Source organism: Medicago sativa, chromosome 8, assembly GCF_051527215.1.
Source record: "Medicago sativa cultivar Bolivia chromosome 8, Bolivia_mono, whole genome shotgun sequence".
NCBI lineage: Eukaryota > Viridiplantae > Streptophyta > Magnoliopsida > Fabales > Fabaceae > Medicago > Medicago sativa.
In genome coordinates this window covers 63472497-63615428 of record NC_140756.1, presented here as the reverse complement: position 1 = coordinate 63615428, position 142932 = coordinate 63472497, and the positions used below count along the sequence as shown (strand labels likewise).

At 33.2% G+C, this 142932-nt stretch overlaps 13 protein-coding genes, 2 long non-coding RNA genes and 3 pseudogenes across 26 annotated transcripts; 7 read left to right on the top strand and 11 right to left on the bottom strand.

The window, feature by feature from the left end:
* The first annotated feature begins 2254 nt into the window (after positions 1-2254).
* On the top strand, positions 2255-4883 carry LOC146900416 (uncharacterized). Its single transcript, XR_015022114.1, has 4 exons — positions 2255-2659; positions 3464-3550; positions 3684-3735; positions 4504-4883. It is a non-coding gene; the product is annotated as an uncharacterized LOC146900416 (long non-coding RNA).
* Positions 4884-6209: 1326 nt separating this feature from the next.
* Positions 6210-7722, bottom strand: LOC146900415 (uncharacterized). Its single transcript, XM_085736944.1, has 2 exons — positions 6338-7722; positions 6210-6305 (listed from the first exon to the last, which is right to left on the bottom strand). Exons 1-2 carry the CDS (start codon positions 6806-6808, stop codon positions 6210-6212), a joined length of 567 nt encoding a protein of 188 aa, XP_085593070.1. The 5' UTR covers positions 6809-7722.
* A 1085-nt stretch (positions 7723-8807) lies between these two features.
* LOC146900414 (uncharacterized) lies at positions 8808-11898 on the top strand (annotated as a pseudogene).
* A 3082-nt stretch (positions 11899-14980) lies between these two features.
* On the bottom strand, positions 14981-19151 carry LOC146900413 (F-box/FBD/LRR-repeat protein At5g56420-like). Its single transcript, XM_085732721.1, has 5 exons — positions 18667-19151; positions 18034-18463; positions 17797-17946; positions 17378-17669; positions 14981-15476 (listed from the first exon to the last, which is right to left on the bottom strand). The coding sequence occupies exons 1-4, from the start codon at positions 19110-19112 to the stop codon at positions 17379-17381; spliced, it is 1317 nt and encodes a 438-aa protein (XP_085588847.1). The 5' UTR covers positions 19113-19151; the 3' UTR covers positions 14981-15476; position 17378.
* A 3743-nt stretch (positions 19152-22894) lies between these two features.
* On the bottom strand, positions 22895-25521 carry LOC146900412 (WPP domain-interacting protein 2-like). The gene is made up of 2 exons (XM_085736057.1): positions 25066-25521; positions 22895-23769 (listed from the first exon to the last, which is right to left on the bottom strand). Exons 1-2 carry the CDS (start codon positions 25391-25393, stop codon positions 23105-23107), a joined length of 993 nt encoding a protein of 330 aa, XP_085592183.1. The 5' UTR covers positions 25394-25521; the 3' UTR covers positions 22895-23104.
* A 1866-nt stretch (positions 25522-27387) lies between these two features.
* On the bottom strand, positions 27388-40144 carry YAK1 (YAK1-like protein 1). Of its 2 annotated transcripts, XM_085735381.1 has the most exons (18): positions 39548-40144; positions 37660-37859; positions 37351-37504; positions 37128-37237; positions 36870-36939; positions 36694-36776; positions 36491-36572; positions 36345-36385; positions 35564-35686; positions 34684-34831; positions 34431-34545; positions 34222-34304; positions 34035-34109; positions 33281-33355; positions 30091-30890; positions 29419-29526; positions 28666-28955; positions 27388-27967 (listed from the first exon to the last, which is right to left on the bottom strand). In XM_085735381.1, the coding sequence occupies exons 1-18, from the start codon at positions 39758-39760 to the stop codon at positions 27873-27875; spliced, it is 2865 nt and encodes a 954-aa protein (XP_085591507.1). In that variant the 5' UTR covers positions 39761-40144; the 3' UTR covers positions 27388-27872. The 2 variants fall into 2 exon arrangements, with proteins under 2 accessions (XP_085591507.1, XP_085591506.1); XM_085735380.1 differs by having other exon boundaries at positions 36345-36572.
* An 11445-nt stretch (positions 40145-51589) lies between these two features.
* On the top strand, positions 51590-53230 carry LOC146900410 (F-box/LRR-repeat protein 13-like; annotated as a pseudogene). Its single transcript, XR_015021730.1, has 2 exons — positions 51590-52625; positions 52716-53230. The product of XR_015021730.1 is annotated as an F-box/LRR-repeat protein 13-like (transcript).
* A 124-nt stretch (positions 53231-53354) lies between these two features.
* LOC146900408 (leucine-rich repeat receptor protein kinase HPCA1-like) lies at positions 53355-68216 on the bottom strand. Of its 4 annotated transcripts, none has more exons than XM_085733356.1 (20): positions 67936-68216; positions 67112-67235; positions 66931-67002; positions 65368-65442; positions 65202-65273; positions 64435-64596; positions 63963-64037; positions 63577-63648; positions 63378-63449; positions 63223-63291; positions 62637-62711; positions 62471-62542; positions 62251-62385; positions 61354-61826; positions 60910-61062; positions 60693-60832; positions 59963-60182; positions 59220-59455; positions 58217-58700; positions 53355-53723 (listed from the first exon to the last, which is right to left on the bottom strand). In XM_085733356.1, the coding sequence occupies exons 1-20, from the start codon at positions 68018-68020 to the stop codon at positions 53689-53691; spliced, it is 2901 nt and encodes a 966-aa protein (XP_085589482.1). In that variant the 5' UTR covers positions 68021-68216; the 3' UTR covers positions 53355-53688. The 4 variants fall into 4 exon arrangements, with proteins under 4 accessions (XP_085589482.1, XP_085589483.1, XP_085589484.1 ...); XM_085733357.1 differs by lacking the exon at positions 53355-53723 and adding an exon at positions 65909-65978 and having other exon boundaries at positions 57923-58700; XM_085733358.1 differs by lacking the exon at positions 53355-53723 and adding an exon at positions 65909-65993 and having other exon boundaries at positions 57923-58700; positions 67936-68036.
* On the top strand, positions 53893-57838 carry LOC146900409 (uncharacterized). The gene is made up of 8 exons (XM_085732860.1): positions 53893-53922; positions 54262-54465; positions 54548-54616; positions 55506-55539; positions 55775-55854; positions 56537-56625; positions 56924-56992; positions 57540-57838. Exons 1-6 carry the CDS (start codon positions 53893-53895, stop codon positions 56570-56572), a joined length of 453 nt encoding a protein of 150 aa, XP_085588986.1. The 3' UTR covers positions 56573-56625; positions 56924-56992; positions 57540-57838.
* Positions 68217-71129: 2913 nt separating the features above from the next.
* On the bottom strand, positions 71130-90168 carry LOC146900406 (leucine-rich repeat receptor protein kinase HPCA1-like). 2 transcript variants are annotated; one of them, XM_085733360.1, is made up of 19 exons: positions 89723-90168; positions 89480-89603; positions 89280-89351; positions 88514-88588; positions 88348-88419; positions 87896-88057; positions 87314-87388; positions 87142-87213; positions 86941-87012; positions 86786-86854; positions 86336-86410; positions 86176-86247; positions 85944-86078; positions 85173-85645; positions 73692-73844; positions 73471-73610; positions 73044-73263; positions 72366-72601; positions 71130-71773 (listed from the first exon to the last, which is right to left on the bottom strand). In XM_085733360.1, exons 1-19 carry the CDS (start codon positions 89805-89807, stop codon positions 71255-71257), a joined length of 2901 nt encoding a protein of 966 aa, XP_085589486.1. In that variant the 5' UTR covers positions 89808-90168; the 3' UTR covers positions 71130-71254. The 2 variants fall into 2 exon arrangements, with proteins under 2 accessions (XP_085589486.1, XP_085589485.1); XM_085733359.1 differs by lacking the exons at positions 71130-71773; positions 72366-72601; positions 73044-73263; positions 73471-73610; positions 73692-73844 and adding exons at positions 81958-82667; positions 83263-83498; positions 83926-84145; positions 84549-84688; positions 84770-84922.
* Positions 74232-79364, bottom strand: LOC146900407 (leucine-rich repeat receptor protein kinase HPCA1-like). Its single transcript, XM_085733361.1, has 13 exons — positions 79261-79364; positions 78819-78942; positions 78628-78699; positions 76758-76832; positions 76592-76663; positions 76168-76329; positions 75598-75672; positions 75426-75497; positions 75233-75304; positions 75078-75146; positions 74628-74702; positions 74497-74568; positions 74232-74399 (listed from the first exon to the last, which is right to left on the bottom strand). The coding sequence occupies exons 1-13, from the start codon at positions 79343-79345 to the stop codon at positions 74261-74263; spliced, it is 1164 nt and encodes a 387-aa protein (XP_085589487.1). The 5' UTR covers positions 79346-79364; the 3' UTR covers positions 74232-74260.
* Positions 90169-95688: 5520 nt separating the features above from the next.
* On the top strand, positions 95689-99641 carry LOC146900405 (uncharacterized). The gene is made up of 3 exons (XR_015021340.1): positions 95689-95928; positions 96429-96496; positions 99311-99641. It is a non-coding gene; the product is annotated as an uncharacterized LOC146900405 (long non-coding RNA).
* Positions 99642-100417: 776 nt separating this feature from the next.
* On the bottom strand, positions 100418-103065 carry LOC146900404 (classical AGP protein). 2 transcript variants are annotated; one of them, XM_085732164.1, is made up of 5 exons: positions 102819-103065; positions 101904-102015; positions 101142-101213; positions 100807-101018; positions 100418-100699 (listed from the first exon to the last, which is right to left on the bottom strand). In XM_085732164.1, the coding sequence occupies exons 1-5, from the start codon at positions 102932-102934 to the stop codon at positions 100591-100593; spliced, it is 621 nt and encodes a 206-aa protein (XP_085588290.1). In that variant the 5' UTR covers positions 102935-103065; the 3' UTR covers positions 100418-100590. The 2 variants fall into 2 exon arrangements, with proteins under 2 accessions (XP_085588290.1, XP_085588291.1); XM_085732165.1 differs by having other exon boundaries at positions 101904-102012.
* A 10172-nt stretch (positions 103066-113237) lies between these two features.
* On the top strand, positions 113238-114658 carry LOC146900403 (receptor-like protein 35; annotated as a pseudogene).
* A 1168-nt stretch (positions 114659-115826) lies between these two features.
* LOC146900402 (protein WEAK CHLOROPLAST MOVEMENT UNDER BLUE LIGHT 1-like) lies at positions 115827-120342 on the bottom strand. Of its 2 annotated transcripts, none has more exons than XM_085731290.1 (4): positions 120142-120342; positions 118323-118586; positions 116866-117949; positions 115827-116674 (listed from the first exon to the last, which is right to left on the bottom strand). In XM_085731290.1, exons 2-4 carry the CDS (start codon positions 118494-118496, stop codon positions 116019-116021), a joined length of 1914 nt encoding a protein of 637 aa, XP_085587416.1. In that variant the 5' UTR covers positions 118497-118586; positions 120142-120342; the 3' UTR covers positions 115827-116018. The 2 variants fall into 2 exon arrangements, with proteins under 2 accessions (XP_085587416.1, XP_085587415.1); XM_085731289.1 differs by lacking the exon at positions 120142-120342 and adding an exon at positions 118803-118869.
* A 479-nt stretch (positions 120343-120821) lies between these two features.
* Positions 120822-127109, bottom strand: LOC146900401 (plastidal glycolate/glycerate translocator 1, chloroplastic). 3 transcript variants are annotated; one of them, XM_085733351.1, is made up of 9 exons: positions 125436-125610; positions 125369-125381; positions 124755-125070; positions 123903-124164; positions 123401-123516; positions 122790-122899; positions 121952-122129; positions 121698-121827; positions 120822-121155 (listed from the first exon to the last, which is right to left on the bottom strand). In XM_085733351.1, exons 1-9 carry the CDS (start codon positions 125480-125482, stop codon positions 121005-121007), a joined length of 1323 nt encoding a protein of 440 aa, XP_085589477.1. In that variant the 5' UTR covers positions 125483-125610; the 3' UTR covers positions 120822-121004. The 3 variants fall into 3 exon arrangements, with proteins under 3 accessions (XP_085589477.1, XP_085589476.1, XP_085589475.1); XM_085733350.1 differs by having other exon boundaries at positions 125369-127109; XM_085733349.1 differs by lacking the exons at positions 125369-125381; positions 125436-125610 and adding an exon at positions 126819-127109.
* Positions 127110-128153: 1044 nt separating this feature from the next.
* Positions 128154-134883, bottom strand: LOC146900400 (bZIP transcription factor 16-like). Of its 2 annotated transcripts, none has more exons than XM_085733352.1 (13): positions 134642-134883; positions 133566-133685; positions 133419-133478; positions 133258-133332; positions 131824-131913; positions 131654-131713; positions 131358-131527; positions 131018-131072; positions 129664-129706; positions 129274-129557; positions 129116-129193; positions 128904-129029; positions 128154-128637 (listed from the first exon to the last, which is right to left on the bottom strand). In XM_085733352.1, exons 2-13 carry the CDS (start codon positions 133635-133637, stop codon positions 128557-128559), a joined length of 1194 nt encoding a protein of 397 aa, XP_085589478.1. In that variant the 5' UTR covers positions 133638-133685; positions 134642-134883; the 3' UTR covers positions 128154-128556. The 2 variants fall into 2 exon arrangements, with proteins under 2 accessions (XP_085589478.1, XP_085589480.1); XM_085733354.1 differs by having other exon boundaries at positions 129352-129557.
* A 2891-nt stretch (positions 134884-137774) lies between these two features.
* On the top strand, positions 137775-142485 carry LOC146900399 (Gut esterase (DUF1350)). Its single transcript, XM_085733348.1, is given in 11 exon segments — positions 137775-138055; positions 138158-138227; positions 139097-139221; positions 139326-139434; positions 139519-139582; positions 139665-139720; positions 139948-140055; positions 140774-140923; positions 141717-141887; positions 141961-142135; positions 142138-142485. Coding segments are annotated over 11 exon segments (1323 nt in total). The 5' UTR covers positions 137775-137804; the 3' UTR covers positions 142182-142485.
* The last annotated feature ends 447 nt before the right edge of the window (positions 142486-142932 follow it).

The following is a 142932-nucleotide window of genomic DNA, read 5'->3' as shown; positions in this document are numbered from 1 at the left end:
CAAAAAAAAATTGATTAAGGTTGGCTTTAGTTCCAACTTCTTGACAATTAAACGTGCATCGATTTTTACAATATGCATGTCACTATCATCACATTTTTACAATATACACATATTGCTATCACCACATTTTAAACGTGACTTGTTTAAACGTGCATTGATTTTTACAATATGCATGTCACTATCACCACATTTTTACGGGAAATATTTCAGTGCCAAAGCAAATGGTGCCATTGTGCCATAGAACCAATCACATTCTGCCACATATCCAAATCTTTTAAGATTCCCTTCACCTTTTGTGGTTTGTGTAGACAGAAATGAATGGCACCGTGCCATTATGGCACGGAAGTGCTGCCCCATTTTTACAATATACACATGTCGCTATCACCACATTTTAAACGTGACTTGTTTCCGCGTGAAATTGCTTAATTGGGATTGGCCCTCTTTACTAAACCAAAATACTCTTTCCCCAATAACAATGTTTGTTTTAGGATTTTTCTTCAAAAAAATGTTTGTTTTAGGATTTCAAACGTTGCAAAAGTTGAAATTTGCAAGATTTAGAATGTTGAAGAGCAGGCCTAATTTGTTGTTCTTTACTTCGGCAATAGTCATCTATTGTATTTTCCAACCAAGATAATGTTTGTGTTTGTATAGTCTTTAAATTGATCTAGCTTGCATTCCAAAATTCAATTTTGTGAGAAGCTATAGTTTGTTTGTTGTGTAAAAGTATTTTTGGTAAGTCAGCCAAGGAAAAAAAGAAAAAGCTCTAAAATGTTTATAAGTTGCTTCCATTCTCTACCTGGTTATAAGACAAGTTAACAAATTCAAATTATTATAATAATGCTATATGCTATAAATATGATTTGTAAAACCTTATTATGTCTATGGATTGAAATCATGCGACTTTGGTAATTTTTTGTATTTCATTATAGCATAAGTTTAGGTATTTGAAGATTCTTATTTTTTTTTTTGTCTGGTTAGCAGTAAATTTGATAGGCCTTGTATAATTTTTTCTACTATATGTTTGGCAGTGTGCGTTTGGAGTTCCATGATTTCTGATGTCGGCATAGTCATGCTTGGTTGAATGCTTGATGGCAGAACATTTATAGGAAAGCTCTTAGAACACTTGTTAAAAAGTTTTAAAAAATATTTTATATTGATAATGGTGCTTTCAACGTCCTAAAACTTTAGAAATTGACATTTTGTTTTAAGATTTTGAGGCTCAATAGAGATTATGCTGAAGAATTTGATTCTTTTACAGAGTCTTGTTCATGATAGTCATTGCATTTCTAGACATGAGTTCTTAGAACAATAATCAAATCATAATATTGAATTTGTAATTTATTTGTAAGGTTCTTAAAATAAATAAATAAATAAATAAATGTAAATCAATTGGATCTAACCACAATGGCTAAGGCAGGAGTGTGAGAATTGCTTTTGAATGTATTGTGTTGTCTTGAGTCTACTCTTATATGCTAGTTACAGGCTTGAACCTGCCCTTTCCTATGTCATTGTAAATATTTCATGACAATTAGCATTAGTTCATTGATCCTTATTTTCATTGCAACATTTGCCAATCTAATAGCATTGATCCTTATAATCAGAAGCTACAAAATATTTTAATTTTTTGTTTTTAAAGAAAAACTTACAAGAGCACCTAAGTGAGGATCGCATCAAATATTATGCGGTGTTATTCTCTAACACCTACTCTTTTATTGAATGAAATTCATGTAGATCCACACTTTAGAAATTGATCCCATATAGAATGGTGAGATCCGCATGAGTTTCATCCAATAAGAAGGTGAACGTTAGAGATGGTGTTAGAAAGAGAATGCTCCTACCGTTTCTCATATTATATAATGGTACCCTCATAATTTATAGTTTTCTTTTTGCAAAGATGTTAGAGTGTGCGGAGAATTGAAGGAGTAAATAACAACAATTTCTATGACATATATTTTTTTTTTTTTGGTCAAAAGATTTTCCATGGCATATTATAAATAACTACAATATGCACAAAATTATAAACACGATATCCACAAATAAATACTCTCTAGTTTTTTTTATAAAAGACAAATGAGTCAATAAAATACGATATATTTGGTTTATAATATTGATTAAATACATCAACTTTTATTGACTCGTTTATTTCTTATAAAAAGAATCAAAGGATAATAAAATACTGTAAAATGGTTAAAGTGTTCTGCATTGAAGGAGTAAAATAAGGCTCACAAATTTAAGATATCTTTTGGGATTTTCAAAAGAGTGGTGATACACAAACCACCCCATGTGGCATACCACTTTGTACACCCTTCATGTGGCATTTTTTAGTAATTAAATTGAGGGCAATTTTGGCCAACAACAAAATGTAAGGGGCAGTTTTGTAACACAGACCCTCACTTCTCTTTCCCAATTCTCCTTCCCTTCTCCTCTCACCGCCTTCTCTCCGTCCCGGCCTTTTCCCGACGAAGACAACCACCGCGACGGCGAAGGTACCGCGAGGACAGGACAGTCCAACAACCAGTTCCAAAGTTCGTTCTCCCATCCCTACACCACCACCCAACGCCGGCGCCAAAAAAAACTGATAGAAGATTGTCTATCACCATCGATGTCCTTAAATCAATCTCTCCACTTTCTCTCAATCGGTGTTGCTTCACCATTGAAGGTGAGTTATTTCTTGTTTTTGCCTCTTCAACATCTGCTGTTGTTTGCATTTAAGGTTATTTGTCACATGATTGTTTACATCTAGGTTTATTTGCTTTTAAGGTTACTTGAGTTTTATTTCCATCTTGTGTGTTGGTGAAAATGCAGTTCTGGTAGCAGCTTCAAGCAGAGAATCTGATTATTTGTGTTTATATGTGTTCAATTAGGGTTAGATCTTGTTTGATTACAAGCACATATGGGTTTGATGGGTCAAGGTTTTAGTGTTGGAACTGATATTGGTAAACAAATGGTTCTTCTTGGTTGGTTGCTCATGTTGATTAATTCACAAAAGTATTTTCTATGCTTGTACAGAAGGTTTTATTTTGATTTCATTGACAGGAATTGTGTTGTGTTTACATGTTAAGAGAATTGCATATCTATGTTTCTATGTTTCCTTGATACAAAAAATTGACCGACTCGGAATTAATCGCAGTCGAGTGAAACTTTGAAAACCTTGTTAGTTTAGTATTTGTTGTCGATGTTTCACTTTCACATTTTCCCTTATATTACTGTTTTTAATAATTCTACCTTCTTGAAGCCAATTTTTAATAGTAATACTACTACTAGTTAATTACATGATTTCATTGATAAGTTAAAAAGAGTTTGTAAGCAAAATCCTTGTTATTTATCTTCTCTGTAATAGCCTATCAAGTATGAGATGTTAATATGACATAATTTTATAGTATCGTTGGGGATTGCTTTTATGGCTGGAGTGGTGTGTTGATACTGCATTGCATTTTGGTTGTGCTATTAACTGCTGTCACAGTTTTAACAGGGGTAGCAGGTTCAAATGCATGAATGTTGATGGTGTTTACATGGTTCCTTGAGATAAACTTTAAGTTATTCATCTATTGTGAGTTTTGTTACTATATATCACCATTCTCTCGTTTTAAACTCTAGAAAGCTTTTGTTATGCTAGTGTAGAAAAAGTTTGTAGTGTTATTTTGGATTTTTTATTCTTGATTTGTTCACCATTATTGATGTAGTTGATGATGCACAATAGGGTTCTCAAGGATAAAAGGTCCTGATATCATGAAGGTAATTTTTCTGTTATCTTGTTTCGTAGCCTTTGTGCGCGTGAGCTTTTGAAATGTATATGGCTTATCATTTACTTGGTCAAATCTTATTAGTATCTGGAAAACATATATAGGTATTCTGATTTTAGTTAGTTACTATCAAATCTAAGGGTAGATAACTTGTTAAGACTCATGATGCATGTAAGCTATTTTAAAGTAGATTTTAGTGTCATAAAAACTGTCTCTTTATTGCAAATTTGATATGAAACTACAACTTTTTTATTGTGATCTAATAAGGGGGTAGAGATCCTCTCCTGTGAGAATACCACTGCAGGCTGTCCAGTTTCAATCATGACCATTCAATTGGTCTTTTATGTTTTTCAATGAACCTAGATCAGCCAAATCAATGGCTGGGATTCCACTGGACCCTCCAGTGACTGGAGAGGATCCTCTCCCCTAATAAGGAGTTGTGAAACTCACTTTTGCTCTTTATTTTCTCCAAATACCTTAAAACTCCCATCTCCTAATTGGAAAGCTTGTTGAAACTCTAGCTGAAATTGAATTTCAAGCACCAATTATCAAGGAGATTTCACCATATTTTACGAGCCTTTATTATTCCTTTTCTTGATTGCCACTTTACATTTTATATGTAATTGTGATGCTAACTAATTTGTGACAATCAAGTGCTGACAACTCTGATTCAAGTCTTGAGTACAAGCTCACAAAACTCTAAAATTTCTTAACAATTGTATATTAGTAAAAGAAATTAAGGAATTTTTACTTTTGTCAGAAAATTCAAGCGAACCAACTGATGTTCAGATGAAGAATCTTGAAATGGAGAATGAAATAGAGGTAATCCATGCGTCACATAATGAATATCATCAAGCATCAAGTCTGCATTCAACTTAAAGGTCGTGCAAGAAAACATGTAGATGATGTGTTAATATGAATTTCGTGGATGAAGAGAGAATGGTGTAATCTCTTATTGAACAATAGTACAATATAGTACTCTCTAATCTTGTAAAGTACTATCCTTTTAATTGCACTATTTATGGTTCTTAGATAGATGTTGACAAAGGGTGAATAAGATGGATGCAAGATAGATGTGCACATTGTAACAACTAAATAGACCATGTTTAGTTAAATAAATATTGTTTCTTTGTCAGCTTACCATAATAATAGTCAGCTATAGTGATTCGTCACCGTCTCTTTGAACTTCTAATGAACATTGTTTTGTTCTTTTATGGACTTATCGCCGTAAAATTTGTCTTTAACAGGCTTTTGGAAAAACTAACCAAAACTGTGATTGACTTAACCATGTTTTGTCAATGGCGTAACCACTTTTTATTTTCATTCCCATTTTTTCTCCCTCGCTAATGTTCCACGTGATTTTTGTGGAAGGAATACATTTGGGTACACTAGTGAATCTTGATTGATGAGCATGAGTGAGAGGTGAATTATTTTCTATCTTTGACAAACTTTTGGAAAACTAACCAAAACTAGGATAGACTTAACCATGTTTTATCAAAGGTGTAACCACCTTTTATTTTCATGCTCATTTTGTCTCTTTCTTGCTATTTCTCCACATGCTTTTTGTAAAAGTAACTTCTTTAAGGTATACTAGTGAATCTTGATTGATAAGCATTAGTGAAAGGTGAATTATTTTCTATCTTTGACATACTTAAGGCAAACTACCCAAATTTCTGATGCAGTTAACCACTCATTTTCAAAGATGTAACCATAATTTCTTTTTGACCACATTTTTTTAAGGTGCGTGACCACTATTTTTTCAAAAATTAGAACTTGTCCGTTTTTAGGCGTGATAAACTCACAGATTGTAAAAGAAGTTATTTATGGTTGGAAAGACTTTTAGTGCAGTGATCAAATTAGATTATGTGTTCGATTCGCCAAAAACGGGATTATTTATACCTGGGAAAGATAAACTAGCCAAATATATGGTCTGTGTGACCACATTTTTTAAGGTGTGTGACCACTATTTTTTCAGAAATTAGAACTTGTCCGCCTTTAGGCGTGATAAACTCGCAGATTGTAAAAGAAGTTATTTATGGTTGGAAAGACTTTTAGTGCAGTGACGAAATTAGATTATGTGTTCGATTCGCCAAAAACGGGATTATTTATACCTGGGAAAGATAAACTAGCCAAATATATGGTCTGTGTGACCACATTTTTTAAGGTGTGTGACCACTATTTTTTCAGAAATTAGAACTTGTCCGCCTTTAGGCGTGATAAACTCGCAGATTGTAAAAGAAGTTATTTATGGTTGGAAAGACTTTTAGTGCAGTGACCAAATTAGATTATGTGTTCGATTTGCCTAAAACAGGATTATTTATACCTGGGAAAGATAAACTAGCCAAATATATGGTTTGTGTGACCATATTTTTACAGGTGTGTGACTACTATTTTTTCATAAATTATGACTTGTCCGTCTTTAGGCGTAATAAACTCGCAAATTGTAAAAGAAGTTATTTATAGAAGTTATTTATGACTTGACGCTGCACTACTAAGATTACTCATTAAATCTTCGTTAACAACAACAACCCAACTATATGTACTAAGAGCGTCTAGATCATCAACGAGATTAAAGAAAACTTTTTAATATTAACATCCTTGTGTGATTTCGGAAAATATAAGAGACACAAGACGAATAGGATGTAAAATCTACAAAAATCATCTATGTTGTCCCCTTCTTGAAGGACCTTCAGCTTTGAATGTACACTATTAATATCAATAACTTCATTCACATCAAACAATGTTCTAACATGACTATGCCTATCAATCGATTCCGACAAAGATTCTCCTACAATAGGCAAACCTAGAGCCAAACAAAGGTCTAGATGTTTAAAGGCCACAGTCCTAACGCCTACTCTAAATCCTAAGCTACTTGCATCCCACCTATGCAATAATTCCTTCAATAAAGTACCATTCATTCCTATATAGGTCTTCATTTCCACCAAATATCGGAACGAAGTTTTCATAATTCTACTCCTTTGCGCATCAGACAATTTTCGGTTAATATCTACCAACTTATTGGTACGGGGCATTTGAGTCTTTATCTGTGGCTGAAAAATGAACATTATTCATTCATTAATGACATAAAACAAACAATTACATACACATTAAACGTTTCATTAATTAAATTGTACTTACACCAACACCGCCATCCCTTTTTCGTTTGTTTTCATTCATGATGTTAACCTTATTTGCTGTATACAAAAACAATTTCTATCAACAACAATTAAAAACACACAAACACCTATTCTCAATACACGTTACAAGAACAATATGAAAAAATTCATCTTATAACTAAAATACAAACACATATTACAATCACACGTTTTCCACAAATATTGAAGAACATTATGGAAATAATACTGTGACAAGTTAATGTTTTCCTATCTTTGTTAATCATAGACATACTTACAAAAATTTATTTGCACTTAACCATATTTTAACATAGACGTAACCACATTTTTTTCCTTCAAATTTCTAACATTTTGACCATTTTTTAACAAAAGTGTGACCACAATTCTTTTGATTAAGAATTTGACACCAACTCTACATGATATCATTTAGAGGAACAACCACAATCAAACTACAAAAATTGGGGAAAACTTAAGATTTTTTACTAACAACAATAAAATGATAATCATCAACAACCCAAAAATGCAACAATCAAACAATAGCAAATAACAGAGATTTTAACTCAATTATGAACTAAACAACTAGATACTATCAAGCTTCATTTAACCCTGGTGTGTCTATGTATCTTTTTCCTAGAGAATTCAATTGATCTAAGCACTGCATTCAATATCAAAGCTCTCATTTTCACAACTTTCATGGATGTGTTGTTTTTATATCAAAATCAACCTGCTAATCAATGGACCAACCTAAAAATGCATCAATGTTAACGCTTCTATATCGAACTTAGGAAAATAATAATAGAAGGTAACCAAACATGTTATTGCAATGAGCATAATCCATTTTTTATCATTAACTAGACTCTAACCCGTGCGATGCACGGGTTTTGTAGAATTTCGTATATAAATATCATACTGATTATACATTCAATAATATGCTATAAAATAACTACAAAAGGCAACAAAAAATGCAAAAATTATACCAATTTAAGCTATATTAACTTTATTTTCTTATCAAATAATATTACCAGGTTGTGTTCATGAATTTGTTCTTTCTCAACCTTTATATTCAATTACATTCATGTTAAAAGAACAACTAAAATAAGCAAATTAAAAATAGTAAACATGTTTGAAAAGTCAAAGGGAGAAAACAAAGTAATGTTATAATCAAGTGTAGTGATTTTTGCAAATAAAAAGTCAGAATAAATTACTGTAAGTAATATAATATATGAGAAACAAAGAGGCCAACAAAATTACACTAAAAAGTGAAGTTTCTAGTGATAAAATTATCATATGAATCAGTCAAATTATCAACAATTTTAAAAATGCAACTTTAATATCATTACACGTAGTAAGCATACATCAAGAAACGGATCCTAACCGTAATGACTGTTAAATCTATAAAAATGAGAAGAAAAAGGAAAATAATAATAATAATAATAATAATAATAATAATAATAATAATAATAATAATAATAATAATAATAATAATAATAATAATAATAATAATAATAAAGAACGATCATCAACAAAAGAACCATTAATAATGAAATGAAATTGCTATCAGAAAAGGAACTTCTAGGGTATTTGTGGCTTTAAAAAAATACTTTAGTACGGTATATCAATTTTAGGAGCAATAATATTTCAATCAAAATGGAGGCGGTTTAGTGGTGAAACTTGTACAGTGCAGCCATATGGTGCCCGGTTCGAATCCTTGGAAAACCTTTTTTTTCATTAAAATTATTCAGACCCACCAAAAAAGGCGGGATTAGGGTTAGGTCAGACTGTCTAACATTTATATATATTAAGATTGTTCAATGGGTTAATGAGCAAATCATTTAAAAAAACATTCAATTTTGGAGAAAAACATTCAAAAACCATAAACACAAATCCTCATCATAAAATAAAATGAAAATTTGAGATTAACCTCACCTAAGAACAGAGAGATTACGGGAAGAAAACAATTGCTGATTGTGAGCCGACAGTAGCTGTGAGACAACGGTTGCTGTAAAGAAAACGGATCGGTTGGAAGAGATCGCGGAAGAGGACAGGCGGTGGGAGGAAATCGCGTGTTGGTAGTAGAGAGAGAGACTTCTCAGGTGAGAATAGAGAGAGAGATATGAAAGATCTGTTGTCCTTTTTCCTTTTTATTTTATGTTTGTTTTAATTTTATTTTTAATGTTTTATAAGCTACTTTCCATGTCACTAGGTATCTTTTTTTAATATTCTTTTTTTGCCAACTCAAGAGTGGTAGGAGGGTGTATCACCAAAAGGGTGTTCACCAATCTTTTTCCTTTTTTCAAAATAAGGTCTAAGATCAATAAAGTACACAAAAATTGCTAAGTTGACAAACTTTTAAATTTCAAAACCATGAGACTACCATTACCTAAAAATTATATTAGACCTTATCTCACATAAAAAAGATGGAGCTTATTTGTAAGGATATAAGTTAAACCCAAATATAAAAACCTAATATAACTTAGGGTAAGTCTCAACAAAGAACTCTTTCTTGTATAGGGGAATAAGATTTTTTGTGGGCCAGAGTTTTTGAAATAAGTGAGTCAAGGCATTATTAAGAACATCCTGACCCAGACCTGGACACAAATATGCTTTCACAGCATAAAAGTAATAAAAAGAAAAAGTTAGATCTTTTAAGTATCCTTTAATCATGTGCTTAACGATTTTATTTTATTTTTTCAAAATGAAAACAAAAAAACATTTATAAATTTTAAGTACTATTGCAGTTCAAGAGAGAAAATTTCTTTGAACCACCTCAATTTAGTAGAGCAAAATGCATTATCACCTTCTTCTACAGATAATTGCTTTGTTGACAGTAATAGTATTTGGAGACACAAGTTGGACTATTGAAGCTTGCAATCCCAATGACATGGAAGCTTTGATCAGTTTCAAGAATGGAATTCAAACAGACACATCCGGTCGACTCGCGAAATGGCTTGGACACAGCTGCTGCAAATGGGAAGGTATTGTGTGTGAAAATTCATTTCAAATGATGAAGGTATATTTCAAACACAAATGACAGGGTGGATTTCTCCTTCTATAACACTCCTCACATCCCTTGAAGTTATTGATCTTGGTGGTTTAGTTGGTCTTAGTGGAACAATTCCACTAACCATTGGTAATCACCTAATAAATCTCCAAAAGCTTTATCTTTATGGCAATAATTTAACTGGTTCAATACCAGAAAATATTGGAGAGTTGCAAAATCTTCAAGAACTGGCACTTCATGAAAATAGGCTATCTGGTTCTATCCCTTTGAGCATTGGAAGACTCGACAAACTCAAAAGGCTGTTGCTTTATTCAAATCAATTTTCAGGTATGATACCAAACTCACTTGAGGATTTGAAAAATTTGGTAGAGTTGGATGTTCATGGCAACGCTCTTACCGGTAAAGTACCGGATATATTTGGTGAAATGCAGACTTTAGAAAAGCTTGACCTTTCAAACAATTTGTTAAGTGGGAAGCTACCGTCTTCACTAACTAATTTAACTGTCATTTCGGTTTTGTACTTGGACACCAACTATCTCGAGGGAACCATTTTGTTTCCCTCGAGACCGGGTGAAATGTCTTGTTTAGCCTTCTTAAGACTTCATAACAATCACCTTGTTGGAAACATACCTTCCAATTTTGGTCATCTAGTGTCACTTCAAAGAGTTTCTTTATCAAAAAACAAATTTGAAGGAACATTGCCATCTAATTTAGGAAATTTGGTATCATTAACTGAGTTTTATCTTGGTGAGAATTTCTTATCTGGCCAATTACCGAAATCAATAGGCCAACTTTCTCACCTAATAATGTTGAACATCTCTAGAAATTTGATTGAAGGACCATTGCCTCAAGAGATGTCTTTTCTTCAAAATCTACAAACACTTGATCTTTCTTTCAACCATTTGAATCTCTCTACTATTCCAAAATGGATAGGGAAAATGTCATCGCTTTCACGCATTTACTTAGCCGGTTGTGGAATCAAGGGCCAAATTCCAGAGTTTTCACCAAAAACCATTAGTCCAATTCAAGAACTCGACTTGTCAATGAACCTTCTCAATGGAAGCATTCCATCATGGTTTGGAAGGTTCAGTCAACTCTACATGCTAAATCTCTCAAGAAACTCTATTTCTTCATACATTCCTAATTCTTTTAGAAATTTGCATGATTTGTCAGTTCTTGATCTTCATTCAAATAGATTAACAGGCTCCATATCTACAATTTTCGACATTGAACAAAGTATTTTTGGAGGATCATTAAAGTTTGTTGATCTTTCTGATAACAAATTCTCAAGTGGAATTGAGGAAATCGGTTTAAGAGGGCAATGTGATATTGAGTTTCTCAATTTGTCTCATAACCTTCTTAAAGGTAAGATACCAAATGCTATTGGGAGAATGAACTCTCTTACTAGTTTGGATTTGAGCTTCAATGAGTTAGGACTCAACTTACCTGAGGTGCTTGAAAATGTAACCTCATTGGAGGTATTGAAGCTCCAGCAAAATCAGTTCAATGGAAATATACCTATTGGGTTTCTTAAATTGGTAAAGTTGAAGGAATTAAACTTATCTTACAATTTTCTTGAAGGGGAAATTCCAAAGGGTAAGCCTTTGATTGATTTTTCTAAGAGCTCTTATTGTGGAAACAGAGGTTTATGTGGAAAACCTCTTAGCCCTTGTAAACATTGAGAATTGTTAAATTCCTTCAATTCTAAAAATTTTGGTTTTTGCTTGGTGCAAAAACATAGAACTGGGTATATGCACTTATTTCACTTGGAAAAGTATAGATTCTATCCTATATTTACATCCATTCTTCATGTTTCCTTCTAGAAACTGAAAGTTGTGAGAAATATTGGATTTTGTTTATGCAAGATAGCACTGAACAGATAATTTTGGAGAAATGAATGATCTTTTCCCCTCTCTTGTTGATGTATGCATGCTTAGTTTGAAAGTTTCCCTTAACTTCAATTGCTTAATGTATTCTCCTTCAATGTATATTTCTGTTCAAAGTTTTTGCACGCTTAGAATGTCATTGTCATTTATGCTAAATATGTCATGCAGCTGTCTAGATGTTGTGTTCCACTTCAAAATTGTCTCATTCAAACTATTTTAGTTTTTTTTTTTTTTTTTTTTTGCCAAAAATGGATACTTCCATCTTTTAACTATCTGATTCAGAGTTCGATCCTTGACCGATGCATATGGAAAAACATTTGCTAGGAAAGGTTAACCCTTCCTATATGCAGCTCTAAATCTTGTGTTAATTTTACCTATCAATAAGAAGATAATAGACATTTTAAGTAAACAATTGTGTGCACTTTTCTTTTGTTAATCTCACATCACACTTGAACACAAATTCTAGAAAATGGAAATAGAAAATGTTTTCACAAAGTAATCAGGGTCTAAGTCTTTTCTCTTAAAACCATTTTTTTGGTAACCAAAGGTATCCTCCGCGCGCAATTGCGGAGACTAATCCCCTCAAGGTAACTGAGATCCATTTAATGGTCGACCTCTCCCAACTAATGTTTTTCCATATGCATTGGTCAATGATCGAATTTTGGATCAAATAGTTAAAGGACTCAAATATCTACCGTTTGTGTCACACTATAAGGTACCAAAAATATGATATGATAAAACAATGTTATCTTGTTTGTTATCATGTATGCATGAAACAAATGATAGGGTACCTGTTATATTGTCCGTATCATATCCATCCTTATTCAGCTCTATATCATATCCAACCACTAAACAGACCTAAAGTTTCAAATTCTGTCAAGGTTGTAACCTTCAATAAAGACCGAATAACCAGAATGTGCAAATACTACATCTACATTGCTTTACCCTGCATCATAAACTTATGTTTACTAATTCATATGATTAAAGTTTATCAACAATGGATATAGTCAGGTTTCAGAAACCATGTCATTTAACATTATATAACAACTTGAATATGTTAAGTTATCTAAAGAAGCAAGTTCAAATGCTATGGATGTAGTTGGAAAACAAAACAGACAATTGCCCTATTAATGAAGAAAAAATTATTGTCCAATTTACTTCGTGGAATATTTTATATTTTTAGTTTCTAAATTTTGTGTAAATTTTACCTACCAAAAGGGAGATAATAGACCTTTAAAGAAAACAATTGTGTGCAACATTACAAATTTACAATTAAAAACATATTTTAATAAATGGAAAGAGAAAATGTTATCACACAGTAAACGAGGTCTAAGCCTTTTATTATTAAACCAATTTTATCAAGTAAACCAAATGTATCATCTGTGCACAACTGCCGAGACTAATTCTCTCGCGGCAACTGAGATCCATTCAAGAATCGACCCCTCCCAACTAATGTTTTTCCACACACGTAGGTAAAAAGGACGGGTATCACAAACTTGGCAGGACTCTTTTTGTGTCCACCATTTTGCTAACATAACGCATGGAATAGCTCATAAAATAAATTTTAGTGTACTTTCATAACTGTGTCCTTTTTTGGGTGGTGTTTTCATAACTCTGTCTTTTCAAATTCAATGATTTTAAAATTTTATTGACAAATCAATATCTGGTCATTTAAAAATCTTTTTTTTTTTTTCCAGGATTGAGATGATACAATATGCAGAAGCCAAGCTCCTCATGCTAGTTTCACACCTCATTTCTATGTCTAAGCGTAAATATTTTTTATAATTTTAGGAACATCTATAAACTGATTTATTCTAAGAACCTTAAAAATTAATATTAAATCCAACGTTATATGATTCATGTCCAGAAGTTGAATGACTGCCATGAACAAGGCTATATACGGCACCGCTTGTATTTCTTGCCCCTTTCTTTTTTATACGCGAGTGGTACTACTTTAGTATAACTCGTTTTGAATAATATTAGCTGATTCAAAAAAAAAAAAGGCTATGTAAAGGAACTCAAATTCTTGTAGTTAAAATGTGCAACATATTCCCCGAATGACCTCAAAATCTTAAGGACAGTAACTTGGTAGCATTCACAACTCTTCAAAAACCAAAAGATATGAAATATAAACAACAGATAAATTGTGGCATTGAACTAATTTATCTCAATTACCCCAGTTGATATTGGGCTGTGACATTACTGATTTGTAGTTACTCTAAGCGAGTTACTTCAAAGGCCATATTTAAAGGTGATAAATAAGGTTTTTCAATGACTTTCATCTAAAAAAACCAATAACAATTTTTAAGAGCATCACCAAGACAACAGCCGTATCGGTCACAATTATGACCTTTTGCATGTCTATATTAGCCAACCAAAAAACATACTAACGGAATTGCAAAGTATATATTTATCTGTTTCCTCCAAATGTCTCTTTTTAATCTTGTGTTAATATTAATGCGTCAATAAGGAGATAATAGAACTTTAAAGTAAACACTTGTACATCTTTTTTGTTAACCTTACAACACACTTGAACACATATTTTAGCAAATGAATAGAAAAAGTTATCACAAAGTAAACGGAGTCTAAACCTTTTTTATATTAAAACGAATTATTTTGAGTAAACCAAATGTGTCATACGCACACAACTAGAAAGACTAATTTCTTCGCAGTAATTGAGATCCATTTAGAATTGATCTCTCTCAACTAATATTTTTCCATAAACATCGGTCGAGGATTGAATCCTCAAACATCTACCATTTGTGTGTTGGTAAAAATTATAGGTATCATAAACTTTGCAGAATTTGAAACTTGAGGCTCCGTTTAGTGTCCATCATTTTGCTAACATAACGCATGGAAAAGCTCATAAATGAAAGTTTATATAGTGTACTTTCATAACTCTTTCTTTTCAAATTCAATGTTTTTTAAATTTAATTGAAAAAAGCTTCTTCAAAACAAAAAATATTGACAATATTCAATATCTGATCCTCTAAAAATCCAATTAAAATTATTTCCAGGATTGAGATGATACAATATGCAAAAGCCAAGCTCCCGAGGCTAGTTTCACACCTCATAATTATATATACGCATAAATATTTTTCATAATTCTAGGAACAACTATAAACTGATTTATTCTAAGAACCTTAAAAATTAATATTAAATCCAACATTATGATTTATGTCCGGAACTGGAATCACTGCCATGAACAAGGCTATGTAAAGGAACTCAAATTCTTGTAATTAAAATGTGCAGCATATTCACTATTTGACCTCAAAATCTTAAGGACAATAGTTTGGTAGCATCCACAACTCTTCAAAAACAAAAAGATATGAAATATAAACCACAGATAAATTGTGATATTGAACTAATTTATCTCAATTACCCCAGTTGATATTGGGTTGTGACATTAATGATTTGTAGTTACTCTAAGCAAGTTACTTCAAAGGCCATACTAGGTGATAAATCACGTTTGTCAATGACTTTCTTCTAGAAATAACTAATAACAATATTTAAGAGCATCACCAAGACAACTAGCCGTATTGGACACAATTATGACCTTTTGTGTACCATGTATTGATATTAGCCAACCAAAAAACATACTAACTGAATTGCAAAATGCATATTTATCTGTTTGCTCCCAATGTCTCTTGTTAATAAAGCCTAGCAAAGATGATGCTGACAGCTTAAGAAATCACAACACTCCAAATGCGCCCTGTCAAACATTTGACAGAAAATGTGATTCAAAACCCATTAAGTTTACTACAACCAAATAATTGGTTAACATCCAAATTATCTCAAAGTATTAACGTTGACATCATTTTTTTTTTGCCATTGACAACTGCATCACTCAAGGAAAATATGCTTACAAAGTATCTCTGCTGGTGTCGATGGCAAAAAATTATAATATAATTTTCTAAATTCATCTGAAGAAACAATGTAATGCAGTTGAACGTATGCAAATGCCACATAAGGTGGGCTGTTTTCTTCAATATCTGTAAAACACGTTTTCTTCAATATCTGTAAAACATGTTCTCTTCAAATGCCACAAAATCGAGGCCTTACCCTGTATCTATGTCAGTCTAACACAAACAACTTTCAAATGAAACACAGCCCGTGCAAATTTTATACTCAAATTTTCCATGAATTGGTAAACACCAAAATCGATTGCTTATTTGTAACACAGAAAGTCAAACAGATGCATAACATAGGTGACAATGACACTCTTATCAATCAAAAAATTTAAATAGCAGTATACATTGAAGAAGTACAATAATTTTTAAAAAGGAGTACCATGCTAATCCCAATTAGGTACTATAATGAGGAACTAACTAAATTAACTAGAAATTGGATACTTTGGAGCATGGAATTAAAGTTGAAAATGTGGTAACAACTAGTGACACATGTAAAAACAAGGCACGTCTAATTTTGTTAGAAATTGCAAAATCAGGATAGGAAAGTAAAAATGAAGCTTGATGGTTTGAAGTTTGAGAGAAATTCTCACAAGGAATGATGTTCAACAGATGATGAAATGAGTACAATGCTCTATTATTTCTATAGCTTATTAGACACTAGCCAACTAACTCTTAATTATCTAATCTCACTAACTAACTAACCAATGGTAAAGTTTTTTTTTTCCCCTTTTCCAAAGGCAAGACAACATTTCATTAAATAAAATAAAAAGATCGTAGACACAAGAAGTGCATTATGGAAAGAACAATCCAACCAAGTTCTCAACACAAAAGAGTCTACCCACACAAGCTCCCAATTAAACCCAATAAACAAGAAAACGAACACCCACACTTTGCTGCATAATTGCAGGAAGTGAAATAAATAATTGACAGAAGCTTTCCAATTCCACAATATACTAAGCATCACCTCTAAAAGCAACAACTGCCAAGAGCCTATGAAATTGGTGCCAAATAAAATTGATAGCCAAGATAGCATGCCACTAGATGGCAAGCTTGATTAGAAATTCGACACAAATTCACTATCCACCACCCTCCCATATACACTTGTTCAACACAATGCCTCACACCAATGCACTCCAATACCTACCAATGCATAACCAGCACTGCTCATCCCCTTGACAGCAGAAAAATTAAAAACACCCACTCTGCAACTGGACACAAGTTTAACATCATGCCGAGTACCACTAGATAACCACAATCTCTGCAGTTCTGATATCTCAGACAATCAAGACACCGGACATATATCAAAGCCAAAGACAAAACCACTCTTGTGCTCTACATCTCTAAGGGTCAACTTTACAACATATTTGAATAAAATAAAATACACTAATCACTAAGACAACAAAGATCGCAATAATTTAGAAAAGGATGGCATAAAGCCAAAATCGCCTCCCTACACCAAGGAATGACCCATAACCACTCCACGCCCAAAGACCCCCTGTTACTAAAACCGACCCAAGCAAAGTCCACATTCCCACTAAATCCAACAAACAAATCAAGCTAGAGGCCACTCCAAAAGAAGCAAACCAACAGAAAAATTTAACAATCTATTTATCCTGTAACACATCTATTTGGGCAGACTAAACCCAGTGTTGATCATCATTAATTTAGTAAGCAAATAAAAAAAGAGACTGAGAGTTTGCACCTTAATTTGGAGACGGAGCTGGGTCAAATTTAAGTTCGCATGACACAGAACCCTTTGGTATGTCAGTCAATCTTTTGAGAGAACAATACTTGTTTGTTTTGTCCATTGAAATATCAACAAAAATAAGCATTGTCTTCAAAACAAGTCCGTTCCGCAAAATATATTCAGCAAATGTCAGCTCATCTTCAAATCCTTGATATCCTTCAATGTGAATATAAGTCAGGTGGGATTTGAGACATTCAGAAACTGTTGTTGACACCGGCTCCCAAGTTCTCAACGGTGATGGTTCCTCCTACAAGTAACAATGGACACCGTGCCACAACTCAAAAATATATTTGTATGCACAAATAGATTCATACATTCATGCACATATAGACATACCAAATATTGATTAAATTAAACTTGAGAAGTCAACAAACCTTGCTGCTCTTAATTATGAGAACTTGAAGCATATGGCATTTTTCAAGCACGTCGACCAGAAGATTCGAGTTGAAGCAGGGAAGAATGAACTTTAGATGAAATAAATTGCGAAACTCTGGATAATTTAGAACAGGGGCGTGAAGTGGCAACTGCATGTACACGATAACAAGTGACGGCGCAGTATTAGTACCAACTACATATATAAAAAAATACAAACCATAAAAATAAAACTTCACCTTTGATGTCAAATGACGCGAAAGTAGGTTTATTTCATTGTTTTTGTTATCTTGGAAGAGGTTGTTGAGAATAGGGTCGACAAATTCACTTTCACGTGAGGAAAAGACATCGAGAAATGCTTCCACCATACTATGAAAGTTGCCAACGATGCCCATGGCATGGGGATATATATCAAACTTAAAGTGAGTCCAAGTGAAATTGTCACTGGTGGATTTCAAGCTCTTGGAGCTGAAGGAAGGTGGAATGGGAACTTCGTTCAAAGATATGTCTTCAAGGAAAAAGTTAATATCCATAGTTTCCAGCACAGGGCAGGCAGAGAGAAAAGCAACTACCGGATACACAGTCTCTACACCAAGTTTGAGTCTCTTGAGTGATGGAAAATGAAGTGGAGAATGTTGAACTTTGATATGGACTTGTACACCATGCAGACTGCAGTATTAACAAAAGACAGGTTATATATAACATTCTTTATTTGTTTCAGTGTTGGAAGTAGAAAGGGAACAAGAGATGAAATTATGGAAGTGAGCATCGATATAATAATATGTAAAATCGATAACAAATTTCATTTCCACCATTAAAACAAGTGTATTTCGACAGTTTCATAGAAATAAAAACAAATTTGAAACAAGTACCGGAGGGAAATGAGGTTGTTGCAGTTGATGAAGAGGGAAGGAGGGAGTTTAACCAAATCATCGACGTTTAGAACGGTGAGAGAGAGTTCTTGAAGGTGGGGACCAGTGGCAGCACGGAACCACAGCTCAAACATTTTGGGATCCGGGTAATCACAGTTGAGACGGAACTTACGAATGTTGCGGGATCTACGGAGAGTGAGCACAGCATTGACGAATGATGCAAACTTTTCGAAACTTTTGTCGTAAAAGTGAGGATCCCAGTCGTCAAAGTCGAAGACCTGCAGATGCTCCCAGAGGTGTCGCCACCTGTGAGAGACGAGAGTCATTATTGTGACGGAGGTTCGAGTTGGGAGGAAGGAGAGTATATGGCATAGAATGGAGTCCGGTAAATTACTCAATCGGTCCTCTTCTTCTGCTTTCCGCCGTTTCAAACTTGACTCCGCCATCGTCGATTCGGTGTAACCGACGAGATAGCACTCCTACCTACTATTATTTTCCATTAAAAATTAATACTTGCTCACATTTTATTTTTTTTGTTTTGGTTTAAATGTGTAATTAGTCCTTGCACTTTGACCATTTTTTGGTATTGGTCCCTGCACTTTTTTTTGTTTGGTTTAAGTCCCTGCACTTTGTAAAAAATTTGTTATTGGTCCCTCTGTTAGTTGAGTTGACTGTTAAAAAAACCCCAAAACTAACAGAGTGCCACGTGGCCCAATCATTTTGTGCCACGTGGCACACTACAAGACAAAATTAAAATTATAAAATTATAAAAGGCACGTGAGTGAGATGAAACCCAAAAGCCTTCTTCATCGTTCATTCCCCAAACCCAGAACCCAGCAACACTTAAGACCAAAAACAGCAACTCAAAAAGTATTCCAGACCGCAAAGACACAACAACACAGATCTACCTTTGACTCACCCTCATGATCTTTTTCTCCAAAATTCACTGTCTCATTCATCTATTACCAAATCCTTTTCTCTTCTATTCTTTGTTTTTAATTTGTCATCATCTGAGTTTTCATCGATGGGTTACTTTAAAGAAATAGAATTGCAAGGTAATGAAGTTAGAATCAAAACTAACACCCATTGATTTATCACCATTTTATCATTTAATTCAACCTGAAACAAAAACTCAATCATATTGTTAGCTGTAAAAAATACCATTAATGCTGAAAAATGACTTTGAAAAAAAGTCATTGAAGGACGCCAATGAAACCAACGCAGATAGTTTTGGTTGCTATTTAAAAAAAAAATCAAAGGACGCCAATGAAAATGAAGATGGTCTGTACTGTTTACAAATGAAATTGGTTCACAACCATGTTAGGAAGAATTTTGTTTTTAAAGATGAACATGGATTCTTAAATCATTTTTCTTCAATTAAAATGAAAAAAAAAATTGTGTTGATGATGATGGTTGGTGAGTTGACGTTGAAGAAGATGCTGAGTTTGAATGGAAGATGATGAATGGTGTTGATGATCAATCATGTGTTCCTTCCTCGTCCTTTTCCATTTTCTTTTATTTTTTATTTTTTTAATTAAAGAAATACATACATTTGTTTTTTAAAATTTTGTCTTGTAGTGTGCCACGTGGCACAAAATGATTGGGCCACGTGGCACTCTGTTAGTTTTGGGGTTTTTTTAACAGTCAACTAACAGAGGGACCAATAACAAATTTTTTTACAAAGTGCAGGGACCTAAACCAAACAAAAAAAAGTGCAGGGACCAATACCATAAAATGGTCAAAGTGCAAGGACTAATTACCCATTTAAACCTTTTGTTTTTAAATTTAAGTTTTATATTATATTATAGATAAATATTTCATTAAAATATTATAAATCCAAGTAATAAATCAATTTTGTTTCAAATTAAACTTTAAATATTTTACACATGAACCTTGGTTTTGATAGCGATGAATTTGATCATGCCTACAAGACCAATCTATAACACAAAAAAAAAACTGAAAAAAAAAACTTGTTATAAACATTTAACTTAAAGACCGCAGATGATATTTGACAAGTAGTATTAAACAAAGGTCTTGCAAACTAGGGTCCTCTGGACATTGGTTAAGGAATTCATAAAAATAAATTTTGTCTTCGAAATATAAAATGTTAATTTTGATCAAATAACGATTGCACCACTTTTTTATTTTTATTTTTATGAAAACTTACTTATTTTGAATGATTAATCAATGCCCTAGAACACTTTTTAACATTACCCATTAAAAAATACGTTATAATAAAATAAAGAGTAAATTACATTCATCTTCCCTCCAAGATGCTTCGATTACATTTCACTCCCCTCTTATGTTAAAATATACACTCCCTTCTTATTCAAAACATATTAGAAAACTTTTCACTCTCATCCGGTAAGAGAAGTTTGAATTACATTCTCCTCCCCGCTTATGTTTTTTTTTGAGGGATCCTCCCCGCTTATGTTAAAATCTACACTTTACTCCCTCAATATTTTTTTTATTTCTAATAATCTAGCAAAAAAATAATAATCTAACACACTTCGAAAAAAATAGTATTGCTGGTCCATTTTAATATAATAAAAATTTGAATACATATTTTTTGCAATTTTTTATTCACAATTTCATTAACATGTAGTTATAAACTCTATTAAAAAAAATATGAAACAACCCAAAATAAAATTAAAATATGCAAAAAATTACTAAAGACAATAAAACATGGTTATTTAAAATTTAATCTTATACTCTAAATTATAAAATCAATAGCAAAATATTTAAATTTAATTATCGTTGACATTTAAATTATAAAGAAATGAATCAATTTTTCTTAAATGATGGTTCAAAATTAATACATATTATAAAAATATTTATTTATGTTAAAATAGATTAAAGTGTAGTGCATAATTAATTATTAAGGGGAAAGAGTTGTAATTCAAGCATCTTATAAGGGAGGGGATGCACAAATTTTACTTTTCAAGGAAGGAGAGTCTATATTTTAACATAAGAGGGGAGGGGAGTGTAACTCAAGTATCTTTGAGGGGAGAGGAGTGTAATTTACTCTAAAATAAATCAAATGAATGGATTCGAGTGGTTAATAAGTTACATCAAAGGACGAACCTTTCATGAGAAATCGAGTTTGATTACTAGGTTGAACATTTTTTTGTCAGACTTTACTTATATGTCGAACTCTGAATTATTGTCGTCTTTTTCTCTAAGAACTAGAGAGTTAACATGCAAAACAAAACAATACATTAAACATACTATATTTCTCATCTATTTTTCTCTTCGAAACAAAACACATCCACAAAAATGTTAATTTTTTTTGTCACATTGTTTCTTTTTTCTTTTGAATTTTATTAATTAGTATACTCTACTGGTATTTTACACATGTATCAAATGATTTGTTGTTACGTCAATTAATAAATATAAAAACACATAAAATGTCATGTTTTTTTTTTTTGTTTTTGAAGAAGCTAAATTAGCCCACCCAAATTGACACCAGAGGGAATCGAACCTGAGACCTCGAGGAGGAGCACACTCACAAGTCCCAAAATGTCATATTTTTTAATTAACGTGACAACATATTATTAGATGCATGTGTAGAATAATTGTGCACTGACAAAACATGTTAATTAATTTTTTTTCTTTTTTAGAAACTTTGCATTGAAAACAATAGTTCTTTTGTACTAAATTGATTACTCGGCTTTTGAGACATTGAACACATGTTAACATTTCTTTTTTACAAAAAAAAGGTTTAAGTGTTATGAGATTTAGAGATTATACTTAGATCAACAGCAGAAATTAAACCAGCAATCTTACGGTCTCTAGCGTAAAATGAATCATATTATATTTTTTAGGGTGCCTAAAGAACAATTGCCTTCAAGTTATATGGGTTGCGGGTAACTATAATAGGCCCAACTTTATTTTTATTATTTTTAAAAATTATTCTTAATTAGTTAATTATTTTCCTTGTCCAATTTTTATACAAAAAAATACATACTGACCTGGATTGTATTGGATACAAGATAGAAAACAAATTGTATCTTTTTTAAAATGAGTTTTTTTTTTTCTTTCTTTCTAATGGAGTCATATCACCAATGTAAAAACATACACCAATAAAAGTTAAAAACATAATCAGCAAAATAACATAGTTAGCATTAGTTGATCTGTACTAATTCATTAATACTGGGTGTCAAATTTAAAATAATAACAGACCTAATCTAATAATAACAGTAACCATCAAAACAAAAAGCAAGCCATCTCCAAAATTCACCATATGGCTGTTTTTATTGAGTCAAAACTACAATGAATGAGTTATAGCAGTTCAAAAAATGGTATGAGACAATATAGCACATGGACGCTCTCTCCCAACTCACAAAAAGAAAGGCCATTGTGGGATGACAGAATTTTTACATCAAGTATGAGTGAATAAACTTCTGAGAATGCACAAAGGGAGCACAACTTTGCAGATTTACGTGGGCACAAACTCCCTGGAATTGGGCACTGAATTTGACACAATAAGCCAAAGGACCAAGATTAACAGCATGAACTGTAAGAAAAAGCAATATGTCAGGTTGCATAATCTCCTCTGAATCATAAAAGTCTCCTCAGCTCCTAAAACTTTACCACGGTACTTTCCTGCCACTTCACGCTTATTTGGATTTTGCATTTTATTGCCAGACATTGTTTCTTGTTTCTCTGTAAAAGTTGATGCAACCTTCAAGCTTTTCATCATCTTTTTGATGGTAAGGTATTTGACCTCGGCTTCAACCTTTTGCAGAAAAAGGCTCTCAAGCTCAGACTCCAGCTCTTTACATTTTTCACCTATTGTGCTAGTAGATTCTTCCTTAGTATAAAGGTCGTATTCAAGTATAAGAATCCTGCCATCCCTTTGTTCAAGCTCGCTTTTCAATCGGTATAACTTATTTTCCAAAATGTCTATTTTTTCTGTCAGGCTTGCTATCTGAAGCTCCCTGGAACTTGATGAATTTTGTTCATCAGAATGGCCAGATGAGCATGAATCATGGAATTCTAGATCAACAGCACTTGGTCCAGCAGCTTCACTTCGACATTTGGTTGATCCATCATCATCATGTGAGGAAGTTTCATTCCCAATCTCCTTGAATTTTTCAATTTCTGCAAGAGACGCATATTGGTTATGAAGAGTTCACAGAATGCAATGACACACACCACACTTTTAATAAAGACACTATTGCAGATGCCAAAAACTTCTTTTAACTTTCTTTTCATGAGTGTGTGAATCAATGACTCTCAACATTAAAAAAAATCAAGCCTACAGGAAACCAAAACTCATCATAAAAACCATCTTAAGCTCATTTTTGTAAGCTATTTTAGTAGATAGTAGCATTCTCTTTGGAAGAAATCCACTACTATCATTCTAACAAAAGCAATCAAGTTCCGAGCCGACTGAGTAACAAGGACACATCCTCTCTCCAAAAAGACCTAATTTTTAACAAAGGATCAAATCAGGAACCTCTCACTAAAGCATTCCAATATGCTATCAAACAGTTTTTTTTTTTTGAGAGGGCATCCAAATTCCAAACAGGGTTAAAAAGTTAGATATTAAATTAAATCAATAATCAATCTTCCATCACATTGTGTGTACTCTGAAGTGTCATAATTTAAATTGGATATCAGTTGAATCAATAATCAATATTCAATCAAAGACAGCAATTAATTTACAGTGGCCAAAAACTATTATTTACCTTTCTTTTCATAAGTGTGTGAATCAATGACTTTCAACATTAATTAAAATCAAGTTTTCAGAAAAAACACAATCATAAAAACCGTCTTCAGCTCACTTTTTGGTAAGCTATTTTCAAATAACAACATAAAGAGTAGGGAAAAAAAAAACATTCTTTTAGATCAAATTCACTAGTATCATTCTAACAGAAGCAATCCTGTTCCAAACTAACAGAGTAACACAAACAAGAATCTCTCTCGAAAGACCTAATAATTTTTCACAAAAAATCAAACCAAGAACCTCTCACTAAAGAGCATTCCAACATGCTATAACACTATTGTGCATCTAAACAGGGTTATGCATCTAAAGTGTCATAATTTAAATTGCATATCAGTTACAACAAGGGTTTCATATAAAGATTCAAAATTGCAATCTGGGTCGCGAGGTTCTTTATGTTGCCAAAACTGTTAAACCACAACGCGACTGCAGTTGAGGTCACATCACATCGGCAGCAATCGACAGCAGCAATTCTCACAATATCAAGAATCGCGACGCTACCACCATTTAAAACCCTAATTTAATTAACTTAAACTAAGCTACAAGATAACATTTAATCAATCTCCACATTATTATATAAATTATTAAAAGCCAAAGTTAAGAAAAGCAAAATGAAGAAAATGAAGAAACTTTGCACCAAAAAAAGAAAGAAAGAAAGAAAATGAAGAAACCTTGTTGAAGTGCATCCTGAGAAAGCTTAAGGTTATGAATAGACTTCAATAAAGGATCATCAACTTCGAGCTTCAATTCTGAGTCACGTGCATCACTAAGCAAATCTTGATCACTATCTTGATCGTTTTTCTGAAAATCATCATCTTTATTCAAAACCCTAGCATTACCTCTGACTCCACACCCTACAGAATCTTCGCTACCAGAACCACCACCTTGTTTTGACACAGCGTCTCTTCTAGGTGAGGACTCGCCGGCGACGGAAGCAACGTCGTCATTCTCGGTGGCGTTCTGTTGACGGTTGCTGTGTTTGGATTCAGCGGAATCCATGATGACGAGAACGAAACGAGAATTGAAAAGCGGTTTTGTTAGTTATGTTGTTGAAAGTGTGAATTATTTAGAAGATAATAATCACTTTTTTATAGTTTATTAATGGATTATGGAACTGGTTGAAGCCTAGGATAAGCGTGTATTGGCGCAATTTGGCGGTTTAATAAAAAATATAATCAGTATTCCTAAAAAAAAAAAATTATTAACTTAATTCTTCAACTTTTTTGTTTGGTAGTGGTCGGGGTTTGAACCACGGACCTTGTTTTGTTAGTTATGTTGTTGAAAGTGGAAAGTGTGAATTATTTAGAAGATAATAATCACTTTTTATAGTTTATTAATGGATTATGGAACTGGTTGAAGCCTAGGATAAGCGTGTATTGGCGCAATTTGGCGGTTTAATAAAAAATATAATCAGTATTCCTCAAAAAAATAAAAAAAATAATTATTAACTTAATTCTTCAACTTTTTTGTTTGGTAGTGGCCGGAGTTTGAACCACGGACCTTACATATTTTATGTATTGTCCAACTAACTGAGCTAAGCTCACAAGGACAACTTAATTCTTCAACTAAGTTCACTAATCTAATTTTTTATTAAAAAAATATTTTTTAATGTAATAAAAATTATTTTTATTAGAATGCATTATCAATTTATCCTATAAAAAGAATTTTTTACATGCATTTAATCACACAAAAAATAATATTTTATTAACAAAAAAACTTGACTGTGTTTTTTTATTACTAATTTGAGTAATTTTTTTAAAATAGCAAATATTAGTATCTTTATTGCTATGTAAAGTATTTTATCTCTTACTTGAATTGGACTTTTAACTCCTTTAATATTTTAGTTCAACCAAGTGAACTACTCATCCCCGACTAAGATAAGTTGTGGCTTGTATTTTGAACATTGATATTTGTAAATAAACATTTTTTAAAAAGAATATTTGTAAATAAACATCATATTTCAGTAAATCTATTCGTTCATCCAAGCTTCTGCGAAATTTGATTCCTACATGTATTAATTAATTACTTAATGCATATTAATTGAAATAACATAAGTTCATTTTGGTGAATAAAAATGAAGATAAAGGATCAAAATAAGTTTTCAATAAAAGTTAAATGATCAAAATCATATTTTAACATAATTTTTATATTATTATACTGGTAAAGTTCTGCCAGATCCCCAATGACACCATGTTGTATTGGCACAAATTTGATTCTTTGAGCTGATTATGCAATCAATCCTCAATTAAGAATTGCCAAACATGAAATTTCTCACTCCTCTTTGAACCTTTGATCGCAGTTTGTGGCGATCAAACATTGATCTTCTTGTTGTAAAAAATCTAAAAAATGTCACCGTGTATTGAAGATTTCACTAGACTAATCACTAACCAGATTGAGTTTATTTGGCCACATTATTAAAACCAAATCCAACCCTAGACTAAACAATATAACTAATAATATTCAAATTTAGCCAAGTCCATGTTTTAGTAAGCAAAATTTAGATTGACACAAAATACAGGTAAAAATAACATAAAATGGTATGCAGTGTTCAAAAGAAAATTCATACAACTAATATCATACATAAAAATCATCTGCCACAAGTGTACCCAAAAAAAAATCTTATCACAGAAGTTGTCTTTTTACTCAGCAATATCACGACAATACTACGAATGATACCACACTTCAAATGTAAAGCATGATTTAAATTAATCTAAATATAAAATAAATCAAAAACCAAACATATATAAAAAATAAAGAACTAAATATATGTATCAAAGGGGGGATCAAACTCTATCCAGAGAAAAATTCTCAACTCCACGCACCCACAGCATGGTACCAGAACACAAACTAAAAGAAACCCCATTTTTCTTGACACGGTGACATTCACTTAGTTCAACATAAAAATGGTTCTAACTTAAATCAACATGAACTTCAAATTCTGGCAATGCCGCTGTAGATAGTATTCACGCCCCATCACACACCCTATAGGCATATTTATGTTCAAGGCAGCTAGCTATCTAGCATACCAAATAAATCAAATATATAATAGTTCAGATGTGAAGGGCAACCACATATAGGTAGAAGAGATCATTTTAGAAACCTCCAAAGGCTCTAATAATACAATAAAAGGTAAAGAAAATGGCATTGAATATTAGAAAATTATGCACGCGACCAACTCCTAAGATTTCTTACGACATCAGCCCATATAGTGCCTTTGAATTACTTGATACCAGTACCTTAATAAATGATCAATGACATGCAAACTATAAATTATTTTCAAGCGCAAGCACAACAAATGATCAAAGATATAGAAGGGTTTATAAGGAACCATTGCTTCCGGCTATTTCTTCTCACCTTTTCTCCATACAACTCCCTTCCGTTCTCCGCTCATACAAAGCACCCTTGTCATGAACCGAAACAATAAAAATAAAATAAAAAATAAAAAAAGCTATGATGGTTCACCCAATCAGGACTAGTGCTAATCTATCCTTGCATAGTCTTTTCTTGAACGAGATGTGGGTGGCATGTTTGAAATAGGAGGAATACTTGCCATGGGAGGATTCATTCTTCTCCCTGCAATATATACCCACCCAAGTTAGATTGATAGGGATATATATTTTTTTTTTTACAAGCATATCAGAAATTTTTACATCATTTAATCAGACAATATGATACACACAAGGAGAGTATCAAGTGAGAACTCTTGATTATTGTCAGAAATGATAATATTTCTTTACAATGTTAGATTAAACTTAACACTCCATATTACATCATTAATTACAAGCCTTGCGTGATCTTTAAATAAAATATGTGAGAATACTGTGTAGTTTGTAATCAATGATGTAATATAAACCGTCAATTTTAATCTCTAATAATAATTGTAATTAAATGTTCTCACTCTTCACCTAATCAATGGTCCTCACCAAATACGCTCCATATATATAGGTGTGTGTAGTGTGTACACACACACACACACACACACAATCGGGGTACAGGCGAAGGGGAGCCTTCACACAACCGTTAGAGTTGCTTCCATGTTGGCTGAAGATCATGGGATCAAGTTGTGATATCAAACTCTTGGATCCATAATAGATCCAACCCTTCCAAGGACCCTGCTGAAGAAACAACTCTAAATAACCAGGTTGCCCAACTAGCCAGGGTCCAGGTATCAGGAAAAAAAATCAGGGGTGCTGGAGTGATAAAACCAAATAACAGATTTAAGAAAAAGGAAAACAGTGGATGCATGAAACCATCTGGCAAGTAATACATACCCCATGTCATATTGCCAGTGAATGAGGCATTCCTGGGAGAACGTGGCCCCACATTGCTGAAATTAGAAGGAGCCTGAATCTTAATTTGATTCCAGTCACTACCCTGAGGAGGTCTGCCATGTGTAAATCTTTGAACAGATTGGTGTCCAAAACGGCTTGGAGAATTTTGTGAAATATGAGGCGTGAGATGAAAAGGCTTTGACATAGAGGGTATATATGCTGCTTGGAGATCATGTGTCGGGGGGCTACCCATCTCTACATTAGATAATGTTTGACCGGGTCCATTTAGTCTGTAGCACACAGTAAAAGACAGAATAAAGGATCAATTGTAGTAAAATAAGGATGATCAAGATTTGACGAAAGAACAAATATAAAGGAAAGGAGATATTGCATGAAATTTTATTCTCTTAAGTTCATAAAAAAAAAAAGTTCATAGATTGTAAAAATATTCATGTCCTCGTGATTCTATCAAGTCTGATTAAAATAAGGAAATATGTTCACAAGTTTTGGTATGCTGATAAAGGGAATCTCAATTTCCTTTTTCCCTATTTCTGAAAACTAATAATGTATTAAAGAGTCCAATTCACAGGAAAATCATCAGCATATTTAACAAATAAACCCAAGCTGCAGCCAAGGGAAGCACAAATCTGTATATCGGAAATCACAAGAACCAAGGATAAAGGAAAGCTCGGAAATCACAAGAACCAAGGATAAATGAAAGCTAAATGTAAAAGAGTGGAAACAAGGTCAAACCTTCCAAATCCAGACCACGGTTCAGTGGAACCAAGATTCATACTTCTGCCAAATTCAGTTGTCAAAGAGCTTTCATTTGAACCACCTTCTTGCAGAAGTAGTTCATCACTGGAATGAAATCAAAATCATTGTAAAGAAAACTAATATCAACATATGTTAATAATTAACTTCACAAAAATTTCAAAGGCAAAACAATGAGAACTAGAAGATTCATTTTGAGTCTGTTTTACAACTATCATGGACTAAAATAAGTTGAACACTTGAATTCCGCCACACATGGATTTTAGTTTCGTTCTAGGGAAACTATTTCTTATCAATTCTGCCTATTTCACCGTTGTTTCCATCTATGAAGCACGGACACCGGACACTGGACACAGATAATAATTTGAGAAAATGACATAATTCAGTATAATCGTAGGTGCCGAGTCGGTGTCGGATACCGACGTGTGTCCGACACTGGGACACACCTAATCCGAGGAGTATCCGTGCTTCATAGGACTTTCCATTTTAACCTCTTCTTTCATTCATTCTGCTCGTACTTTGGTTTTCTTGGAGCATCTATCTCGTTCAAGCAATCTTATACTAATCACCTCCTCATTCCTTATTTCAATTAAAAATAACATCACCAGTATAATCAATTACAAAAGCACTGTTTGGGAGTCAATTGTGCACCTATAATTAGGATCCCAATCTCCAGGATCAGGCAATGAAAAACCTGTCTCCACATTGTCACGGACCAATTCCATCGATTGTGAGTTCATATTAGAACCAGGCATAACTATGGATGGAATGTTCTGATTAGAAGATACCCCTCCACTTCCACGCTGCTTCCAATTTCCAGGATTAATATTTGATTGTGAATATGATGGTGAATTTCCAGGAGCATGTGATGTCCCCTCAGCTTGGCTAAAGCTATCAGGATATTGACCATGCCAATGTGAAGAAAATGCTGTTTCTTGAGTTTGAGGACTTCCAGAATGTCCCCAATTTTTCATTCTATTAAACTGGCTGACTGCAGCAGTCTTGCCCAAAGGTGATCCATGAGAAGCTCCTCTTGCAGGAGATGTAGGCCCAAAATGCCCTGGCGAACCAACTGAAATCTGACTATAGGAACTTGGTGGAGTAAATTGAGATGGGCTGGCACCAAGAGGCAAGGGAGCGAAATTTCCACCAGATGGACTTACACCCAGCCCATTCCCAGGTTGGTACTTAAATCTTCTCCGAGCATCAGGACTATTTCCAAGCATTGACATACCACCCTGACTGTGCATGTTCATCCCAGATGGAGCGATAGGTGAATAATAAGCAAACATGTTACTGCTCTCTCCATAACTTCCATAGCTGCTTCCAAGCCCAATACTATCATTATAGCTCCCATGGCTTCCTACACTGCCATAGCTATTAGCAGGTGGATGTTGCGCCATCTGAAAATGAGGACTGCTATAGAGGGAAGCTCTGTTTTTGCCTGCAACCTGCAGGAACAAAATATAGTCAACTAGGAAAAACTGGGTATCATTATTTCAAAACTGAATCATATATGATAGGAAATCAGAAGTAGCAACGCAAATTAAAGGAAAACACTCATTAACCAAAGAAGTTTGTAATACTCTGAAATGAAGAAATTACAGAGGAATTAGTATTCCTACAATCCTACTGCCACGAGCTAAGCTCCTTCAGAGAAACAAAATGCTTCTGCCTATAACCAACTCACTAATCTCCAAGACACCCCATTATTCTATCCTCCACCCTATATAACAATCTCAACTTTCTCTCTCGTAACTAACTCTTATCCTTATCTAGTTTCCCTCTTTGGGTGACTTTAGGCGCTAACTCCCATTTATTTCTATTCTTTCTTTTCGAAAGTTAAGATCAGAATGAAAGGTAGTTCACTGGGCCTGTATTTTGATCTAAGTGAGCCTTGGACAATTAGGTCTACAAGTACACATGAGGTACCTACCAATATACACATATTCTGAATTATGTAGCAGCAAGATAGAAAATTACAGAGAGCTTTCCTTGGAATGGGAGGATAGTTAAGTATCAATTACCAAAATCGTCATTCAGCAAAATGATATCTTATAATAAAAAATATTGAGGTTATTAAAGGCATACTTCTATGTGTCGAATGATTCATTGTCAGGCAAATATCAATAGTGATATGCAATGAAATATAGTTGGCGGATATTCAGTATAATGTTTCTTAAAGTTAAAGACGAAATGAGTTTGATAGACGTCTCTCTATTTTCTAATCAGATCTCAGGGTGAAATTTCAGCTAAGGAATCTAACATCCTTCCTGAGACAAGTCACTCTCAAGTAATACTAACACCTAACATCCTTCCTGAGACAAGTCACTCTCAAGTAATACTAACACGAGTTTGAGATTTAAACTACTAACAAGGTTGCCTTGTGATAAGTATTGTTGAAATTTGGGGCCTAACTCATGCTTACAAAACCAGTTCATAAGGTGAGGAGTGTCTCCTCTTTATAAACTCTTATCAAGAGTCTTATCTATCCGATGTGGGACTTGGGTTTTTCCCAATACACCCCCCTCACGCCCAACACTCTTTTTGGGCTTGGCGTGTGGATAGGTAGGTGGCCTTCAATTCGACAAGCTCAGATACCACGTTGAAATTTGGGGCCTAACTCATCCTTACAAAACCTTAGAGACTCTAGTGGTGTTGGTGTTAAACAACTGCACATTTGGTTCTAAATAGCCGACAGTATATTTTTGGAAGCATTTGGTAAATATTGAACATATCCTCAAAACATGTGGAGCTTTGAATGATCAGGGAAACCCCTTTACCAAGACAAAAGGTTGGCAAACAACAACCCATCCCCTACAAGCACGTGCCAGCAGTCCATACCTTTCTGGGAATCAAACTTGTGATTGGCTTTGATAACAGATTACCTATACCTAAAGCTAATACTTAATATTTAGGGCACAACTTTTTCAGGTTAAGGAAGCAATGTAGTTTGATCTAAAGTTCATTAGATTGTGGATTGTCTTCATCACAACTCTAATTATATTTAATGGTTCATGGCTAAGTGTATCTACGAAGCTGCTCCTGTTTTATGGCATTAACTGTGTACTTAGTGGTGAGAGCATAAAATTTGGATATATAGACCAAAAATAGATTCTCTAGGCCATCAAAAGGTTAAATCACTATAGCTTTTACTCAACAGGACTTTGTTACTCTTCACTCCTTTTAAATCCGGTTTAGGTTAGGCTTTGTGCCTGTTAGGACAGAACCAGAAAAGATAGGATAGAACCCAAATAATGTGAACTTAAGGAAGAAGACCGATAAATTGCTCAAGTCCGAAACAACAATCAGTACAAAACATCAAAATACAATGGACGGAGCTTAACTCCTTGGAATAAGTAAATGTAAATACTAACGAAAACAAAATAGAGAAGATCTCGTAACCAACCCCGAGACCAAGAGAAATACCCCTCAGCTCAACCTTGCACCACCAATCACACCAGTGAATCCTTGCCTGCCTCATTTTGTTATTTTCCTTCCTCATTTTTTCTCCCATTACCTGCATCTCCTCTCCAATCTTAGTTTGCCACCGGTACATTCTGCAACAACTTCCACAATTTTGTTCTCTCATTCAACAACAGCCTCAATTGTTTTCATCAAGACAACATTGTCATTGGACCTTCTCCATTACCCCTCACATTCCCTTTTCTGTCTCATCTCTTATACACTTGCAATATGGGCCTAGCAGTGCCCAACTTATGTACAAAGTTTATTTTATTTATGAAATCTCTCAAATATGCTTTCTTGTCTTCTGTAAGCTAAAAAGTAATCCCTATACTTGAGATAAAGGCAGTAAAAGTTACAGTCGTCGAAGACTCACATTTGGTGATAGGCCAGCAGCAAACCAGTGTCCTCCACCTGGATGATTATCAACCTTGACGTTTTGAACTACCGGCTAAAAAGTCACATAAAAATTAGATGAACATTAGTTCATGAAGAGAATACAATCCATTGATTGATCAAATAACTAAATGAATGGCAGAAAAACAGCATCCAAATAAAATAGACTGATTAAATTATAGGAATATAAAAAAATAAAAGAAAAATAAAAAAAATAAAAAAACAAAAGAACAAAAGAAGCAGGTGGTGATGGATTCGGTATTTACAAATATAATATATACAGAGATGCAATTGTCCTAATTTTCATATTTACACAATAAATCAAACCTAAACATTCCCACCGATCCTAGACTACACATATAGGAATAAAAAAATAAAAACAAGAGAACAAAAGAAGCAGGTGCTGATGGATTCGGTATTTACAAATATAATATATACAGAGATGCAATTGTCCTAATTATCATATTTACACAATAAATCAAACCTAAACATTCCCACCGATCCTAGACTACACATATACATGTTTCTTACACAACAGAGATACAGAAAATTATTCAAAAGCAGATTGGCAGGAACAATAACAAATCATATACATCTGAAACATGCAACCTAAATACTACTTTTGCAACAGCAGTGAAGCATTTTCCATAACAATTTAAAGGACATGAAGAACTGAATAAATAGTTTAAGTAACTTAAAAAAGTGTATATGTTTTAGAATTGAGATTTACTTACAATGTGAGGGGTCTCAGGGGAAGGTCTGTAAGGGTGAGTAAAAGGTTCCCCGGTTATAAAAGGGTGTTTTGAAGCCTGCAGGAAACAAATAACAGTTGGGCACTTATACCTTAAACATTGCATGAACACAAGCCAAAATTTAATTTGAAAGATGGGTCAATGCAGACAAGAAGACAAAGCCAACTACCTGGAAGGGTGACCAGCGTTTTGCAGGGTCAAATTCAACAAGCCCTCTCAAAAAGTCAATAAGAGCCAATCGTATTTGACTTTCTACAACACAAGTTCAATTCAAACAGCATTTATCAGTGGCACTTGAATTGAATATGGAAACCAAACATACAGTCATGCAAACAAAACATGTTGAGTAAAAATTTCCCGCCTTCTCAAGAAGCTGACCTTTGGCAATATCTTCCTTTGGTAGGTTTTTCCTGTAGGGGTAGTTTGTCACAATTGCTTCAAGATTCATATGTTTAAAATACTCTTTTCCAATTGACGGCTTCTTCAAATCTCTCTGAACAGGAACCAGAAATATGATACTATTTATGTAATATTTAAAAAGAAACCAAAAGGACAAAAATAATATGAAGAGATGCAACAATGTTCATGTTGGAGGAAGATCCTAGAGCAACATCAGTAACATAAAACTTACAGCTTCATATTCTTCTGCTGTCAATGCTTGATAAACACGTCCATTTTTGGAACCCTCGCTGATTTCTATGTTTTGGAGATTCCCTATACACTTAAAGAATTTACTAGTGTTTTTGGCGTCCCGCAGTACATAATCAGGTGGTTGTCCTCTACAATATATTCACAACATATTTAGCGTCATTCATAATAGTAAAAGATATACAAAGCAAACTAATTTGCAGATGAGAACTAGATCAAATATTTTTGTTTCCTATTCAAAATCTAATAACTATCCATGATTACAAGGAAAGAACTGCTTCACAATTTACATAAATCACTTTATTGAGGAAAAGATAATTTGACTCAACAATATGATCTCTGCCAAGCGTTACTTTAGTCAGCTTAAAAAGAAAGGACATGACTCAATTTCATACTTCATTTAATTGTCTTCGACTAATGAAACTATCTACTTCCCAAAACTATAGATGTTGAGGCTATAAATGCTTAACAACAGCAAATGATCCATTTGTGGCCTGTTATCGGGACCACCTAAATCAAGCTTTAATGTTCACTCACTATTGGGGTGGAGGGCGGGTTGAGAGCCCCATGTTCTAAGCTGCGGCCATCTCTCACCTTACAAGTCAATTTTGTGGGGTTCAGTTAGTCCTAACCCAAAACCTAAGACAGTGAGTGTAACCCTCAGTTTGCAAGAAAAACTTCGTTAAATAAAAATGAAGCTTGAACTTATGTTTCATTTGAGCATTTTTCCTCTGGCTGACATATAAAGTATAATTTAGATAGACAGCGGTAAAAATATCTTCAAAGTGATGTCATACTTTTGGTATATAAAATGGATAGTCACATGATAAAATAACGTTTCTCCTTGAGAGATATTAGCTTACCCAATTATTTCAATCATCCTTTTCAAAAGATCAAATTCTGAAGCCCCGGGGAATAATGGTAATCCAAGAAACAATTCTGCCACTATGCACCCAAAGGACCACATGTCAATAGCTGTTGTGTATCTAATAATGGGTTAAGGGCCAGTAGAAGAAAAGAGTGCATGAAAATAACCTGAAAAACAGTTATAAAAAAAAGAGATAACACGTCTTCCAAAGAATATATATCAAGAATGCTATGTGTGCCATCAATTTAGACAAGGACGTGCTGCTACGTAAATCTAGCATCTTTATGTATGCTAGAGTTATTTCTTAATATCATACTAATTCATTCCCCACATAGCATCTCTACATATTAGGGCTCTGGCAAGTCAACTAATTCATTCGCCACCCCCGAAAAAAAGGAAGGAAAACAGAGCACAAGGTGATGGATAGTATTACTAGCTCTAATTGAACAAAAACTGTTCTTTAATGATGTTGTATAACTAAGTCATAGAAATAAAATAGCAAGCAAAGATTAAATGTAGAAGCTTTAATTGTCATTATTAGATGCTTTGGCCTCTGATATCATCAACATAAACCCAAACTATTGTTTCACATGCTATAACACAATCTTTATCTCAAGAGTAGCTGAGAAAACTGTGACAACTGCATGCAGCTTGTAACATGGAAAGATGATGATGCGAGAAAATAAAGCAATGAAAAGGAACTAGAAAAATAAAAATAAAAAGCCTGCAAAGAGAGGTATCAGGCTATCAGCTACTAATTTCATGGGTTAGGATACTGATATCCAAGAAGAACCTCGGGAGATTTATAGTATCGACTCTGCACAAAAAACAGGTAAGATGTGTAATGTAAGTACCAGATAATTATAATTACAACAGGAATGATCGTAAAAGCCCGCTCTCGACAGAGATTGTAATTGTATACCTGAATATATGAATAAACAGTACGGTTTTCCATGCATGCTGATCCAAAGTCAATAATCTTAATTTCTGCTGACTTCACGGAACTGTGCACAAAATAAGGTTACATAAAATCTCAAGATGAAATAGCTGCAGCGTACATGAAAAGTTAACGAAAATAGCTGCAGCATACAGTTCTTTATGAGCACCTTTATGTTAGAAACCAACCTCGTACATAAAAGAATGTTTTCTGGCTTCAGATCACAATGAATAATGCCAGCATCTTTTAATAGAGCCAGTCCACATAAAATCTTAAAACATAAATTTAAGAAAACATATTATAGTAAGATAACAAAACCAACAAAAAGGACTAAACAGAAAGGCCACACAAAGAATTGACATACCTGCTTAGAGAACAACTGAACAATACCAAGTGACAATCCCCTAAAATGATTCATTTTGATAAGCTCATACCTGTATACTATTTAATGTCAATACCAAAATATGCAAGAGGGAGGCAAACAACAAATCTAGGATAGCACCATTGCATAGTTCGTCCAAGAATTTTAGTTATGTTGAACTAGAACATCATCCAAGTTTTGATACATTCTCAATGATGAAAGCCAGACAAATATCAAACGGCAAAGAAGTTGACAACTTACAGGTTTGTGTCCAGAAGTTCAAAGCATATGCACAAATGCCGTTGATATACAAAATAATCATATATACGAACAATGTGATGCTTATCCTCAGGATCGTACTTCTTATTTAACTGCAGGAAAAAAAAAGGAAGAAAAATAAAAAGAGTGCCTTAGAAGCTTCTCATGGGTGTGCTTCCAAGAAAATGACTAGCATCTTAAAATAAAAATAACAACAACTGGTTACCGTTGTTAAAATAGTTACTTCAACCAGTGCCTGTTGATAGTATGCAGGTTGATTTTTAATGATCTTCACAGCAACAAAACTGTTGGTATCTGAATTCCAGCATTTGGCCACTTGTCCAAATGTCCCGTGGCCAAGGAGATCTTTGACAATATATCTGCACCATATCATAATGCAAATTATATGAAGACGTAGTGATTTTGCCAGATGGTTAGTGTGACACATTTGGTATCCCCAGAAAATTCACTTTTGGTATTCATAAAGGAACATATATAATTATTGTATTGAAGGAACAAAATATGTATGACAAACCTTCTACTTTTCTCTAAATGGATCAAGACCAAATTCACTGTCAGAATAAGATCCGAGTTTGCATTATCAAAGCCATCATTAAGCACTCCAGTAGATGGGCTGGTCAAAAATCTTTTGGGATTTAGATCATCAGAATATTTAAACTTTGGATTGCATATTTGGTATGTTTCAACTATTCCCTTGGTCAATCTTGCCACCAACTGCAAATTCACAATTGAGCATCAGTTGAAACTTTTAGGTACTCTAAGCTCCAAACAGTCACATCAATGAGAACATTAAAACTTGCAATCCTATATCAAAATTCTGCTGGTTACATGGAATTAGAAACAAAAATTTGAAAGCAGTGATCTGTGTGTGTGTGCATTCATATTAGCATTGACCCTACTTCCTACAAAAACTATAATCAGTATATCTTCTAACTGAACCCCAGTTTGAACATGCTTTAGTTACCAACAAAGCTTTAAAGCAAACCACGTCATCAGCACACCAACACACAAAGAAAGTAGATCCTGCAAATGACTTCCCAAGTGTATGCATCTCATCTACCATATCAATGCACCAACCAAGGTGATCCCCCAATTCGATCAAATACTAGAGACATGCCATCAGCTGCCATCATATGCGCCGTGTGGTTTGCCTAAAAGTCAGACTTGCGTGCCTTCTTTTGGTATCATGTGAGGCATGTCCTTCCTATGTTCACCGCAATGGCATTCCCGACTTGCTCATCTGCATCGTCTATGCGGCCGTTTCCCAAAGATAAGGTTGACTCTCCTAACAAAGCTTCTTTGATCTCACTATCACTGGATTAGTGCTACGTGTATGACAATGAAACTACCAAGACATCAAGGAAAAACCAGCTCAGGTTCAACCATTTCCACAACATTGAATACTTAGATCAATCAGATTGCCTCAAACTCTGATCCCATAGTGAAGTCGCATGCAAATAAGGATGTACCAACCCTTGATAACTGAGTTGGAGCACCTACAGGACCTCATTGTTTCTCTCAATAAACCTTCTTACACTTGCTTTCTAGCCACAACTAGTAATAACTTCAATTTCCTATGCTTGAATGGTCCTAGTATAATATCTGAGGTATCATGGGTTATTGACTCAGGTACAACTACTAACAACAATATGAACTTGCATTCCCCACGACTTTTTGTCATATTACCCCACCTTAAGTAAATGTCACTTAACCAACGGTACCTTACATGATGATTCAGATACCTCCAATGCAAGGAACGGTCAGATTAAAGCACAAATTGGCCATTAGCATCTACCCAGCCCAACTAGATAAGACAACAACGTCAGATAAACCGGAACATCACGAAAGAGAAACCAAATAGTTAATTAACGTGTTTATTGATAACCACATCTAATGCTCCTTCAAGACATTAATTGAAAAATGAATTGACTAAGGGCATACCGACAAAGCGTTTTATGGATCTTACTATCAACCTATGAATGATAGATATTCATAGATAAGAGTTTTGACTCATTATTCAGATTATTAATTAACATAGATAAAGGTTTTTACTTTAAAATTTTAGGCCATCCAACATTGACAATATTGGTTCGATGAACTCTCTCCGACTAACAATTTTTTACCGGACTTTACTTACCACCCGACAACCGCACCAAAAAAATAAATTACCTCCAATGAAACTCTATATTCACCCACACACAAAAAAAAAACAACTTTCTCACTGGAGAAAAAAAAAAAAACACCTTTCAAGTCAAAAACTGTCAAAGCAACAATCTTCTCACAATACACACAACCATTTCCAAAAACACAAACTAATTCAAAATCACACACCAATGCAAGTAACAATTAACAACAATAGCAAACATAAATAACCAAAATCACAAAAAGAAATATAAACTTACAGGTTTTCTCACAAAAGCACGCAACTTTAAGGACTTTCCAGCAGCATTAACTCGTTGTTCATCGCCCCGCGGTACAAATGGAGCAAAAGCAAGCTCCCTAGGACGCCATCCTGAATCAGAGGAAGACGCCGTTTCGACAACAGTATCTCTAGACTGAGACTGCTCTACTTCACTACAACTACTACTACCAACAGGTCTAACCACCTCATCCATCACCCAAAAACAGACACAACCCACACCCTAATTTTCAATTTCAACTCACAAAATTTTCCCTTTTCCCAATTTCTTCAATTCCAATTCCACTCTCATCACTCATAACATCATAAATTAAACAAAAAAGGGAGTAAATTTAGTGAGAAAAAAAAAAGTAACCTCAAAATCCCCAATTTTTTTGAAAATACTACAATACGAATTTGAGAAATTTACCGACGGATTTTAATCCCATCGTAAAATTGAACCTTCAGAATCATTGTACGGTCAGGAATAACCTGAGATCCATTGATGATTGAAGATTGAAATTGATGATGGTGAAATTTGATTTTCTTTCCTCTGAGAATGAATCGGAGAAAGGAAAACGGAAGGAAAAGAAAAATGGGTGGAAAGCGATTGGGATATTTGGTTTTCTTATATTTTAAAATATAAAATATGAAATGAAATGATAAAATGTTTATTTACTATACTATACTATATGGTTGGTTATTTGATTTATTCAAAAATATAAGTATATGGTTTTTTGATTTGAAAGAAGAGAGTGTGGCAAATTGAAATGGAGATGGGCAATGCACGAGCACAACACAACACAACACACCGTCTGGGTTAGGAGGATATGGCTATGGTCTAAGGTGGCATTGGAATGTGATTTCACTATGTTGGTGAGTATTTATAGCACAAAATTTAGGAATTTTATTTCATACGTATTTGGTACAATATTTCAACCAAATGCATTTCAGTAAATACATGTATTTCTTTTCATTAATGTTACTGTTTCTTTGCATGTAGTCAAAAAAGAAAAAACAATGCATTTCTTTTCATTAAATATAGGTTACATTTTTCATTAAAAAAAAAAAAGAATAGTGCATGTATTTTTCTCTTAGATTCTTTATTACAAAAGGTGTGTGAATTTAATTGGTATTTTTATGTGGTCAAATCTCATTTTATTTTGTTATGTTTCTTTTGAAACTTTCATGACCATCATCTTTATGCACCTCAGTGTTATATTAAATAATTTTATATTTATGGAAATATTTATAAGGATTAATTATGTTTTTGGTCCCTACAAAATTGCGACTTTGTAAGTTTAGTCCTTACTTAATTTTAATAGCATTTTTAATCCCTACAAAAAATTTCTGCACTCAATATTAGTCCTTACTCAATCCAAATTTGTTTAATTTATGTTTAAACTCTTAAGTTTTTCAACAATTTTTTACAGGCGTGTTAAGAACATTATTAAAAGGTCCTCCGAAAAAAATATCGCAAAAATTTGATTTCTACGTCCATATTTTTGTTACTTATATCTTAAATTTTTGTCGTTTTAAAAAATTCATATTTAATTTATTTCATGTTAAAAAATTATAGATTTTAGTAAATGAATCTTTCGTAGTGTTCTAAACTTGTATAAAAAGAATCGTTAAAAAATTTGAGAGTTTAAGGATAATTATACAAAATTTACTTTAGCAGGGACTAAAATTAGAAGTAAATTTTTTTTTGTAGGGATTAAAAAAGCTATTAAAATTAAGTAAGGACTAAACTTAGAAGGTTGCAATTTTATAGGGACCAAAAACATATTTAACCCTATTTATAAAGATGATCAATATTTTTTATAAGCAATATAGATGATTATATGATATACACTTCAATCCAATTGTTAAATTTTTATAAAAATATGTATCGAATAAAATGATATTGAGTGTTGTGACATTAATATAACATTATATCGATGTAATTTGATCTTGTATATAAAAGAAAATTGAGTCAACTAGTATACACTACATTTGATCTTATATATAAAATAAAAATGAGTCAACGAAAGCGGATGTATCTGGTTCAAAATTTCGACTAAATACATTAACTTATATTGATCCAACTTTCTTTTATATATAGGATCAGAGAAAGAGAAAGAGAAACTATATACATACACCAAACAAAAATATACATTTAAAAACATTTCTTCATTATCTTTTGTTCTTATTATTTTTTAGGGGAATAACCTTTTTTTTTTTGAACAAATTAAAATGGAATATATTGCTCAAACGAATAGTGTATCACCCCGCACAAGGTGTGCTAAAATGGTGAGTACACACAAAGTAAGTTACACAATCAAGACCCCAACCAAAAAAGGAGCCGCCAAAAAGAAAACAAATTACATGACACCCATACAAAGAATGGGGTGTCTCCACCAATCATGAAAACTAAAAGCAATAGGAACAGGATTCGAAGATAACCATAAAAAAGAGTTTAGCTTCACCTTTTCAAGTATGCTGAAAGGATCCACTACCTTATTTTTGAAAGCACAATTATTTCTATCCTTCCAAATTGCCCATGAAGCAGCTAGCCAAATAACCTTGAAGTAACCATGAGTTGATCGTGGCAGCCCCGCCATATGAATAAACTGAGTAAAATGATCTACCATCAGCCCTGGGCACACAAAAGAAATGCCAAGCCAACGACAAATGAGATACCAAACACTTCCAAACAAGTTACAACCAATGAAGAGATGTTCCGCGGACTCGATATTACCGCACCCACCGACACACAAATTATCACTAGGTTGGAGAACATGTCTTGAAACCAAATTTGTTCTAGTTGGAATTCTATCCTTCAATAATCGCCAAGCAAAAAGAGACACTTTAGAAGGAACTAACTTGTGCCACACGTTGTTATAAGCCGCAACCGACGTTGTCTCTTCAAAAGAAGTGAGATACCGATACACTCCTCGAACCAAATAACCATGAGTCGGATCAAGAAGCCACCTCCAAGAGTCCTGTATATTATCCTGCAAAACCACGTTAACCAACAAAGCAGAACACTCCCTCACACTTTCCTCCTCCCAAGCCAACAACCGCCTCCTCCATCTCCAAGCGCCACCCTCCACCAACCACCCCAATCTCGCCATGTCCTCCACCGAACACTCCTTATTCACTGAAAGCTCAAATAACCGACTGAACTGGAGCTTTAAAGGTGCTCCACCCAGCCAATTATCAGTCCAAAAGAACGTATTCCGACCATTACCCACTACCCTCCTAACATTATTGTCAAACCAGCTACCTACACCGGATCCTACCCCCTCCCTCACACGGCACAGCATGCGCCACCACGGGGAAGCCAAACTGGCCCCATCCTGCACACGCCCTCCCTCCTCCCCATAACGAGCTCTGAGCACACGGTACCACAACCCGTCCTTCTCCACCAACATCCTCCAACACCACTTCCCTAACAAAGATAAATTAAATTCACCTAACCTCCTACACCCCAAGCCACCACAGTCCACAGGTAAACAAATTGAATCCCAACGGACCCAAGCTATTTTATTAGAAACCTCACACCCCCCCCAAAAAAATTTTTTAAAAGTAGATTCAAGGGAAGAGATGATACCTGTAGGAGCCTTGAAAAAGGAAAGAAAGTAAACCGGAAGAGAGGATAGGACAGATTTCAAAAGAGTCAGTCGGCCACCAAAAGATAAAAATTTATGATTCCACGACAATAATCTAGCCTCAATTCGATCAACAACCGGTTTCCAAAAACTGAGTCTCCTACTATCTCCACCAATTGGCAACCCCAAATAAACAAAAGGAATAGTACCAGTTCTACAATTTAACACAGAAGCAGCTTCCGACAACCATGTCGAAGAAATATTCACACCCGTCAACATGCTTTTATTAAAATTTACTTTCAGCCCTGATACCTCCTCCAGTAATAATAACACAGCCCGGATCGACCGCACATTCAACCAAGATTTGTCACCAATAATAAGAGTATCGTCAGCAAACTGCAAATGAGAGAGCTTAACCGCCCCTTCCCTCCCAACACTGTACGGTTGAAACAAGTTATTATCCACCGCCGCTTTCATCAACACATCAAACCCTTCAGCCGCCAACAAAAATAAAAAAGGGGAAAGAGGATCCCCTTGTCGGAGACCCCTCTCAATATGAAACTCCTCCGTCGGACTACCATTAACAAGGACCGATGCAGTTGCCGTTCCAACACACTCCGCTATCCACTTCCGCCAAAGCGTTGGAAAATTCATGTTAACCATCACGGAATTCAAGTAGTTCAAATCCACCGAGTCATAAGCTTTTTCAAAGTCGACTTTAAACAATAATAATTCCTTCTTTAAGCGTCTCGCCTCATCAACCACCTCATTTGCTATGAGAATACCATCAAGAATCTGTTTACCACGAACAAATGCTGACTGAGTATCTGACACAACATACCCAATAACTGAACGAAGCCTATTCGCGAGAACCTTAGCCAGCACCTTATACAAACACCCAACCAGTGAAATAGGACGATAATCAGCAAGTCTTTGAGGACTATCCACTTTCGGAATCAATGCAATAAACGTCGAATTTAAACCTTTCGACAGCTTCCCATTACGATGAAACTCCACCAAAAAACGCATAAAATCATCCTTCAACTCTGGCCAAAAATCTTTAATAAAACCAAAATTGATGCCGTCAGGTCCTGGACTTTTAAAACTCTCACAATCCCAAACTGCCTGCTTAACCTCCTCCAAAGAGAACGGACGCACCAAACTGCCTGCCTGAGAGTAAGATAACTTTTGAAAATTCATACCCGCCACCGATGGCCGATCCCCCTCTACAGCGCGGTAGTGCTGAGAAAAATGAGCAAAAACAGTCGATCGAATATTTTGTACCCCTTCGACTAAAACACCATCGACATGTACCAAGTGGATAGCATTTCTCCTCTGTCTGTTTCTCATAACATTATGAAAAAATTTCGAATTAGCATCACCTTCCTTTATCCAGTGCATTCTCGCCTTCTGCCAACTCATACTAGTTTGCACTCGAGCCAAAGACCTCAAATTAACAGATAAGTCATGGAGTTCCCTTAATTCTTCCTCTTGCAAGTCATCTTCCTCCCCTTTAGTGTCAAGGAAAGAAATTCGATCCTTCATATCCGACATCTTACCATTCAAATTTTGAGAATGAAGTTGGTGCCACTCCTTTAAACTACATTTAATCATTTTAAGCTTCCTTTGCAACACAAAACCGCCCCATCCATCAAGATGGAAAGAATTTAATTTATCTCGAACAAACTCTGAATAACCCCTGAAATCTGACCAACACTTCAACATACGGAGAGGCCTAGGGCCCCAATTAGCCTCATCAACATCTAACATTACTGGAACATGATCCGAAAGACCACGCTGATGCGCCACTTGAATACAATTTGGCCATGATTCACTCCATTTTCCAGACAATAAAAATCTATCCAGCCTGCTCATTGAAACTCCATCACCTCTATACCAAGTAAACAATCTACCGCATAATGGTAAATCGATCAAAAAACACCCGTCTATAAAATGGTTAAAATTGTCTGCATCCACCTGCCTAAAATACACACTTCTCCCTCTTCTTTCTTCCACCGAACGAACAGAATTAAAGTCACCGCAAATGCACAAATTAACATCACCAGAATTAAATACAAAATTAGATAAACGAACCCAAAGAGCCTGTTTCTCCGTCACATCACAGGGAGCATAAATATTAGCAATGAAAAATTCCTGACCGGTCAAAATCACCTTTCCTTGAATAACCAAGACATGTCTGAAACTGAAAGTACAAGAAATCTCCACCACCGACAAATTCCAAATTGTTATCAAACCTCCGGATGCCCCCACCGACGCTTGAAAAGAGTACCCACAATGATCACTACCCCATAAAGAATTGATCAAACCATCCTCCACCAAACTAAGCTTCGATTCTTGCAGACACAACACAAAAGGATTTTTATCTTGAACCAAACGGCGCACCTCTGCTCTCTTTTCAAACCCTCCAAGACCCCTAACATTATATGTAAGCACCTTCATCGACACAACTCTCCACCCCCACTGACACCCTCGCTAACAACCCCTACTTCCCCTCACCACCAACCTCACTACCCGCCACCTCACTACCCGCCACCTCTCCCTCTGCCACCAAACTCCCTCTCTCCGCCCTCCACTCCCTTCTTCCCTCCCTTGTCAGCAAATTAAATCTATTATTATTAGCTACTCCATATTGAACCCCCAACGCTTTACCAATCTCCCTCACATCCTCCATCACCTCCTTCCTACCATGTAAAACTACCCAATTTTCCAATTCCTTATTTACCGAAGAAGTGGAGGAATTAGAATTGTTAGACACCTTAGTATCAATTCCTTTAGAGGCCTTAGATAATGCCCTTCGCTTACCTCCCTGTTTCTTAAGAATCTTCAAAACCTCTTTTCTATCTTTAGCAGGCAATCTTGCAATCCTTCTAATGAACCCAGCTGATTGTTTAACAACAACACCATACTTTTTCTTCTTTTTTTTCATCTCCGACGAAGACTGATGTTTGTGATTTGAAGACCTATCCTTCTTGCTGCAGCCTGACCGCCCTATTGAATTTTGTGAAACCATAATATGCTCATCCTCTCCCTCGGCCAGAACCACTTTAGCAGAATGCCCCCCCTGCTGGTCTTGCGCCTTCGACACAGCAAGCAAATTACCCTCAACCTCAGATTTTTTCACACAACTATGAGTGGAAACTGCACGTGATTTGTTGGCCAACTCAATATCATTCAGCCATTCCTTATTAAGATCATCTACCAGATCATTCATCTCAGGAACCTCAACCATATCAGGAACCTCGTTCTTTAAAGATAAAGCTTCCGTCCTTGCATCCACTTCATCCTCCGACAAAAAGGCATCTTCCCCTAAATTACATCCCCATTCCTCCACCACTTTTAATGAATATTTTTGACCATCAATAAGCACAGTATAAGATAAATTAATAACCTCCAAAACAGTTGTAGAAATAAGCACCCGAGCAAAATCCAACCGAGCTCTCTCCTTCGTACAATCATCTAACCGTATGAATCGTCCACAATTCGACACACAAGTTTTAAAAAAAGACTCATTCCAAGCATGTGCCGGCGTGCCATAAATTCGAATCCATGCTCCCCGTTCATATACCTCATCGTTTAACACCCATTTATGAATATCCGTAAACAGCATACTGAAAAAATCTAAGGCCTCATTAAACAGCTTCCATATGTCTGCATCTCCCTTGCAATAGAGGAAGACCCTATCGCTACCCATCGGAGTCACAACAACATTATTAAATCCTGCATCTTCCATTCTCTGTTGTATAGATAACGTCGAGTCACCCGACACAACCTTCGCCACCATACCTCCAGAAGCCCACAACCGGTCCTCCAACGTTGAAGTATACACCAAACTGTCTTCAGCCGTATTGGCCTCTGACTTCCCTTCCTCTTTCTCTTCCACCTTCTTCACCACCACCTCCTCCTTCTTCCCTACCACCTCCACCAACACCGTCCCTACTCCTTCATCCTCCAACTCCCTTCCAACCCCTTCAACACCTTCCTTCTCTTTATTTTTCAACTTATTTTTTTTCTTCTCTACATCAAACACCACTTCCTTCTCTCTATTTTTCAACTTATTTTTTTCCTTCTCTACTTCAATCACCACTTCAGTTTCTTTTATTTTCGACTTATTTTTTTTATTCTCTACATCAATCACCACCGTCCCAACCGTCGTATTTTGTCCTCCATCACCTGATCTAACCTCCTCCTTCGCCTTCCCAACCCTCACATTCTTCACCCCCTCCCGGTGTGTTATCACCACCGGCCTCCCCACCTCCTCCTTTCCAACCCTCCTAACATCATTTTCGTACATCTTATTCTCCTCATCAAGTCGTGCAAACCTATCAAACCGTGCCTCACGAGCCCAAACCTTAAAATCACCTATCCAAACATTATTCAAAGCATGTGCCAATTTATCTCTATTCCTAACATTCATGAACCTTACGAACCCATAAACCTGACCACGTGAATTAAGTTGTCTAGCCACATAAACATCAGACAGCATGCCACACACTTCAAAATATTGACGTAAACGGTATAAAGGCATAAGATCAGGAATATTAGCAAAATAGTACGTAACCTTACGGCCGTTATCACGTTCACTGAAGTTAGCTCCAGCTGCTCGTATGATATCAGAACCGTTCCTGTCAGTTGCACCAAAGAATACCTCTGAACCCTGCTGATCACTCCTTGCCCTAGGACCCTGTCGCCGATACCTTGATTCCTCCCTATCTGAGTACCGCGCAGAACCCTTGTCCCATGCCAAACCTCCGTGCCGCTCTGAATCCCATGACCTGTCCCGTCCTCGATCCTCCGGTTGCGTCGCTTTCCTCTTTCGTGACCTAACTACAGTCCATTCTCCCCTATCCCCCCCATTTTCTGCCACCCAGGCTGGACCCCAATCCCCCCCTATGAATCTCTCCGCCGGAGATAAGCTCCGACGCGGTTGCCACCGCGAAAACCTAAGGCGACCACCGCGAAACCTTTCACCGCTCTCTGTCATTCTTTTTCTTTTTTTCAATTTTTGGCTATTTTAGTACTTTAACCAATACCCCAAAGGACACTCAGGGGAATAACCTTTAATTATCAGGAATAACCTTTAATTAATTATTATTAACTTTATTCTAGTTTTATACCTCAAAATGTTGATTTCACATTGGTTTTTGACTGAATGCGCTAATTAGAACTATTAATTTGTCTTTTTGTAATTATATGCAAGTTGATTTAAAAATCATTCAACAACAAAATGTTTATATTAAAAACATATGAAGAATAAGTTGTAAAGTGAATGACTAAATTGATAGTATTCCTTTTTATTGATTTTTTTTATTAATGGGTTAAATTGATGCTAGCTTTTTTAAAAGATGAAAGTGTTAATATTAGTCACTACTTGACTCTCTTTAATAGACTAAATTAATATTATTTATTATTATTTTTGAAGACAAATATTATTTATTATTATTAGGATAGATTATGACAAATATAAGATATAGAGTGAGATTCCCTAAAAAAAAAAATAGAGTGAGATAAAGATAAGATGTGACGTATACAATGTCTCTATCGAATGAGTTATTTACATGGGAACTTTCAATTTATTCATCTTATGAGATGAATTTATAGAATTAGACTCCTTAACAAAAATATGATATTTAACAATATAATGTTTTTGTCGCACATTTGAAATGACATGACATAGTAGATTTTATACTTAAATCGCGACAATACCTTTGTGAACACAATTACATATGTTTCTTTAAAATTAGTTTTTAATATTTTAAAATTTTACAAGGATAAATTAGTAATTTATTTTCTTATTATATTGGCTGGTTTCTAATTCGGTTCATATTCAAGACAAGAATTTTAACTAGATAGGCAATATAAGATAAGTTTTAAGATTAACAATACAATGATATAAACAACACTTGAAAAATAAAGAAGTTGATTTTAAAATAAAAAAAATAATATTAAGTAGTCAATTTTGTATAATAAAGAAACTTTTTAGAACTAAACAATTGACTCAAGTGGTTACTGAACTTTATGAAAGGATGAATTCCTTAGGAGAATCCGAGTTTTGATTTTCAGTTGAATTTTTTGTCAGACTTTACCTACCTCCAGACCAAACTTCGACAAACTCGAGGTTAGCGTAAAAAAAAAGAAACTTTTTAGCATAGTTTATTATCTATTTTTTTACTAAATGAATACATATTTTTTGAGGTGTAAGAATTTTTCGAAGAAGTCAACTCAGCTCCCTAAAATTGACATGGAGAGAATTAAATGTGAGACCTTGAGAGAAGCACATATCTCAAACAAACACCACAAACCAATTCAAACGGGTTCTTGATAATATCTTTTATTTTCTAATTGTGATAGTTAATACTAGCAAAAACACAATTTTGCCTCATATTAATCATTTGGCATCTCACCATATTTTTACCTTTTTGTGTCTTTTTTTTTGTAACAAAAAAACTTATTTAGAAGGGAGAGAAATTAACTGTCAAAACATTGATGTGATTTTGTAACAATAAATTTCTTTTATATAGTTGCATCCAAACAAACTAAGAGCCCGTTTGCTATAGATTTTTTTATGAAAAAATAATCATTTTTTTAAAAAAAATAATCACTTTTAAAAATTGTCAATACTAACCGAGTTAAAAAAATCGTGTTTTTAAGATAATCTTTATATAACAAATATAATAAAAATTCTTATATTTTCCAATAATACAAATAATATAACATTTTTAAAAACAAATTTGTTTAACGGTATTTTTTTGGGTGGTGGCCGAGGTTTGAACCCCGAACCTTGCATATATTATGCATTGTCCATACCAACTGAGTTAAACTCGAGAGGACGTTTACCGGTATAACCAGAATAATAAAATATTCAACTCAAAAAGGCCATATATTCGCTGTATATATTGTTACAGATAAGCTTGACGCAGGGGCGGATCTCTATTGAGACCCCCAGGTGCCGTGGCACCCCCCAAGTTTACTATATATATAGTATTATCCATAATACAGCAAGGAATTTCCAGTTGTTCTAGCGGATAGGGGGTGCTTTTACAAGTCTAAAGGTTGTGTGTTCGACCCTTTAGCCAGTATATTTTTGATATTTTCTTGTGCATTTTTAATATTTTATCAAAAAAAACGTTCCCAAGGAGAATCGAACGTTCGACCCTTTAGCCAGTATATTTTTGATATTTTCTTGTGCATTTTTAATATTTTATCAAAAAAAAACGTTCCCAAGGGGAAAATCGAACCCGCAACACAACGCTTATTTAAAGCAATTCAAACCACCAGATCACTTATTATTGTATGATATTACTTGAAATATTGTAATATATAAACGTTCATTAAAAGTGGAGTATACAAAAGCATTTGGCACCCCCAAGAAAATAAGTGAAGATCCGCCACTGGCTTGACGGATATGTCTATGATGAGCTTTCCTTATTCGCATATTGTAGATAGCTCATTTCTCCTTCATCTTTTGAGTTATTGACTTTAAAAGTACTTTTGATTTATGAATCTTCTAGTTCCGCTGCCCCATTAGGTGATGCTTCAGTGACCTTGAATGGTTCAATCCATTTAGATAACAACTTTTCTTGGATGAAATTGCTTTCTCACCATCTGTTTATCATGATTTTTTTTTGTCCGCTCTTGTAAATCACTGCATTTTCATAGGTATTCATCCAAATGTCTTCCAGCTCATGTAGTTGAAGTAGCCTCTTTCTTCCTGCTGCTTCTGCATTAAAATTTAAAAGATAGTTGAAGTAGCCTCTTTCTTTCTAGTTTTAATGTGTTGTGTTCTAGTCCTACTGGTAAATGGCAACTTTTCCCATAGACCAATTGATAGTTTGACAATTTCATATGTGTTTCGAAGGTTGTTCTATATGTCCATAAAACATCATCCAACTTTATTGACCAATCCTTTCTAAAGTGGTCAATGTTTTCTCTAAAATCTGCTTGATTTGTCGGTTGGATACTTCAACTTGCTCGCTTGTCTGTGGGTGATACGGTGTTTCCTTTCCACTTTATGCATAACATTATACTTAGCTAAAAGTTTTGCTAAAACTATGTTGCAAATATGTGTACCGTCATCGCTTATGAGAAGCAAAATCTATTTAAAGCTGTTAAATATGACCTATGTTGCAAAATCTATTTTTTGAGAAGCTACCCTTGATAGTTTCTAATTTAAAACTGTTTTTAGATTTTTTTAGATTCTAATTTTTTAAAAGTTGTAACAAACGGATTCAATGACAATACATATTTAACATATGCAATGTCGGTCCGGAGCTTCAAACTAAAAAAGAGAATTTAAAAGTCACTCTTGTAAAAAAAAAAAAAAAAAGAATTTAAAAATCACATATAGTGTCAATTTCAACCAAAAAAGAAAAAAAAACACATATATACATGCAGTCTGTGGTTGTTGTCTTACAATCGGTTTAGGTGCAGAGAAACCGGATTATTAGTTCTAAGGAACAGAACAGAGACTTTATTATCCATTCTGCTACTCTCGATCGATTTCACTATCATTCATGCTGTAGCAATGATTCTTGTTCCACACAAACCCAAAAGGAAGAAGAAGAGAAGTGAAAAGAAGGAAGAAAAAGAAGACAGACTGAGTAATTTACCAGATTCTATTATCCATGATATTTTCTCCTTCTTGAACACCAAAGAAGCTTTTCAAACTTGCATACTCTCAACAAGATGGAACTATCTCACAAAGCATCTTCCAACCCTTAGATTAACTTGCAAACCCTTCAACTCTATCGAGACTTTCACTGAATCACTCTCTCGAATTCTGTCTTTTCGTGATGAATCCACTCCACTCCACACTCTCGAGTTTCTTGACAAAGAGGTTTTCGTGGAACCCCGAATACTTAATAGTATCGTAGAATACGCTGTTTCACATCGTGTCCAGGTATTACGAATCACCATCACTTGTAAAATTCACCAACTTCCATCTTGCTTATTTTCATCTCAAACTTTAACTTCTCTTGACCTTTCTATTCACGTTCGTATTGGAATATTTAACAAAGTATACTCCCCAACTCTCTTAATTTACCTGCTTTAACCACCTTGGCTGTAAGGTTCTTCCACTTTCGCGCTGGCGATGATGGTTGCGCTCGCCCCTTTTCCACCTTTAAGAAGTTGAATACTTTGGTCATTGAAAGTTTTAGACTTGTGGAGGATGCAGAAACTCTTTGTATATCAAGTGACACACTTGTCAATTTGACTATGTATGGATATGGATTTATTACCAATGCTAGTTTGATGTGCAACATATCTGCTCCTTCGCTTTCCAACTTTTCTTTTATTGGTTCTCTCAACCAAAAACCATGCCATATCCATCTTTGTTCTGTTAAACACGTTTACATCGATGCAGACATTGGATTCAATCGCCCCGTCCAAGACGAATCTGCAGTCCTACTCAACTGGCTGCTACAGTTTTCTAATATCAAATCATTGACTGTCTCTTCTGATACTCTTCAGGTTTTGCTCTTCACTTTTACTCTTTCCTTTTATTTTTGTCAAAAATAAAATGTATGACTATCCTCATCATTCATTGCATTTCATATATAGGTTCTCTCCTTTCTTCCTAATTTATTCAAGGTTAAACTCTCTTCCTTGTGTTGTAACTTGGAGTCACTGCAAGTCGAAATGAAACCGCTTTCACCTAAATTACACATGAAACTCAGCATGGATCAAGGTACCAAATTTCATATGACAACCAATACATTCATACCCAAAGGAGTAGTGAACTTTTTGCTTCAAAACTCACCATCTGCAAAGGTTAACATCATTTGATCATGCACGTCGATATTAACACTCCATGTTGTAGCTTCTACATTGACGTGCATTAAGGTGCGTAATCACCCTAGTTCAAAACACTAACTTGATAGATCTAATTTATAGGACTTAGTAAGACATCATCTGATCCACATTGTCTCGCATAGATTTTTGTTTTTTAAGAGGTTTTGTTATTAGCACTTGTACATATATGACATTAGTATGTCGACAACTTTTAAGGTGGACCATCTTTATATGTGATTTTCTATGAACCATAACTATTTAGTAAATTATTATTTTCATTATTATTATTGGTGTCATCGTTGTTATTCTATTCTCTACTCTCTTTGATTTTGTAAAAGTCACCCCATACCCTCGCCTTTAGATATCTAGATTCCCTGTAAAACCATCAGATACAGATAAACTAATAGATTTCAAGCTCCACAATACACATTAAAAATAAAATTAATATATGCAAGTTTTGTGAATCGTCTGATCGAATTCAAACGACATGGATACACGCCTTTAACAAGAACGAATAAGGAAATCTACTACTGGAGCTCTCTTACTATACAATGTTGCTATGAGAGAGACAGATTTACTACATTTCCTCCTAAACAATCCATACATGAAAACTATAGGTCACAAAGAATATACAGCATTGTATGTCTTCATTTGAGAATGACAAGACAAAAACTAAATGGCATGTCTAACAAAAGAATGACAAGACAAATGGCATGTCTAACAAAAAATGTATAGCATCTATCTATTTGGGTTCCACTTCAGATGAAAATGTGTACCCTCACTACTACAAAATATACATTTAACATCAAGGGGGGTTTAGTTTTCACATCAGCGCGAAAAATATCTGAAGGGAAAGATACACAATCTTAGTTTTTACATCAGTTGACATAAGCACATGAGGGGAATTCCTAATAGCATATAACATTTACATCAGTGGGTTATTGAAATGAGGGGAAAGACACGCGGTGGCATTTTCGCAATTTGAGTGAAAACTTTGTCTAATTTTTTTTCACATCAGTGGGTGAAAACTGCCTGAGGTAAAAACAAATTAGGTATTAGCCTTATCCTTTCATCCATCGTACAAAACATCCACTTTTTCACTCACACCGTCCAAGCTCTCACCGTCCCGTCCAAGCTCTCACGGTCCACCGTCCAAGCTCATTCATAAAGCTCTCACCGTTTTCCTTGCTATTCAATTGAAACCTCTCACCGTCCAAGCTCTGTTTTCCCTTGTGAGCTCTCTCTCTCTCTCTCTCTCTCTCTCTCTCTCTAATTAGGGTTCATGGTTCTGAAATATTAGAATCTAAACTCACAGAATCTGAAGGATAGATTAAGATTCAATTTGGGGCTATTCTCAATAATCCAAAATCGTGCATTATACTCAATAATCTGCAAGGTAAATTTCAAATCGATCGTCGAACTCGAGTTCATTGTTGCAGATGAAGATTACGTCGAAGCCATTGTTTTCACGATTCTGGTATGTGGATTCCTTGAAACGGCACATGTTCTGATTCTGGAGGTGCTGTTCCAATTTCAACCGCATTGTTTTTGATTCTGGTGGCTTTGTTTTGATACCAGCAGCTTTTTTGTCATCTCTGCAGATTCCTTGCACTTGTGACATTGAAGGGGCTTCACTGCAGAGGGATTCGAAGACTCCAGGGGATTTGGAGGTTTGTGGCGTGTGTTTTGGTAGGTTGTGTAATACATACGGGAACTTTTAATTCTTTTGCAGAGTTCCAATTGTGTATAATTTTAATTTTAATTCTTCCCAGATCATGAGAATATGTGGTAATTGATTGAATATTTCTGTAGAATTTTAGTCCTCTAATGCCTAAGAATTTGTGGTAATGGATTGGGCATTTGTGGTAATTTAATTAATATCTAGTCCTACCTTAAGAGAGAATTTATACTGGACTTTCACACGTTTCTCTTAGATTGTTTCTGTTGACAGCGGGTTATAATGCAAAACATGCAATTTTTTTTGCCTATTTACTGTTTCTACTTTGACGCATTTGAGTCCCTTCTGTCCTTATTTGAATGATGGTTTTAGTTTTCTAGTAGGTGATAATGTTAAGCCCTTCAAGACATTGAAATAGCCTAGGTTAGTGGGAATTGAGGTCAATCTTGATGACTCCATTGACCATTAATTATAAGCTCTACTGTGATATATCTCCACTTCCTCATGACAGTGTAGATTTTTTATTAGTTGATAAGTTTCTAGTTTCTACATACCACTCAACCCTCCACACATATGGTATGTCTATATTTTGTTAATTGGTGCTTATTTGTGTATTCATATTTCCTGTGTGAGCTCTTATTTCCTATAATGGATAAGTTCCTACAATTGCTCTGCATTTTAATGTACATGGGTCCTTGATTAAGCTGACTTTTGTGAATTTTGTAGATATATATTTTTTCAAGGAAATTTTGTAGATATATGTTGCGTGGACAACTATTAAATTTTCTTACTTTCTTTTTGTGAGTAAGTTATAACTTATTTTTTATGTAATTTGTGATTGTATCTATAATTGCATGGGACTACTTTTTTATGGGTGATAGCTTTTTAACAAGAGGGAGGGTCAACAAAGAAGAGGTACGTGGAAGTTACTATATGATCTTATTTTCACAATAAATGTTCACATTAAAAATATCCACATATTTATAGATTTTTTGCTTTAAGTTGATGGCATATAATTCAGTGTACATTATTATTAGTTACGTCTATAACTAGCTTCCATGAAGCCTATTGTTCACAATATCCTCGATGCTTTTTATGGCAAGCAGCAAAGGTATGTCTACACCTTTTAGAAGTACGTATTTGTTACTAGGGTGGATGCAGGAAAAAATGTCTTCTGCTGGAGACAAGCTTCTTCGATTGATGGAGATAAGTGTTTTCAGTGGCATAATGGTGAGTATTTTCATTCCCTTTGTTCATATGCTTGTGGAGTCAAATTGTTGGTTTTATGTTTCCTTCTCATGTCGATGCAACTGTTATGTTTCAGTTGTCTTTGAAACTGTGAAGTTCTTTCCTTTTCATGTTTTAGTTTGATTTGAGATTGACAGAAAGAGAATTATGTTTTGAGAGTTTAAAAAAGGCTAAAATATTTTATCACCTAGCTGTGTTAAATAAAGGTTTTTGTATGAATGAGATAGAGATCATCATTTAAGAAAAGATGAAGCAGCAGTTGTTGAATGTATCAAACACTATATATGGCGTCCTAGCAATGAAGTAGACATCTCTTTGAGGTATCAGGCCTAGGATATGATTAAACCACCTTTTCTTCACAAGTTTCTTTACTCTTAAAACTGGTAGATTTTCGATATCATTCAACATTAATAATCTGATAGTGAAAATCTTTACCAACCACTAAGTTCATGGAAGAGGTTCAACCTCACCTGCTTGTTGAGCTTCAAATTGTTGAAATTGGTCAGGATTATTGTCTTGTTGGTTAAAATTACTAGTTCTTTTTAGTACAAGTTTGTAGGTAGGCTTTGTTGGTATTTTACACGTTAGCTAGAATTATTCAATGAGAACTTATACTTAACTATTTATATATAGAATTTCTACAATATCACATATCATCTTGTAGGTGTCCTATAGGTGTGAATTTCAAAATGTAGTTTGACTCAATTGTTCTTATGGCGTCGCTACTCTTGCCTTTTAGTTTAATCATGGCAGGTGGGTTCATGAGTTGTTTTTTTTTTGTCCTGTAGAATTCTGCAGGTTTTTGTAGTGTTGATCTGTTGGTCCTTTTTTGGTTGGGTGTTTTTCCCTGGATATGATATGTTTTGGTCCTTTTGGTGTTTTTTATTGCATATGGAACAAATGAAATTATGATGCATAGCAATATTGCCCTGTTTTACATGATCAAGGAAAAAATACGGGGCTATGTAGTTGTCCAAACTTCTGATCATTGCATATTATTTCTTTCAAGTTTTATTGCTCTTTCCTGAACACTTTGCTCTCTATTATACAGGTTTTGAAAGACTGGCAATGAAAGTACATTCAAGCTCTTGTTGTTGACAAAGGAACTAAAATGGTAAAGGTTGGTGAATATGCCTTGTTATGTGCTTGCCATGTACATCGATCCTCTGATTTATCTATTGCTTGAATTTCTGGTAACTTCTTATTAGATTTCAGGTAACATATTTTTTTAATAGCTCAAAAAAGTATGGTTAATATTCATTGATTATAGTATTTGCAATGTAGTAAGTCAAATCGGCACTTCTCTTGTTTAACCTTAATATGATATTATGATCAAATTAATGTTCACAAGTTGATAATGGTATTCAAATTACATTATGATATTATGGTTAAGTTACCAGAATTTTTAGGTTATATTCATAGACAGTATCCCTAGCAATTCAACTCTAAACAGGGCCTTCTGATAACTTAACCATAATATCCTAGGGATACTGTTTTGTCCTGAGATATATGATTCCTATGTCTGTAGATTACAAAGATATATGTCTATATATATATTGCTTTTGTCTATGTCTGTAATTTATAAAGATGTGTGCCTATATTACCTTTTGCTTTTGTTGTGTTGCGTTGCTGATCTGAATTTTACTTTTGGGGTGTGATTGTTTTAGCTTTTAACTTGAGAATAGGAGAAGAAGATGGACAAGGCTGAGATGAGATATTGCCGGTGCTTATAACTGAGATGAGATGAGATGTTTTTTGCAGCTGAAGCTTAGCATATTTACAATGATGATTCTGCTGTGGATTTTTTTTTTGTTTGAAATTTCTGCCTAAAGTTGTTTTATTGGAATATTCCTAGCTATAATGTATTCATATGCCTCTTTTATAGATTGGAATATCGACGTGGAAAATTGAGGAATGATTATGTAATATCCAATTAGATAATATAACTTCTTTTTTGGCATTAAAATTATCCATAATTTGTTTTCATTTTATTAATATAAAAGAAAAGAGCAGGTGTCAAGCTTATTTGATAAGCCATTTAAAAAAAATATTTAGACAAAAAAAAAATTATTTCACTACAGTGGTTTTGAAAACTGATGTGAAATATACATATTTAACTTCAGTGTCTATCGTATAACTGATGTGAAAACTCTAGTGTTAAATTTCAAAGTACGTCTATTACATCAGTGGAAGCAGACCCGATGTAGAAATTCAATATTTCACATCAGTCGCGACCTGATGTGAAAGGATGTGGACTTACCACATCATATCACTTTACATCGGTTGCAAACTGATGTGAAAAATCATTTCCAACTGATGTAAAAAATCATTTCTGTAGTAGTGCCTCCACTGTAATCAAAAGCATCACTCTCAATACCATCATCCTTCTTTGTAAAAAGAGTATCAATGTAAGGATGTCTTGTTGCAGCACCTTTAGAAACTTCAAAATTAGCGGCAGATGAAGAAGCTGAAGTAGAATTTGTATTCATCCCATCGTTATGTAATATGGTTTCTAACACTTTCACAACTTCACTCATTGTTGGACGGTCTGAAGCTAAATCCTCGACGCATTGCATTGCCAACTCTAAGAACCTTCCAAATCCTATCAGGTTGGCTGTGTTTCTCACCACTGGATCCATTAGTTCCCTTAAACCATAATACTCTTCATCTTTGTCGTTCATTAAGGTTCGAACTTCGCGAACGACGTACTTACCCTTTTCGATTGGCTGTTTGGATGTTATCAGTTCAAGCATAACTACCCCGAAACTGTATACGTCACTCTTTTCGGTTAGTTGTTGAGTCATGTAATATTCAGGATCTAGATAGCCCTGCAGATGTTAAGCATTTTAGTTATAAAGTTGTTTTTTCCAAAAGGAAAATTAGAAAGCAAATTAAAGACACAATTGTGGAGATTTTGCAGCTAATAGTTCCACATAAGATACTAGCAAGTAACATTTTTCTAGTGTTTTGAAAAATATGCCAATGAAAACAACTATCAGTATCAGCCTCAGAAAAAGACAACAATCTATTTATTTATTGATTGAAGAGCACTATGTATAAGAGGATTCTCTCTTGTCACCAAATCACACAATTGCTGCATTAATGCCATCTTGATCATCTGATCAAATAAAAATCAGACAATCTACGCTCTGACTTTGATTATGAGTTCAGAATTAAAATTCGGAATGTGGGCTGTCCAATCTTTGATTTGACAGTCCAGATAGGTAACTACATGATAACGCGAACGCAGAGAATCAAAATTCATATATCAGAATTTACGTTTGTAGCAAAGTCGAACAATTAAAATCAAAATATAATTTGGTTATTGTTATTCTATTGTTACTCACCAATGTCCCTTTGACCTGAGTTGAGACATGGCCTTTCTCACTGTCTGATACAAGCTTAGACAGACCAAAATCTGAAACCTTTGCAGTTAAATTTTCATCCAGCAAGATATTGGTTGACTTCACATCTCTATGTATTATGGGAGGGTTGGCCAGTTCATGTAAGTATGCAAGTCCTCTAGCTGAGCCAAGAGCAATACGGAGTCTCCTCTTCCAATCAAGTTGTGTACCAGATTTTCCTGCAACTCAAATTGATTGATGCAAAGGATTTTATTAGGTTCTTAAGCAGTATTGTGGATCTTTTTTTCTCTTGTTCTATAATAAATAAATGCCAAAACCTAGAAAAATGGCTTTTGTACAATCAAATTTAGACAACTTTCGCAATGACTTTTTTAAGTGGTTAACACAATTTAAATTCATACTCAATGTAGTTACGTTGATGGTTAATGAGTTTTGACACATATCCATCAATCCATTAATCATATACAAAACGTAACTAACCACCTATTTCATTTGGATTAACCATTTATGCTGTCACAAAAGTTGTCAAATTTTAGTTCTTGAACTAACAAAACTGAAAAATAAGCTCCAAAGAAATATGTGTACAATACATTTAAGTCTTTTAATATTTTTTCTGTATGAAATGATTTATACCAAACAGTTTAGTCAACAAAATTTCATTCGTGAATTTTAAATTTGTTTTTCCTTTAGAGAATACGTTTAACTTTCAGCTACTATGAACTTACCTGACAAACTCTCCCTTAGTGTTCCGTTAGGGATAAATTCATAAACTAACATCTGTTCTCCTTGTTCAAAGCAGAATCCAACAAGGCTAACAAGATTCTTGTGATGAACTCTTGAAAGCAACTCAATTTCATTCTTGAACTCTAGGCCTCCTTGCATCGATCCTTGCTGAGCTCTTTTGATTGCAACTATTTTTCCATCAGGGAACACCCCTTTGTACACCTAGAGTCAATAATAGAGAATTACAAAATTTGATGATTAGCAAATCAAGATTCAAATAATGAACTGGAAGATATTATATTTTTTTGAATCTTGAATCGAACCTTATTATGAATCGTTATAATACAATGCCAATTAAAATATGTCATTTGTAAGTAAAAAACAAGTGGTACAACAAAATTATAAGTTGATATATCAATTATCATATATGGCCCTCAAAATAATTCAAGATTCAGGTCATATATCAAATAAAAAAAAGTGGTTTGTTATACAAATTTGACAAAAACAAATAGTTGGCTACACTAAGTTTAGATAATGATTCTTTTGAAAGAATCAAGATTCGTGATAGTGAATCAGAATTGTAGTTGAGATTCATGTTCAAATAGATAGACACTAGATATTTGTATCAACTGGATTCAATTTAGTATCGAATCGAGATACGCCTCCATGTATCCATGAACTGTAAGATACTGATAACAATGACAAAAACATCTTCCTGTAAGATTCTGATACCTTGCCATAGCCACCAAAGCCTATCTCATTGCTTCCAGAGAAATTGTTGGTGCACTTTTTGAGTTCAACATAAGAGAACCATCTTGCTCCCTTCAATTGTGGTGCACCTCCACTATCCTTGCCACTTGGTGCCCAGGATGCTGGGAAAAATACGTTTGTGACTACAAGAAAATCAAATAGGAACTTTTTTTTGAGTAAAAATGAGAACTTCAATTACCAAATGGTCTACTTATTCCAATGGCTTTCTCTGCACGCTTCTTTTGCAAGATTGCATATACCATTAACCCTATGAGGCACAGAATCAAAGTTGTGCTTCCAGCTGTTATTCCAATAATAGTACCTATGCTAAGAGAAGCTCCTTTGTGGGAATCTGAAATAATTTAAATTGACATTTTGTTATATATGTAAATATCACGGTTACCAGCTGCATAGATGTTGCAATTGTAATTGCACTAGTATTAATACACACATACATATTTAGTTACAATTTAAACCTTGTGTGTTCAGTTATTAAACAACAATGGAAATTAATTGTAAATCACAATATTGCATTAGGCATACATCAATGTTGTGTATCAACTGTTAATTTTACATCTTTCATAAAGCTAAATATAAAACATCAAAGCACATTAATAATGTGTGTATTGTATTTTTATGTTACCTGGAAAAGCATAAGGAAATGCTAGGAAGTAATAGGGTCCAAATTCATGTGGAGGCTTGTAAGTTTGATTACTCAATGAAAATCCAAATCTTTGAACTTCTGACCTATTAAAATATTGTCCTGTTGGTGGAAAGAGTGCTAGTTGCATTTGTAGATAATCATCACCATTGAAAAAAGGGTTTTGTAAAGAAACTGAACCAGGTGTTAAACCCAATTTCTCCCATAAGCTCTTTTCAAGTGAATGGAAAATAGTTATATTAGACAATTCTCTGAACAAAGGTCCTCTAAAATACAAGATTCCTTGATATGGATAGGCACATTCACAACTTTGTGGACTGAGCTTTTGATCAGAGGGACATGATAATATTCCTCCACAATTAGCCAAGCTAGTGGAATAGGGCTGTTTAGGTTGTTGCTGAAGTTGGCAGTAATTTGTATTAGAGAGGGTTATGCACACTGGATTTCCTATGAGACTGAAATACATGCATAGATAGAAATCACTACATTAGTAAAAGGCCATGCAAATGAAAGAGGTTCTATTTGGACCGACTTATTTTGGTATTAAAGGCCATATAAAGTTAATGTTATTTGATAATCATTTTTAGCTTAAAAGATAGTATATTTTTTTATAGAACAATAGAATTCGAATCAAATAAAGAAATAGATAAAGTTATCAAAGGTCTTTCACTTGATTTGAAAAATTCATCTCAACTTCTTTTTGAAAAGTAATTTATATCTAGTTTCGATACTTAAACTAAAATACTTTTTAAATTGATATTTTCAACAAAAAAATAAAATACTGTTTGGCCTAACTTCTTTAATGGAAAAGAGAAGTAAAAACAATGCATGTCAAACGGGGCCGAAGTATGTGAGATTAGAAAGCAAAAAATGTCTCACATCAATGTATTTTTGTAATGTGAACCGAATGTTACTGATGAAATCTGGTTGTCTCGTAAATCCACAAGCTTCAACCGAGGACAAATGCTGTCATCCATGTTTGGTGTTTTGTTCAGTGCATTGCTTCTTAGTTTCCTGAATTTAAAAGATGAAAATTATGGTTACTGCTTCCAATGTTTATAGTTTATACTTATCTTTTACATTGAAGTTTGGGACTTACACTTGCTGTATTTGAGGACTGCTGAAGAGTTTTGATGGAAGAGGACCTTCAAGTGATCCAAACTCCATAATACTAAGCATAGTATATATTATGGAGGAAAAAAATTCCTTGTTATATTGCATAACTTGATAAGGGAGAAACTTTATTTTTCTTGTAAATTACTTACAGAGTGGTGAGTGATGATAAAGTTGAGAACCAAATTGGAGCTTTTGATGGATCAAAGGAATTGTTACTAAGATCCCTACATAACATTATCAATTGATTAGCATTATATGAATGATAACATCATATCATATGAAAGGAACTATGTATTATTTGAACAACTAAAATTCGACAACTTTTGTGACAAAACAATCTTCGTGGTTAAGACAGTTCATATAAGCAGTTAACTAGTTTTGATGATTAATGGATATAACACGTGTCAAAACTTATTAGCCATTTACATAACTTCATTAACCATAAATTTGGACTTAATTAACCTCATTTCTCAGGTGTTCAACTCTACATGTAGTTGAATACCTTAAGTTATAGTTAACCCCGTCCTAATTCATGACAGGTTAATTAAGTAATGATGGTGGTTAATGAATTTGACACATGATATATCTATTAATCATTGAAATGCAATTAACCACTGATTTGAAATGTGCTAACCACACAAAAGTTGTTGTGAATATTGTCTAAATTTGGTTGTACGAAAATCATTTCTCTTATAGAAAAGAAAGTAGAAACTCCAATGCATGCCAATTACTTACACATAATTGAGGTTATCCATTGATGTTAAGTCTGGCAAAGGACCTGACAAACTGTTGTGTGCTAAATTCCTGGAATGAAGTAACACTGTATAATTATCCATTGATGTTATTATAAAATCCTTTTATATATCTGCGTCTCAAATCTAAGTACTCACAATTCGGTGATGTTGCTAAGGTTGCTGAGATTTGAAGGGACCTCTCCTGTCAAGAAATTTCTGTCGAGCCGACTGTCATAAATTTGAAACAATTAACAAAAAGGTAATCAAAGAAGAATATTCAGTATAATGAAAATAAATGGAAGAAGGACTTTGGTGAATAAAAAACATCTGAAATATTAAGGAAAGAAGTACTTACAGAACCTCAACTGTCTGAACTAGTCCTATTGTAGAAGGGATACTCCCACTTAAATCATTTCCATCAAATAATCTGTCAGGAAGAACGCAAACACCACAACAATTTAGAGTTGAGACTATAAGCTTATAAAAACCTAAAATGATCTTGTTTGGATAAACAACTTAACTAAGCTTATAAGTTATAACATAAGTGCTTATAATATAAGTTCTTATGTATACGTTATTTCTACAACAAAGATAAAATAAAGTCAAATTGCTTTCATATAACCTATAACCTGTTTTCATAAGCTATCCTGAAGAGTGTATTAAATTAAGCTGACTCGCAAGTTCTTGTGCTAGTAGTAAAACTCAAATAAGTTAATCCAAACATCGCAAATGTCAACTTACATGTGTATGAGTACCATGTGAGAGCTGAAAAGTTTTGGAGGAATGATACCAGAAAGCTTGTTTTTATTGAAATGGCTGCATAAAATAGTAATTGAAAAACTGTTGATTTAATACTCATTATAACATTAGCAACTGATAATAGAGTAAAAGATAAAAGGGAGCATTGTTCTCTCAAATAGGGCTATTTCGACTAATAAAAATAAGATAATATAAATCTAATATTTCCTAAACAAGTCTAACATTTTCAGAAATTTTGAAATGTCAGGACATTGTTTCAAAAAAATGCAATATTCGTTGCTCGTCTTCCATATTTTGTTTATCACAATTGTTTATTACACAAGATGTTTATTTTGACAATTTAAAATGAACACAAATTTTAGAAAATGAAAAACTGAATGTTTTTAAACAATAAGGAGCCTTAAAAAGTACTCAAAAAGTCAATAAAGAAACACTAAAAAAACAAGCAACTCACAAGTGCTTAGCCTTTAAAAGGAGGTCTAAACCAGGGGTTGTGGAGGTTGAGACTGGGAGAGGCCCTGTAAGTTGATTGTCTGCCAAGTCCAACCAATAAAGTTTGGAGAGTTTCCCCAATGAAGGAGGTATTTTTCCAGTGAAGTTGTTTGAATTTAAAGCCCTGAATAATTCAATAAGATGTGTATAGTATTAAATTACTAATCACTCATTTGTTATGCAAGTAAAAATAAATGTTTTAGAAACCGAACTGGAGATCAAATCCGCAAAACCTCTGATCATTGGTTCAATCAGTTGTACCGGTTCAATCTTGATTCAGCCACCCTACATTATAACAGGATCAAACCAATGGGCGAATTGGCTAGTTCCTGGTTCAACTTATTGAACCGTTCAGTTCAGTCCAATTTTTAAAACATCAGTAAAAATGCTTCTTCTAAAAAATTTCTTACAAGAAAGATAGCCCTGAAAGATCCCCCAATCTATATGGTCGGTATAATGTATATCAAATTATCACGTATGTTTGAACAACTGAAAATAATGGTTAATGACGTTTAAAATCGCGGCTAATTACATTCGGTGGATGATTAATGACTTATTACACCTTGTGATATCCATTAATCGTCTTATGAATGTAATTAACCACATATTGGAATGACCTTTAACCATTCAAATTGTTGTCGATTTTGCTGTTAAATTTGTGTATGAAAATATTATTTTTTGTATTTGTTAATATGCATGTAAAAATGCTTCTTTCAAGATCATTCTTACAAGAAGGATAGCTCTGAAAGATCCCCTAATGTATCTGGAATATTGCCACTGAAGCTGCAACCAGCCAAAATTCTGAAACAGTGAAGTTTAAAGGCTTATGAAAATTACTAAAAGTTTCACTTGAAATGACATTGGGAAATTAACTGGTTTTGTGAGCCTAACTTACAGAATATTTAGCTTGCTTAAGTCTCCCAATTGTGGAGAGATAGAACCCATTAAACCTTTATTAAAGGACAAGTCCCTGCAGTTACATGAATTGACACAAGTTAATATGGAAATACTGTATGGAAGTTTTCTATTCCTTCTTTTTTACGACTAAAGCTAAGTTAGTATTATGGAAACAATTTTATTTAATAGTATTGTAATTGTGATTATGGCTTGTTAGATTCTTATACAATAGACAATCAATTTAGTCTATAAAGTATCACTCGTTTTCCAGTTTAGTCTTTTTTTCGGTATAGAGTAAACTGGCACATGGCGTGAAAAAGCCACTCCAAACCAGATTACAACTTTAAAGAACAACAAAACACACTACCATTAATCCTAAACAAATTGCACATGAGTGGCTAAACTATATTGGAAACCACTACATGGCTCCCCCTCTATTTAAAACAAAATCTGCTAAGCCAATGCATTCCCCCTGCTACTAAAAACCAGAAAAACTAAAAGTCTCCTACATTCTGCAGCAAACAATTCCATAGAAACACCTTCTAGATACTGTCAACAGCAACAAACCGTGAAGCCAACGCAAATTTCAAAGCAGCAGCCAACAAATCTCTGTAGAAAGGCAAACTATAAACAGTTTGAAAACAAACAAGTGGATTAGACCACTAATCCGAAAAAAATTAAAATTTTATTCCTACCCTGCTAATGAATCAAGACCAAGATAGTTGTTTGATACGATCTACAACTTCTCACACATTGATGATTTTTCCGTTAAAAATTATATGATTATATTCCAACCAAATATACCTAGCCTCGTAAGCCAAATTAAATGTGACCCCTCCCGACTCTTCTTTCCTTTGTAAACCAAATTGACCAATAAAAAATGATCTACTATCTCATAACTCCAATTATCTGGTTTCCAATTCACTGAATTGAGAATTAGGTCCGAAATCTTGAGTTTTCGCGCAATTTACAAATAAATGACTTGCTGATTCTATGCCTTCAAAGCAAAATACACAGTTTTGTTGATGAATATCCCAAATGACTCCTCTCCTCCATAATTTGACCCGGGTTGGAAGCCTTTCTTGTAACAATTTCCATCCAAAGCAATTTTTGACGGCATGGAGGTAACCCAAAGTCGCCTAACAGCAGATATACATTCTGCATCTGCTGCTGCAGAATTTTGCAGGCTTTGCAACAATTCATGACAGACCCTGACCAAAAATCCTGTGCATTTGTTTGGTAGCCAGTCCTTAAAGTATATCGAATTTGTCATTTAGTCTCTAAAGTATATGAAATTTTTAACTATAGTCCATGCTATGACGATGTCAGAGACTAACATGACGAATTTTCATATACTTGAAAGGCTAAAATGACGAATTTCATTCATATGCTCAAGAAACTATTTATAATTTTTAAAAATTTGGAACTGAATTGGAGAGAAAATAATACTTTAGATACCAAATTGATGATTTATTTCATGATTATATTAGTAATATATATAGTGCAACCATAATGCTAGTCTTTGGTTTCATTTTAATAATACACATAAAACAACACTTACAAGGATCTTAATTCTGTGAGTCCACCAATATCTCCACTTAATTCACCCTTCAGGCCCATGGTTGACAATCCCCTATATTTTTTAAAATTAGTAGTAGGAAAAGTGTGAGTAAAAGGGTGATAAAATTAATATACCAAAGTTCACAAGGAATAATAATGTTCAATTTATTTATATATATTACAATGAAGTAACCCTTGATTTGTTGCAGGTTACTCCTTCCCAAGGTGCTCCACAAGGGTCTTCTGATTTGTGCCAGCTGGGTGGTGTACCTTGCCATATATCTTTTAGAGATAGAAGTACGGCAACTGCAACAGTATATAAACATTATAAAAAATGCATTAAACAATAGTAACTTAAGTCATATTTAAACAACTTAATTAAGTGCTTATCATACAAGTATTTATGTATAATAAGTTATTTCTATAACAAAGAATAAAATAAAGTCAATCTGTTTTCTATTAACTATAAGTTGTTTTCCTAAGTTATTTTGAACATTCTCACTAGTGTTTAGGCTAATAGGTAAGTTCAATAGACAAATCCAAACATGCCCTTACTATGATATTGTGTTTTGGCATGAAACTAACATCCTCACTTGTTTATGTATGAACAATTATCGTATTACATAAGAAAATCAATATTTGACAAACCATTTCACTACTCAAGATGAGCACAGTTGGACTAAAGAAAATAAGAGTGCGTTTGTTTAAGCTGCTAGGATAACTTTTAGAGAAAAAATACTGAAGCTAATTTCCGCTTGTTTACAATCACAAAATTATTTTTAAAACATTCTGAAGTTAATTTTCGTTTGTTTACAATCATAAAAATCTCTTGCAATCGAGTTCCTCATTTTTAGAAAAAATAGATTTTAAAAAACTTAATAGAATAACTTTTCATTTTAAGGTTAAACATGATTTTTTTTTAACAAAATGATTTTAAAAAAAAATCCTAAACATTACACAAATGACACTTTTGATCAATAATAATAGGGATGTCATAAAACATTACCATCTTGAGGATCAGTAATTGAAAAGATGAGATGAATTTGAGCCCATAAGAATAACAAAAAGAGAAACACACTTTGTATTTCCATGTTAGAAATAGTTCTCAATCAACTTCTTGAAAATTTGCTGATTATATAGCACTCAGATAAAATTTGTCTCAAGCAAAGAAAAAGGATATTATGCATTGCATGTAAGTATAACATGCTAGCTACCAACTAGCAAGAAACAAAGTCAAGTGTAGAAAGTCTAGGATGAAGAGGAAGTAGTGAAGGACAAAAATACAATGAAGTCTCAATTTTTGTTGATTTTTCCTATCTTAATTACAAGCTAATCCAATTCAATACTGTTGCATGCCACGTATCTATATATTCACAATCATAGACTCATAGTCTTCTTCTGACTTTTTCAAACTCTTTAACTTAGCCACAAACCAATTGCTATGTTACCCTTTCTTCACTTCATAGCTAGCAAGTCGCTCTTAACTGTCTTGTCAACATTAATTAATTTTGCTTGCTTAGTGACCAATAGAAAAGAAATCTTGCAACTTGTTCATCGTTCCTTTCCATTGATGTTACTAAGTCATGTGTAAATTATACCCAATAATAAATGTTAGGGTAGCATTTATATATTTATTGCATGCACATTTATTAGAGTAATGATAGGTGTACACGCAACGGCGAAGCTAGCAAAATTTTCTTAAGATAGCCACATATAAAGCGAAATAAATTTTTTTTTTAAATTAATAGTAAATTTTACCAATAAGCAAAAAATTAAATCACAACAACTATTACTTATATAAAATGTACTTCATAAAATACACTTAAAACAACAAGAATGGAATATAAAGGGTTATAATTTACTAATTACTTATTTTTTTAGCTATAATAAAACTTGGGTAGCCAACTATGTATTATTAGGGGTAGCTAAGTATACAAATATACCTACTTATTCAATGATTTTCTCTCTCTTTAGGGTAGCCATATCCACCCCTTGAGTATGAAAGCATCCACCCCTGTGTACACGGGATCCATGCATGTGTAAAACTTTTTAACTATTAACTTACTACTCTTTTCTCTCCTTCTCAAACCCTAACTGTCATCCCTTTCTTCTTCTTGTCTACCGAAGAGTGGTGATCTTGGGTCAATTTTGTCCAAAAATCACTCATTCGAATTGTTTTTCCTTCTTTTCTAATTGAATAAGTGATTTCCATTTTCTTTCATTTGTTTTTGTGATTTCGTCGTCTTTGCGCGACTCTGTTTGTTTTGATTTCTCATCTTTGTGCGGTGTATTTTTGATTTCCCGTCATCATGATATGTTTATTCGATTTAGGTTGAAAGATTAGCTTTGATCAAATCCATATTCAATCAATGACTTTGACCTCGTCAACGTTGCTGATCCGGAGACATGAGTATTTCGGAGATTTAAATATAGTCTTGTTTATTGGCATATGTACTTTGCCGTTTTATGCCATTAACATGGATGCAATGCATATTCATCATTTTTGTTTTTAGCGACTTTGAATTTATATTGTATCGATGCACTCTATCAATTTGAATGAATATCATTTATTTTTGGAAAAAAAAATGTACACAGGATTCTCTCCATTTCTATAGTTTTTAATTAAATAAATGTTATATGTACACATTTTTAAAATTGAAAACATTGATTGAATATTTATACATCAAAACTTTGATAATGGAACAAATGGAGGGGATAAAAAAGGGACCTTGACTCCTTCCAGATGGCTTAAATTAAGGCGCTAATCTTGTTTGTATCTCATCTTCCAATGCAAGTGCCATATACATGATGCAGTAGTGAAGCCTCAAATGAATTTAACGCATCTTTGGACCTCAATTTAACTTAAGGATTAAATATATTCATATTTAAACAATAACTTATAGTCCATATTCATGTTGTGCTTGCATGAAAACAATTGAATAAGGAAGATAGGTCTGAAAATAAATTCATTCATTATTACATAAACCAATTTTTAGAAGTAATGATAAAACATAGATGTTGCAGGAATTGTTTCAGCATGTTTTTTTTTCCTTCTTACTTCTTTTTTTTTCCTTCTTAAGAGAATTCGGCTTTGACATTTGAGAATTAATAGCAAGGAAACATTTTGTTGGAAACTTGAAAGGAAGTTGTAAAACTAGTTCCTTCTTCACTGATGCAAACAGATATTTATTAACAAAGAAACTAATGCTATTTTGATAATTAGGAGATGATTTTATCTGGTGCTGCTGTATTGGTTTTTTCTCTTTATTTTGATGATACTGACTTCATTATATTGTTTATTGAGTAATGCTATATCTCGCGAAAGCTTTCTTCCCCAAAGATTCACGAATCAGAATTTAACTAATCAAATCTCGTCCTTGGCCGGAAAATACGGCAGGTTACTGGCTGTAATTTTTGAATGACTTTCAAATACTTGGCTGAACGTGAGTCGTGATTTTATGAGGATGTTTTCTCTTGCGATGTAAAGCATTTTCCTTGTCATTTTTCTATTTCTTTTCCTCCAAATTTTATGGTATTTTTATAATTTTGTTTAGAAAAACAAGCAAGCCTACCAAGTTTGATATATTCCTTGTTCCCTAGATCCTCAACTAGGACCCAATGGAAGTATAGTTCCGGACAAAAACACTAATTTTTCTGTCATCTGTGGTTTATTAGAAACCTTAGATGGAAAAAGCTCTCCTGACTTGTAAGGCTTGGTTAGTTAGACATTGTCTTGTTCCCTTTGCCTTGTAGATATTTTTGTTTTTTAGAGGGGTTTTGATTTTGTTACTCCTTTGTTATGACTTGCACATACCTAACATTAGTATGACAGACATATTTTAAAGTGGATCATCTGTAAGTTTTTATTTTTGTTGTTGTATCCTCTGACTTCTTTGAATTTGTAAAAGCCATCCCATACCCGCTCGTTTTGAGATCCATATTGCCCGCAGACATGCTGGAGTCAAAAGTCAAGACGTCGGTCTGAAATAGTTAAATCAAGATTCAATGGTTTAAATTTCAAGATCGATAATTCACATTAAGAAGAAAATTTAAATACGCAAGTTTTGTGAATCGTCCAATCAAATTCAGACAGCCTGGATCACATGCCTATAACCAGAATGAATGAATTACTATATACTGGAGCTGTGAGACATACAAACATTCTACATTTCCTCCTAAACAATCCATACAAGAAAATTATTGGCCACAAAAAGAATAGGCAGCATTATATTTCGTTTACAAAAACAAAATGACGAAAAGAGAACAAGTAAATGTTTTCATTTGAGAATAAAAAAAGAGAAAAAACTAACAAAAATTTATATAATCTATTTGGGTACCACTTTTGTTGAAAGTGTGTACCCTCCACTATAATCAAAGGCATTACTCTCAATAACATCATCCTTCTTAGTAAAAGTATTATCAATATAAGGATGTCTCATTGCAGCACCCTTAGAAGCATTAAAGTCAGTGGCAGATGATGAAGCAGAAGTGGAATTTGTATTAATTCCATCATTTTGTAATATGGTTTCTAACGCTTTCACAACTTCACTCATTGTTGGTCGGTCTGAAGCCAATTCCTCAACGCATTGCATTGCCAACTCTAAGAACCTTCCAAATCCTATCAGGTTGGCTGTGTTTCTCACCACTGGATCCATTAGTTCCCTTAAAACATAATACTCTTCATCTTTGTCATTCATTAAGGTTCGAACTTCGCGAACGACGTACTTACCCTTTTCGATTGGCTGTTTGGATGTTATCAGTTCAAGCATAACTACCCCGAAACTGTATACGTCACTCTTTTCGGTTAGTTGTTGAGTCATGTAATATTCAGGATCTAGATAGCCCTGCAGATGTTAAGCATTTTAGTTATAAAGTTGTTTTTTCCAAAAGGAAAAGTAGAAAGCAAATGAAAGAAACAATTATGGAGATTTTGCAGCTAATATTTCCACATGTGATACATGAAGTATCATTTTTTTTGTAGTGTGAAATATGTTAATGAAAATCACTATGAAGCATAGAAAAAGACAACAATTTATTTATTTATTGAGGTGAACTATATATAATAAGATTCTCTCTTATCATAGAATCACACATTTGATGCAGTAACGCTATCAATATCATCGGATAAAAATAAGACAACCTACATTCGGACTTTGATTCAAAGGTCTAGATCGCTAACTATGTGATCACATAATGCAGAGAATTCAAATCCATCGATTAGAATTTAAAGTTTGTAGCAAAGTCGAAAAATTAAATTTCAAATAAATTTTTTGAATAGTGTTATTCTATTTAATTAGTTATTTGATTGAATAGTACATATAATGCATGTATATGTGTGAAAATTGTGGTTTTGGTGGTGTTTCCGAAACTAAGGTCTTTAAACAAAAATAAGATAGAAGGTCTCATCAGCATAAAAAATGGCGGAATGATACTCACCATTGTCCCTTTAACCTGAGTTGAAACATGGCCTTTCTCACTGTCCGATACAAGCTTAGAGAGGCCAAAATCTGCCACCTTTGCTGTCAAGTTTTCGTCCAGCAAGATATTGGTTGACTTCACATCTCTGTGGATTATGGGAGGGTTGGCAAATTCATGTAAGTATGCAAGTCCTCTAGCTGAGCCAAGAGCAATAAGGAGTCTCCTCTTCCAATCAAGTTGATATCCAGATTTCCCTGCAACTCACATTGGTTGATGCAGAAGATTTTATTAATTTCATAGCAATATTGGGGAACTTCTCTTGTTCTATAATAGGAATCGATTCTGTAGACAACTGTCGCAACAACTTTTTAAGTGGTTAATGAAACTACGTTGATGGTTAATGAGTTTTGACCTTTATGTATCTATTAATCATCTACTAAACCTAATTAATCATCTATTTAAACTGCATTATCCACTTAGATTGTTGTCGCAAAAGCTGTTAAAATAACACAACTGAAAAAATAAGCTGCAAACAAACATGTCTACAGTACAATTAAGTCTAACAATTTTTCTCTATGCAATGATTTTCTACTAAATAGTTCAATCACCAAAATTTCATTCTTGAATTTAAAATTGTTTTTCCTTCAGAGAATAAGCTTAGCTTTCAGATTGAGTTTTCCTTCACTATGGACTGACCTGACAAACCCTCCCTAAGTGTTCCGTTGGAGATAAATTCATAAACCAACATCTGTTCTCCTTGTTCAAAGCAGAATCCAACAAGGCTAACAAGATTCTTGTGATGAACTCTTGAAAGCAATTCGATTTCATTCTTGAACTCTAGGCCTCCTTGCATCGATCCTTGCTGAGCTCTTTTGATTGCAACTATTTTTCCATCAGGGAACACCCCTTTGTACACCTAGATCCGATATAATAGAGAATTATGAAACTCATGGTTATCATATCGATATTCAAACAGTGAATCATAAGATACATTGCCAATAAAAAAGCCAATGACATAATAAAATTATAAGCTGATATACATTATATGAACCTTAAAATAATTAAAGATTACGTCATATATCAAATGACAAAAGAAAAATGGCTGTTAACACAATGAAAATACCTTGCCATAGCCACCAAAGCCCAGTTCATTGCTTCCAGAGAAATTGTTGGTGCACTTTTTGAGTTCATCATAAGAGAACCATCTTGCTCCCTTCAATTGTGGTGCACCTCCACTGTCCTTGCCACTTGGTGCCCAGGATGCTGGGAAAAATAGATGTTTGTGACAACAAGAAATAAAGAATAAGAACTTCTTTTTGGAATAAAAATAAGAACTTTAATTACCAAATGGTCTACTTATTCCAATGGCTCTCTCTGCTCGCTTCTTTTGCAGGATTGCATATACAACTAACCCTATGAGGCAAAGAACCAGAAATGTGCTCCCAGCTGCTATCCCAATAATAACACCTCTGCTAAGAGAAGATCCTCCGTGGGAATCTGAAACACATAATATAAAAACATCACTGTTACCAGTTGCATAGAAGTTGCAATGGTAATTGTACTAGTATTGAGAACTCGTGCAATGCACATCGTCGAAATAATATAAATTAGTTACAATTTACACGTTGTTGTGTTCATTACCAACAACGGATGAAGGTTCCATTTGACCTCACTTAAAGTTAGATAATAAAAAAATAGATAACTATCAAAGGTTCCATACTTGATTTGAAAAACTCAACTACTTTTTCAAAAAATTTTATATCTAATTTTTATATGTAAAAGATAAACTTCTTTTTTAATTAATATAATTTTAAAATACTGGTTGGCTTGACTTCTTTTTTGGAGAAGAATAATAAGAAATAATTCAGGTCAAACGGAACCGGAGTATATCAGATTAGAAAGCAATAAATGTCTCACATCAATGTATTTTTGTATTGTGAATTGAATGTTACTGTTGAAATCTGGTTGTCTTGTAAATCCACAAGCTGCAATTGGGGACAGATGCTGTCACCCATGTCTAGTGTATTGTTCAATTTGTTTTTTCGTAGTTTCCTGAGAAGAATGAAAGTTATGGTAAATCATTCAATTGTTTATAGTATATTCTAACCTCAAGCTCTACTTATGTTGAACAAAGAAGTTTACGACTTACACTTGCTGTATTTGAGGCATGCTGAAGAGTTTTGATGGGAGAGGACCTTCAAGAGATCCAAACTCCATAATACTAAGCATAGTGTAGGTTTGGAGGGAAAAAAATCCTTGTTAGATTTCATAACTTGATAAAGAGTGGTGAGTGATGGTAGAGTTGTGAACCATATTGGAGCTTCTGATGGATCAAAAGAATTGTTGCTAAGATCCCTACATAACATTATCAATTTATTGGCATTATGTGATTGATAGCATCGTATTGAAGGAGCAATTCTGTTATTTGAACAACAAGAATTGGACAACTTTCGCGACAATGATGGAAGTGGTAAACGCAGTTCAGTAGGTGGTTACCTCTCCTGTAGTTGAACGCCTAAAAATTATGGTTAACTACGTCCAAATTCATGGCTAAGGAATTTGGACACCTGGTATATCCACTAATCATCTATTGAACGTAACTAATCGCCTATTTAAAATGTGTTAACCACTTAAAAAGTTGTCGCAAAAATTGTCTAAACTTAGTTGTACAAATGTCATTGCTGTTAGATGAAAGAAAGTGGAAAACTCCAATGCATGCCAATTACTTACACATAATTGAGAGTATCCATTGAAGTTAAGTCTGGCAAAGAACCTGACAAATTGTTGTGTGCTAAATTCCTGGAAGAAAAAAGTACTGCATAAATATCCGTTGATGTTATTATGAAATTCTTTTATATGTGTATATCTCAAATCTAAGTACTCACAATTCATTAATGTTACTAAGGTTGTTGAGATTTGAAGGGACCTCTCCTGTCAAGAAATTTCTGTCGAGCCGACTGTCATAAATTGAAAGAAAAAGGTAATCAAAGAAGAACATTAGTATAATGGACATAAATGGAAGAAGGAATTAAGTGAATGAAAAAAAAAATTGAAAATATTAAGGAAGGAATTACTTACAGAACCTCAACTGTCTGAATGAGTCCTATTGTAGAAGGTATACTTCCAGTTAAATCATTCCTATCAAATAATCTGTCAAGAAGAAAACAACAGTTCAAAACAGCACAAAAATTGAGAGTTGAGACTATAAGCTTATACAAGCCTATAAGTAAATGTCAAAATGTCAACTTACATGTGTATGAGTACCATATCAGAGCTGAAAAGTTGTGGAGGAATGGAACCAGAAAGCTGATTCTTATTGAAATGGCTGCATCAAATAGCCACAAAAAATTAGTAAAAAAAAATAGCAATAAAAATGTACTGATATGGATTATAATACTCAACATCACATTAGAAACTAATTGTACTAATAGAGCAAAAGATGAAAGGGAGAACTGTTCTATGCACTACGGCTCGTTTACTTTTCATGTTTTCTGTTTTAATTTTCATTTCAACTAATAAACACAAGAGAATCTCTAGGTTCAATATTTCCATTGTAATTTTCATTTTGATAATGTCACGACGTTATTTTCATTGTTTCTAGAAATGATTTTCCCTATCCTAGCTTGTTTCCATCTGTCAAAATTATTTATTGCACAATTATTTATTACACGAGTCTCCCGTCTCTTTGTTAGCAATTTAAAATAAACAAATTTTAGAAAATGAAAACTGATAGTTATGTTAGAAAATAAAGAAACCCTAAAAAGTACTCACAAATGTCAACAAAGAAGCAAAAATAAAAAGAAAAAAACAAGCAACTCACAAGTGCTTAGCCTTTAAAAGGAGGTCTAAACCAGGGGTAGTGGAGGTTGAGACTGGGAGAGGTCCAGTAAGCTGATTGTCTGCCAAGTCCAACCAATAAAGTTTGGAGAGTTTTCCCAATGAAGGAGGTATTTTTCCAGTGAAGTTGTTTGAGTTTAAAGCCCTGGATAATTCATGTGTATAATATTAAATTGCTATTCACTTACTTGATTTGCAAGTAAAATGAATGTTTTAAAAACCAAACTGGAGATCGAATCGGCAAAACTTCCGGATCATGGTTTAATCGGTTGAACCAGTTCGATCTTGATTCAACCACCCTACCATATAACAGGATCAGACCAATCGACGAATTGGCTAGTTCCTGGTCAGTTCAGTCCAATTTTTAAAACATCAGTAAAAATGCTTCTGCTAAAATAATTTCTTACAAGAAAGATAGCTCTGAAAGGTCCCCCAATTTATCTGGAATATTACCACTGAAGCTGCAGCCAGCCAAAATCCTGAAACAATGAAGTTTAAAGGCTTATGCAAATTACTAAAAGTTTCACTTGAAATGACATTGGGAAATCAACTGGTTTTGTATATCTAACTTACAGAATATTTAGCTTGCTTAATTCTCCCAATTCTGGAGAGATAGGACCCATTAAACCTTTATTAAAGGACAAGTCCCTGCAGTTACATGAATTGACACAATTTAATATCCAAATACAGTATGGAAGTTTTTTCTATTCCTTCTTTTTTACGACTAAAGCTAAGTTAGTATTATGGAAACAATTTTCTTTAAAATTATTGGAATTGTGATTATGGCTTGTTAGATTCTTATACAATAAACAATCAATTTAGTCTATAAAGTATCACTCTCTTTCCAATTTAGTCTTTTTTCGGTATAGAGTAAACTGGCGCATGGCGTGAAAAAGCCGCTCCAAACCAGATTACAACTTTAAGGAATAACAAAACACGCTACCATTAATCCAAAACAAATTGCAAATGAGCGGCTAAACTATATTGGAAACCACTACATGGCTCCCCCTCTATTTAAAACAAAATCTGCTAAGCCAACGCAGCATTCCCCCTGCTGCTAAACCAGAAAAACTTAAAGTCTCCTACATTCTGCAGCAAACAATTCCATAGAAACAGCTTCTAGATACTGTCAAAAGCAACAAACCGTGAAGCCAACACAAATTCCAAAGCAATAGCCAACAAATCTTCATCGAAAGGCAAACTTTAAACAATTATTCCTACCCATCCTGTTAATGAATCAAGACCAAGATAGTTGTTTGATGCGATCTACAACTTCTCACACATTGATATTTTTCCGTTAAAAATTATATGGTTATGTTCCAACCAAATACACCAAGCCTCGTTAGCCAAATTAAATGTGACCCCTCCCGACCCTTTCTTTCCTTTGCAAACCAAATTAACCAATAAAAAATTATCTATTATCTCATAACTTCAATTATCTGGTTTCCAATTCATCGAATCGAGAGTTAAGTCCCAAGTCTTGAGTTTTCGTGCAATTTACAAATAAATGACTTGCTGATTCTATGCCTTCAAAGCAAAATACACAGCTTTGTGATGAATATCCAGAATGACTCCTCTTCTCCATAATTTGCCCCGGGTTGGAAGCCTTTATTGCAACAATTTGCATCCAAAGCAATTTTTTACGGCATGGAGGTAACACAAAGTCGCCTAGCCTCAGATGTATATTCTGCATCTGCTTGCAGGCTGTGCAGCAATTCATAACAGACCCTGACTGAAAATCCTGTGCATTTGTCCGGTAAGTATACCGAATTTGTCATTTAGTCTCTAAAGTATATGAAATTTTTCACTTTTTAGTCCATGCTTATGATGTTAGAAACTAACATAATGAATTTTCATATACTTTAAAGACTGAACTGACGAATTTCATATACTTCAGAGACTACTTATCATTTTTATATACTTAGAGACTAAATTAAAGAGAAAATTATACTTTAGAGACTAAATTGATGATTTACTTAATACTTAGGCTTTGTTTGGGAGTTTGGAGGGGAAGGGAGGGGAGGGCTTTGGAGGGTTGGAAATATATAGAAAAATGGACAAAAAATTCACATTTTTTGAAAGAACAGTTTTTTAGAGAATGACAAACTAATACTTATGATTAATATACTTTTAATTTTAAGAATATTATAACAACATAGATTGAATTTGAAAAATTCATATAAACCCTCCATAACCCCCCAAAACCCTCCCCCAATGCAATTTTTGAGTTCCCCCAAATGAGGGGGATTTTTTATTATGAGTAAAAAATTAACCTCCAAATCCCTCTCCTCCCAATGTTTTCTATTTCTTCCACTTGCTCCTTCCTTTTTTCCAAAACCCTCCCCTCCAAACTCCCAAACAAAGCCTTATATTAATCATGGTGCAACCTTAATGCTAGCCTTTGGTTTCATTTTAATAATAATAAACATAAAACAATACTTACAAGGATCTTAATTCTGTGAGTCCACCAATATCTCCACTTAATTCACCTTTCAGGCCCATGGTTGACAATCCGCTATATATTTTTATGTGCATGACAAAGTATAATTTCTTAAACTAGTAGTTGGAAAAGTGTGATAAAATTAATATACCAAAGTTCACAAGGAATAATAATGTTCAATTTATATATATTACAATGAAGTAACCCTTGATTTATTGCAGGTTATTCCTTCCCAAGGTGCTCCACAAGGGTCATCTGATTTGTCCCAGCTGGGTGGTGTATCTTGCCATGCATCTTTTAGAGACATAAGTACGGTAACTGCAACGGTATATAAACATTATAAAAAATGCATTAACCAGCAGTAACTTACGTCATATTTGGATATACAATTTAATTAAGTGCTTATCATACAAGTGTTTGTGCATAATAAGTTTTAAGGTTAAACATAATTTTTTTTTTAACAAAATGATTTACAAAAAAAAAAAAAATCCTAAACAAACACTATTAAAACTAGTAAGTGATTTTTTTTCTAAAAAAAAAAAACTTAAACAACCCTAAACCGAATGAAATAAAACCATATACAACACACAAATGACACTTTTGATCAATAATAATAGGGATGTCATGAAACATTACCATCTTGAGGATCAGTAATTGAAAAGATGAGATGAATTTGAGCCCATAAGAATAACAAAAAGAGAAACACACTTTGTATTTCCATGTTAGAAATAGTTCTCAATCAACTTCTTGAAAATTTGCTGATTATATAGCACTCAGATAAAATTTGTCTCAAGCAAAGAAAAAGGATATTATGCATTGCATGTAAGTATAACATGCTAGCTACCAACTAGCAAGAAACAAAGTCAAGTGTAGAAAGTCTAGGATGAAGAGGAAGTAGTGAAGGACAAAAATACAATGAAGTCTCATAAAGACAAAACAAATAAAAACAAAGGAAGACACTTGTGGTTACTGCTCAATTTTTGTTGATTTTTCCTATCTTAATTACAAATTCAATACTGTTGCATGCCACGTATCTATATATTCATTATCATAGACTCATAGTCTTCTTCTGACTTTTCAAACTCTTTAACTTAGCCACAAACCAATTGCTATGTTACCCTTTCTTCACTTCATAGCTAGCAAGTCGCTCTTAACTGTCTTGTCAACATTAATTAATTTTGCTTGCTTAGTGACCGATAGAAAAGAAATATTCTTGCAACTTGTTCATCTTTCCTTTCCATTGATGTTGCTAAGTCATGTGTAAATTATACCCAATAATCAATGTTGGGGTAGCATTTATATATTTATTGCATGCACATTTAATAGAGTAATGATAGGTGTACGGGATCCCATGCATGTGTATAACTTTTTAACTATTAACTTACTGCTCTCTTCTCTTCTCAAACCCAAACCGTCACCCCTTTTTACCCAAAATCATCCATCCGAATTGTTTTTCCTTCTTATCTAATTGAATAAGTGATTTCTACATATTTTCAGTTTTCTTTTGTTTGTTTTTGTGATTTCGTCGTCTCTGCACGACTCTATTTGTTTTGATTTCTCATCTTTGTGGGCTGTGTTTTTTATTTCTTGTCATCATGTGGAGTTTATTTGATTCGGGTTGAAACATTAGCATTGAGCAAGTTCATATTCAATCAATGACTTTGACCTCGTCAACTTTGCAGATTCGGAGACATGAATATTTCAGAGACTTGAATATAGTCATATTTGTTGACATAAATTCTTTGCCGTTTTATGCTATTATCATAGATGATGTGAGTTTGTTCGCATATCCTTTTTGTTTTTAGTGACTTTGGATTTGTATTGTATCGATGTACTATATCAATTCGAACGAATGAATATTGTTTATTTTTGCAAAAAAAAAAAAAAAAGTTGTACACGAGTATGTACACATTTTTAAAAATTGAAAACATTAATTGAATATTTATGCATCAAAACATTAATAATGGAATAAATCGAGGGGATAAAAAAGGGACCTTGACTCCTTCATCATGGCTTAAATTAAGGCACTAAACTTGTTTGTATCTCATCTTCCAATGCAAGTGCCGTATGCATGATGCAGTGGTGACGACTGAAGCCTCAAATGAATTTAACGCATCTTTGGACCTCAATTTTAACTTAAGGATTAAATATATTCATATTTAAACAATAACTTATAATTCAAATTGCATAATTATAGTCCATATTCATGCCACTACCAAAAAAAAATAGTCCATATTCATGTTGTGCGTGCATGAAAAAATTGAATAGGGAAGATAGATCTGAAAATAAATTCATTCATTATTACAGAAACCAATTTTTATAAGTAATGACTAAACAAGTAAACATAGATGTTACAGGAATTGTTTCAGTATTTTTTTTTTCCTTCTTACTTTATTTTTTAATTGAAATCTTATCATTGCTTTTATGGTTGAAGAGAATTCGGCTTTGACATTTGAGAATTAATAGCAAGGAAACATTTTGTTGGAAACTTGAAAGGAAGTTGTAAAACTAGTTCCTTCTTCACTGATGCAAACAGATATTTATTAACAAAGAAACTAATACTATAGCAAAGTTGTAATGCTATATCTCCCGAAAGCTTTCTTCCCCCAAAGATTCACGAATCAGAATTTAACTAATCAAATCTCGTCCTTGGCCGGAAAACACGGCAGGTTACTGGCTGTAATTTTTGAATGACTTTCAAATACTTGGCTGAACGTGAGTCGTGATTTTATGAGGATGTTTTCTCTTGCGATGTAAAGCATTTTCCTTGTCATTTTTCTATTTCTTTTCCTCCATATTTTATGGAATTTTTATAATTTTGTTCGGAAAAACAAGCGAGCCTACCAAGTTTGATATATCCCTTGTTCACTAGATCCTCAACTACGACCCAATGGAAGTTATAGTTCCGGACAAAAACACTAATTTTTCTGTCCTGTGTGGTTTTTTAGAAACCTAAGATGAAAAAAGCTTTCCTAACTTGTAAGACTTAGACATTGTCCCGTTCCCTTTGCCTTGTAGATATTTTCGATTTTTTAGGGGCATTGTTATTTTGTTACTCCTTAGATTATGACTTGCATATACATAACATTAGTATGTCAGACCGATTTTAAGGTGAATCATCCTGCAGAGTGCAGACAGCGTATGCTGGAGTCAAAAGTCAATACGTCGGTCTGAAATGGTAACATCAAGATTGAACGGTGTAAATTTCAAGATCGATAATTGACATTAAAAAGAAAGTTTGAATACGCAAGTTTTGTGAATCGTCCTATCAAATTCAGACAGCCTGGATCACATGCCTATGACCAGAATGAATGAATTACTATATACTGGAACTGTGAGACAAATAAACTTTCTACATTTCCTCCTAAACAATCCATACAAGAAAACTATAGGCCACAGAAATAGGCACCATTATATTTTGTTTACAGAAACAAAATGACGAAAAGAGAACAAGTAAATGTTTTCATTTGAGAATGAAAAAAGAGAAGATAAAAAATAACATGTCTAACAAAAATTTATATAATCTATTTGGGTTCCACTTTTGTTGAAAGTGTGTACCCTCCACTGTAATCAAAGGCATTACTATCAATAACATCATCCTTCTTAGTGAAAGTATTATCAATATAAGGATGTCTCATTGCAGCACCCTTAGAAGCATTAAAGTCAGTGGCAGACGATGAAGCAGAAGTGGAATTTGTATTAATTCCATCATTTTGTAATATGGTTTCTAACGCTTTCACAACTTCACTCATTGTTGGTCGGTCTGAAGCCAATTCCTCAACGCATTGCATTGCCAACTCTAAGAACCTTCCAAATCCTATCAGGTTGGCTGTGTTTCTCACCACTGGATCCATTAGTTCCCTTAAACCATAATACTCTTCATCGTTGTCGTTCATTAAGGTTCGAACTTCGCGAACAACGTACTTACCCTTTTCGATTGGCTGTTTGGATGTTATCAGTTCAAGCATAACTACCCCGAAACTGTATACGTCACTCTTTTCGGTTAGTTGTTGAGTCATGTAATATTCAGGATCTAGATAGCCCTGCAGATGTTAAGCATTTTAGTTATAAGGATGTTTTTTCCACAAGGAAAAGTTGAAAGCAAATGAAAGAAACCATTATGGAGATTTTGCAGCTAATAATTCCACATGTGATACATGAAGTATCATTTTTCTTGTAGTGTGAAATGTGTTGGTGAAAATCACTATGAAGCATAGAAAAAGAAAACAATTAATTTATTTATTTATTGAGGTGAACTATATATAAGAAGATTCTCTCTTGTCATAGAATCACACATTTGATGCAGTGACGCTATCAATATCATCGGATAAAAATAAGACAACCTACATTCTGACTTTGATTAATGGATACATTCATGATACAAAGTCAGAACGCGGAGCATCGAAGCTTGATTCAAGGGTCTAGATCGCTAACTATGTGATCACATAATGCAGAGAATTCAAATCCATCGATTAGAATTTGAAGTTTGTAGCGAAGTCGAAAAATTAAATTTCAAATAAAAAATTTGAATAGTGTTATTCTATTTAATTAGTTATTTGATTGTATTAGTTATTCGGCTTTAAACAAAAATAAGATAGAAGGTCTCATCAACATAAAAAATGGTGGAATGTTACTCACCATTGTCCCTTTAACTTGAGTTGAAACATGACCTTTCTCGCTGTCTGATACAAGCTTAGAGAGGCCAAAATCTGCAACCTTTGCTGTCAAACTTTCGTCCAGCAAGATATTGGTTGACTTCACATCTCTGTGGATTATGGGAGGGTTGGCAAGTTCATGTAAGTATGCAAGTCCTCTAGCTGAGCCAAGAGCGATACGGAGTCTTCTCTTCCAATCAAGTTGATATCCAGATTTCCCTGCAATTCACATTGATTGATGCAGAAGATTTTATTAATTTCTTAGCAGTATTGGGGAACTTCTTCTCTTGTTCTATAATAGGAAAATGATTTTGTAGACAACTTTCGCAACAACTTTTTAAGTGGTTAATGAAACTACATTGATGGTTAATGAGTTTTGACCCTTATATATCTATTAATCATCTATTTAAACTGCATTGACCACTTAGAATGTTGTCGCAAAAGTTGTTAAAATAACACTACTGGAAGAAAAAAAAGCTGCAAACAAACATGTGTACAGTACAATTAAGTATAATAATTTTTCTCTAAGCAATGATTTTCTACTAAATAGTTCAATCACCAAAAGTTCATTCTTGATTTAAAATTGTTTTTCCTTCAGAGAATAAGCTTAGCTTTCAGCTTTAGTGTTCCTTCACTATGGACTGACCTGACAAACCCTCCCTAAGTGTTCCGTTGGAAATAAATTCATAAACCAACATCTGTTCTCCTTGTTCAAAGCAGAATCCAACAAGGCCAACAAGATTCTTGTGATGAACTCTTGAAAGCAATTCAATTTCATTCTTGAACTCTAGGCCTCCTTGCATCGATCCTTGCTGAGCTCTTTTGATTGCAACTATTTTTCCATCAGGGAACACCCCTTTGTACACCTAGAGAGAATTATGAAACTCATGGTTATCAAATCGATATTCAAACAGTGAATCGTAAGATCCATTGCCAATAAAAAAGCCAATGACATAACAAAATTATAAGCTGATATATATTATATTAACCTTAAAATAATTAAAGATTCAAGTCATATATCAAGTGACAAAAGAAAAATGGTTGGCTACCCTAAATTTAGGTAGTGATTCATTTGATTGAGCCAAGCTTCATCATAGTGAGTCGGGATTCAAGATGAGATTCATGTCCAAATAGATATACACATGAGATTTGTATCGATTGAATTCAATTAAGTATTGAATTGAGATACGACTCACATGTATCATAAGATACTGATAACCATGATGAAAACATCTTCCTGAACTAGAGGCATGTTAACACAGAAAATACCTTGCCATAGCCACCGAAACCTAGTTCATTGCTTCCAGAGAAATTGTTGGTGCACTTTTTGAGTTCATCATAGGAGAACCATCTTGCTCCTTTCAATTGTGGTGCACCTCCACTGTCCTTGCCACTTGGTGCCCAGGATGCTGGGAAAAATAGATGTTTGTGACAACAAGAAAATCAAAATAAGAACTTCTTTTTGGAATAAAAATGAGATGTTTAGTTACCAAATGGTCTACTTATTCCAATGGCTCTCTCTGCGCGCTTCTTTTGCAGGATAGCATATACAGCTAACCCTATGAGGCAAAGGACCACAAATGTGCTCACAGCTGCTATCCCAATAATAACACCTCTGCTAAGAGAAAATCCTCCGTGGGAATCTGAAACACATAATATGAAAATATCACTGTTACCAGTTGCATAGAAGTTGCAATGATAATTGTACTAGTATTGAGAACCCGTGCATTTTCTACTAGACATTGATGCATAGAAGTTACTGATAAACGACGTTTATCAGTAAATCATAGTATCAGATTAGACATACATCAATGTTGTATATCAACTGTTAAGTACTTCTTTTATAAAGCTAAATATAACATCAATAAAATTTGCATAGTATTTTTATCTTACCTGGAAAAGCATAAGGAAATGCAATGAAGTAATAGGGTCCAAATTCATGTGGAGGCTTATATGTTTGATTACTCAACGAAAATCCAATTCTTTGAACTTCTGTCCTGTTAAAATATTGTCCTGTTGGTGGAAAGAGTGCTAGTTGCATTTGAAGATAATCGTCACCATTGAAAAAAGGGTTTTGTAAAGAAACTGATCCAGGTGTTAAACCTAACTTCACCCATAAACTCATTTCAAGTGAATGGAAAATAGTTGTATTAGACAATTCTCTGAACAAAGGTGCTCTGAAGTAGAACATTCCTTGATATGGATATGCGCATTCACAGCTTTGTGGACTGAGTTTTTTATCAGGGGGACATGATAATCCTCCACAATTTGCCAAGCTAGTTGAATAGGGTTGTTTAGGCTGTTGCTGAAGGTTGCAGTAATTTGTATTGGAGAGACCAGTGCTGCACACTGGATTTCCTATGAGACTGAAAGGCATGAATAGGTAGAAATCATTACATCAGATAAAATGATAAACTTTGAGTTAGATAATAAAAAAATAGATAAAACTATCAAAGGTTTCATACTTGATTTGAAAAACTCAAACTACTTTTTCAAAAGTTTTTTATATCTAATTTTTATATGTAAAAGATAAACTTCTTTTTTAATTAATCGATTTTTACAATACTGGTTGGCTTGACTTCTTTTATGGAGAAGAATAATAAGAAATAAGTCAGGTCAAACAGAACCGGAGTATATCAGATTAGAAAGCAATAAATGTCTCACATCAATGTATTTTTGTATTGTGAACTGAGTGTTACAGTTGAAATCTGGTTGTCTTGTAAATCCACAAGCTGCAATTGGGGACAAATGCTGTCACCCATGTCTAGTGTATTGTTCAATGCATTGTGTCTTAGTTTCCTGAGAAGAATGAAAGTTATGGTAAATCATTCAATTGTTTATAGTATATTCTAACCTCAAGCTCTACTTATGTTGAACAAAGAAGTTTACGACTTACACTTGCTGTATTTGAGGCATGCTGAAGAGTTTTGTTGGGAGAGGACCTTCAAGAGATCCAAACTCCATAATACTAAGCATAGTTTGGAGGGAAAATAATCCTTGTTAGATTTCATAACTTGATAAGGGGAAAAAAATATTCCTGTGATTTATAGACTTACAGAGTGGTGAGTGATGGTAGAGTTGTGAACCATATTGGAGCTTCTGATGGATCAAAAGAATTGTTGCTAAGATCCCTACATAACATTATCCATTGATTGGCATTATGTGATTGAAAGCATCATATTAAAGGATCAATTATGTTATTTGAACAACAAGAATTGGACAGCTTTCGCGACAATGATCGAAGTGGTAAACGCAGTTCAATAGGTGATTACCTCTCCTGTAGTTGAACGCCTAAAAATTATGGTTAACTACGTCCAAATTCATGGCTAAGGAATTTGGACACCTGGTATATCCACTAATCATCTATTGAACGTAACTAATCGCCTATTTAAAATGTGTTAACCACTTAAAAAGTTGTCGCAAAAATTGTCTAAACTTAGTTGTACAAATATCATTGCTGTTAGATGAAAGAAAGTGGAAAACTCCAATGCATGTCAATTACTTACACATAATTGAGAGTATCCATTGAAGTTAAGTCTGGCAAAGAACCTGACAAATTGTTGTGTGCTAAATTCCTGGAAGAAAAAAGTACTGCATAAATATCCGTTGATGTTATTATGAAATTCTTTTATATGTGTATATCTCAAATCTAAGTACTCACAGTTCATTGATGTTACTAAGGTTGTTGAGATTTGAAGGGACCTCTCCTGTCAAGAAATTTCTGTCGAGCCGACTGTCATAAATTGAAAGAAAAATAAAGAAAAAGGTAATCAAAGAACAACATTAGTATAATGGACATAAATGGAAGAAGGAATTAAGTAAATGAAAAAACATTGAAAATATTAAGGAAGAAATTACTTACAGAACCTCAACTGTCTGAACGAGTCCTATTGTAGAAGGTATACTTCCAGTTAAATCATTCCTATCAAATAATCTGTCAAGAAGAAAACAGCAGTTCAAAACACCACAAAAATTGAGAGTTGAGGCTATAAGCTTATAAAAGCCTATATATAAATGCGAAAATATCAACTTACATGTGTATGAGTACCATATCAGAGCTGAAAAGTTGTGGAGGAATGGTACCAGAAAGCTGATTCTTATTGAAATGGCTGCATCAAATAGCAACAAAAAAATTAGTAAAAAAAATAGCAATAAAAATGTACTGATATGGATTATAATACTCAATATAACATTAGAAACTAATAGTACTAATAGAGGAAAAGATGAAAGGGAGCACTGTTCTATGCACTACGGCTCGTTTACATTTCATGTTTTCTGTTTTCATTTTCATTTCAACTAATAAACATAAGAGAATCTAGATTCAACATTTCCACTGCCATTTTCTTTAGTAATATTTGAAAACAAATTTTGAAAATGTCATGACGTTATTTTCATTGTTTCTAGAAATGAGTTTCCCTATCCTAGATTGTCTCCATCTGTCACAATTATTTATTACACGAATCTTCCATCTCGTTGTTAACAATTTAAAATAAACAAAAAATTTAGAAAATGAAAACTGATAGTTTTTTTAGAAAATAAAGAAACCCTAAAAAGTACTCACAAATGTCAACAAACAAAGAAGCAAAAAGAAAAAGAAAAAAAAACAAGCAACTCACAAGTGTTTAGCCTTTAAAAGGAGGTCTAAGCCAGGGGTGGTGGAGGTTGAAACTGGGAGTGGTCCTGTAAGCTGATTGTCTGCCAAGTCCAACCAATAAAGTTTGGAGAGTTTTCCCAATGAAGGAGGTATTTTTCCAGTGAAGTTGTTTGAGTTTAATGCCCTGGATAATTCATGTGTATAATATTAAATTGCTACTCACTTGCTTGTTATGCAAGTAAAATGAATGTTTTAAAAACCAAACTGGAGATTGAATCAATCGGCAAACATCCAGAATCCAGATCATGGTTCAATTGGTTGAACCAGTTCGATCTTGATTCAACCACCCTACAATATAACAGGATCAGGCCAATTGGCGAATTGGCTAGTTCCCAGTTCAACTTATTGAACCGGTCAGTTCAGTCCTATTTTTAAAACATCGGTAAAAATGCTTCTGCTAAAATAATTTCTTACAAAAAAGATAGCTCTGAAAGGTCCCCCAATTTATCTGGAATATTACCACTGAAGCTGCAACCAGCCAAAATCCTGAAACAATGAAGTATAAAGGCTTATGAAAATTACTAAAAGTTTCACTTGAAATGACATTGGGAAATTAATTGGTTTTGTGAACCTAACTTACAGAATATTTAGCTTGCTTAAGTCTCCTAATTCTGGAGAGATAGGACCCATTAAACCTTCATTAAAGGACAAGTCCCTGCAGTTACATGAATTGACACAAGTTAACATGCAAATACATACTGTGGAAGATTTTTTGTTTCTTTTATTTTATGACTAAACATAAGTCAACATTCCACTAAAAAGAAAAGCTAAGTCAATATTTTAGAGACGCTTTTGTTAAGAAGTATTGTAAATGTGGCCTAAACTCTAAAGAAAGATCATTATTTATAGTCAGACCATACATATTGATAGATAGAACTATTCCCGATTTGATGAATAGATAGATCGATCGAAAAAATCATAACTATCGTTAACAATAAAATACTAGAAAAAGCCCACATGTGGCGAATATTTTTTGTTGTTAGATGCTTGTACAATAAACAAACAAGATAGTCCTTAAATATCTCACTCTCTTTCTAATTTATTTAATCTTTAAAGTATATAAAAATAATAAGCAGTTGATTAAATATATGTAATTGGTCATTTTAGTCTTCAAAATATATAAAATATGTCGCTTTAGTCCTCCTATTATGATGTTAGGGATTAACATGACATTTTTATATATTTTAAAGACTAAAATGATGAATTTTATTTACTTTAGTGATTACTTACTATTGTATATACTTTAAAAATAAATTGATGGTTTATTTTATAATATTACTAACATAGTGCAACCATAATGATAGTCTTTGGTTTCATTTTAATAATAAACATAAAACAATACTTACAAGGATCTTAATTCTGTGAGTCCACCGATATCTCCACTTAATTTACCCTTCAGGCCCATGGTTGATAGTCCCCTATATTTTTCATGTACATGACAAAATATTTTTCTTAAATTAGTAGTTGGAAAAGTGAATAAAAGGGTAATGAAATTAATATACCAAAGTTCACAAGGATCAATAATGTTAAATAGAAGATTTATTACAATGAAGTAACCCTAGATTTGTTGCAGGTCACTCCTTCCCAAGGTGTTCCACAAGGGTCATCTGATTTGTCCCAGCTTGGTGGTGTATTTTCCCATATATCTTTTAGAGATCTAAGGGCAGAAACTGCAACAGTGTATAACATCACAACAAATGCATTAGACAATAAAGTAGATGGAATAAAGCCATCTACAACAGACAAAAGACACTTTTTTATCAATAATAGGGATGTTATGAAACATTACCATCTTGAGGATCAGTAATTGAAAAGATGAGATGAATTTGAGCCCATAAGAATACCAAAAAGAGACACACACTTTGTATTTCCATGTTAGAAATAGTTTTCAATCAACTTCTTGACCAATTGCTGATTATGGTACAAACAATAGGATCAGACAAAAATATTTGTCTCAAGCATAGAAAGGATATTATGCATTACATGTAACATAATAACTAGCAAGAAGCAAAGTCAAGTGTAGAAGGTTTAGAATGAAGAGGAAGTAGTGAAGGAAAAAAATACAATGAAGTCTCATAAAGAGAAATACAAAGAAAAAGCTTGACTTGGTTGTCTCCTACTCCATATTTATTGATTTTTCTTATCTTAGAAGCTAATCCAATTCAATATAATGTCGCATGCCACTTTCTATAAACACAATCATGAACTTTTTCTGACTTTTTCAAACACTAACTTAGTCACAAACGAATTGGGGAATTAGTCACTTTAGTCCCTGAATGGGGAACGATTCGTCAATTTAGTCCCTGAATGCAGATAAATTGTAAAATAGTCCCTGAATGCAGACTCCGTTAGTCAATTTAGTCCCTGAATGCAGACTCCGTTAGTCAATTTAGTCCCTGAATGTAGACTTCGTTAGTCACTTTAGTCCCTGAAATTGACCATGCAGGGACTGTTTTGCATATTATCTGCATTCAGGGACTAAATTGACGAATCGTTCCCCATTCAGGGACTAAAGTGACTAATTTCCCCAAACGAATTGCTATGTTGTCCTTTTATTCACTTCTCAGCAAGTTGCTCTTAAGTGTCCTGTCATCATTAATTTTACTTTCTTAGTGACCAATAGAAAAATATCTTGTCTTGCAACTTAGGCAAGGCATCATTTCATTTCATTTCATTGATGTTATTATTATCAAGCTATTGACAGCAGTTGGGTAGGTGTGACATGGCCCCACCTTACTAAATCCGCATGTTATCTATTTCCATCAGTTGTGGACAAAGTTTATACACATATTTTCTGTTCATGCTGGTGCCTAATAGTAAAAAGTTGTATATACATGCATTTTTCAAGAAGATATTACTATATATTGGCTTTTTTAACTTGCGTGTTCTTAAGACACTCTAGCATTTTGCATAATTTTATAATACTTCATCTAGTTCTATATATAATAAGAAGAAGAAGAACAAAAAAAATTAAGATCAAATACAATCATTTAATGTTATAAGTTTGAGAAGTTTATAGTTGTGTTACTGGAAAACAAATTTTGAACAACGGATATAAAAATGCATTATTTATATTTATTGATGTGACTATATGAGTAATAGTATCTATAACAGTATAAATATATATACGTTGGATAATCAAAAAGTTGTCAAGATAATATTGCTTTTTACATGTACCTGGTACGTGGATTTCTATCTATTAAATATAAAATATGGGTATAAAAGTAAAATAAGCAACTAGCATCTTAAATGTTTTTACTTTTTCTTGTAGTTGGGAGAGAAAAAACTCCAAATATTTTCTTGACTAGAACAAAACGGTAAAACAATATATTTCTAGGAACCAAGAAAAACATATTTGCAAGGGGAAAAGTATAAAAAGAAGGAAAATATTTATTGTCGACTTTTAAGACCATTACATACACAAACATGTCATCACTAGGTAGGGTATTTCTTGCGTGAATACATCAATTCATTTTCTCCTTTGCTCTTATAAAATTTTATCTCGTGGATACTTCTTTTCTTATGGTTCATTTTTTTTTTTAAATTTGTTGATAGGTCATTGATAACAAATATTAGGATATTATAGTCAAAGATGGAGTCAATCATAAAGGCTTGATAGACCATCTGGAGTATGGTAAAGTTGGACGACCTAGATCGCTATCATCGTCAGAGAAGTTTAACCAAAAGGGATGTTAATTTTCAATGGACAAGCTTAGCTTCGTGAGCTTATTTAATAGGTACTCTTATTAGGGAGAAAACAATGAGGGAGAATGAGAGTTTTAATAAGCAGCAACCCTTCTCTGCGGCTCTCACACTATTTTAATGTTAAAATCTAATGATAAAAAATTATTGATATATTCCCTTCGATTTTGTTTAAAAGAGAAAAATGGATCAGTAAAAGGTTTTTTTTTTGGTAGATAGACGAAACGACAAAATCATTATAAACTCACACACACACAAGTGGAGGTACTGGGGTTCGAACCCCGGTCATGGCATCCGGTCTAGCAATTTTGACATTTTAACAGTTGAGCTAGGATTTATGGATAAAAGTTATTTATTTGATGGACTTGTGGATAAAAGTTATTTATTTGATTTTTTTTTTTTGGTAGTGTAGTGTCTGGGTCGAACCCGAGACCTTGCATATATTATGCATTGTTCTTACCAACTGAGCTTAGCTCATATTTGATTTATATTATGAACTAAATAAATCAACTTTTGTTGACCTATTTATCTATTATAAAAAAAAAAGGTTAAATATGTTTTTGGTACCTATAAATATGTCAACTTTTCGTTTTAGTCCCTCTAAAATTTTCCTTCAACTTTTAATCCCTATAAAATTTTCAATTTTCACTTTTGGTCCCTCTTTTAAAGTAAACTCATATATAGAATTCATATTTTTTAATAAAATTTTCCAGAAAAATTCAAAATATTATAAGAATCACTCAAAAAAAATTTAGAATTTTTTAACAAAACATGAATTTAATATGAATTTATATATTTTTTACGGTTAAAAATTCATATTTAATTTATGTTTTGTTAAAAAAATTCTAATTTTTTTTAGTAAATTTTTTTAGAATATTTTACACATTTCTGCATAATTTCATTAAAAAATACAAAAATCAAATTAAAAATAGGGACCAAAAGTAGTGATTGAAAATTTTATAGGGACTAAAAATTGAAGGAAAATTTTAAAGGGACTAAAACGAAAAGTTGACATATTTATAGGGACCAAAAACATATTTGACCCTAAAAAAATACAAGAGGGAGTTAATTAGAGTTTTTTTTTTTGAAAGATAGAGTTAATTAGAGTTATTAGTGAAATTTATTTAGTAGAAATATTTAAGTTGCTATGTTGGAAGGGTAGAGTGCTCATTAAATACTATCACTAAAAAAATTATAAATGACTGGCATGTACATGTACATGTATAATCCATTAAAGTACACAAAAATAAGATTCTCCGATTTGATGCTCGACCATCTCCAACGTGGGGAGCCTGATGTGTTAAACAATAGTTGCAAATAAGTACATCCATTTATGAGAAAAGTAGAAGATGCTTAATCAGTTTGAGTAGCTCAAATAACCACCAATTCTTTCCGTGGAGCACAAATAACAGGTTAAATATGTTTTTAATCCCTCTAAAAAAATTCTTTGATTTTTGGTCCCTTTAAATATTCAAAAGGGCAAATGGTAACTTTAGTCCTTGACTATGCACCTCGTTGTCACAAAGGTCTTTGACTCAGGATTAAATACAAAAAGTCTTTGACTCTGGACTTCCGTTATCACTTTAGTCCCAAGGGTTAAATAATTATGTTAAGTGATGGTGTGACACAGGTTTTACGATGACATAACATTTGATATGTCAAAGGGACTAAAGTGAAAGTAGCAAATGGTCACTTTGGTCCCTGAACCAAAAATTAATATCCCCAAGTTGAATCTCAAACCCCTAAATTCCTAAATCTTAAAACCCCTAAATGTCATCTGATTCTCTATTTTGTTCAAAATCAATCTTCCATTAAACATCAAGTTACTGTTAGGTCCCTGACTGTGCATACTTACTATCAGAGTTAAGTCCATGACTGTGCACTAATGTCTTACTATCAGTAGGTAGCATTGTGTTAAACTAACAACTTGTCAGGGACCTTAGTGAGATTACATGTTTACTGTCAGTGACCTAACTTATAGTAAATATGCACAGTCAAGGACCTAACAGTAAGTTGGTGTTTAATGGAAGATTGATTTTGAACAAAAAAGAGAATTAGATGACATTTAGGGCTTTGAGATTTAGGGAGTAAAGGATATTGATTTTTGATTCATAGAGCAAAATGACTATTTTCTACTTTCACTTTAGTCCCTATGACACATAAATTGTCATGTCATCGTAAAACATGTGTAACATCACCACTTAACAGAATTATTTAACGTCAGGGACTAAAATGATAACGGAAGAGCATAAACAGGAACTTCTTTGTATTTAATCCTGAGTCATGAACCTTTGTGAAAGCAATGTGCACATTCAACGACCAAAGTGAACATTTGCTAAATTTTTGTTTTCGTCTTTACTTTTTTTTACAGAAGTTCTTGTTTCATGTTCCGAACAAAAAAAAATTATGACATATAATTAATAAAACCTCAAAATATCACTAGTTTAATAATTAAATTAAATATTCAATCTTAAGTTTAACAATTTAATATTTAATTTGAAGTTATAGTTAAATTAATAGAAAATATTTTTTTTTTTGAGAGAATAGAGAATAAAAATTTAATAGTTAAATTATCACACTAATGTCAATGTAACAAAAAAAATCACACTAATGACATTTAATGGTTTTATCAATTATATGTCATAAGAAAATTATTTGAAACATAAAATTTGATTAAAAAAACAAGTAGAGATTAAAACGAAAATTTGAATATTTAGACGAACCAAAAAGCAAAGAAAAATATAGAGGGGCTACAAAAAAAATCTAATATATTTAGGGACTAGAAACATATTAATTTTAAAATATTTTATTTTATTTTTTTAAGCAAAAAATGAATGTTGAAATATAATGATAAATGATTTGTAACCAAAAAAAAAAGATGTGCTATATTGAAGAGATCGAGTACATTAAGTACAATTATTAAAAAAATTATAATAAATAACGTGTAAATGCTAAACGGAAACCCATTTATAAGTACCAAGTGTGTATCTCTACTAGTGTACCAACCCGCGCAATGCGCGGTTCACGACACTTTAAACACTCTGTGATTCAATAACAACGGCGGAATTAATTTTTAATCAAAGTTGAAAACGACAATAACAAACTAATTCTACATTTCGGTAGAAATTATGTCATAATTATGATTATTCACTGTTGTCGTCAGTTCAAGATAAATATCATTGATTAACAATAGTTGTGTGAACATAAAAACCACAACAACACACAAACACATTAAACTCGCCAAAAGTCGTAAAAGATTTGTCCCACTATCCAATAAGGCTCTGTTTGGTAAAAAGATGCTATAAGCTAGCTAATAGCTGATAGCTTAAAAGCAACTAATTTAAAATTAAAGTGTTTGGTAAATTTAGCTGTTTTAAATATAAAATGATCTAAAAGTACATGACAATTTAATTTACAAAAAATCAAAATTATGTCAAAAAAAATATAACCTTTAAAAATAAATATTCATCAAAACCTATTAAAGTCACGTATTATCTTTGGTCCCTTCTTCATACATCAAAATGAATATACTATAATGATAAATTTGAAAAAGAATTATTTCGATCATATACATTAATTTGAGTGACTAATTTATCATTTTAGACCTTTTATTTTTCATGTCCATATTACAGGGCGGTTCCCTACAGTTTATGAGATTTTTGAGCTATGGAGAATTTTTTATCTTTCAAAATGTCAACGATAAGCAACGAAAGGGATACACATATACAATTACTCATCACTATACAATGTTAGTTATCTCAAAAATATCTTTAGAATTTAAAATGTTGACATCACTATGTAGGGACATTGTATAATTTATGTAGGGGCCGGGGTTTGAACTCCGGACACTCCACTTCTCCATATTTAATTGTGTGAGCACTAGCCACTAGGAAAAAAAGGAAAAAATAATATAAGAAGAGCAAGCAATTGTATGCATTTTGAAAATTAAAAGGTATTCACACCACCGTTTTAGGTGTACACCCCTTCAACTAACCAGAACTGCGCTAAGCCCAATTTTCCCTCATCAAACCCGGCCTCTATCCTTTCACCCTCAGTTCTTTGTAACCCTAAGCTCTCTCTACCTCTCCTCCCTCAACTGCCGCTGCCAGCTATCTCCCCGAACCACCGTCGAGATCGGCATCGATTGACCAAAAGAACCATGTTTTCTTTATCTCCTCAACCCTCTCTATCTTTGTATCCAAACCAAATCAACAAATGAGCAGATCGAAAAATGGTATCTACTTCTCCTCTACAGAAACATGGAAGTAACATACCAAACAGAGCAAAACAAAGGTAATCTGAACTATTTTCACCTTTCTTTCTCTAGATCGCTTTGCATGTCTTACTCCGATTCTTGATCTTTACCCTTCTGCGAAACTGTTAAAAATTCACTATCTTTTAGCGTAATTTTTTAGTTATAATACTGTAAATTTCGGAAGTCAATAAATTACTTTGACAATAAAGTATGAAATTTGTTTCTTGTATTAAAATGTTGAATTTTGTAATGCTCGGATATCTTGAAATTATCGATTTTGCAGTGTTGAAAATAGACAATCTGAAATTTAATTGGCCCTGTTAGAATTGTGTAAAATAGCCTTTTATGTCCTTGCTATCATTGAAAACAACACACACACTATATCACACCTTTTCAAGACGATTTGGGTAAATTTCAGGTAGATTCCACTATATTATGTTTGTTCCACTCACTATTTTGAAGTTAAAATTAAACTAAACTTTACAATAATGTTTGTGGAATTCTTTGTGATGCTTAATCAATTGAAATTGGCGCGCAGGAACAATTTTTCTGACTTATGTCCCAAAAGGCACATATGATGCAAAAACAGTGGATGCCTTCGACTCAGTAAGTACCCACTCATTAATTTTACTTCTACTAATTGTTGCCTTTGGATCATTTTTACACATTGTTCATACATGATGATAGTTGGTTATACGCTTTTTTTTTGTTTTTGTTGCACATATTGTTCATACATTATGATAATCATATCCACTTTGAGTTAATCATGATGTTGACCACTATTTTTTATTCAAAACTTCAAAATACCCTTTGAATGTTTTTTATTCACTAATTAAAACAAAAATAATGATAATAATAATAGTAATATTAATAGTAAGTAGCAGTGGTGGTGAAATTATGGCATATCAACGCAAAATTTGACACCATGCCTTCTTTGTTTCAAGTTCATTATGGCATATTCATTTTTGCTTAGGAAATGTATTTAGTTATGCCTGATCAAAAGTTTAGTTATGTAATCAGTGTTGAATTTTATGCTTAACAAATTCTCTTGTGATCATTTCTAATTTAATCCTGTATTTGTCTAGGGCATGTGTTTGTCAGTCAGGTCTAAGCATTTTAGATCCTTTTTGCATACAAATTTTTATCATAAGAAGCATGGGTTTCTGTATAATTTCAATGAAGTTACTTTGTGGCAGTTTGGCCTCTCAAAAAGAATGCTTAGTGGAAGGGAATCTAATTAAATTTAAATTTTATGAGTTGCAAGCTTTTATGCAAAATTAGGAAACATTATGCAGATTTTTTTAGATAAGTACAATCATGTATAAGAATAAGAATAGACTACAATTAATTGTGTCTTTCAATCTAAAACATTCAATTTCTTGATCAATCTATGAGTACGACTGGGTTATACAACACTGCAATATATATATATATATAATAAAAAAAAAAGGTGAAAGTATTACTATTAGTAAGAAAAAGTAATGATATACTCCCTCCATTTCAAAATGAATGTTGTTTGAGGTTTTTACACATCAAGAAATGCAACAATTAGAGTAATGGGTATAGTAATTTTACCAAATTATCCCTTGCAACCATTGGTTTCTCTACTACTATCATAAATGCAAAGCAAAAGTAATGTTTTGGGAATAGTGTATACAGGGGTACAATTGGAAAGGTGTGATTAATGTTTCATTTGAAGTCAAAAGTGACATTCCTTTTGAAACAATTTTTTTCCCCTAAAGTGACACTCATTTTGAAATGGAGGGAGTAAAATTTTGGTTTGTCACTGACTATCCACATGACCATCAAGGCTAAAGCTGTGGCAATTCAAAGTGTCATATCTACGGAAAATCCTAAAATCCTAATTTTTCTGAAACCCCTATCTTTTTAACTTCAAAACTTGTATTTAATCTTATAATTTACGTATGAGTTGAATTGATTTATGGCCAATTTATGTATAGATTGCAAGTCCCCCGTTACTATTTTGGACATGTATTTCCTCTCATTATTAGAATCCGAAAATACTATTTTTGTTCATACATTGGATTGTTGTTCTGTTTCAAATTTCATATCAATGAGTCTAGGACTTTACATCAAAAGTGATAAAAAAAATTATGTCCAAACTCCTTTAACTATAGGAAAGCCGCAGCTGAAGCAAATGAGGAGGGGGACAAATTGTCACAATATTTTGTTTTATTTTTTGTGTCTCAGCGTTCAACTTTATTGCCCTTTTTTTGTCACTAATAAGCACATTTCGAGATCAGTCATTGAGTGGGGGCATGATGAGAGACAGCCACTTCCCCTCCTAGATTGACGCCTCCATCTTAATTAAGCTGCCTCTACAATTTTCATATGTTTAGTAAGATACTGTGGTAAACATGCCAAATGATTTTTTCTTCTCTAATCAATTTACCCTGCTCAGTTTTTAGTATAGGTAGCCTAAGCAATTCTATTAGATGCGATATAATAAAAGGCTGATTAACATAGTAGAAAGAATAATGTAATTTCAGCAACTTGTGTACCTTCTGAACAATTCTAACATAATGAGTTCCTAATTATAAATATTATTTGTAATTTCTAATTATGCCATTTAAGTAATCATGTCCCTTATTGAATTCAATATAGGATTAGCAACCCTTCATCAAGCTTGATGTATATTTCCTCAATAATTAATTTCTCCTTAAATAGTAAGCACTGATTTATTGTTTGGTGCTTGTTTCAATTAATTTTGGTTTTGTTTTAATATTTAATTTTATAATATGTTTTGGTTTGTTTGTTTCTTTGTTTAACATGTTTTGGTTTGTTTGTTGGCAATTGGTATGGTTTTGAGTTTGGGGAGCTAGAAGAAGCAATAGTTATGCAAGCAGTTAATAGATGGTTTTGAGTTTGGGGAGCTAGAAGAAGCAATAGTTATGCAAGCAGTTAATAGTAGAAATTATGAAACAAAAGCATGTTAGTTTTCCTTTTCTGTCAAATATCTCTTTTTCTGTTGTAAGATGAGCATAGCCTGCTCTTTTTATAAGCATTGAGAAAGAAAAATGTTAGGGGTTTGAATGATTATGTTTCCAAAATGCATATGGGTTATACATTTTAAACAATAGTTTGTTTTTAATTATTATTATTTAGATTTGAGTTGATGTATATTATTTCAATTCTAAAAGTAATATTAGGAGTCATTCCTTTGTGTATGCTCCATAAGGTGAACAAATAAAACATTATACAATATGTAGTATGTATCAAACAGGGTAGGATGAAGATAAATACTTACATGCTATGTGTTTTATATGTTGTGGAGTTGCTTATCTTCAGTAGACTACGTATGGTTGGTTTATTTGTTCACCATATGCAATGCATCTAATATATTTACTTTCCTCTCTCCTATTAGTTGTCTCTGATTGTGATACTCATTTATCTTTGTAGAAGGAATGATTGGCTAAACTGGGCATTGTCATGTCATTTGGAGCACAACTTCTTCACACTTCATTCAAGATTCTTTAGAAATGCATAACCAACATGAAGAAAAAAAAATTATGTAATCACCTGCCTGATAGAGAATATGAGATATTTTATTAAATATGAAAGTGTCCAATAAGTGAGTAATACAGGGTTTAAGTATATATCCTCATTCAATGCCAAATAAAGGAAGATATATTTCTATTTAATTATAAAATTATGTAATAAATGCCAAATAGCAGCTAATCATATAGTAGCTCTTTGTACTTTTATGGCATAGATAGTTTAACATCTACCATTATAGCCTCAATTAAATTATGATTTAATGATGTTTCAGGTTAAAATTAATTATAAAGGAGTTTCTAATGTCAAAAAGGCTATATGAAGCTTAGACCTCCTCCATCATATCACTACCACCTAGTCCAAGATACATCACCCATCGTGAAAGAGCAAACCTACAGACCTTTACTAATTTTTAATAAACCTATAAAGCTACCATGCCTAGTAATTTCATTGGGCCATCCCCTATTAAAATTGTTTTCCCATCTAAAATAAATCTAAATTCTGAGAAAATCCCATTCTTGATGAACAGTTCGCCCCCAATAGGAGTAAAGGCACGTGTTTGGATTATTCGATTGAGAAATGATATTTTGACAACCACTTTTTGACAACTTTTGGACAACTTTCTCTCTCATACTCACATGATGTTGTTATCCTCTCTCTTCCTTTTTCTCTCTCCATTGTTTTTGACCAATAAGAAGTGAGAAAAACAAGGTTGTCAATAAAGTTGTCATCAAATGGATGTCAAAATATCATTACTCTATTCGATTTTGACTAGTAGCTAACAAATGACTGAAAAATTAAATGCAATTGACAAGCCCCTACTACACAACTTGCTGTGCATTCATTCACGACTATAGTACCAGTCCCTTGTCTGTTTTCTGAAAAATAGTTGTACTTAAATGTAATACTACTTTAGTACTTATTGCTTTATCCACCAGGTACCAAATATAAAATACTTATTTAGATACCACTCCAAATCAAAAAAATTGTGCGCACACATACAATAAAATATAAAAAGAAAAATATTAAAAATGATTAAATTTTTCCTGTTTGTAATATATTTAGTTCCTGATCATACATGAGAAACAGTTCCCTCTTATGGTTTTATTTATTTTCATATTAAAATGCCACAATATCCGTATAAACATATCTTGCATGAAGGTGAAGAAAATGCAATCTCCTTCTCAAACGTGACCTCCGTCTGTCTGTGGCTGATAGGTTCGACGCCTAAGCTGAGAATCAGCATTTGGTTGCTGCAGAAATATTCTTGTTGGATCATTAGGATCAACGTACCTGCATAATGTTTTCAAATATAAATCCTCGGTTTCTGGATTATAAACAATACAATCCATACCCTAACAGACTTAACCAAAAAAAATAAAAGCTTAACTTTCACTTACGCATGTCTCATCATCTCATCGACAGGAGTCTGAGATGCCTGTAAAGGATCCACATGAGACCCGGTCGGCACATTAGCATGTTGATTATACTGTCTCACTGAAGCAATCAAATTGAAGAAAAGAGGAATGAAGGTTCCACATCCTCCCTCTTTGAATATGATCTTAAATGAGTGTGTGGAGTAAAGAGCCCTGTGTTGATCAGCTGGGACCACCTACGTTGCAATTTTAGAAAGTTACAGAAAGGTTTAGGACAAAAGATTTTGAATACAACAAGAAATAATAACAGAATATATAGGAACAAAATCAGGGTAGCAAATAATGGGAAATTAACTTACAGGCTCAACAAATCCAGAAATATTGTTGCAGTGAAATATTGGTTGGTTAAATTTTTCACCATTGATGTACAGCTGCATAAGCATCGGCATAGAGTAAATGTCAAATATGGACATGTATGTCAACTGAATATTCATTGGCAATTGAAAATTAAAAATAAAATGGTGAACCACAATTTACCCATTTCAAGTATATAGCTCATTCTCAACCTAACTACCCTTAAAAACAAAATGGAAAAACTAAACTATCTTGAAGTTTGATTGATTCAAGTGAGGAAGTAATAATTTGGAGGTTAATCTTGAGACCTTAATATCAAGTATTTGGATGTCCCGGCTAATAATCTGTCACATTAACATAATAAAAACCTACACTCTCAGTAATCAGCAGGTTACCAAAACGTATACATTACAGCCTTGCAAGTTGCAATAATAATGGCAATTTGCCAAGAACATTTAACAGGCCTAAAACTGCACCGTCATATTCATAGCATTCATAATTTCACATGGGTCATAAAGTCATAACAGAAGATATAGGAGATGGTAACACGAAAAATATTCATACACCCAATAATTTATGATAATAAAGTTGTACAAGTTAAGCAATGGTTCTGCTACTCGTAGATTAATATATAGATTAATCAACACATCCAGCATAGAGAAGGGTACATTCAATTGTCTTGGCAGAATAAGAAGACTGTAAAATTTAGCTAAAAACAAACTTAGTCTGCAAACAATTTAAAGAGATGAAAGAATAGTATCACATACCAAAGGCATGTCGAAAGCATAAAGTCCATCAACAGGATTTTTAGCAACGAAAACCATCCGTATATTTGACAAATAGATGATCCCCTTTGCTTTGAGACGACCCCCATGACTTCTGACCATTGATAACAAAGTCAATAACAAAATCATGAATATAATAACTTGTATAAGATTAAGATAGACTGAAACAAAAAGTGGAATTATATATATATTAACACAAGACAAGAAAAAAATTTATAACTATTTATTTTCTTGTATACTTGTGCCTCAAACAAAGCTTAGAAATGCTCCAAGTTGCAGACTAGTATAGTTTACAATGACATGAAATGTGTTCATGATTATGAACAGAATTCACATATTCATCATTGTCATGTTCTAATAATATGTCAAGCAAACGCTACGAAAGTGTTGAGTAGTGTTTTGTATGATTGTATCAATCATATAATTTACATCAATAACAACATTACTCACATGCTCTCTATTTATTCTTTTCCCCAATTTTTTCCCCATTGCCTTCAACAGGATATCAATGCAGCAAATTGGTGAACCAATCCCCAAAGTCATCCCCTCCAAAAATCCTCTATTCCTTTGACTATCTCCTTTCTCTCTTTTGTTCAAAGCTATTCCAAACAGACCCTAAAACGTTGCACCTTTGTTGTTTCAACATTTAGACTATAGGCAATGTCAATAAGCTACTTTACAAGGTTTAAACATAGACTTCAGCTTAAAACCCTCCCATAATTCACAAACCAAGCCACTTAATTTCGACGAATAATCAACCAACAAATTATAAGTTTCGCCAATTATCGAAATACACAAAGCAGTTGAAAGGAACGATAAATCTAATTTTCCTAAATTGATTTTTGGGAATTGCAGTAATATATAATAAAGAAAGAGAAAAAAGAGGAAGAATAATACCCAGCGCCAGGAATCTTGTCGACTTCAAATTCGACGCCATCTCTAGCCAACACAAACATCTCGTTGACGAATGCAACTGGCATTCCATTTGGGAACAATTGTGGATTCAAAGCCATTGAGATTTCAAAATCGATCGAATTAGATTAGGTTTTCTGCGTTGTGTTGAAGGAAGAATCAAGAAGAAACGTGAAATCGCACGCGTTGCAGGTTTCTAGAACACCCCAGACACATAAACCCAATTTTAAATAAGATCCAGGTCGGTTCTCCAAATTATTATCATAATATTTGATACTCCCCCAGTTTTCAGAATAAGTGGCGTTTACACACATATTAAGAAATGCAATGATTAAAAAAAAAGAATGTTTATTTTACCAAATTATCCTTATTAACTATTGGTTAGTTTTAAAAGTAATACTTTGGAAGTAGTGTGCAGAGTATTAATTGGAGGGTACAATTGAAAAAAAAAGTTATTATTGCATTGGAAACTGAAAGCGACATTCATTTTGAAACAAATTTTTTTGGCTAAAGTGACACTCATTTTAAAACGGAGGGAGAGTATATATTTTTTTTATTTTTTTAGGGAATATGCCGAGAAGTATTCTAAAAACACTTGCTAAGAATTCAAAAGAGGAAATTATTTGTAAATCTTATGTAGAAAATATTCTTTTTTTAAAATTTCAATGCATTGAATACTCAATTTTCAAGAAAAAGTTTATTCTTTTGTTTGGTTCGAGAATTAGGAGAGTATGGGAGGGGAGCGATTTTAACAGAGGGGTTGAGAGGGGAAATATTTTAATTAAAAATGTGTTTGGTTCAAAGGGGATGAGAGGGATTTTAAAATAATTTTACTGTTTTACCCTTAACCTTAATTAAATAAGTATAATAAAGTAACGAAACAATAACAATGTAATCGATAACAATATGATGTAGACAATGAAATATTGAATTAATAATAGGGTTGTTACAAGTAGTAATAAAAGTTTTTTTTATAGGAAAGTAGAAATAAAAGTTAAAAGTTGTTAATAGTATGAAATAAAGTTGTTACAAAGATAATATAACCTAATAATAATAAAATCAATAGTATATATATAAAGTAAGGTTTTTTATGCCACATGTCACTTCCACGTTCATTCTCAATAGTTTTATTATTTTTTCTATTTTATTTAATATAAATATCTCAACAAACTTTTGATCTTATGCACTCAGTATTTTTTATCTCAACAAACTACACATCAATCAATCAATAATCAATAGTATATATATAAAGTAAGGTTTTTTATGCCACATGTCACTTCCACGTTCATTCTCAATATTTTTATTATTTTTTCTATTTTATTTAACATAAATATCTCAACAAACTTTTGATCTTATGCACTCAGTATTTTTTATCTCAACAAACTACACATCAATCAATCAATCAATCAATCAATAGTATATATATAAAGTAAGGTTTTTTATGTCACATGTCACTTCCACGTTCATTCTCAATATTTTTATTATTTTTTCTATTTTATTTAACATAAATATCTCAACAAACTTTTGATCTTATGCACTAGATATTTTTTATCTCAACAAACTACACATCAATCAATCAATCAATCAATCAATACTATATATATAAAGTAAGGTTTTTTATGCCACATGTCACTTCCACGTTCATTCTCAATATTTTTATTATTTTTTCTATTTTATTTAACATAAATATCTCAACAAACTTTTGATCTTATGCACTCAGTATTTTTTATCTCAACAAACTACACATCAATCAATCAATCAATCAATCAATCAATAGTATATATATAAAGTAAGGTTTTTTATGCCACATGTCACTTCCACATTCATTCTCAATATTTTTATTATTTTTTCTATTTTATTTAACATAAATATCTCAACAAACTTTTGATCTTATGCACTCAGTATTTTTTATCTCAACAAACTACACATCAATCAATCAATCAATCAATAGTATATATATAAAGTAAGGTTTTTTATGCCACATGTCACTTCCACGTTCATTCTCAATATTTTTATAATTTTTTCTATTTTATTTAACATAAATATCTCAACAAACTTTTGATCTTATGCACTCAGTATTTTTTATCTCAACAAACTACACATCAATCAATCAATCAATCAATCAATAGTATATATATAAAGTAAGGTTTTTTATGCCACATGTCACTTCCACGTTCATTCTCAATATTTTTATTATTTTTTCTATTTTATTTAACATAAATATCTCAACAAACTTTTGATCTTATGCACTCAGTATTTTTTATCTCAACAAACTACACATCAATCAATCAATCAATCAATAGTATATATATAAAGTAAGGTTTTTTATGCCACATGTCACTTCCACGTTCATTCTCAATATTTTTATTATTTTTTCTATTTTATTTAACATAAATATCTCAACAAACTTTTGATCTTATGCACTCAGTATTTTTTATCTCAACAAACTACACATCAATCAATCAATCAATCAATCAATAGTATATATATAAAGTAAGGTTTTTTATGCCACATGTCACTTCCACGTTCATTCTCAATATTTTTATTATTTTTTCTATTTTATTTAACATAAATATCTCAACAAACTTTTGATCTTATGCACTCAGTATTTTTTATCTCAACAAACTACACATCAATCAATCAATCAATAGTATATATATAAAGTAAGGTTTTTTATGCCACATGTCACTTCCACGTTCATTCTCAATATTTTTATTATTTTTTCTATTTTATTTAACATAAATATCTCAACAAACTTTTGATCTTATGCACTCAGTATTTTTTATCTCAACAAACTACACATCAATCAATCTATCAATCAATCAATAGTATATATATAAAGTAAGGTTTTTTATGCCACATGTCACTTCCACGTTCATTCTCAATATTTTTATTATTTTTTCTATTTTATTTAACATAAATATCTCAACAAACTTTTGATCTTATGCACTCAGTATTTTTTATCTCAACAAACTACACATCAATCAATCAATTAATCAATCAATCAATAGTTTATATATAAAGTAAGGTTTTTTATGCCACATGTCACTTCCACGTTCATTCTCAATATTTTTATTATTTTTTCTATTTTATTTAACATAAATATCTCAACAAACTTTTGATCTTATGCACTCAGTATTTTTTATCTCAACAAACTACACATCAATCAATCAATCAATCAATCAATAGTATATATATAAAGTAAGGTTTTTTATGTCACATGTCACTTCCACGTTCATTCTCAATATTTTTATTTTTTTTTCTATTTTATTTAACATAAATATCTCAACAAACTTTTGATCTTATGCACTCAGTATTTTTTATCTCAACAAACTACACATCAATCAATCAATCAATCAATCAATAGTATATATATAAAGTAAGGTTTTTTATGCCACATGTCACTTCCACGTTCATTCTCAATATTTTTATTATTTTTTCTATTTTATTTAACATAAATATCTCAACAAACTTTTGATCTTATGCACTCAGTATTTTTTATCTCAACAAACTACACATCAATCAATCAATCAATCAATCAATAGTATATATATAAAGTAAGGTTTTTTATGCCACATGTTACTTCCACATTCATTCTCAATATTTTTATTATTTTTTCTATTTTATTTAACATAAATATCTCAACAAACTTTTGATCTTATGCACTCAGTATTTTTTATCTCAACAAACTACACATCAATCAATCAATCAATAGTATATATATAAAGTAAGGTTTTTTATGCCACATGTCACTTCCACGTTCATTCTCAATATTTTTATTATTTTTTCTATTTTATTTAACATAAATATCTCAACAAACTTTTGATCTTATGCACTCAGTATTTTTTATCTCAACAAACTACACATCAATCAATCAATCAATCAATAGTATATATATAAAGTAAGGTTTTTTATGCCACATGTCACTTCCACGTTCATTCTCAATATTTTTATTATTTTTTCTATTTTATTTAACATAAATATCTCAACAAACTTTTGATCTTATGCACTCAGTATTTTTTATCTCAACAAACTACACATCAATCAATCAATCAATCAATCAATAGTATATATATAAAGTAAGGTTTTTTATGCCACATGTCACTTCCACGTTCATTCTCAATATTTTTATTATTTTTTCTATTTTATTTAACATAAATATCTCAACAAACTTTTGATCTTATGCACTCAGTATTTTTTATCTCAACAAACTACACATCAATCAATCAATCAATAGTATATATATAAAGTAAGGTTTTTTATGCCACATGTCACTTCCACGTTCATTCTCAATATTTTTATTATTTTTTCTATTTTATTTAACATAAATATCTCAACAAACTTTTGATCTTATGCACTCAGTATTTTTTATCTCAACAAACTACACATCAATCAATCTATCAATCAATCAATAGTATATATATAAAGTAAGGTTTTTTATGCCACATGTCACTTCCACGTTCATTCTCAATATTTTTATTATTTTTTCTATTTTATTTAACATAAATATCTCAACAAACTTTTGATCTTATGCACTCAGTATTTTTTATCTCAACAAACTACACATCAATCAATCAATTAATCAATCAATCAATAGTTTATATATAAAGTAAGGTTTTTTATGCCACATGTCACTTCCACGTTCATTCTCAATATTTTTATTATTTTTTCTATTTTATTTAACATAAATATCTCAACAAACTTTTGATCTTATGCACTCAGTATTTTTTATCTCAACAAACTACACATCAATCAATCAATCAATAGTATATATATAAAGTAAGGTTTTTTATGCCACATGTCACTTCCACGTTCATTCTCAATATTTTTATTATTTTTTCTATTTTATTTAACATAAATATCTCAACAAACTTTTGATCTTATGCACTCAGTATTTTTTATCTCAACAAACTACACATCAATCAATCAATTAATCAATCAATCAATAGTTTATATATAAAGTAAGGTTTTTTATGCCACATGTCACTTCCACGTTCATTCTCAATATTTTTATTATTTTTTCTATTTTATTTAACATAAATATCTCAACAAACTTTTGATCTTATGCACTCAGTATTTTTTATCTCAACAAACTACACATCAATCAATCAATCAATCAATCAATAGTATATATATAAAGTAAGGTTTTTTATGTCACATGTCACTTCCACGTTCATTCTCAATATTTTTATTATTTTTTCTATTTTATTTAACATAAATATCTCAACAAACTTTTGATCTTATGCACTCAGTATTTTTTATCTCAACAAACTACACATCAATCAATCAATCAATCAATCAATAGTATATATATAAAGTAAGGTTTTTTATGCCACATGTCACTTCCACGTTCATTCTCAATATTTTTATTATTTTTTCTATTTTATTTAACATAAATATCTCAACAAACTTTTGATCTTATGCACTCAGTATTTTTTATCTCAACAAACTACACATCAATCAATCAATCAATCAATCAATAGTATATATATAAAGTAAGGTTTTTTATGCCACATGTTACTTCCACATTCATTCTCAATATTTTTATTATTTTTTCTATTTTATTTAACATAAATATCTCAACAAACTTTTGATCTTATGCACTCAGTATTTTTTATCTCAACAAACTACACATCAATCAATCAATCAATAGTATATATATAAAGTAAGGTTTTTTATGCCACATGTCACTTCCACGTTCATTCTCAATATTTTTATTATTTTTTCTATTTTATTTAACATAAATATCTCAACAAACTTTTGATCTTATGCACTCAGTATTTTTTATCTCAACAAACTACACATCAATCAATCAATCAATCAATAGTATATATATAAAGTAAGGTTTTTTATGCCACATGTCACTTCCACGTTCATTCTCAATATTTTTATTATTTTTTCTATTTTATTTAACATAAATATCTCAACAAACTTTTGATCTTATGCACTCAGTATTTTTTATCTCAACAAACTACACATCAATCAATCAATCAATCAATCAATAGTATATATATAAAGTAAGGTTTTTTATGCCACATGTCACTTCCACGTTCATTCTCAATATTTTTATTATTTTTTCTATTTTATTTAACATAAATATCTCAACAAACTTTTGATCTTATGCACTCAGTATTTTTTATCTCAACAAACTACACATCAATCAATCAATCAATAGTATATATATAAAGTAAGGTTTTTTATGCCACATGTCACTTCCACGTTCATTCTCAATATTTTTATTATTTTTTCTATTTTATTTAACATAAATATCTCAACAAACTTTTGATCTTATGCACTCAGTATTTTTTATCTCAACAAACTACACATCAATCAATCTATCAATCAATCAATAGTATATATATAAAGTAAGGTTTTTTATGCCACATGTCACTTCCACGTTCATTCTCAATATTTTTATTATTTTTTCTATTTTATTTAACATAAATATCTCAACAAACTTTTGATCTTATGCACTCAGTATTTTTTATCTCAACAAACTACACATCAATCAATCAATTAATCAATCAATCAATAGTTTATATATAAAGTAAGGTTTTTTATGCCACATGTCACTTCCACGTTCATTCTCAATATTTTTATTATTTTTTCTATTTTATTTAACATAAATATCTCAACAAACTTTTGATCTTATGCACTCAGTATTTTTTATCTCAACAAACTACACATCAATCAATCAATCAATCAATCAATAGTATATATATAAAGTAAGGTTTTTTATGTCACATGTCACTTCCACGTTCATTCTCAATATTTTTATTATTTTTTCTATTTTATTTAACATAAATATCTCAACAAACTTTTGATCTTATGCACTCAGTATTTTTTATCTCAACAAACTACACATCAATCAATCAATCAATCAATCAATAGTATATATATAAAGTAAGGTTTTTTATGCCACATGTCACTTCCACGTTCATTCTCAATATTTTTATTATTTTTTCTATTTTATTTAACATAAATATCTCAACAAACTTTTGATCTTATGCACTCAGTATTTTTTATCTCAACAAACTACACATCAATCAATCAATCAATCAATCAATAGTATATATATAAAGTAAGGTTTTTTATGCCACATGTTACTTCCACATTCATTCTCAATATTTTTATTATTTTTTCTATTTTATTTAACATAAATATCTCAACAAACTTTTGATCTTATGCACTCAGTATTTTTTATCTCAACAAACTACACATCAATCAATCAATCAATCAATAGTATATATATAAAGTAAGGTTTTTTATGCCACATGTCACTTCCACGTTCATTCTCAATATTTTTATTATTTTTTCTATTTTATTTAACATAAATATCTCAACAAACTTTTGATCTTATGCACTCAGTATTTTTTATCTCAACAAACTACACATCAATCAATCAATCAATCAATCAATAGTATATATATAAAGTAAGGTTTTTTATGCCACATGTCACTTCCACGTTCATTCTCAATATTTTTATTATTTTTTCTATTTTATTTAATATAAATATCTCAACAAACTTTTGATCTTATGCACTCAGTATTTTTTATCTCAACAAACTACACATCAATCAATCAATAATCAATAGTATATATATAAAGTAAGGTTTTTTATGCCACATGTCACTTCCACATTCATTCTCAATATTTTTATTATTTTTTCTATTTTATTTAACATAAATATCTCAACAAACTTTTGATCTTATGCACTCAGTATTTTTTATCTCAACAAACTACACATCAATCAATCAATCAATCAATCAATAGTATCAATAGTATATATATATAAAGTAAGGTTTTTTATGCCACGTGTCACTTCCACATTCATTCTCAATATTTTTATTATTTTTTCTATTTTTAAAAACCAATATTTTATTTAACAAAAATTAGGTTTTCGGGCTACTTGATCGGATTGCTCCGAAACATCCCCAGAAAATCAGAAAAAATTCAAGGACCATGACTCCCCTAGAAGGGACTTCTTATGTGACTCCGCCCCTCAAAATGCAAAATTCCTTCGTTTAGACTCATTTTTCATTTTTATTAATTTTTCATATTCTCAGAAAAATCCGAAAAATTTTCCATTAGTTTTATTTGATTTTTAGAATTTTTTGGTACTATTTTTATATTTTTATGATTTTATTTGACAGGTTTTTAGCATTTTTTACTTAGTTTTTTTGTTGTTTTTAAAATGAAAACTCAAAACTGTTGAAATGTGAGAGAGTCTGATGACTGATTATACATAAGAATTGTCCGGATTATAAAATCCGAAATAGTAAACATGAATCCGAATTTTAAAATCTGGAATGCACAAGGGCATTTTTAGAAATTTTACAGTGTGCGGGAGAAGACAATAGGGTGGGAAAGTAATAGTCCATGTTTAAAGGACCCAAAACTATTACCACTTGGACTAATTCATTATTGATTTTGTTACACTTTTTATTCTTGCATTGGACATTCATCTCATCATTTATATTTATTTTTAATTTTTTTTGAAATATTTATATTTATTTTTATGATATTATTATAATTGTAAATTTAAATAAATTCAATCTAATATACTGACACGTGTATTCGTGCACACAAACTTATAAAACTTATTTAATATCTAACCCGGGCAACGCCGGGTCTCTAAACTAGTTTGTTATAAAATAATATAACATATAACCTAATAATAATAATAATAATAATAATAATAATAATAATAATAATAATAATAATAATAATAATAATAAAAGGTTGTCACAAGGATAATATAACCTAATAATAATAGTAAATGTTGTTATAAGGATAATACTGAGATTTTAAATTAATTTAATGATAATTTTGACAATGCAATAAAATTTGTTCCCTTCCCTTCACCTTCTAAAAATTGAACCAAACACGTCAAATTAAAAAGGTTCCCTCCCCTCAAAAACTCTCGGATCAAACATACCCTTATACTTCTAAACAAGTGCCTCAAATGCACTTGTTAGCATTTTCCATATTATAAGTACTAATGTATCTGCCCAGCCTTGCCGAGTTAAACATAATTAAGGATGAAAAAAGTTTGTGTGCATTTTTTTTTAAGGAAAGGTGGTTATAGCATTTCATTAATAATAATAGTTTCAATATAACTTGGGATTGCATAATAAATAGTGGGACAAGTTAAGTAAGTGGCTTCTCTTGCTAAGGCATGAGCCGCCGCATTCGCTTGTCGTCGAATAAACTCAACCCTGGAGTTTGTGAATGAAGAGGAGAAAAGCTCTCGACACGCACCAATAATATTTCCAAATTATGTGACATCTACCGTGCGGGAATGGAAAGCGACTATCATTATTTTTGAATCAAGCTCAAAGTCTATATTATCAAACTGCATATCTTGCATCCATTGAATAGCATGAAAAAGGCCCAAAGCTTCGCCAATAGCGACTGGATAAACCTGACCAAACTACAGCACTTTAGCTACACACAAACGTGCCCGACTCGTCCCGAATACAAATACCAATACATGTCCCCTGAAATCTTTCCAAAAAACGCCACGTTTACATTGCATTTGAATCGTCCACTGCTAGGCGGCATCCATTGTGAGAAAACCAGACCTGTTCGGGCGAGTTGTTGTTGTCCTCCTTGCTGCTGCATGGAAACAGCATATTGCTGCTGCAAGGGAACACAAGTTGTTGTTGTTGTACACATGTAGGCAAGGTTGCTGTTGTACGCGGTAGATTGGCATCCTGCCAATCTTCAAGGAGCTGTCGAGCCCCATCTACAATCTGTGCATTGTTCTCAGTCACATCCTCCCATATTTTAAGGTTCCGATGTTTCCATAAACTCTAACAAATCTTTTTTTTTTTTAGATAGTAATGCAAAGAGCATTACCAAAATAAACTAACAAATCGCAGCAACACGTTGTTAAATATTCTTAGGCAAAGTCTCAAGCATATAGAAAATAGAATTGACGGCAAAATCCATATGAATGGCTGCATTTTGAACATCAAACCAAATTCCGTATGAAGTCCAAACTATCTCTCCACCACGGCGAAATTCCTATGTTTTTTGCTAACCTCACACATCTCACCAAACTATCTCTCTCATTTAACCACCTAAATGGTTCGATCCCATCCTCACTTTTAACACTTCCACGTCTAACTTTCTTGTATCTCGATAACAACCAACTCACTGGTCGAATTCCAAATGCATTTCAGATGTCAAACAAATTTCAAGAATTAGTTTTGAGTTTTAACAAAATTGGAGGTGAACTACCGACATCACTTTCAAACCTTCAAAATCTCCTTATCTTCGAACTTTCATCCAATTTATTTAACGGTCAAATCCCTGATGTGTTTGGTGGGATGACCAAACTGCAGATACTTCTTCTAGATTCAAACAATTTGGAAGGACAAACTCCATCTTCATTATTTAACTTGACATTTCCAATAACAAACTTCATGGAAGAATGCCCAATTGGTTACTTGAAACAAATTCATTAAATTTTTTGAACCTGTCTCAAAACTTGTTCACGTCAATAGATCAATGGATTAACGTCAATACATCCAATGGTTATTTCTATGGCCTTGATCTTAGTTTTAATTTACTGGAAGGTGAAATCCCTTTGGAAGTTTACAATATCAAACTTGAATTTCTCAACTTGAAATACAACAATTTGACGCGGGAATCATTCCACAATGTCTTGCTGGATCACCATCCCTTGAAGTTTTGGATCTACAAATGAACACATTTCACGGCAAAGGACAGTGTAATTGTCACTCTAAACCTCTATGGTAACCAGTTAGAAGGCCCTTTTCCGAAATCCTTGTCTAGTCTAGGTGTAAAAAGTTGGAGTTTCTAAACCTCGGCAGCAACAAAATAGAAGACAATTTTCCAGATTGGCTTCAAACAATGCAAGATTTGCAGGTATTGGTTTTGCGAGACAACAAGTTGCATGGTCCCATTGTCAATTTAAAGATCGAGCATCTATTTCCAATTTTAATCATTTTTGATATCTCGGGCAACAACTTTAGTGGTTTTCTACCAAAAGGCTATCTAAAAAATTATGAAGCTATATGAAGAATGTTACTCAAGTGGTTGGGGATAGAAGTTTGCAATATATGCGCAGGTCGTATGAAGCGTACGACACAGGATACTCAGATTCTGTGACTGTGACGACAAAAGGGAATGAAATGACACTGGTGAAAATTCCAATTAAGTTTGTAAGTATTGATTTTTCAAGAAACAGATTTGAAGGAGAGATTCCAAATGCTATTGGAGAGCTTCATGCACTCATAGGGCTAAACCTTTCCCATAACAGACTTACAGGTTATATTCCCCAATCCATCGGAAACTTGACATATTTGGAATCTTTGGATATTTCCTCAAATACATTAACAGGTGTGATTCCTGCAGAATTAACCAATTTAAACTTTTTGGAAGTCTTGAATCTTTCCAATAACCATCTAGTGGGAAAAATACCTCAAGGAAAGCAGTTCAGTACATTTTCAAATGATTCCTTCGAAGGAAACTTGGGGTTATGTGGATTACCCTTGTCAATGAAATGTGAACCTGATCAACATTCTCCTCCTTCATCCAACAACAGCTTATGGAGTGAAGCGAAATTTGGATTTGGATGGAAACCAGTGGCAATTGGATATGGATGTGGGTTTGTGTTTGGAATATGCATTGGATATTATATGTTTTTAATTGGAAAGCCTAGATGGCTTGTCATGATATTTGGTGGTCAGCCTAAGAGAAGAGTGACAAGGAGAACAAGAGTGAGGAGGGCACATGGTTCAACCATGAATCAGAATCAGAATCAGATGGTGCAAATGTCATAGTTTTATTGTTGTAATTATTTTCCCTATTTTGTGTTAGTTTTTACCTTCTGTTTAAAATAGGCTAGAAGTTGGGTCGTGACAGTATCACGGGCCTTCGATCCAGTGCACACCATGGCAGCTAAACACAATTCCATGAAAATTAAAGACGAGATGAAAAAGGGTTTATGCTTTGTATGTGATGAGCCTTTTACTCTAGATCATGCAAAGAACATTAGTTTCGTAGTGGTAGAGATGGATGAGGAAAACGATACGGATTTTTCTGAGAAATTCCAACCTGAAGCTTCCTCAAAGGTCAATAAAGAATATTCCACACATAATCTTCAAATTGATTTCCAAGAAGAAAGTGTTGCTCTTTCCTCCTGATGATAACATAGAAAGAAAAGACAAAGAAAAGACACTGATGCAGGAGAAACTTTTTTTCCATTTATTTTTACTGTTGGGAGATGGACAGAAGTTTATAGAAAGAAAAGACGGTGATGCAGGAGAAACTTTTTTTTTCTCTTCTGATGCAGGTTTTGGCTTTGGCTGCTGTATCAGCTGGTGTAGAGTTCAATTTATTTGTTAAAATTATATGGATAATCCCAAGTTCCATAAACTGGACAGCTTTGGCATAAAGTACTTAAAACTTGCTCATTGTAGATTGATGTGGAAGATTACACATATCAAAATTGTCTAAACTTGTTACCTAAGATTGTTCTGATAATAAATTAGAGGGTCCATACCCAACAAAGTTATAGGATGTCAAAATATACAACTTACTAAGGGTCTGTTTCGTAACACCCATATGCTAGCTTATAACTTATAAGCTCATAGTCATATGTCTAAAAATAAGTAGAAAAATTCATTCATGATGTTTATATTTACCATCTATGACAAGATTGGATCTATCAAAATAAATTTACAGGAAATAGAAGTGCAATCTCATCATGTTCTTTGTGGTTTCTAAAATTTGCAGCAATGAGCTACAAGGCAGTTGTTGATAATATCTCAAGAATTGATGGGTGAAGTTATGGAAATCATAAAAAGGTAACCCAACGAACACATTTCTATTTGAGAATGAGTCGATAAAATCCCTGGAAATTACTAATAAGCATTGGCAAATACCATGTGTCCTAAAGTAGAGACTCTTGTATGCCTTTTTCATTCTAGAAAATGGTAATTTGGTGATAAAGGCTGAAGTATTATTGAAACAATGGAACAGCTATAATATTAATAGGGCTATATATACAATAAATGATCTTATTTCCATCTTGCAACAAAAGAATTTAATTTAATACAAACTCTCACATATTTAGCAAACAATAATTAACCTCATCAGAAATAAGACTAGTTCAACACTTATATTGTACTTCTTTTCAGTTAAAGAATTACATTCACTTGCTTGGATGTGTTTTTCTCTTTGCAAAGAACATGACAACCTTTGAAGGAAACAATGATTTCTTCTTCTTCTTTTTCTTTCCATCTGAAGCTGGTCCAGCTTCAACATTATTATTATTATCAGGAGTAGTAGTAGTAGTTGCAGTAGTGGTAGTAGAAGTAGTATCTAAAGGAGATTTTCCCTTTGAGGAGTTTGGTGAAGAATTTGGTGAATCATTTACATTCACAGTTGCAGCAGCAGCAGCAGCAGCAACCTCATTAGCTTTTCTTTGTTCTTGTTCAGCTCTCCATGTTCTCAACTCTTGTTCTACAGCTGATTTTCCTTCTGCAGCTTTCTCAGCATTCTCATTTGCAATCTTAAGTGATTCCCTTCTTACACACAACTCTTCATTCAGTTCTTCTAATTTCTCCAAGCTTCTCAATTCAGATTCCTTTGCCATCTCAATCTGTGAATTTGCAGCTGCAATTCTTAGATTAGCTTGTTCCTCAGCCTTTTGAGTTCTCTTACTTAGCTCATGATATTCATCTAATGTGAGTGTCACAAGAGATGAAGAATCAACTTCGTTTTTGTTGCTTCCTCCTCTAGCAGATTCACTTCTCTCCAATGCTTTGATTGAATCTTTAGCCAATTTTTCAGAAACTTTAGCAGCTCCTATTATTAGAAATAAAGTTGGTTAAGCATTAGAGCCCATTTGTGAAAAAAATCACTTTTAAAGCTAAACTTTCCAAAATCACATAATAACTCTTTCTTTTTAAAAGTTCTGTATAAATTAATCTCTAGATTATTGAATACCAAAATCACTTTTTTATCAGTTTTCAATAGATGAGATATTTCAGTAATACCTATTTCATTTTGCGTTGCTTGTAATCTACTTTCCAATGTAGCTAAGTTTGCTTTGGCTTTTTCAGCTTCTTCTCGTGCTTCAAGAAGTTGAGCTTGAGCAGTTTGAGCTAATGATTTGGCTTCATCAGCTTCTTGTGCTGCTGCTTGAAGTTTCTTAGGTAACTCAGCCATAATCTCTTTTGCTTCATTCTCTTTCATTTGAAGAAAAGCTATTGCTGATTTTGATTTCTCAAGTTCAACTTGAAGACTTGTGACTTTAGCAGAAGCTTTTTCTTCACTTTCTTTAAGGTTGTTGAGAATTGACTTTTCTTCTTTTAGTTCCGATTGAAGCAATATTGAAGCTTCTCTTAAGCTGTTAACCTCATTAGTTGTTTTTTCAATGTTCATCTTTACTACCTCTAGTTCCTTCTTTCTTTCTTCATTGGTTTCATCTTCTAGTTTTGATTCCATATATGCTGCTAACTCGGTTTTCAAATCAAGCAACAAAGAGGAAGATGCTTCCAATTTGGATTTGAGAACTCTTGCTGATAAAACTTGTTCATTTAGTGTCTCTAGCTCCTTTTCTGATTGTTCGAGTTCAAGCTTATATTTTTGAGTTTCTTCATCAACGACGCCTGATGCTTGTTCCTCGGCTTCCATGTGCGCCGTTTGAGTCGAAATCAATGACTCCTTTGTTGCAATTAACTCAGCTGTTAAATCTTCCACTGCTTTTTCAATCTCCTTGGATGCTGCAACAGCCTCCTCGGCATTGATGATAGCTGCATCCCTTCCACTCACTACAAAATCATACTCTTTCCTTAAAGAGTCTAATTCTTTTTTCAAATATTCCAATTCCGAAACTGCAGCACTATGCATTGATTTTTCAACCTCAAGTTGTGCTTTGGCTTCAAAACTGGCTTCATCTGCAAGGTCTTGCTCCAGCTCCTCAATTTTGCGAATCACAAGTTCCACTTCTTCTTTTACCCGAAGCTCATCTCTTTCTACACTTTCTAAGTTGAGTTTGAGTTCTTCTGTAAGTTTCTTAGTGTTTTCCAATTCTTCAGCTGTATTTGGTTTTCCAAATTCATGTCCAATCTTGCTTCTCTGTTCACCAAAAAGAACAAAACAGAAAGAAAGAAAAAAAAGTCATGTGGTTTAGGGAATTCAGACTTCAAATTGTGCATGCCTCAAAGAATGAGAAACAACTAGCAAGTAATGTATAGAGAAAATATCATTCATCCAATTTGCATCAGCACAATATGTTTCGACACAATAGCGATTTGTTCAAATTCATCCATGCTATATATCCGCTATTTAACGACACTAGTCCATTATAAGATTTTATGAAGTTATATATGACTAGGACTAGGGGAAGTGGAAAATATAATATGATGTCACTTACTATAATCCAAAACTAAGAAGAAAAATGTATAAAGCAAGAATATAATTTGAGGAAGACATTATGAGTATGACATACCTCCAGACTCTGAGTTCTACGGGTTTTCCAATCCACTATTCCTCCAAACTTGGACACAGCATCTTTGACAGATTTCAAAGGTGCTGCGGTATCAATTACATTCTTAAGACCAGAATCAGAATTTGGTGAAGTTTCATCACCAACCTGACTAGGGGATTCTGGTTGTGGCTCCATAGTTTTTTTTTTTTTTTTGTCTTTTCAAAGTGGCACCTCTTAAATACGAAATCTGCTCCAAAACAGAAATTGGGAGTGCCACCAAAATGTCTGCAATTCAAGTTATCATTATTAAGAAACAAATATGTAATGAAATATAACTATATAATAGTATGTGATGAAAATTTTCACAATGCAGGATGGTGCCCCTTTAATCTTTAATGCCCCAAAATATTATTGTATAACATGTGGATAAAAGTAGTGCTTACAAAACCATATTATATGCATGTAAGAAGGAAGATATAAACAAAAAGTGATTAATCCAACCTGAATTGGAATTGAGGAGCAGGAGAAAAAAGATGATGCAGAAGAAGAAAGTGGGAGAGTTGGTCCTATTAGAATAAATATTATGTATTATAATTTATATGGTGCATGTCATAGGGTACGTTTCTGTTGAGGAAATGAAGGAGGATAATTAACTATTTGCATTTGCAACCTCGTCCCTCCATTTTTAATTTTGTGTGTGTTCCAAACCCATGCAACGTCCCCACAAACTACCACCTCTACTATATAATCTAGGGAAAACAAAACCACATTTAAGCACGCGTGGTGTGGGATCACCACACCTCATCATTTTCCACCACTATTTTTAGCATTATCTATATCTCTACATATATAACCTCTTTTTTTTTACTCAGATTAGGTTTATTAATTTGTCTTATTTCATTGTTACTATTTTACTCTTAATTCATTACAAAGTTTCCCTTCATCTTATAGGATAATCTTTTATACTATTTGACAAAAATCATGCAATTGGTTTTGTGGGAAAGTAATTTTCATCGTTACTACTGTAGTACAAAAACAAAATTTGTGCACTACAGCAAATTCAAAAGGAACCAATCACACTTTGGTAATTTTATAGTGATTAATTTGTCTCCTGTATAAATTTTAGCAAGAGATACATGTGTTTGAGTTTGAATGTCCCCTTTTTCAAATTTGAATACTTTCTTCCTAAAATAACGAATAGAAAATTTAATTAATCTGATTGCAGCCATCAAATTGATGGGAATGAAATTGAGGATCCTAATATCATCATTTTCTGCATATTACTGATCCTCGATTTCATTTCAATGAGTGGTGTCGCAGCCTAAATCTTCATCTTCTTCCTTAATATGAAATATGCAATTGTAATACAAAAACATATCTAAATCATATTCTTAAAATAAGGATCAAATCTTTCTTTCGAGACCCATTGGAGCTTTAACGTTAATTTTTGTGACTACGGAGACAGCATGGTAGAATCATTGCATTTATAAGAAGTTACGTTTCCCATTCTACAGGAGAGATTTCTCCACATAATATTTATCGCATATATTTCCGCAAATACAAGCACACAAAAACTTCCATCACAAGTAATTAAAAGAAAAGGAGAAAAGATAGATTATGTCATCCTCGTCCCTGATCAGAAATAAATTACTAAAAAATGTTTCAAGTTTATTGGAAGAAATTGTTATATTTCATCACAAACCATAACAATCAAACAATGCAAAAGAAACAATCAATATAGTTACCATTAGAAAGACCTAATTATTATTATTAAGAAGGCATGCAATGCAACAACAAAATCATGAAATGAAAAGAGAAGGAAAGAAGGAAATGAAAGAACCTGGAATAATAGAAATGTAGAATCTGGAAAAAGAAGAGAGAAAAGAAATGTGATAATAAATTAAGGAGGAGGAGCAGAGAGGAAAGGAGAAGCTATAATACGGTGGAAGAAGGAATTGTTGTTATTGTTGAGGCGATGAAGAAGGAAGGAACAGCTCATTACTTTCTCAAATTTTCTTCCTTCCAACTCATCAACCAATGCAAAATATGCTATGCAATACCAACGTTAACATATCCTTCCACCAATAACATTAATTCATATTCAAACACGTGTTGGGACACAGCATGTCACACCCTTTTCCACCACCATTTTACTTTTCATCTAAATAAACACATATTGTTTTGTTAATTTTCTTACCACCACATCCTAAAATGAAAATACTCTTCATTATTTGAAGAATATTCTCTTATCAACTATATATATATATATATATATATATATATATATTTTTTTTTTTTTTGAAGGAACTATATATACGAAGATAAAATGAAATTGAAAATACATGAACATATAAAAGAGCGGATAGGAAAACTAGTCATCAAAATTTTACCATCTTTAAAATTGTAATATGTTAGTCAAAATAATCTTTTCGTCAACTTTTGTCATTAAAGACTCTAACCTAACACGTAAAATGACATGTGACATTCCACATATCTCACATCAATTGACATCATAGAATATGATAAATAAATCATAAATGAATATATTATTGTATCCTATACAATTTACAAAATGGCGCTACTTACTGCATGGTTCATAATATTTCTCTATACATTTCCACTCTACCATATAAACAATGGAAGTTATAGCATACAAAGGGAATGAAAATAATAGTAGCAGGTTGTGATATTAATATGATAATTTCAGCCAATAACTGCAAGCAAGCTTTGTCTCACAATTGGAATTGAACATAGTATAGATCCAAATATGCCATTCAAAGCATACGCAATGGCACAGAATGGGAGAGCCTCGGGTTCCTTGGCAGACAATGCTGCTGTTCCAAGCCCATGAGCACTGTACAAAATTTATTCAAGAGCAAACAATCACACATATGCATGAAGAAGAAAATATTTTTCTATGCTTGTATGTTACCAGAATCAATAAAAATTCTTCTTATCAATACCATTTCTAGTTATGTTACGAGTTTCACATTGGATGAAATATGACCTGGAAATGAGTTTATAAGTGGTAGGCATCCCTCACCTTACAACCTGGTATCAGAATCTGTTTAAAATCCAATGGGCCACCCCCTATTGGGGCTGCTCAAGTCACACTCCAGATGTCTAGCCTAGACGTGAGAGAATGTGCTAAGAGTTACATTGACATTTCTCATCTAACAGGCCAGTTTTGTAGGGTTGAGTTAGACCAACCCAACCTAAATTTTAAGACTACCTGACAGACAAACTACGTATAGACCAAATTAAAACGGGGATATGGGAATTGTAAGACTCCACACCTCTCCACCAGAGTGTATAATCCAAATGCAATTTCAGTGTGTGATGCAAAGATAAAGGGTTTTTGGTAAGCGAACAAAATATTGGTTAGCGAAAAAATACCTAGAAGCAGTTGCTATTCCTCGAGCAATCGGATCACTAAATCTGAGTTTATCAAGAGTTGCTTGCACGAAATTCGCCCCAACCAGACCAGTTACTACAACCACTGCTGCTGTGAGAGATGGATTGGCACCTGTACACAGAAAATAGAATTTTTCAGTGATGGAACTAAAGTACAATCAAATACAAATCAAAATTTAGAGCATCCATTTAATGATTATTGGGATGAACGTTTGCAGTCCAGGCATGATACTTACCATCAAACAGAGACACAATACTGAGGGCCAATGCCACTGTTATACATCTGGGTAGAATGGACACGGTTAAGGATGGTTCTAATTGAACAAGACGTCCAACAAGGGCGGTTGAGTACAGTGAGAATACTGTTGAGATGATGACAGAAGTGAAAATCTCAGCTGCATGCCTTTTCACAAGCTGAATATAGAAAACAAATCAATGGTTAATGAGTAACGGTTTAGCCGCTGTTTAACTATGGTATGAGAAAGAAAAATGTTGGAAAACAAGTTTTTTATTTGGTTAGTGATTGGAAAGAGAATTAAGTCTGTACAAGGATATGTACACTATTCTCTGCTCTTCAAGTTTGAATTCATATCCTGTTTGGATTGACATTTTTGAATTTATTTACTGGCATAAGCATTTGTAAGACTGTTATTGAAAGCTTATGGAAACATCGTATCAACTGTTCATAAACTGATTTTAGCTTATTTCCGTAAGTTCTACATGATAGCTTATGAAAACAACTTATAGCTTATATGGAAACAGTTTGACTTTTTTTTTTTGGTTACATAAACAGTTTGACTTTATTTTGCCTTTTGTTATAAAATAGTTTATACATAGCCACTTAAATAATAAGTGTTTATGCTATAATATAAGTGCCTAATTGAGTTGTTTATCCAAACAGGGCCCTTCAACTTAAATCAAACTCTAAATAGCCCAATGATTTACCAAGAACAAAAAGAATAAGTAAATAAAAAATATGCAGTAAAAACAAACGAGACATTGTTGTATTTGTCTGCTTTAGTTTTTAGCAGAAGTATAAGATTTATTTCATGAGGAAACCTATAGATGGTTTACCTTTCTTTGCTTGAACATGGAGAAGGAAAAGGAGAGAATAACAGATCCCAAAAATCCCATTAAAATGTCACCGGCTCCAGGATTGGCGGATGTGTTGGTAAGGTAATATCCTATGAATGTTGAGAGAAGAGTCAACAAAAACTAAAGATATATCATGCCGAAATGGCTTTGACTATAAAATTTACTAGGCATAGTGGTCGAGAAAGAGGAACCGTGATGTGAAAGCAAAGCTAAAGAAAAAATGACTTGAACATATATTAATTTCTCATTAGTGTCGGTACTATTTTTTTTTAGTCCCTATATTGTACGTGGACTAATTGAACATAAATCAAATATTACACAAACTAAAACGAAAAATATACATTATCGGGACTAAAATAAATCAACGAGTTGCATATTTCAAGACATTGGGGACAAAGAAAAACTGGTTTCCTTAGGTAACTTGCCAGAAGATTTGAAATGCTTGACTGTTTGTCATTCGGTGTTTGCAATCAGAAGGAAGTTTCAAACTTGTTGTTTATGAACTTGAGTTTCTTTTCCTAGTTAATTAGCAACCAAAGTTGGCACCAACTTTCATGATAGAGTAATTATATAGTTATCTTCAAACATACCTAGAACAGGATCAAGCCCTAACTTTGAAAAATACCCGAAAGCAAATGCTGTCAAAACTGCGGATAGTGCACAGCAAATTATAGGATGGAAGACCTTCTTCACATTTGATGGCAACCTGAAAGAAAATAACAGCAACAATGAATCAACCTCAAATAAAAAATTGAATTACATACCATAACAGTTGGTAATAAAATTCCAATAGCATAAGCATGTGATAAAGAACGACTTAATTCATATACACTGTCAGTTTAAAGATTTTTTACACTGTCAATCAATCATACTTGTCATAACATTAAAAATGTTTGACTTCAATCATAACTACTTCTAAAATCACACATATGATTGATTTTGATTTGTTGACAGTGTAAAACGTTTTACACTGGCATTATATAAAAGCTAAACTCATAAAGGAATACTTGTTTTTCAATTTTAAACCTTGTGTGCATAGGAAAAAAGCAATTGTCAATTTGAATATCAGTAGTAAAAACGAATATATTTTACCCAGAACCAACCATGTAGCCTAACACTGTGGCTGCAAGCAAAAACGGAAGGCATGTTCTAGCACTTGTCCCCAGTAATGTTGGATAAAATAATGCACTAACAAATGATGTTAGGAGAATCCCAGTCCATGTCCACACTTCTACTTGAGAAAAAGGCGACGGCTTTCCCATAGGCTCGGCATCTATCAATTCTGTTTTCACAGCTTTTCGTACTGCTATAGCTGTGTAACCAGCAACACAAAGTGTAGCTAGCCATCCTCCAACTGAACAACATTATTAACATCAGTATCCAAACATCAAACATGCACCAAAATATGCACATCATACAGGAGATGCAGATTTTGAAAAGAAAACTTGGAGAAGAGAAGATTTGTCACTCAAGTCAATAAAACACTGAGGCTATCTAATTATTTAAGCATCTATAACCCATTGATCAGCATACCCAAATTTAAATAAATTATTGATCGAGGGTTCTCAATCAATCTATGTAATACTGACACTTCAGGTTGAAGGTGTGCACGACACGTTCGGTATCCAACACTTGTATGACACTGACACGTGTGGTTACAGTCAACCACTTCCGTTTTCTCCAATTACCAAGGGTGTATCCGTGTCAGTGTCTGTCCGGTGTTTATGTATGTGTCAGTGCTTCTTAGTTCTCAATATCAGGGATCATTTTGGAATTTCGTTAGTTTCAGAGACCTAATTGCTCGATCCCTCCCTACCCTACCATTTCGAGGACTAAAATGGTGATTCACTCAAGATGGTCACTCGCAATGCAAACTCAGAGCAACTTAGCCAATCCAACAATAAATAAATAGTAAATAAATAACCAAGAAATACATGCACCAACCTACAATAAGACAAATTTTGATGCCAGAAGCAGCAGGTATATCTTTAACAGAAAGAGGCAAGACAACCAAAGAAGGAACATAGAACAAAGGGAGCCATCTCTGAATGAACATAAAAGCAGGCTCAAAGAAGTTCATCACTGCTGTAGCTGCAGATGGCACAGTAGAATCAAGAATTATCAAAACTGAGAATATACAAAACATCCCAAACAATGCACTAGGAAACTTGATAGCAGCTGCTACAAATGCTTTCTTCAAAAGCTTATCCGTAGCAAGAAAAAGCCCCAGAGACACAATCAAATGTAACACCCCAAACACCTGAAATTTAGAAGCAAAAAATAAAAACTCAAATTTATCACAAATTTGACGTAGTAGTGTGTGTTTGGTTTGGTTCTAAGTGGTGAAAATTGATTTTGATTGAATTAAACTTGTACAAAATTCAGTTTAGTTAAAATGAGTTTAGGGTGAAATAATCTATGTTTGGATAGATTCACATGAAACTGAATTGAATAATAAATTTGAACCATAAAAGCTATTAATCCTATCTGATCAATTATTTTAAGTCTTCATAATCATTTTTGGCTCTCCCAAAATGAATAGAAACATATAGACTCACATTATGGGTGAGTGAAGAAGTGTTCCCAGAATCAGTTTCAGCTGATTTAGGTAAAAGCTGTCTGCTTTTTGAATTTTCTTGAGAACCCTTGTGCAAGAAACTGGAATTGAGCATAGTAGGAGTTGTTAGGTTACACAAAAGGGAGAGAAAGAGGTGTTGATGATTTTGTAGAAAGGGTGGCAAGAAAGAGTGAGGATGGTTTTATGCTGACAAGTGATGAAATAGGTTGCCATGGAAGTGGTAAAGTTTCTGCGGCTTCAAGAGAAACCTATCATTGCATTCGTACTATCTTGTGGGACCTCAAAGAGAAAATTTTGTTTTTTTCTTTGTTTTTTTGAGGTGACCTTTACGGCCAAGAAATTATGATAGTATTAGATTTTTTTTTTTAACCAAAATTATGATATTAGATATTTTCCATCGCAAACTAATATTCATTTAAGAGGTTGAGATTCTCTTAACAAAAGTATTTTCATACGCATCAGCTACGGATCAAATATTGGATATGTTGATATTTCATAAAAACTTACTATTTAAAATCTTTAAAAAGTGTTAGGGAATAGGGATATTCGCTAGCATTTTTTTCTAGAATAACAAATTCCTTAGATTATTCCTTAACATATTGTGTTTTTTTTTTTTTTTTGAAGAATCCTTAACATATTGTGTTGTAATTTAACATTCTTGCTTATATAATATAATCTCCGTGGTGCAGCTTAGACACACCATTTTTCAGCATGTCTCTCTTTTCTCTCTTATTCAATAGGATCAAATGGTTAAGATGGTCAAATATCCATCACTTCTATCATACTATATTGATGATATTAGATGAAGTGAGAGTTTACATCCATAGACTTCTCTGACTATGTTTTTTTTTTATAACAAGAAGAAAAAAAATTGAACATATTCAATAACAAGAAATTGAATTTTAATGTTTTGTTGTTAATGGTACCAAAAAGATCAAATCTCATGGGATTATGATTATGATTGTCATTGTAATTTATGATAGGTGGATGCATTTGAGTAAATGACCTAATGGCTTAATTATTTTATAGTTGCCGTAACTCAAAATTACACATTACAAATAGTGCATCTTTAGATTATCTATGGGAGATATTGGCACAAAAAAAAAAAAAAAAAAAGTTATCTATGGGAGAAGTCAAAATGATTCTAAAGACTTAAAATTGATTATGGCATTTTTTAGAACAAAATTTATAGTTTTTGCCTCCAAACTAATTTGTATACTGAAGTTTTTTTTTTTTACAAAGTATACTAAAGTTAATTAACTAACTCATTTAATGTAAATATATTCAAAAATAAATCATTTTGTTAAACCGGGTTTTAACTAAAATTAATCCTTTCCTCAAAAAAAAAAAAAAAAAAAAACTAAAATTAATCCTACAAAATCAAAATCAATATATTTGCCGAGGAAACTCACTTAGAAACATAGACTCACATTTTGGGTCAGTGAAGAAGTGCTCCCAGAATCAGTTCCAGCTGATTTAATTGAAAGTTGTCTGCTTTTTGAATTTCCATGAGCACCCTTTTGCAAGAAACATGAATTGAACCTTGCAGAAGTTGTTGTGCTACACAAAATGGAGCTTTTTCTAATGCAAGGGAGAGAAAGAGGGGTTGACTTAGCAGAGAGGATCGAACGGTAGAGTGATGGTGGTTTTAGTGAGTGGTTGGTGAGAACTGAAAACGGAGTTGATAGTAAATGGGTTGCCATTGAAGCTGCCAAAAGGGTAAGTTTCGAAGGTTTCAAGAGAAGGCATTCATACAAGTGTTGTGGGACCTGAAAGAGAAATTTGTATGGACAAGAAGAACAAGTGATGATGATGAGATGAGACCAAACTTTATATCCATAGACTTCTCTTAGAATGTTTTTTACATACCATGAATGGGAATTTTAATGTTTTGTTGTTACTTTGAAAAACTTTTTAATGGTGCCAAAAATATTTTATCCCATGGAGATTATGATTTGAATATTTTTTTTACAACTTGTGATGGGTGTATGCACTTGAGTAAATAAATTAAAGTGTCAATTTGATCTTTCAACTCTACTATGTTTTCTATCCAAATCATTAAACTAACTCACGCTAACTTTATACATGGCTCTATCATGGACCTGACATGGTAAATAAACTTTTTTTAGGGGATGGTAAGTAAACATTTGTATGAGAATATATTGCAAATTTTGTAGCAATCAACCATAGTTTAACTATATATCATTCATCCATGATCATAACATTGTAACACCATTGAAGCTAATGAAGATGTCGATTTAGAGCACTTGTTCAGGCGACAAAATCGGTCCAAATAGAGAATTCCAATTGAACATAAGGACCCTTCAATACTTAGCTTCCAATGCCACAGCAAGTAGGAAAAACACGAGTAATTCTGATATAGACTTAATTAACCAACACCAACACCAGCTCCGACACACCAAAAAACACTAGCAAGTCAGAATCTTTTAGATTCAATTGGAGTTATATCATCAAATTGTAATTACCAAGCATGGAGTTGAATTTGAACTATAATCCGTTTGGAGTTTCAAACTACAATTAGCTAATGGAAATAGTAAAAAAAAATCATTAAAATTAATAATTATTTATTGATTTAAATAATCCCAAACTAACATAACACACCTTCCTAAATTGTTGTTTCATAGAATTTTTACCTAAAATAAAATGTGAATTGTTTGATGTAGAAGTCAGCAATCTCCTACATATCGCACACATTCTAATCAATCCCAAGCTTTAAGAAGTCCAAAATCTCATAAAGCAAAAAGTGACAAATATATCGTGAGCTATATTTATTCCCTGAAGAATTATTTGCCCAGAAGCACGACAATCCATATAATGGACATTGCTCAGGTTCACTAACCGCATTTCTTAGTTCAACCAACCACTAACATTTGATGCAGCAGATAAGGCATGAACCAGTGTTCACACTCTACCTACAATCCAGGTCGTTTTTGTCGTCAAAAGCAAGATAAATTACAAATGCGGGATCATATAGGATAAATCAATCCTAATATTACATATGACCAATCGACTTTGATATAATTTTAACTAAAAGCTACCCAAAAACAATAACTTGTTGCTATTTGGTTATGTTATCTTCCTGAAAAGCAACATCAAGAAGGAAGCTAGATCCTAATGAACACCCTGCACAGCCTCTGTCTAACCACTCTATTGAGTGCCTTCACCCACATGCTGATCATTCTGGCCCTCCCCAAGATCCTCGTTCCTTGGTATCTCCCCGAGTCTCTCCTGTAGAACCAATATATCTTTGTATCAGATAGCAGATTCAGCCTTTGTATTAATATTTTCAGATATTAAGAATGCAATTTGAAAGTTATAATGGCCACATAGTCCACTAGATTCTTCTTCCTCTATCTGAATCAGGGTTGAAACGTCTATTAAATCAATCTATACAGACATAATTTAGGTGGCACATGGTATGGGTGACAGTGCTTGTCAAACAAGCAGAATAGTCAAAATCCAGATACCAAAACACATCAAGATTTCAAAATCACCTTGAGGGAAGCATTCTCAGAACGTATCTTCTCGTATTCACTCTTGATCCGGCTCAGTTCAGCACGGAGAGAGGCATTTTCTTGATTCAAAACCTCAGCACGCTGAGCTAGTTCATCACATTCAGCCTGAGAACCACCAACAAAAACATTAATTTCAAATATGCTAATTATGACCATCCAGTCAGAAGTAGGAAAAGGCTATACTCTATTACCTGCTTTCGCAACCTGGATCTACGTGCAGATTCCCTATTAGACTGCTTCCGCCTTTGTCGTTTAAGCTCCCTTTCATCCTAATAGTTAACCAGAAAAGACGAGAGATTTAGCAAAGTAATAATGCAACAAGATAATATATCCTGTTGACAAAGTTAACCTGTAGCCAAAGTTGTGAATGAACACCATCTCGTGGCCCAGCATTAACCATTCCTCCAGCAACTGCAGTAGAAGGTACCTTTCCGTGCATTGCAGGAATGGTGGATGAAGTTGGCGTTCCCCAATAATCCATTCCTATATTTAAGTTAGTAGTGGGACCAGGAACTGTTGTGAGAGGACCAGCAACGGACATAGGTACGACAGACATAGTTTGGTTAACAACTGTATGAGGTGTATTAAGTGCACCATTTTGAGGTACTGAACTGCCATTTTGAGCCGGGTCATCTGTAATACAGCAAAACATTAAAGCTTTAACAAGCATAATTTATTGATATACGATTATACTCAAATCAACACAAAATATTTACAAATGTAACAATATATATTAAACCTTCAAAAGAATCCTGCCTCTCCCCGAATTTCAATTGAGAGCCCTGCAAAAACCAATTGAAATAAATACCATGCATGCATATAGACAGTGAAAAATCAGCAGGAAAAAATAATTAATTTTAGGCATCACTTGGAAGATATACGTGCTATTATGTTATGTAGAAAGCCGCCTTTATAGTAAGATATGATAGATGTCATTTCTGAAGATCAATCTAAACATTCTTAAGATTCTATACAGGGTGGATCATGAACATACTGTATTTTGCATGGGAGAAAACCCTGATGATTTTAATTATAATGACGTACCACAAAATGAACATGTATGCATTTAGAATAAACATTTAAAGCTTTAGTAAATATATCAATTCATATATTAACTTTGTCAGACCAATGGTACTCTGGCAATCAATTTGAAAACCTTAATTAGTATATCAAGCAAATTCAACAGACAATGTAAAGCTTTGTTAGTCCAAAGGATCAATTGGAAAATGTTTTAACCAAGTCTTTGGAAGGTCCTTAAGTAAGTTTTTTTTTTAATGGTAAATGTTACTTTGTTAATTGTTATGTTAGTTTTTTCTCCTTGCCAGGACTTGAACCCTGGACCTCCAACTACTTAACCCTTAGCTCAAACCAATTAAGCTACCCAACCCTCCCTGGTCCTTAGATAAGTTATTGTTGGAAATCCCGCCTTCATTGCAGTCTGCCCGTCTAGTTGCGGCATTTTGGTTGCCTTCATTGCAGCCTCCAACACTTCCAATGTGTTGGGTGTATATTTATCACTTCATGCCTAAATAAACATAGCTACCGTGTGTGGTTTACACCTAGATTCCAAAATACACATCAACATAAAAGGGTATTACATGTGCTAACGGTATATGGGAAAAAAACTACTAAACCAACTAAAACACTTGATTTTTGTTTGAAAGATAAATTAGGATCAATGTTAATAACGAGGAAAGCCTACACTTCTAGATGCATGTATTGTTTTCTTGAAATGTTACATTTTAAGATTTGACTTACAATTGTGCTAAATCTATAATTCCTCAACAGACTATAAAACGATAAGCAGTAGCTATGCACCCTACATTTTCTTTTCCAATTCTTTATTCAGACACATAAGACATTCAAAAAAAATTAACATGTTAGGAAGATATTAACAAAAGAGCCCTGCGATAACATGTCAACATCCATTGGTTCTTTTGTTGTTTTACAACAAAATTTTATCCTCATATTGCTCAGAAGATATTTTCATAAATAAGCATGCAATAGAAAACAAGGATGAAAGGTTGTGTCACTTCTGGTTTGGACAAACATTGACCATGCAGTAGCCAACTAACAAGTGTCACAGAACTTACATTCTGGGAGTTTTCATCGCTTCCTTCACTAGTGCCTTCACTTGCACTCTCACCACTGCAAATTCAAGTTTTATATCAGAATAGTAGTAGGCAGCATAAAATTGTAAATAGCAAGCTACAGCACTCGAGACTTAAATGAAGTGATTAACCCTACCGATAAATTTCCTGCACTAGACAAGGCAATGAAGCAAAAATACTGATAAATTTGTAAACAATTCATTATTACATATCTACAAACCATTAATTTACAGGAATTCAGGCAAGGATTACTGGATTACTTTCATTCAATTAGAAGAGGGCGTTATTCAACAAATTGATCAATCAATACATTTCATCTTACCTTTTGGAATGAATTCCATTAGCAGATGCCCCTGGTGTTTTACCAAGCTCATTATTTTTTCTTGTAACCATGTTTGAACTACCCAAACTTCCTTTTGATCTTTTGATTGGTAATTTTTCCTTCACCTCATGAGGTTTACCATCAGCTTCACTGCTGCCTGGAGTATTCCCCTGCATGTCAATGCATCAGTTACTTTCTGCATATTTGGATGATGAAAAGTCCAGAGTAGGAGAGAAGAAAAAGAACAAAGGCAAAAGAGGAAGTGCAAAAAAAAAGTGAAGGACAAAGAAACTCACTGAAGCATCCACCATACCATTTGGAGAAGGCATGGCATAAGGACTAAAAGGATAAGATCCCTAAATAAATTCATAGAAATGTGTAAATATTTGTTAATGAAGTATAGATTATACTGATCAATCGATTACAATACAATAACCTCAAAAAAGTATGGTCTACGAAAGTATACCGGAGGCATGGATGGATGAGCATATATGCCACCATGGGGATACATTGCGACATAAGGATGTGGTGGGGTGCCATAGGGAGGCATCATATGCTGCATGTAAGCATTTCATCAATAGGAAGGATGAAGGAAAATTCAAATCAGATATTTTTTTAGTATTGGTGTAGCAAGCTATACACAAGTAGGTTTGGAAAACAATCAAAGAAATACACACACACACGCATGCATAAAAACTATCATAGATGAAAATAACCTCTAAATTACAACATTAAACTAAGTTCATACCCATTAAAAATAAGATATATCAACAAAATAATCCATATATAATAATATTAAAATAAACTTAGATTAAAATTAACAAAAAGAGATATTAAACTTCAACACACACACACACAAACACACAGACACACACACACACATTATCAATTAATTATGTTAGAAGTAATAAAAATAAAGGACATCAAAGACTCACTAAACAAATATGCCCCAAAAAAGGACTCAGAAAACAATTAAACATAGTGGTACTGTTAAAAGAAAATATAGTTTAACTATGGGTGATAACAAATCTAAAAAAAAAGTGAAAAAAGAAGATGAATTGGGCCTACTTGGCCCAGTTAGAAAACCCTGATTGTACTGTTTGTTGACTTGAGAGGAAGCAGTAAACAGTTCGGCTGTCACCATCACATAAACAGAGTTCTGGGTTTTCCTCCAAAACCTGACACAGATCCCTTTCAATTAAAAATTTAAGATTTTTGCAAAAATTCCGAGTCAGATTTCTGGAAATACTGCTGCAAATTGACTAGCAATTTTGCTGCAATTTTCACAATCATGGAAGGACCCTGCCACTCCCAATCCCATGTGCATCGCCACACAGGAGGAGCTTCAAAGATCTCGGGATAGTGCGATGTTACGAGGTGACTCGTGATTCTGCAAGCACTGATTACATCCTTTTTTCCTGTAGCTGCGTACTTGATCTACTTTATGTATTTTTTTATTAATGATTTGGAAAATTATGGAAATTGTAATTATCAAACAATTTAATTTCAATATGTTAATGTTTTTATATTTTATATGTGATAAATTCTTCTTTACTCAAATTTTTAAAAAGTTTGTCACACACTGATATTTATACTGCTACTCATACCCACGTCATGCAACTTAAATGCTCAAACACAAATGGACAGGCTACTTCCAATTTCAATTTAACAATGATATTATATTGTCAAGTTAGTAAAAGCAATAAATATGTCTATTGACCTTTGGTTTACACAGCTGAAGGAATATGGATCCCATTAGGTTTTATATTTGATAGTTATAATAGGAAAAACTATTGATGGTAACGGCAGTGATGACATCAGTGACAACATTAAATGTTCGCCAAATCCCTTAAGAATTCAGAAACTGAGATCGACCAATAATTATGTACGTGGCAATTACCTGGACACCCCACATATATGGGTGGGCTTGGGGACTTGATGCCATGAATCCAGGTGGAGGTATAGAAGGATATGCCTGTAGAATGAAAGACTCGTGGATCAAAATCCAAGCTTGACATTAATTAAAACATATACGATTACAAAGACTTTTTCACCAAAAACCTGATAGTTAGCCCATTCGGGGTTAACTGCCGGAGTACCGGTTGTCGTTGAAGACTGCTCCTGTAGAAGGCAACAAAATGTTTTTGGCATCACATATATAAAGTACAATCATCAAAACAAGAAAAGACAAAAAGAACCCACAAGGACCTGTGACGTAGCAGCTGGAGGCGTCTTAGGCTCCTTTTCTTTTAACGTTTTATCAACGTCGTTGCTGCTCATGATTTCGTACAGATAGGTTCCTTCCAAAAATTTATACACTAAACCATTCTGCACCAATAACATATCTTACATCACAAGGCAGCTAAAAGGATAACATTCTCCATTGAAATTGGCAAATAAACGCCACCCATGATTTTGCACACAGTTTTTTTTAAAAAAAACACTTCATGATTCTGCTTCTAAAATTTGAAGATAAAATGTATATATTACTGCATGAATTGATTGTAGTGACATTTAGGCTCTGTTTTCGTGAAAAATAGCGTATGAGTCTCTTCATGATTCTGCTTCTAAAATTTGAAGATAAAATGTATATATTACTGCATGAATTGATTGTAGTGACATTTAGGCTCTGTTTTCGTGAAAAATAGCGTATGAATCTTTAGATGATAGTGGATTAAATTTGTATTGTTTGGTTAAATTAACGGTCGAACTAGCCGATAAATATGAAATGCCACAAAAACTATTTTTAAACAATATTTAACATTTTTCAATTAGGATACCTAGGGTAAAATTGAGAGTAAAAAAACAATAAGCTACAAGCTCAAATGCTACTTGAAGTAGCTTATCAAAAAACGCTACAAACCAGTAAAATAAAGGTCAATTTTGATCATATGAGCTTATAAGCTATCAGCTAGAAGCTCAAAATTCCATCTTGCCAAACAAATCCTTAAACAGCTAATGTATTCCTTCCTTCCCCCACAATTAACTCATAAAAAAATTACCCAAAATCCAATTCTTTTAATTTGATTTCCTACGATATTTCCTCAAAATCAGCAATTTGGCAGAGTAATCATTGGTTCTCTTCATCTCTATACTAAATAAATTTAGTCCTATCAAAATTGAGCTGACAACAATAGAAAATTATCAAACACTTAGATAAATTTGAAACAGAAAATAAAAAATAATGGTGACAAAGTGAAACTAGCACATCTCTAAGATTGCAATGTGAATAATTGAAATTGGGAAAATAAAAGTATGTAGCAGTGAGTATGAGATGAAATTACCGTTGGGGAATCGTCAAAGGTGAAGCATGGTGTTGAAATCTGATCTAATTGAAGAAAATATGCGATAATTTAAAATAAAATTAATAAATTAAAAGAATTTAGGGTATGTAATAGGAAGAGGAATGAAAATTTGGGAGAGATGAAGAATTAGGGTTTGGGTTTGTTGGTGATTGGTGAGTCACGGCGAGGAATGAATGAGTTGTCCGGCGTCGATGTACACTTGGCAGTGCTACTCGGATTATGATTTGATTTGATTTTGCAAACCCTTTTTTGTTGCTACGTGTACACGGGTACGGGTTATACCCAATCCAGCATCAAATTGACCATACCCGTTTATGTTTGGATCAAACTCAAACCAACTTGTTTAGATCCGATGATGAGTGGTTGAAAATTGCTCTACACTCCCCTCCAATTGCTCGCATGTCTCTTAAGTTGCCTAAAATACTCTTGTTTATGGGTCGATTCTCTCATGAGTCGTTAAAATTACATTTCGAGTTCAGTTTAATAAGTCCTAAAACGATTCCAAGTCATCAAAATCATATTTGAAACGTTAGAAACAGAGATCTCATGAGATGGGTCATCAACGATGATGGAAAATCCATGGATCAAAATTCACCACGAAGAAGAAAAGCCTAGAAACTCCACCTCACTATGTACCCTGTCACTAAGACGAGACAGAGTCGAGGGTCAGAACGATGTGACACATCAATGTCTCGACCACGCAACAACCACACTCATATGTCAAACACCATGGACGAGACAAAGGCTGATATCATGAGTCTAAAAAAAGTAGTTCAATCTCATAAAAACAAGAAGTGGCGACATTGGTTATTTTCAAAAGATGACTGTCATGCCAGCATTCCTACTTCAAAATCAGGAGGTGGCACTTCATCTTGAGGTCCACCTCGCAGGAAGAGGTTAAGTCCAAGTTTACTACAAGTCAAATGATTTGAAATAGCCCAACATGCTTACTTAGTTTCAAACAAAAAAAAGACAAGTCTATGAGCTCATTCATGGGTCACTTCAATGAAAAAACATCTCAAATTAAAATTTTGAACTAAATTGCGGCCTTACAAGAATTGGTAACAAGTCGAAAAACATGGCCTTTTCTAACACTTTTACATGGATGCCTTCTGATACGCTTGATGAATTGAGAACGATAACACTAGTATACATAGCTATGAAAGAGGTAATTTTTCCTAAAACGGGGATTGCAAAATATTCCCCAACAAATAGCAATAATGAAGGCAAAGACATAATGAGATAATACCTCTTCCATTTCACTCAACTTATGCAAAGACCTATAGGGATCTTTCGAGATGCATAAGCCTTCAACTTAATCAATATATCTCACCAAATAAATTCGAACCCAGATGCAGATATAAGAATATACTATGAATACCATACAATTCATGTTCACTCTAGTGTCAATTGACAAGGATTAAGATCGATAAACCGATACAAGGAGGCCACCATGAATGTATGTAGACAAACAAAAAAATCGTCACTGAGATGCAGACATGTATAGACCTTGGAGGAGGAATTCCATATCGCTCAAACCTTAGAATAAATATAGAAGTCCTGAGAGACGCGTAACAAAGATGATAAAAGAGTAGGATATCGACACCTCCACCTGTGGAAACATACCTTGTAGGATTCACTGGAAGGGGGCTTTCAAGTGACGCTAGAAAGAGACGTCTAAAACAACCCCATACAAACATATAGGTCAAATCAACCAACAAAATCATTCTTGATGGATTATGAAAGAGATTGAACCAATTAGAGGGAGAATGGGTTTAGGAGCTCATAATAATATTATGCATTTACCATACGACACCCTAATCGTCGACACATGAAACAACTTTTAAACATGTTTTTCATTTAATTACCAACAAAAATTCTATCCAATACGTTATGGACATGTTTGGTTTACGGAATAGTAAGTATTAGACAAGATAATACATGACATGATAGATCAGTACAAGGCATGACTTGACTATACTAGAGAGATACAATGTTGTTTATGTTGGAAAATAAAAAGCGCATTTTGATATTTTTTTATAGCATGTATTTTGGGCAAAAAGTTTCCACATGCGTTAGTGATGGACAAGAATTTCATTTTTTGTCGAGTATCTCGTTACACGTTTTATCTAGTCTCATGACCAACTTCTTAATCAAATAAGGTACCGAAAAAAGTTGCTCGCCCCAATCCCTATCTTTAGACGTGTACACAAGCTCGATGCCATACATTGACATATAACATATAATAATGAAAACACTCAAGCTTGGTGTTTCAATGTTGGTGCCCTGATGTAACAATTAGTCAGTGGGTCAGTTATCTAAGCCTGAGGTTGGACTTCAGTACTATGACATGACTTTTCGTTAGTGGGTCAATTCAATACACAGGAAAAACTTAAACTCGAACTCGGCACAAAACTACCACATCAAATCTTTGTTTGTTGTTAAAGAGAGTCCCAAATTTATTGTTTAGAGATTTATGGGAAGAAGAGACGTGAGTTTGGATCATGGAGAAGATAAATAAAAAAATATACTATCAAAAGACAAAAAATATATATTCCTTCCGGTCTTAAATGTAAGAAACTTTTCACTTTTTAAGTTCATTCAATAATTGATGTATGTGGTCTATAATATGGACCACATACATCAATTATTGAATGAACCTAAAAAGTGAAAAATTTCTTACATTTGAGACCGGAGGGAGTACTATTTTACTATCAAAACATTCTCTATGACATAAACTATCTAAAATGCTACTTAACTTACACATCAACACTTCTAATGAAACAAGTTACAAAATAAATGAACATTTTAACTCTAGAGATTTGGTCTATTAATAAAGCCGACATACGTCATGAGTTTAAGTCTCACTAGTACATTTGAAGATAGATAAATATAAATGTTTTTATATAAGCACTCTTTGATGTGAAATAAAATATCTTTCTTACCTTGAACTCAACTAAAATCCTATATTATTATTTTATAAAAAAGTAAATGACCATTTTGACCCACTTATAACAATTTAAAAAAATAAATTCGATAGTAGGAGAAGAAGCGTGACGCAACAAGACACTGGCATTTCTATGTAAGTAAGTAGTAGAAAGAAGGAAGAAAGAAAGAAACGCAAAAAGCATTGATATTAGTTATGGCAACTTTGCTGTGGACGCCTTCTTTGTATTCTGTGAAACTCAATCTCAACGGTGGAAGACAATCATCATCTCATAAGCTGCTACACGCAAACTCCTTCTCTTCTGCTCATTTCCGACGCACTCACCGTCGCTTTACAATCTCTTGCAATTCTTCTTCTTCTTCTTCTTCTTCTAACGACGATGACACAACAAAACCACAGTCTCAATCCCAATCCCAATCCATTCAACTTTACTCCCAAATCGAAAGGTTCTTTCTCAATCCATTCATGTTTTATTGAACCTAAGTTGAGGAAACAAAAAAAGGTGATTTTTAATTTGTGGTTCATGGGATTGTTTTATTTCCTTGCAGTTTAGTTACTACTTCTGCTAGACAATCGCAAGATGCCTGGTGGGGTTCTTCAGATTGGACTCAAGTCGAGGTAATTCACTTCTTTCACTTTATCTTCTTTCTACCTTATAGCTTATGAAACAGCTTATAGCTTATTTTATTTTATCTTGTTAAATAAATAGCTTATACATAACCACCTATACAATAAGCGCTTCATTAAGTTGTTTAGCTAAACAGAGCCATTAACTAGTAAGCAGTTATTTAATACGTGTCTATCATATGAGATTCTATGCCATCGCCTCTTTCAATTTGGATGTCTGTCGATGTCTTAGCTATTTGCATTATCAACATTTATTTTCATTGTCAAAATCAAATTTGAAATGGATGGGGATGGGAGATAAGTTCCACACAGCTTTTTTTCTCCAGTTATCTTGTACAACTTATTATTAAACCTAAGCGATATAATCATCAAATGTGAGATAATTCTCACTTTTATTTCAGAATCATGATAGACATAAATACATCACCATAATTTGTATAAATATGTATTACGTCAGTACTGCAGTTTCCGTAGTAGCCTAGGATTTTTATGCTGCTATTTGTGTTGATTGGCACTTCTGGAGTCTCGTGACATAAATGGCTTTATATACTTGCTAGTTTCTTTATTATAGATCACCAAAAGCAGCAATATGTTTTTATCTCCCCAGAAGTATTTAAAAAGTGAAAATTTATAGTCTCTGAAAGAGTTATTCTTCAAATTGTGATCATAGCAACACACCCTTTTGGATACACTCTTCAGCAAATTCATTATGAACGATCCCTTTTTAAAAAGTGATTATAGTAACCTCGTAAATTGAACACTTTTTGTAAAATGTATTGCCGCCTTAAAAATTAGACTAATCACAACGAGTGTGCTACTAGTTTTCATATTCACAAAACCTTAGTACATGCTCATTTCAGGGATCTTGGATTCTCAAACCCAAAAGCTCCAAACCCAATTTTGTTGTACATTTTGTGGGAGGTATATTTGTAGGAGCTGCCCCTCAGCTTACCTACCGTTGGTTTCTTGAGCGTCTATCAGAAAAGTAAGTCCCTGACTCCCTGTGTTCCTTTCCGCAATATCTCCAAATTACATTCTTGTCACACTATTTCATTGAGGTAGGCTTATTACCCGTGTTCTTATTACTAGGGGTGTATTGATCATAGCAACTCCGTATGCTAGCGGGTTTGATCACTTCCTCATTGCAGATGAAGTACAGTTCAAATTTGATCGGTGCTACCGCACACTAGAAGAAACGGTAAGCCTCAACTCGTTATCCCAGGGCTAGTTTCTTTGTGTTTCTAATTTTCAAGGAAATCACTGAAGGTACTCATTGTTTCAGGTCAAAGACCTTCCTATTTTTGGTGTTGGTCATTCTTTGGGATCGCTTGTTCACCTTCTGATTGGTATATTGAAAACCTTCTGCTAAACTGATTGTAAAATGTAACTTGATTTGTAGATACTCAATTACTTTTGCTATTTAACCAGGGTCAAGATATGCAGTTCAAAGATCTGGAAATGTTCTCATGGCATTCAATAACAAGGTATTCATCCAGCAATCAACTCACATATAGGAAGAAGGATGAAATGTATACAACCGAAAATAAATCAGATTTGAATATCATAATTCAGAACTTGATCGGATCAGAACTTATTCATGCTGTCATTCCTAATATCTAACAAATTTTTACACATTTTCTGAGACTTTCCTATTTAAGAATCCTCTTTGTAATTTAATCATGATTGACTAAATTTCCTTTCATTTTTGCAGGAAGCAAGTTCGTCTATCCCCTTGTTCTCTCCGGTTCTTGTTCCAATGGCTCAAAACTTTGCTCCACTTCTATCAGATATTTTTTCTTCACCAACTCTACGAGCAGGGGTCAGTATTGCTACATAAAATACTGAAAATGGCAGAAGGCATCTATTATATTTTCTAGAAGAAATATGGGCAACCTCTCTTGAGGTATGCGAAATAGAATTTTGCTCCTTTTCTGCTTAATGTCATATTACAATAACCTTCCCTTCAAGTTAACTAAAGAAAAATTAATATCCAGGTGTTCTTTTTTCTTTTCAAATATTTCTTGTATATTTGGATACACTTAGACATCTCTTGCTTTGATTTTTCTTGTAAAATCCTTTGAAAGATAAATTATGAAAATTGCCGAGTTGTACCATTAAATTGAAAGGTGAAAATAACTAGGATTTCATAAGGGAGGTTGTTGCTATATGACATTAAAGACTAAGGGAGTGAAGTGCTATGTCAAAAACATGAGTCTTTGTCATCTGACTATATCTCAATAGAGCTGACTGTAATTTCCCTCAAGTGTAAATCAAGCAATACAGAAATTGCATGAAATAAATTAAAAATGTTTCATGGCTGGGAAGGTTGTTGCAGTAAGATAGTCAATTACAGCATTGGAAACAATCTGGGAGGTCTGTTTCATTTGACCATATATAAGGAAAATACTTCAATTAGGAGAAAATCTGTTTTTGATTTGAATATTTTTTCCAGCACCGACAAGTACGAATACTATGTTACACCATACTTATTTTTACTTCTTTACATGACCAATCATAGATTCATGAAACACTTGCAGGCGGAGATGACTTTGAAACAGTTACAAAATGTTAGCCCTCCCATTATGAAACAGGTTCTTCCTTTAGTTGAGCAGCTACCTCCCCTGTATATGGATTTGGCCAAGGGAAGAGAAGAATTTACTCCAAAGCCTGAAGAGACCCGTCGACTTGTATGTGACATCTCTGATTACTATTATTCCAGTAATTTTATCCTTGTAATCAGTGAAGGGTTTGTTTTATCATTCACATTGAATAATCTATCAGCATTTCATTTCAATTCTATGTCAATGAGCATATTTATTTGTTTAGACTTGGTACATCTTGTATATATTATATTCTTATATTCTAATTAACATGAATGTTGCAGCTAGTTTCTTTGATTGTATCAAATTTTTAGGATGGTTTGATGATGGCTAACATCTGTAACTAAACTTCATTTTAGTCTAATTTCTTCAAAAAAAAATTATTCATACGGTCAATCTATATACTTTATAATAAAAGGGGGTCGGGGTAGGAAGGGTGTTATATTTGCATGAAGGATTGGCAAAGGTGCATACATAAAATACGGCCAATCATATCCAACTTGACTTTAACACTGTTAAGCTAAAAATATTACTTTGAATTTAGGGTCTATGTTATACTTAAAGCCTCTTATAAATCCGTGAAGCCATTTCTTTGTAAAAGGATTTGTAGACATGATTTGTATGCTCTAGCTTTAGGGAATGCTGGAAAGTATCTTCTATTCAGTGAAAGTATTTTCCATTTAGGGGCTGCAGATAACTATGATTTGATTTGTAATGTTTTTCTGAATTCCTTATTTCTTTTATATTCGTATACATCTAATTAATCATGATGATTTCCTAAAGCAATTCAGAAATCCTTTGATCTTCTCAACTCTATTTACTGAGTTTCATTCTTGATTTTGCATACAACTTTCTCATTTATTGTTTTTGAATTCTTCAGATAAAATCATACTATGGCGTATCCAGAAATCTTCTCATAAAATTCAATGATGATTCAATAGACGACACCCCAACTCTAGCACAGGTGCTCAGTTCTGAATCAGCCATTAGCTCTGTACTAGACATGTCAATACGCAAGTTGCCAGGAGATCATGTTCTTCCATTGCAGCAGGTACTTTTAGTAAATTTAACTTCAATTCTAATGAGGCTGTTATTATCCATAATTTTTATTACACACCTTGCAGGCACTACCAGATGTTCCACCAGCAATGGCTGATGCGGTTAATCGTGGAAGCGAGCTTTTGTCGAATCTTACTGTAGGAACACCATGGGAGACTGTTGCTAAAGAAGTAGGGAACACACTAGGCATGGATTCAACAAACATCCTTCGTGCACAAGTATCAAAGGAGATGGATATCCTTGTGGATGTGATCTCGTCTTGGATAGCCTCCAATGTAGGGCCTAAAATTCTGAGGCCGTAAAGTCGTAATTCATATACATAAGCAAGCAGAAAGTGATGCTTTGTAGAAATATATAGAAGAAAAAAAATTCAAGTTGGCATCAACACTTTTTCATTCTCTCTTGTAGAATGTCATTGATGTTAATCCATACAAGTAAAGGCAAATAGAACTCTGTCAATCACCAGTTGCTGTAATTGTGACTTAGAAAGTATTGGTTTCTGTATAAAGTCAATAGACTCATATCAAAGGCACACTAGATGTTAATTTTTAATTGATTCTGTAATTTTTTAACATCTACCGCTTACACAATTCCGAGCTAAGGCTGATGATGCCTAAGTTGATTTTGGAATCTTGATTATCTAATTGCACATAAAAATAGAGTTTTGTTAATTTACAACCAATCATTTTTCAGTGAGCGTGTGATAAATTTCTTTTTATAATATGCTTACATCAACTAAAAAATGAGTGGGTGAAGATAGTTCCTAAAAGAATCACCTTCTAGCCAAACTTTAAATTACTAGGGCCTCCTTTCGAACCGGAGATATACTTGGTGAAGAGATAGTGAGACATCAAGGTGAATCTAAAACCTGATACTACTCATAATATGTTATTAAAACAAGGGAAAAATATATATTTGGATATGTATTTAAGATGTAAAAGTCTAAAATTTTATCTTTTTTTTTTAAATATAAAATAATTTGAATCCAAACACATCTTTAGATATTTGATTACAAGAGTAGCCGGGAGTAATCGATA

Coding starts and splice junctions, on each gene's coding strand:
- LOC146900413 (XM_085732721.1), bottom strand. CDS start 19,112: ATGGCGGAGTCAAGTTTGAAACGGCGGAAAGCAGAAGAAGAGGACCGA. Junction 18,464..18,666: donor AACAACCTCATTTCCCTCCG/GTACTTGTTTCA, acceptor TTAATACTGCAG/TCTGCATGGTGTACAAGTCC. Junction 17,947..18,033: donor CGCGTCATTTGACATCAAAG/GTGAAGTTTTAT, acceptor GTGTACATGCAG/TTGCCACTTCACGCCCCTGT.
- LOC146900406 (XM_085733360.1), bottom strand. CDS start 89,807: ATGGAAATACAAAGTGTGTGTCTCTTTTTGGTATTCTTATGGGCTCAA. Junction 86,248..86,335: donor CTACCATCACTCACCACTCT/GTAAGTCTATAA, acceptor AACTATGCTTAG/TATTATGGAGTTTGGATCTC. Junction 73,611..73,691: donor TGGAATAAGTAGACCATTTG/GTAATTAAAGTT, acceptor TATTTTTCCCAG/CATCCTGGGCACCAAGTGGC.
- LOC146900415 (XM_085736944.1), bottom strand. CDS start 6,808: ATGTTCATTTTTCAGCCACAGATAAAGACTCAAATGCCCCGTACCAAT. Junction 6,306..6,337: donor TTCCGAAATCACACAAGGAT/GTTAATATTAAA, acceptor TTTAATCTCGTT/GATGATCTAGACGCTCTTAG.
- LOC146900402 (XM_085731290.1), bottom strand. CDS start 118,496: ATGGAGCCACAACCAGAATCCCCTAGTCAGGTTGGTGATGAAACTTCA. Junction 117,950..118,322: donor GTAGAACTCAGAGTCTGGAG/GTATGTCATACT, acceptor TTTGGTGAACAG/AGAAGCAAGATTGGACATGA. Junction 116,675..116,865: donor AGCAACGCAAAATGAAATAG/GTATTACTGAAA, acceptor TTCTAATAATAG/GAGCTGCTAAAGTTTCTGAA.
- LOC146900407 (XM_085733361.1), bottom strand. CDS start 79,345: ATGGAAATACAAAGTGTGTTTCTCTTTTTGTTATTCTTATGGGCTCAA. Junction 74,703..75,077: donor ATGGATACTCTCAATTATGT/GTAAGTAATTGG, acceptor AATGTTATGTAG/GGATCTTAGCAACAATTCTT. Junction 74,400..74,496: donor ATGCCTCAAATACAGCAAGT/GTAAGTCGTAAA, acceptor CATTCTTCTCAG/GAAACTACGAAAAAACAAAT.
- LOC146900412 (XM_085736057.1), bottom strand. CDS start 25,393: ATGGATTCCGCTGAATCCAAACACAGCAACCGTCAACAGAACGCCACC. Junction 23,770..25,065: donor TCAGGATGCACTTCAACAAG/GTTTCTTCATTT, acceptor CGTCTCTTGCAG/AAATTGAAAAATTCAAGGAG.
- LOC146900400 (XM_085733352.1), bottom strand. CDS start 133,637: ATGAGCAGCAACGACGTTGATAAAACGTTAAAAGAAAAGGAGCCTAAG. Junction 131,714..131,823: donor CTCATCCATCCATGCCTCCG/GTATACTTTCGT, acceptor GAATTTATTTAG/GGATCTTATCCTTTTAGTCC. Junction 129,194..129,273: donor ATTCACAACTTTGGCTACAG/GTTAACTTTGTC, acceptor GTTAACTATTAG/GATGAAAGGGAGCTTAAACG.
- LOC146900408 (XM_085733355.1), bottom strand. CDS start 68,020: ATGGAAATACAAAGTGTGTTTCTCTTTTTGTTATTCTTATGGGCTCAA. Junction 65,274..65,367: donor TTAAGCAAGCTAAATATTCT/GTAAGTTAGGCT, acceptor TCACTGTTTCAG/AATTTTGGCTGGTTGCAGCT. Junction 59,456..59,962: donor ACTAAGGGAGAGTTTGTCAG/GTAAGTTCATAG, acceptor TTTGAGTTGCAG/GAAAATCTGGTACACAACTT.
- LOC146900409 (XM_085732860.1), top strand. CDS start 53,893: ATGAGGGGAAAGACACGCGGTGGCATTTTC. Junction 53,923..54,261: donor AGACACGCGGTGGCATTTTC/GCAATTTGAGTG, acceptor CTAAACTCACAG/AATCTGAAGGATAGATTAAG. Junction 55,855..56,536: donor GTGTTTTCAGTGGCATAATG/GTGAGTATTTTC, acceptor ATCATCTTGTAG/GTGTCCTATAGGTGTGAATT.
- LOC146900404 (XM_085732164.1), bottom strand. CDS start 102,934: ATGGCTTTGAATCCACAATTGTTCCCAAATGGAATGCCAGTTGCATTC. Junction 101,214..101,903: donor ATGCTTTCGACATGCCTTTG/GTATGTGATACT, acceptor ATGCTTATGCAG/CTGTACATCAATGGTGAAAA. Junction 100,700..100,806: donor GATGAGATGATGAGACATGC/GTAAGTGAAAGT, acceptor AACATTATGCAG/GTACGTTGATCCTAATGATC.
- YAK1 (XM_085735380.1), bottom strand. CDS start 39,760: ATGGATGAGGTGGTTAGACCTGTTGGTAGTAGTAGTTGTAGTGAAGTA. Junction 37,860..39,547: donor GTGCTTTTGTGAGAAAACCT/GTAAGTTTATAT, acceptor GTGAATTTGCAG/TTGGTGGCAAGATTGACCAA. Junction 36,940..37,127: donor GAACTTCTGGACACAAACCT/GTAAGTTGTCAA, acceptor AATAGTATACAG/GTATGAGCTTATCAAAATGA.
- LOC146900401 (XM_085733349.1), bottom strand. CDS start 127,091: ATGGCAACCCATTTACTATCAACTCCGTTTTCAGTTCTCACCAACCAC. Junction 125,071..126,818: donor CTTCTTCACTGACCCAAAAT/GTGAGTCTATGT, acceptor TCTAAATTTCAG/GTGTTTGGGGTGTTACATTT. Junction 123,517..123,902: donor GGCTACATGGTTGGTTCTGG/GTAAAATATATT, acceptor ATTTTCTTTCAG/GTTGCCATCAAATGTGAAGA.